A 121,214-nucleotide genomic window follows, 5' to 3' on the forward strand; every position below is an offset into this window, starting at 1 on the left:
TTGAGGCATTCCTCTTCTTCCCTCTCTAGAAGCTCTTCAGAAGGTTCTCTGCCTCGACCTCTGGCATGGCTACTGCAAGAGTAAAAGAAAAGATTAGTCATGAACTAAAGAAAATCCAAAGTAAAAAGTACCGAGGTGGAGGCCAACCAGGAGGGCTTAGTCCAGCTTGCACAAGCTTTTGCTCGGCCAAGAAATCTCTCATCTCCAGGCGGAGGTCCCTCTAAGAGTTAATGACCGCCCTAGTCTTTGCATCTAAGCTCACCCCAGGGTCTTTGATAGCCACTCTGCAATGAGTCAAGAAGGGCCATCCCTCAGGGTTCCGAACAAAAAAGTATCTTCCCTTCCAGGCCAGTACTTTGTTCAGGCTCCCGAACAGGATTTTAAACTTGGGCCGAGGAGAGATGTAGTAACTTTGTCGGACTTCCCTGCGTAGACAAGCATGGTTCTTTTTGATTGAGCAGATCGAACAAAAGACATCTAAGGACAGAGGTCGATTGTACTTGTGGAACAAGGAGATAGTACCTACTATAGTTCGAATGGAGTTTGGGTGAAGTTGGTCGATGGTGATATCAAAAAACTTGATTATTTCTACAATAAATGGGTGAAGCAGGAAGCACAGCCTGACTACGAGCTGCTCTTCAAAAACCATGAGCTCATGGTGACCATGAACCCAAGGATACTGACCTAAAGGAATACTAAAAACTAGGTTATCGGGAAGACGATAACGAGCTACCAAAGACAGTAGCCTGTCCGAGGTCATGGTAGAAGTCTCGAAGTCATCCGGATCCTGACCCCGAGAAGAAGATGGGACCGCCTCTCTGGAGGTCGGTCCCTCCTCTCGAGCTTCGGGCTCCTCAAGCTGAGATGGCCCAACATCCGGTAAAGAGTTTTCCTTTAAGGGACGAAGGAGAGAGCTATCTAGCGAGGAGCTGACCTCGCCAACGGGAGTCGAGGACTGCACTTCGGCACCCCCCAAGCTCACTAGAATCATCAAAAAGCCTATCTATGCTAGCACTAGACATGTTGAAATAGGAAAGGAGAAGAAACTAAGAAAAGACGAACTCACCAAAAGGAAAACGACCTTGGAATACAAAGAAGGAAGTAGCGAACTGAAGGACTCCGATGCAACCACGGGAGAGCTCAATCACAGGATTTTTGGCGAAGAAGAGGGGTCCCTCGACCCTCTATTTATAGATCATCATGAGGCAATCAACGACTGAGACCTGTTCGATCCAATGACTCTCAGGAAAACCGATCACACGACGCCCAAGGATGAAATCAGTTGATTTTGATGTCCACGGAGTCCATAAATAGCGTGACGTTTGCACGTACACCCGACGTGACTTGGGTTATTACTAGTTGGGCCAGGAGTCCGAAGAGGTCCGACCAAATTGTTTGTCCGACAAACCGCCTGAACCTTGTGCCAAATCAACTTGGACTCGTTATGAACTCCCCGCACCGAGTCGGGACCCCTAGCTCGGGTAGTGGGGTGCAATTGATGAAGGGTGATTTGGCCCGACCTAGTAAAAAGGGGACATGTGGATGTGATCCAACTATGAGATGACAACTCAGCCTGACATGCCTAATTCACAACAGTTGAACTCGGACACCCAACCACCTCGGCACAAGGTCACTTCGGAACAAGGCCACCTCGGCCCCATGGCAATTTGGCATTTAGTCCAGTTCGGAACTAAAAAGTATTAGCTCGGGGATACCGATCCAGACCACTCCGTGACAACCTCAGAAATCTCTCCAATAGACTTCGACTCCACAGGATCACGCCGCCTAACGACAAGCCTTATTTCCTCCTTGCCCGGTTCGGGAGGAATTGATAAGCTTTATCAGTTGATAGCATTATTTCCCAATTAAAGCGGAAATGGGTCCCATCGTGACGGAGATCACATACTCAACTTATAAAGCATCGAAGTGACCTCGTCGGGCAAGCCACCCCGAGTTCTCTGATCTTGCTCTGCGGATTTACTCAACTCGCCATCCGATAGGAAGCCAGATCATCCTCCAACAGGGAGCAGTCAGATCACGCTACACCAGTTTCTATAATTTGAAAATAATTTTTATTTTGTTTGCAACTTCTATAATTTTTTATATTTTTGAAATTTCAATGTTTTTATGTATTTTATATTTGATTTTTTTTGAACTTTTTCCTAATTTTGTCTAATTATTAAAATGTTTGTATATATTTTATATTTTTTCTTTGAAGGTTAACATGATAATATATTTGATGAGGGGTAATTTGGCTCGACCTGTTAGCAAGCGGTCATGTGGATCAACTTGATGACATCATGACAATGCCGCACTTTCAGCCACCTCAGTAGGCTAGGTCAACGTGAGTATCTCGGGCACCTCGGCAAGGACCGAGGTTCGATCAGTTTGTGGTGTCCCGACCTGCTGAGGTGAACATAGCCCACTTCTAGAAGCTAGCTCATTGACTTCGACCTTTCTAGGATCACATCGCACATCTGCAAGCTTTATCCTTATCCCACCCAGACCGGACAAACTTGATAAGCTTGGAGACTTACGATGGGACGACTGGCCCGGTTGATCACAACAATAATTTCTAATCCCTCATGTAGCTTCATGGGGCCGATAATGCATGCCTCTGTATGGAATTCTCAATGACGTTCTGAGGAATGTCACAACTATGGTATCAGGGACTACCCCCGATTCGATCAAGAATTGGAACCAGTTCGTAGAGCCATTCAATTTACACTTCACCGCAAGCAAGAGGTGGCCAAAGTCCGCGACCGGTCTTCTGAATGTCGTCCAACGAGTAGACACGCTTTTTAGGGACTACATTAAGAGATTCAATCTTGAGAGGCTCCAAGTTCCAAACCTTGACCCGACCATGCAACCCACTGTGGCAGTGAAGGGAGTCCACAACCCTGATCTGCATTGGCTACTTGAGTTGAACCCTCTGACTTCCATGGAGGTGTTCTTCATTCACGAAGGCGGAGAAGGCTCACAGATCTTAGTTAGAGATGCAACAATCGGGGAAGAGAGAGTTTAGAAGAAGAGGCAGGCAGTAGCAAGCAGTAGCTACGAAGAAGCAAGCCATTGAAGAGAAAGCAGTCCCCTCACAGTAGATGAAGCAGACTGCCTAGAAAGAGTAGTTCACCTTGTCGGGGTTCCATATCAGGTCAACGATCCAGAATCCCACCGCAACCTAAACCGATACTATCGCTTCCACTATTCCATATAAGGTCAACGGTCCAGGATCCCACCGTAACCTGAACTGATAATATCACTTCCACAATGACATCAAGCGCGATGATAGAGACGACCAACCTGCTGAACAACACAAAGGAGCTCTAGAATCAAGAAGGTGGTAGGATCGCGACCAGACACCTCGGGATCCACCAACAGAGAGACTAATCTGTGGGGTGATCAATATGATCACCAGAGGTTCAATAGTGGCGGGGTGTAGCATAGCGACATGGAAGAATATTGTCTGAAAGGTCGAGCACACAAACGAGAAACCGCTGAAGCGCCCTTTTGTGGAGGAAGTCATTTACTTCACTGAGGATTGTGCTCATGAGATCTAGTATCTACACGATGACGCCCTCGTTATCAAGATGGTCATAAACGACTTCGAGGTAAAGCGGATTCTGGTGGACTTAGGGAGTTCGACGTACATACTTTTCCTGGAGGCCTTCGAGAAGATGGAATTGGACTGGAAAGATCTACAATCGATAGACGTGCCTCTCGTTAGCTTCAAAGGGGATATCAAAAAGCCACTTGGCAGGATTAAGGTGCCAGTTGTAGTAGGAACTAAGCCCAACATCGTCTGGTTTGAGCACACCTTCCTGGTAGTTGCAAGCTCATCCCCCTACAATGCTATTCTAGGTTGGATAATCTTACTTGCACTTCTCGCGGTGGTGTCGACTTAGTACCTCTTGATGAAGTTCTCGACGAGGTATGGAGTGGCGTTCCTATGGGGTGACCAACTGGAATCCCGGAAGTGCTATGTCGCGGCATTGAAGAGAAAAGCAAAGCTATCAGACAATGTCAAGCTGAAGCAGCCCCCGAACACACCGGTGAGCAACTGCACCAATGGAGGATACAACCTTGGTCCTATTGTCCGACACCAAGCCTACGAAAACTATCTAGATCAAAGCTCGCCTGATAAAACCACTTCAGTTTATCCTGTTATGTTTTTTACTTAATAATTTAGATGTTTTTGCATGGTCGGTGGTAGAAGTGCCCGACATAGACCCAACTTTGTTAACTCACAAATTAAATGTGGACCCTTTAGTCAAACTAGTCAGGCAAAGAAAGAACCTCACCCCATAGAGGTGGAGGATACTAGACGAGGAAGTTGGGAAGCTCATTGCAAGAGAATTTGTTAGAAAGGTCCAGTACTCGAGTTGGGTAGCCAATCCTATGCTCATAAAAAAGGCCAACGACAATTGGCACATGTGCATTGACTACACCGACCTCAACAGAACCTGCCCAAAGGATAGTTTTCCACTTTCCAGAATAGACAACCTAGTAGATACGATCTTGGGGCATGAGTTGCTGAGCTTCATGGATGCTTACTCCAGTTACAACCAAATCTAGATGGACTTAGCTGACCAGGAAAAGACTTCTTTTGTAATTGAACTTGGGCTATAATGTTATAAAGTTATGCCCTTTGGATTGAAATACGCTGGAGCAACCTTCCAGCGCATTGTAAACAAAATTTTAGGGCCTCTTATTGGCAATAAAATAGAATCTTATGTTGATGACATGGTCGTGAAGACCCAATTTGCAAACTCTATTATTGATGATTTAAACTATGTTTTTCAAATTCTAAAAAAATATAACAAGAAGATCAACCCAAACAAGTGCGTCTTCGAGGTCACACTGCACAAATTCCTTAGCTATATCATGCATCGACGTGGCATCGAAGCCAACTCAAAAAAAATGCAAACTATTTTAGATATGAGACCACTAGGTCAATAAAAGGAATACAAATGCTAACTAGATGGATGGCCACCTTGAACTGATTTATGTCTAACTTGGTTGGGTAGTGCTTACCCTTATTTAAGAACATTAAAAAGAACGAGGACTTTGAGTGGTCTAAGGAGTTCTAACTCGCGTTTGACGAGCTCAGGAAATACCTAATCTCCCTGCCTTTGTTAACCTGAACAGAACTCGGAGATGAGCTAAAACTTTACCTCTCAGTGAGTGACGATGTAGTCAGCTCAGTACTAACAAGGGAAGTAAACCAGGTCCAGGGAGCCATCTATTATATAAGCAAAGGTTTGCAGCTAGCTAAAACTAGGTACCCTGACATCGAGAGGCTGGCCATCGCCTTCATTTTGGCAGCGTGAAAGCTATGTCCCTTCTTCCAAGCCCACACAATTGTTGTCTTAATTGATCGACCTCTGAGGAATGTCCTTCAAAACCCTGAGGTCTCAGGTCTGTTGACAAGGTGGGCAATCGAGCTAGGCGAATACAATATCCGGTTCGAGTTATGCCCAACAATTAAGACACAAATCTTGGTTAACTTCATCGTCGGGTGTACGTTTAGCACACTGGCCCCTGAGGTGATTGAGCATGTTAATGTGGCGGAAGCGTCAAATAGTGTGACACCCGTCCCAACCAGGGAAACCCCGACCTAGGATGAGGAGTACTGGATCCTCCACATGAATGGCTTGTCCAATTAACGAGGAAGCAGACCCAGACTCATACTCTATGGACCTAGTGAGGTGAAGCTGGAGTACACTCTCTTATTCGCATTCGAGGCATTAAATAATGAAGGAGAGTATGAGACATTGATAGTCGGGTTGACTTTGGTGAAGGAGGTTGGCGCAAAGCACATCGTGTTGTGCATCTACTCTTAACTGGTCATGAACCAGGTGAATGGTGAGTACGAGGCTCGGGAACCCACCATGATGACTTATCTGGAGAAAGTGAGGGAGATCCTGCCTGGCTTCCGCTCTTGGTTCATCCGGATAGTACCAAGGATAGAAAACACAAAGGCCAATGTGCTTTCAAAGTTGGCCAACACAAGCGACGTCACAAAGAGGACGGTGTATATTGAAGACCTATTGCAACCTAGAATTGTGAGGGTGGCAGAAGAGGTTGCTCCCGTGTTGACAACAGAACCGAGGTGGATTGATTTGCTTATCGATTATCTGCTCCATGGGTCACTACCAGGATATCGAAACACAACTCGGAGGGTAGAACATCAATAAGCTCGCTCTGTTCTTATTGGTCAACGGCTATATAGGAAATCCTTTACGCTTCCCTACCTGCATTACTTGCGACCATCAGTGGCAAGCTAGATGTTGTAGGAGATCCATGAATGTCTTTGTGGAAGACACCTAGGGGGTAGGGCACTTGCCCAAAAGGAGCTAAGGCAAGAATTCTAGTGGCCTATGATGAAGGCGGATGCACTCGAGGTCATCCAGAAATGTGATAATTGCCAAAGGCATGCCGAAATACTTCACTAGCCTGTTGTTGACTTCAATTACCTGACCAGCCTGTGGCCCATCATTCAATGAGGGATAGACATCCTTGGTCCATTCCCACCAATGGCCGGGCAAAGAAGGTTCTTGGTTGTGGCAGTTGAGTATTTCACGAAGTGGATGGGGGTCGAGCCAATAGTGACCATCACAGCCCGGAATGTACAAAACTTCTTCTGGAAGAATATAGTATATACAGATTCGAACTCTCGAAGGTACTGATATCCGACAATGGGAAGTTGTTCAAAGACATAAAATTGCATAATCGGTGTGCTGAGATTGGAATCCAACAGAATTTCACTTTGGTGGTGCATCCACAAGTGAATGGTCAGGCCTAGGAGACGAATAGGGTGATCCTCCGTGGACTCAAAGCTCGAATTTCTCGAGCTAACGGTTTGTGGGTAGACAAGCTACCCAACGTCCTTTGGGCCTACCAAACTTCTATCTAGACAACAACTAGAGAGACCCCGTTCAATCTGGCATTTGGTATGAAGGTCGTCATCCCTGCTGAGATCAAAGTACCTACCTTGTGGTTAGAAGCGTATGACAAGGAGGACAATGACGACGAGTTGCAGACCATCCTAGACCTGATTGAAGAAGTTTGTGGCATGGCCTTTCTCTAGACCGCTACTTACCAACAGAGAGTAGCTTGGTACTTTAATGCCTGAGTTAAGCGATGCCACTTCCGAGTTGGTGACCTTGTGCTTCGGACAGTTATGGTACTTGAGCCCGGCATAGGTAAGCTTTGAACAAACCGGGAAGGTCCTTACAAAGTACAATGAGTGTTCGAAGAAGGGATGTACGAACTCGAGACGTTGGAAGGGAGGCAGGCCCCCCACACCTAGAACATTAACTACTTGCTTTGACGACTTGGTCAAGTTGCATGTTGGTTAAGTTACATACTGAGGAGTGGACGTCGAGTCACTTAATGCCTAAGGGCCCTTGTGCCGAGCTGGTAATGACCACGACACCACGATAAAGAAAAACCCAATCACTTTGGCATATGGGCAGTTTGAGTACATCTTTTATTATGCCTTGTTGATGCATAGGTTGTTCCGAATATATCCCATACTGTGCCTAGTCACCTCGACATACAATTACCTCGGGTTACTCCTATACTATGCCTACCCATCCTTAGAGAGCCAATGTATGTGATGTGAGCAAAAATTTGTATTGTTATTCATTACTTAGAAATCTTTTGTACAACAGTGTTGTGAAAAAAAAAACCTCTAGGCTGAGCTCGGAGACTCGGTGAATAACATTTATACAATGGGGGTCCAAGAAAGGAGGCAAAGAGATTTTTTCAGACATCTTGGGGCTCCTCACCCCCATCTTTCATAGCAGTGGCGTCCTCGGCAGTGGCTTCAACTTCCATAATGTCCTCTCTAGCAGAGTCCAGGCCGACTTCCTCATATTCTTCCTCCTCAAAGTCTAGGTCCTCATCGACCCCGTCAATCATCTATAGTGGGGGTCCAAGAAAAGAGACAAAGAGATTATTTTAGACATATTGGGGCTCCTCACCCCCATATTTCTTAGTAGTGGCATCTTTGGCAGCAACGCCCTCAATAATGGCTTCAATTTCCACGACATCCTCTCTAACAGCATGCAAACCGGTTTGCTCCACAGCACCCTCGCCGACCTCATCATCTTCTTCCTCCTCGGAGTCCGGGTCCTCGTCGACCGCATCAATCATCTCTTGAGTGCAGGCCAAAGTAGTGATGGGTTTGAGGTCGAGCTCGGGAAATGCCAACCTCGTAACCATATGGCAAAGCTTGAAGCCCTTGCGGAAGGCCGTGGTACCGAGATCCTACCTCTCTTTGTAATATTGCTTTGAAGCCCTATACTCCTTGATAGCGAGGCATTTGGCATTCTCAATTCTGTCGAGGAGGATAGATTCACGCTTACCAAAAGCGGTCTTCTGTTCCTTGACCTCCTTCTTCAGCCTCTCGATCTTGAGCTCTTGCTCCTCGATGCACCTCTAGTTGGCTAGTATCTCATTCTTCAACTGATTGATGACTCCAACGACCTTTTCCACCCTAGACCTGTATTCAGATGCCGCTACCTTAGACTCATGTACCTTCACAAGCTGATGTTCAGACTACTTCATGAAGGCATGAGCTATAAAGTTGGCCTGGCAAAAGAAGCAAATTTCATTAAGTACCACAAAAAAGCACCTCGGAAGAAAACCAATAATGAGCTTGAAAACATACCTCCATGGCACAACACATTAACTTTGCACTCATCTCGGTAGGACGCATCTCAACAAACTTGGGAATGTCCTCTAGAAAGGTTGCCTCCTTGATCTCGGTGAGGCAAGTCTAGATGTCCATAATGCTCTTGCTCTCCTTGGGGCCTTCACCAAAAGAGTTGTCCCTAGTTTGTTTGTGCCAGACTTCAAGAGATCGGGCCACCTCGGGATCGCGGGGCGGCGACTTCTACTCCTGGTCCTCCTTGACCAAGTTGATGATAGGAACTTCATCAACTGAAGATTGGGCGATGGGCTGAACTGTTGGTGCCCGAGAAGAGTCATCATGGGGCCACTTTCTCTTTTTCTTCCTTTACTTCATGTTGGAGAACATCCATCTTGTTGAAAGATCCTCCCTCCATAATGCCTGCAGAAGATAGATCGAGAGTTAGTCAAGACAACATAAGGCGAAGTAATATAAAAGCAAAGCATCCGCACCCATAGTGACAACCTACCCGGAGGACTTAGCGTGGCCTGAGTGAGTTTCTCCTTGGCCAATTAATCCTTCAGCTTTAGGTCACGCATCCTGGTCTACATTCTCCCATCCAAATGGTCACCGGTGTCCTTGATGCCTTTCCTCTAGTGTGTTGGGAAAGGCCACCCCCGTTTTGGGTGAGAAAAAATATCTATTTTTCCAGATCAGGACTTTCAAAGGGAACTTGTGGAGTACCAAGCCGGTAGGACAAGTAATAGCTAAATTTGTCCTTGGCACTAGCATGATTTTGCTTGATTTGGCAAACCGAGCTAAAGGTTTTCATGTCAAGAGGAAAGCCAAGGTGAAAGAAAAGGGAAATTGTACCACTTAAGGTATAAACCGAGTTTGGGTGCAATTGGTCTATGGTGACGTCATAAAACTCTAAGGCCTCGGGGATGAATGGGTGAAGTGGAAAGCGGAGCCCAACTTTCAAATGCTCCGCGAAGATAGTTATCTCCTCCTCTTCGTGGTCCCAAGGAAAATCCTCCAAAGGAAGATATAACCATAATGCTAGGGGAACCTATAACGAGTAGCCAAGGCTCTAATCTCCTCGGTAGACATTCAGGAAGGACCGAAGCGGTCCGACTCTCTTGGACGAGCTGCTCGATGGGAAGATGAAGCCCTTTTATGGGAACCTCACCGGTCTTGAACTGATGTGGCCTCCTCGGCTTGACAGAACTCCACCCTCTCATTAATTCACCACTACTCGACATAATGGCAAGGAAAATAATGAATTAAACAAAGAAAGGTGGTTTACTTAAAGGAAGAAAGCCAAGCTTGAAGACCGAAGAACTGAAGATTGATCTGGTGACACCGAAGACAATGCCGACCTCCAAGTGTGAAAGCTCAAACAAGACAAATGGAAATGGGCCCCTAAGACCCCTATTTATAACTAGACAATCGATCACGGCGGTCCAGATCAATGAGATTCAATGGTTACCAGGAGCACAATCGTTCGATTTTCGAGGTCAAATTCAGTTGAGTGCGTGTTTGAAGTTTGCAGAGTTTATAGTCCACATGACATCTATGAAGGAAGGTTTATAATCCATTGTATGGATGGCCGAACCATGCTAGATTATTGGGCAAATTTTCAAAAATTTCCAATTCTTCTAGGAATCGTATTCCCTAATGTTTAGAAAAAAAATGCATTTTTCTAGGATCAGTCTTGCATTAAACTGGACCAGGTTTGAAACCAAACAAAGAGGGAGATGTATACCTGATACGGATACTACAAGTGTAAATCCCAATGTGGAAGTTCACGCCCAAATCAGTTCCTAAAACCAGCTTCCATTGAAGATGGCACAGCTTGATCTTGAAGTCGGTTCAACAACACAGTTTTCAACAAAACTGCAATCCAACTGCTTGGATCGAACTAGGGAGGTAAGCATGAAATTATTTTGAATTTTTCTTGTAAAATTTTGAGAAAGAACTTATCTTTATCAGTCCCAAAAGCTATAGTCGAACTAGGGTTTCTTGGGAGACAAAAGAAGTAGAGAGAGCATAATTGACAAGTGTTCTAGAGCAGTTCGCCCTCTTCTTCTTTTATCTCTTTATGGAGCACTTCTCCTAATCAAATTAGGAGATTATCCAAATATTTATTTGGATTTGGACTTTATTAAAAGATAAGAATCATCCTCTTAAGAGGATGGGTGCTCTATACCCATTTCCAAACCCAGATTCACCCCATGTCACATGATAGGCTAAGTAGTCATGTGACATCTTAATTAATCATATTAATTATGGGCTTTAGGCCCATCAACTATAAGGCTCACGACCCAAGAGTGTTTCTTGGCCAATTTAGGTTTTATTTGTATGGCACGGGACCCCATAATGATCTCACATTAGCCTACATTGGTTCAGCCCAACCTCTCTGAAAAGGCCTATTTAAATTCACTATTAAATGCAATGAACCCCTGAGCACATCACTATGGGCTCAAAATGGGCCCAATATTTATAGTTAAATGATCATTGAATCTAGCCATCCTATGAAGACCCAAAGATAATGGACTTAAGTAAGATAAAGTCCATCAGGTAATCAACCATTAATGATCTCTCACAGTTAACCTCTTGACCCATAATGATTAAAACCTTTTGCAAATATTTTTCATAAAACATAATATATATATATATATATATTGAAAAACCAAATCTCAAACACAATTGAAATCCACTGTTAACAGTTTAGGTTTCCATCAGAGAGAGTGTAAACTTGATCATTCATTTTGTCCAACAAAGGGGCCGATCCTATCACTTTGATCACCCACTTAACTGAATTCTCAGACTGCCCCAACATACCCAGGTTTGGACCCTCAACGGACCTTATTGATTGGTATATGAAAGATAGCCCAATCCGACTCTCAGTGCAGTACCATAATCAAGTCTAGGGGCTATTTATAACTTTTCAGTTTTTCCCATCAACCTCCAAGGTGCAGGGCATAACTGGAAAATGGTCCAGGTTCAGTGTTTCAACCAAACACACACTATATGTGCTTCAGGTCTAACCCTAACAGTTGAGACAAGTTGCCTCAACTTCCTTGGCAACACATCAGTGTCCGCCTTGGCAGGATAAACTCCCCAAGTCTATCCAACAGCTAAGAACATTCTAAACTAACATGAGTCTCATAAGTGTCCAATTTAAGGGGTAAAATTCACAGAAACATACCAATATTAACATGAAACAATAATGTACTTTTATTCATTTATAATAAATGTATCCGCATATCAATCTGATTGGAGCTAAGGGCATACACTGTTTAACAACCCATGCGTTCCAAAGATGTGATCTAGCTCTAAGGTCGAGCTTGTTGGGTTGGTCAATCCGAAGGTCGGGCCAAATTCTCCCAGACTCGTCAGAAACTCCCGCCCCGAGTTGAGCACCACTAGCACGAGAGTGTATGGCAATTAATGAGGGGTAATTTGGCCGGACCTATTAGTCTGTTAACATGCGGTCACATGGATCGACCTAATGACATCACGACAATTCAGCACTTCCAACCACCTCAGTAAGCTAGGTCAACTCGGGTATTTTGGGCACCTCGGCAAGGACCAAGGTCTGAGCAGCTCGTGGTGTCTCGACCTACCGAGGTGCAACATAGCCCGCTTATAAAAGCTAGCCAATTGTCTTTGACCTTTATGGGATCACATCTCACGTTTGTAAGCCTTATCCTTGTCCTGCCTGGATCAGATAGAGTCAATAAGCCTTATCAGCTCACACGAAGTCCATCTCCAGGTGCGAAACGGATGCCAAGTAATGCGGGTCAGGGATCTCAGATGTATTCTGTGAGGCCTACGATAGCTGGCCTATATAAAGGGCTCACTTCCAACCTTAAGGTATGTGTGATTTAGCTTTCTAACTCTCTCACTTACAAAGATTTCAAGCTCACAGTCACTTTTTGCTAACTTACACATCGGAGTGCCCACACTGTGTAAAGTACCCTGAGTCCTATGGTTGAGTTCTCTTGCAGTTTGACTGGCCACATAAGTAAACCAATGTCCAAACTTCCATCTAGTTAGGAACAACCAGATCGTGCACCATCAATTTTAACACATATTAGTTTGTTTTCCGTCAAATTAATGGAATGGTGGATTTTAGACATTTTAAAAAATTATGATAAATTTAAGAAAAATGTTGAAAACTCCCTATTTGTATTACGTGCTGGCCATTGATGAAATATGGACTGTCAAGAAAGTATTTGGTCAAGTCAGGAAACTAATATAATTAAATCTCATTGATAATAATATGTACTAATACCAATTATAATATGCATGGATCATGATTGTAATTAACTGTTTAGATATTCCAAGATATCTGTGTTACGTGCTGGTCACTATGAAAATCTGATGCCCTACGTACACCATTACATGACCCGCTTAAAGGTTTCCCAAAGTAACATTATGTTTTTTTCTATTTCTTTCTTTCTTCTTTTTTTTTTTTAACATAAGCCTACATGGTAGGCGATCCTAAACATGATGAAGATGGGATTCTCAAACCCAAGTCTCCACTACAACCACTAAGAAACCTTACCAATTAAGCCAATTAACACCTTTAAAACATAAATATCTCTTTCTCTCTCTTGAAAACACTACATTGCCAAAAAGACATGATGCTATAAGAGCCTTGGCCATTCAAAACACAGGTGAATTTAACCAATTGATGGTGGCTCAATTTCTGATATCTTCATGTCATTGTAGTAGAGACTGATGAAATCCTGCTGCCACCAGGGTTGGGGTTAAGGGTTTGGGGGATGGATGGATTACCCCTTTGTGTTATGTAGGCAGTATTTGGCATCAATACTATTGTTCCAGAAAATGGTGACATATCAGCGCCATGTTGGAAAAATCGGTGTCCAAAAAACGGTAAATGTATGTTTGGAATTCTATAAAAAACAGTGTTCTAAAGCATACTTTAAAAATTGAAAAGACGTAGTCTTGAAAAAAACTGAATTTGACATTTTCTTCAATTCAGAGCTCGTTATTACCAACAAGGACATGATGTGACAGTGATTTGGAATTCCTATGATGGGTACCGGTGCTGAAAACAAATATAAAACACTAGTACCAAACAGAAGATGTTGTAACCCCAGAAAGAATATTACTTGGCAGTAATGTTTCTACACAAAAAAAATATATATATATATTCTCAGAAAATGGTGCTTTCATCCCTCAGATATGCAGCTTCGATGTCAAACATAAACGTAGTTTTTCAAAAAAAAAAACCGGAATGATTATTATTTTAATGATACACATTATTTAGTTGCAAGCTTTTCCGATATTATTTCTTTCTTTTGTCATAGTTTTTATAAGAAAGCATAAATATCTCCTACAATGTAACAACAATCAAGTCCACTCATTATTTTTGGATAAGGTTCCATTATCGGATAAATACAAATACATACGGTGGCACTTGAAAAGAAATAAGGCAAGAAGCTATGAGAACTCTGCCTTTCCAAGGTTTCCCATCTCTGTACATCACAGGGGCATCCCCATGGACGCAGAGAGGCCCATCCCTTCCTCCCACAACCCTCAACAACAACCATTCTTTCCTCGGAAGAACATGGAAACTGAATGCAGGGGCCAAGGGTTTCGGTAGTCAAGCGGCCGTTACGGTGTCGGAGAGGAGAAGAAGCCAGAATGGAAACGGCAGTGACAAAACCAGTGGCGGAGACAACGACGACGACGACGACGATAAGATCCCATCGGTAGTATTCGAGAGGATGATCGTTCGGATATTGTTCTACGTGGGCACTCCAATGGCTATAGGCGTGGCGTTGCTACCTGTATTCGAAACACTGAAGGATCGACATATATGGGATGTGCCACTTTGGCTGCCTTTCTTGACAACCTTGGTTGCGTTTGGAACATCGGCACTTGGAATTGCTTACGGGACTCTTTCTACGAGTTGGGATCCGGACAAGAAGGGCTCGCTTCTTGGGTGGGAGGAAGCTCAGAAGAATTGGCCTGAGCTGTGGAGAGAGGAAGAGTAGAACTATAAAGAGATTAATTACTCACAAATAAAGATGTATTATCATGTGTTTTGTTAATTTTGCTTTTTTGCTTTGTTCTTAGAACTCAATGAAACGCTGTTTATCATACAACTTTTGGATACAGCTGCAATAATACCCCCTGTTAGAATTTCCTAACAAAAAATGTACAAAATGCTCATGCAATTACTATTAGGGATGTAAGCGGATCGAATTTGATTCGGATGAAGCAATATCCAAATTTGAATCTGATTTAAAAATTTGATATCCGATAGATATTGAAAATTAATATTCCAAGTTGAATTCGAATTCGATTAAATATTTGAATATTTGATTCGATTCAATTTGATTCGAATTCGATTAATTAATTATTTTAGATAATTAGTAAATATATAAAATAAATATTTTATTTATATGAAATATATAAATTATTTATATAATTTAATTATATATATAAATTATATAAAACATTTAAAAAATTTATATATTATATATAAGAATTAAATAATCAATCAAATTTGGATATTTATTGTCATGTCATATTCGAATTCGAATCCGGTTAACTATTTGGTATGAATAGGATATCTTAATTTGACCGGTTAGATATTCGAATTATCCGAATTCAATTCGATTATGTGGATCTTGAATTCAGAATCGGATTTTTGAATACCGTTGACACCCCTAATTACTATTGAGGCTGACTTCTACAGAAAAACAATACAAACTTTGTAAACAATAAAAAAAGAGAGAGAGAGAGAATTTAAAGATGTATCTTTACCTTTGAGCAATTGATGCATGTGTTTAGTATCGTGGGCATTTATTAAATAAATGTGCCACATAGGCACCACTTCATCATTTTCCCATATTATGTGAATCCCATATGCATAGGGACTTGCAAAAGTAGACTTCGGTTTATGTGCATGCCTACCATTGGAGGAGGCTTCATTTTAACGCTTCCCCCAATGGGTATGTTTTATTCATTGCTTTGCCGATGTGGTGTCTAATGGTGCCTAACTGTCAATAAATGGGTTCATCATATTCTTTCTGTTTTTCAAACAAATCAAGTACAAAACATTTACTCAATAAACATCCACGATTCCAGACACATACGATATGAAGGCTCCGTTTGGTTGTGGTGCAATTTTATTTGCACTAGCACAAATGTATGGTTAAATGATTTGGTAGCAAATTTTATTTGCACTAGCACAAATGTACAAATGAAAAAAAAAATCACAAATTTTGGTTTAATTTTGTTTTTCTGCTTTGAGTCTTATTTTACTTTATTTGTAAGCCAAACAAAGTTGGGTAAATTTTGAAACAAAGATTAATCAAAATTTGCACCCAAATCATTTGCACTACCATAGTTGTGTATCAAAAAAAAATTATGCTGCAACCAAACACATCTGAAGGGAAAATTTAAGAAATAAATCAATTTTGAAAAAGAGATTGAAAGTGTTTGGGGTTGCAGTTCATATGAAGAGAAAATTCGAAAAAATAAACATTTTGGTCAAAAGTACATGCATGGGTATTTTGGACATTTTCATGCCTCTTTTTAGAGGGTTCTATTAAAGGGGGTATGTTTGCAATTATGTTAGAAAGTTCAGGGAAGGTGATTGCAATTATCGAACTTCAGAAGAGATTTCAGCAACAAATAGAAAATTTAGGGGAGGTTTCAACAATTTACCCCAAAAAAATTGGTTAGATCAATTACTTGGTGACGGTTGAACTCATGATGCATTGATAGGTCACTACTCATTGGTTAGATTTTTTTAACCATTTTCATAATTGATAAAAACGATTCTTATTCACATACTTATTTTTGTATAATAAGATGAAATATAAAATATAATATTAAAGATATATCTGATTTTTCTATATTTTTTTATTTGACTTATCGTATCACAAGATGATATATCTGAATGGTTGAACCACTAACCTACAATTAGAAAGAAAAGTAACTCCATTTTAAGGTCATTTATTATTATTATTATTATTATTATTATTATTATTATTATTATTATTATTATTTGATAACATATATTTTTAAAGCATCCATTTAAATTAACAATTATGTTTTTTTTGGTAAAAACTAGAGCTCTATTTGAAAGAAATAAAAATATAAATATGTATAGTGCAAAACCTTATATTTTGCATATATATTGTACAAATTTGTAATTGTACTCTTTTCAAACTGAGCCAAAAAGATGAAGATTGTATTAAACTCGCAATACAAGAGGACCAAGGGTCCTCTGAAAGTTCTACGAAACAAGCACAATCCAACTCCACCTGAACCGTAAAGCCTTATAAGATTCAATGTTTCAATACGATACAACCAACACATGTGTATCTTATGGTATCCTTGATTGAGTGTCGATACATCTCTTTACATGCAGGTGTTTTTTTGTAAAATCAGAGTTTTTCTGGTTTGTTCTTTTTCCGTGTTTTATTCATTGAGAATTCAAGTATATATACACATGAATTCATCCACCGAACTTCCTAAGCTTATGGCAACTAGAACTCCTAAGTTTACAGGGACTCAAACATATCTTTCCTATTCTATCTGAACTATTCATGATAAGGAAAGGATAAGAAGATATATACAAACAAGATAATACTGAACGGATTCCTAATCCTAACATCCCCTTCAAGTTGGAGCATGCAAATTGTGAATGCCCAACTTGCGGAGAAGGTACTCAAATTCTCTACGACCCAGTGCCTTTGTAAAAATGTCAGCCAACTGAACGGTAGTCGACACATAAGCAGGACGAATGCAACCATTTTGAATCTCATCACATACAAAATGGCAATCAACTTCAATAAGTTTCGTATGCTCAAGAAACACTAGGTTTGCTGCAATATGCACGGTTGCCTAACTATCACAATATAATCGCATTGGGTTTGAATGTGTAACTCCAAGAGCCAATAACAATCCCTTCAGCCATTTTAATTCACACGTGGCCATGGCCATAGAACGATACTCAGCTTCTGCTGAGGAACGAGCCACAGTGTGTTGCTTCTTAGTTTTTCAGAAAATAAGCGATTCCCCAAGCAGAATAAACCATCCAAACAGAGAACGTCAGGTCAAAAAATAGCTCGCCCAGTCTGAATCACACCATGCATATAATTGTAAGTCACAATCTGAACGCAAGAGAATTCTTTGATCAGGATTTCCTTTCAAATAGCGCACCACTCGCAATGCAACCTCCCAATGTCTTTCTTGCAATTGCTGCATAAAATGGGATAGAACATGCACACAATAAGACAACTGTAGACGAGTTGCTAAGAGATAAATAAGCCTGCCCACCAAGCACCTGTATCTTTTAGGATCAGATAAGAGAGGCCCATCTGTCAATGCGAGATTGTGATTCTGCTCTAGAGGAAAAGGAGTAGGTTTTGCACCAAACAATCCAACTTCAAAGATAATATCCAAAGAATACTTGCGTTGAAGCAGAAAAATTCTTGTTGAGTTTTGGGCAATTTCAATGCCCAAAAAATATTTCAATGGTCCCAAATCTTTCATATGGAAGCAGTCACCCAAATATTTCTTGAAGACTTGAATTGCCATACGATCATTACCTAACATGATAATGTCGTCCACATACACGAGAACAAGCACATGCACCTTGTCTCGACGAAAGGTGAAGAGGGAGTAATCTGAACATGATTGCTGAAATCCATATGTCTTCAAGGCTGCGGTCAATTTAGCAAACCAACATCACAGTGCTTGTTTCAATCCATATAGAGATTTTCGCAACCAACACAACATACCTGGTTTATCTGACTGAAAACCAGGAGGCATTCGCATGTAGACTTCCTCATGAAAGTCACCATTCAAGAATGCGTTATGTACGTCCATTTGATGAAGCTCTCAATTTCTAGCTGCTGCGATTACAGGGAAGGTACAGACAGTAACCATTTTTGCAACTGGGGCAAAAGTTTCATTATAATCAACTCCCTCAACCTGCTTGTTCCCAAAAATCACAAGACGGGCTTTGTATCTTTCCACTGTCCCATCAGCATTATTCTTGGTTCGGTACACCCATCTGCATCCTATGTCTCATTTTTCGGATGGCAAAGGCTCCATAGTCCATGCCTGATTATTTTCAAGTGCTTGTATTTTTTTATGCATTGCATCCCTCCATTTTTCATCGTTTACGACCTCAACAAAAGAAGTAGGTTCAACTCTTGTAGTAATAGTTGCCAAGAAAGCACGATATCGACAAGAAAATTTGTTACAATTCTCGTAGTTATCTATGGGATAAGGACTACCTATAGAATGTGATTGGCTGAGTGAACTTGCAAAGGGACACGGAGAGGGACTCAAGTGTTGTGTGGTGTGAAGCACATAATCTCTCAACTTTGTGGACTACTGTTTCTGTCGATGCCCATGCCTCAAATGAAATTCAGAGTGTTGTTGTTGCTCAACATTGCCACCCCCCTGACATGAGGACCGTCTTCGCTTGCATTTTCTATGGTGGCGTCACAAGAATGCATGGGTTCACCAGCATTTGCATTCGGGTCTATGCGGGTTCCTTCTTCAGCGAGTTCACCTCACTGGTTAGCCTCCATCTCGCCATTTGCTAGTCTAGGTAAATAAGTGGATGGTACCAACACCTCATCTGCCCCACCTATTCCACAATTAAATTGGCCTTGTGCTTTGTTCGACTGGGCATCTTCCTTATGTGCATACGGGAATTCATGCTCTAAAAAAGTAACATATTTTGATGCAAAGAGCATGCCGGACTCTAAATCATACAAGCTCCATCCTTTCTTTCCAAAATGATACCCAACAAAAACACACAATTTTCTTCGACTGACAAATTTATCCCCTCTATGTTCATTATTGTGCGCATATGCTAAGCAACCCAAAACTTACACATTACCAAAAGCTGGCTTGAAAGCGCAAAGCTCGGTCAACATTGAGTATGTGGCGGTGCTTGCGTTCAACTCTTCTGTTTTGTTGAGAGGTCTTGACATAAGTGGTTTGATGAATAATACCACTTTCAGCAAAATAACTAGACAAGCATACAAACTCAGTCCCATTATCAGTACGGATCACCTTTACAGGTTTATTAAATTGCCTTTGAACCATAGCAAAAAAATTTCGAAGAGCTTGTCCCACTTCCGTCTTATCAACCAAAAGATAAATCCAAACACCTCTAGAAAAATCGTCTACTATAGTCAAGAAATAATGAGCACCACAAGAAGCTGCAATTCTATAAAAACACATAAATCACAATGAATTAACTCAAAAATATCGGATGCTTTATTATTACTAGAAACAAACTCTTATCGACATTGTTTAGCTTGGAAGCATGCATCACAACCCTTAATACTGCCATCATTATTATTCTTAGTACTAATAAAAGGCAGCAACTTAACAATTCTATAAGAATGATGCTCTAACCTTTGATGCCAAATATCACATGTCCTGCTCTTTATAGTCTTCATTGCTCTTGTTGATGCAATGCTCCAGAAATAATAGTCCCTCTCGCTACTCACATGCTCCAATCAGCATCCTCGTAGTGCGGTCCTGTATCACATAGAATTTATTAGTGAACTGGACAATACAATTCAATTCTTCAATCAATTGGTTATAGAAAGTAAATTGCAATTCAAACTAGACACATATAAAACACTAGCCAGTTTTAGATGATCGTCCAATGCAATTGTGCCTTCTTTCTCTACTATTGTTGCTTTCCCGTCTGGTAGCTCGACAGAGAACGGAATGACATTCTTTATGTCTCTCATTGACTCGAGGCTTCCTGTCATACGATGAGCGGCCCCTGTGTCTATTATCCATTCTGACAATTTTTGCTTACCACTTAGTCGTTGACTCCCCTCTTTCTGTGTGTTCAAAAGGTTGAGTAACATGTTCCACTGCTCACTACTCAGTCCATTTAACCCAGTCTTGGCTGCATCAATTGATTATCCTTTAGACGCATTGCCTTACGCAGAGGCTTTGGCTATATTGACCTTGACTTGGCCGCCACGACCTTTTTCCTCCTGCCCCTGCTTCTTTTTCTTTGTTTTCAGTCATGTCGACTATTGTGTCTGAAAGCCCACGATCGGTGCCACAAGCGACAAAGAACCGATCTCAGGATCTCCCTAAAACCTGCCGTAGACTCGCTGGAGACTTGTCAAAAATCAGTACGTTTGAGAACGGACCCCTGAGTTCTCTGTTACTCGCAAAAGAAGAACCATCCAAGAGAAGACCGAAGTCGAAGGTCGGAACATCTGTAGAAGGAGACCGAGGGCTCAGGCTCAGAACCGTATTCCTTTCTTGCTTTCTTCTTCTTCAGTCAATTTTTGCTTCTACCTTCCCCCAACGAAGCATTAGCGACCAGCTCAGACACATCAATGGTGAGTCAAGCGATTGAGAATTACAGAGAGAAGGCGGAGATCTACCATGGAGATGCTCTTTGCAAGGAGAAACCGCTATAGCTTCTGGAGGAGATATCGTTGCCCAAGGGTCTGTTGCCGCTGGACGGCATGGAAGAGGGGGGCTACAACAGGGAAGCCAGGTTTGTTTGGCTGAAGCAGAAGAAAGGAACGCAACACACCTTCAAGCGCATCGGGAAGCAGGTCTCCTACGCGAATGAGATCACAGCCTTCGTGGAGAACCACCAGATGAAGAAGTTGACCAGGGTCAAGAGTAAAGAGCTCCTGATTTGGGTCACCCTGTCGGATATCTACGTCGATGACCCCGCTTCCGGTAAGATCTCGTTCAAAACGCTAGCTGGAATCTCTCGTTCGTTCCCCGTCTCTACTTTCGAGCTTGTAGAAGAAGCAAATAAGAAGGAAGAGCGCCGAACTGAATCTAGAGTGCAAAGCTTGTCCTTTGGTGGCACCAAACAATCATTGTTGTCGCCATTGATCTACAGAGGTCTTGGAACGCAGACCTCTTGCTCCTGTTTCGTGGCTTTGATACCATGTAAAACCAGAGCTTTTCTGGTTTATTCTTTTTCTGTGTTTTATTCATTGAGAATTCAAGTATATATACATATGAATTCAACCACCGAGCCTCCTAAGCTTATGGCAACTAAAACTCCTAAGTTTACAGGGACTCAAAGATATCTTTCATATCTATTTGAACTATTCATGATAAGAAAAGGATAAGAAGATATATACAAACAAGATAATACTGAACGTATTCCTAATCCTAACAGTTTCGAAGCTCTTCTTTTTTTATTAAATATAATATATATAAAATTCTAATTAAAACTGAAATTTGATAAAAAAACAATTAAGAAAAAAATGGCGCATCAGTTAAAATACCAATACACCTCCATACTTCTAACCATGGTTGTAAAGATGCAAACCCAACGATACCTCTCGAGCTTCAGAAAATAATAGAGGTCTGGGAACATCTCGAAGGGACGCTAGGCACCATACGAAACCAGCACCGAAGGCGCCATCTGTTGAAGTGAGCAGCGATGAGTTAAATCAATCAAGATTGACAAAACTGAAATTAACTTCATTAGGGTCTTTAATGGGTTTTCGGATCTCCCAACTATTTTTTTTTTTCCTTTTCACTGCGAATTGTGACATGCTGTTATCATAGAATTCGGATTCAGTTCTCAAAAGATCGTGTTTACATTATGTTCACAGCCACTTCAACCGAATGAATGAAACCTTATAGATTTATTCTCAATACACAGTTACAAGTGGCTGCTGCAAGTACGGTGTAAACACGGTCCTATGAGATGTTGTAAAACAGGTATATAAAATTATAAATACCTACATCAGTTTTGATCTATACTGGATTCGGAACCCTTTATGGATGAAGTGATGAAACCAATTACAGCTGAATAGAACATATGTCTGTCCTAATTGCAGCACCTACATTAAGAAAACTTTTTAGTGTTGATATATGAAACCTATCATCACCAATCAAAAACGTTAGACATTGATAAAATGAATTATACCAACTGTATCCAGGGAGGAGACGATATTGTACATAAGGCAATCTGTCACATGTGTATCAGTATTCCGTACTGATACTGATACTGATATTGATGATACTGATGACCAATGAGCCTCCGAAGTCCGAGGTCCGAACAATGGAACAACTGGACACACTCGCGGCCGACCATGGGCCCGCTTATGCACATGGGCCTCGCAACACACTCCAGCCGAGTGGGCCAAAGTGGATATTAATCATGTGGTCTATGGGAAAAACTGGATAGAATTTACTGAGGATGGTATGCCACGGGCTATAGCAGTAGGCTATTAGTTCAATTCAAACCCAAATAAGGTTGACAATGTAAGGCAGCAGGAGTCGGCTATGTCATCTAACAACCCACAAGTAGTTAAGTTACCACATCAAGACACGAAAGAAGTGAAAATGAACTGTTAGAAAATAAAAACCGATTTAGGAACCTCACCTAACAATTTAAGCCTTTCGGTTTGAACTATTTATCGGCATTTGTTTGACCGAAAGGTCTTGTGTTTGTGCCTTCTTTATAATTAATAAAATTTTAATAGGAGATATGAATGGGCCTATATTTGTCACACTTAATTCAAAGACCTCATCTAAGATCTAACAGCTTGAACTTACAACAGGAAATGAGCTGAATTGAACATCTTCATGAGGCCGTTCTTGGCCTACATGGTACCCAGTCTGTTCATACTCCATTAAAACAAATAAATAGAAGTTCAGAAAGGAGACTGCTATGATATCGCGTTTGGTAGGTGGGGAGGCACTATATCCTTCTCTTTATAGTTTATGTTATGATATCGCGTTTATCAAACAAGTCAATAGCCCCCAAGTGGTTGTCTTTTGATACACTTTCAACCATAAGCATGATGTGGGAATCGCTTAATTCATAGCAAATGGCGAATATTTGGTGGGAAATGACAGCGACGATGACATTATGAATGGTATGTTATGCCCGAAATGAGCTTAGGAGGCCGAAGTCATGCATGAGTGATGATACGTGGTGAAGATGGGATCATTTAAAGTTTTAAAAAATTGGACCCATTCTGTGGATCAGTTTCTGGGTCAAATGGTCTGACTGTTTGGTTTAAATGAATGATTATTCTAATTTAAAAATTAAAAAAATTAATAAAAATAAAAAGTGATAAAAAACTATCATCTGAATAGATGGTTTAACCACTCGGATCAATAAACTATTCACCAAATCAACATTTTTTATCAAAAAATAATTTTAGGGTAAAATGGAATTGATTACCTAACCCGTTCCCAAAATCAACCGATCCAACTGTCAGATCTGGTCCAATTTTCAAAACTGACAGTAGCGCAACTATCAAAAAATGCACAGTATTGTGCATGTCCAGATTTTAAACCTTGCATTTAGCTAAATCCAATCTCAACCCTTTTTATTTTACAAAATATTAATCAAGAACTGTGCGATGCACAAACTTAGTGAAGTGAAATTGAAGTAAAATGAGGCTTCTGATATTAGAATTAAAGCTCATATCTAATATATATTAAAATTAACAGAAATATAATTTCACACAAAAGTTATGATGCACTCTTCCATTTTCTCCAACTAGCTTTACTTTGAAAGATATCCTTTGTTAATCTCTCATTTATTATCAATTTTTGAACTAAGGTACCGGAACTGATATAGTTTTGAATAGAATGGATTGGCAAAACATAATTCATATAATCGGCCTCATATAGTTGGGATAAAGCATGAATGATGATAATGATGAAAAAGTAATAAAAAATATAATATTTATATTTATCATATATGATATTAGCATGCATCCAATCAAGATAACTCAAACAAACTCGACTTTAGTTAAGATAGGCCAAATTTAGGAACAAGGTTCACTTGAATCAATAACTACACTTTTATTTATTTATTGGTAGAAAGCTGAAAGCATGAGTAAAATTCATCAATGAGACAAGCTAGCATAGCTCATTTAGTAGGGCCAGAAACAATTCTGATTCGAAACGCATGTGTCATGATCCTAAGTCCAATCCATTAATAATGTTCATATATCTTTGATATCTCAGTGAAAATACATCATTCCCAGCAAGAGTGTATTATTAAATTAAATATCAGTGTTCTAGAACCGTCATTAACGCTGATGGTCGGGCCATTCTGTTCGAAAACAATCCACGCAATCAGTTTCACCCTTAACTTTTTTTTTTTTTTTTTGTCAAAATCCGTCAGTTTGGTCAGCAACCTGCTGATCCAATGATCGAACCGTCCATTTAAACCGGATGGTTAAAACTAGTGGTCAAATAATTTCAGTTCCGAATCGATTTTTAAAACCTTGCTAAATACATATTAGATGAGTGATAGCGTCCTCATCATTAAAAAATAAGAATAACAAGATTAGTTGTCAATACAAATAACTTGGGGGGTATTTTTATTTTTAAACAACACTAACGTCGGCATAAAAATATAATTCAAGTTATATCGTCATCTACTCATCATTCGGTACAGTCATAGCCTAAAGATTTATGCCTTCACCAAAAAATACTTAAAAAAAATAACTACCTATCGAGAGCCGTGACGAAGTACTCTCTCGAGGACTTGTCAATATTAGAAGGCTGGAACTTTTAATTAGTGCTTTCTTTTTTGGTTTAAAGGTAGGAATTTTATATTGGCGGGTCTTATTCGAATCTTTGCATCTGCTGGTTTCTGGTTTCAAAGTGATATCATATTCCATTAGGCTTTTTTTGTTTTTTGTTTTTTTCTGGGGGGTTTAATTATGATGCCGAAAAAAACTTGTAACCAGTCAAACAGGTATAAAATGGTAACCAATAAGGTAGTACTTATCAAAATTCACGGCTGGTTTTGATTGATCAAAACCCTTTTTAAGGAACTATTAGCTTAGCCCAAGGTAACCCAGTAAGTCTTCTTTCAAACAAGTGAATACTATTTTGTTTAAAAACAATTTTATAAAATAGTTGGATAGGGTATTGGATAGTTAAAAAATATGTTCGAAAGATGAATATGGAAGAAACGTGAATGCTTAGAAATGGATGAGTGATAAAATTAGAAAAGACATGACTTTATAAGAAGTCATAAGAATGAACTTAGAAATGATTCCGATAAGTGATAAAATTAGGAAAAAAATAGAATGAGATGATCTAATCACATGCATAAAAGATCATTTATAACTAGAAGAAATATTGATCTGTTATATGTGAACAAAGTAAAAGAGGTAAAGACAAGTGGAAGGGTTGTGAGGAAGTAATAGAAAGCGATTTAAAAGAACGTTAATTATGGATATAGCACTAAACAGAACGTCATGGTAAAACAAGTTAATGTAGCCGACTCGACCCTATATAATTGGAACAGGGTTTAGATGATGATGCTGAAGCTTTTCCTGAAGAATTTTTTGTTGTGTTTAGTTCTTGGGATGGTTGCACTGGAGGACAAGGCAATTAGGTTTGGAGATATCTCACAGACTCACAATACAAGTGTATGTGTTATAAAATGAAATTTGGAAAGATGATTTCTATATAATATAGCATTAATTTGAAGGAAATTAAGACATCACTGTCTATATTAAAAAAAAAAAAAAAAAAAAAAACAGCCTTAAACTATATCAAACAGATTAAAGTTCTAAGAGGTAAATTAGTTTCAGAAAAAAAAAAAGTAAACTAGGTCAGAAAAATGATTTCCCCCTTTTAACTATTCTATTTTAATATACAATGAAATAATAAATAAAGAACTCTTACATAATTAAATAAAAATTATATTAATATAATCACCATTATTTTTTTGTGCCAATTTGCACCTTTTTTTTTAAGTTGTAATGGCTGTTGGATAACCAGTGAAGTAGCTTAATTGAATGACTTTTTAAGTAGATGGTGACCTCCTTAATGGCTGATTGGCATACTGAGTTGATGTTAATACCCATATGAATATTTTATCCACTAAAAGTCAAAGCAATAGCTAATGAGCTTTTCTTTCTTGGTCCAACCACTTCAGTTTTTAGTGTGCAGTACTTCCCTCATCTGCACCTTGACTGAGTATAATTGTATAAAGTTTTAAATTTTAGCAATTTGGGTAAAATCACTAAGAAATTAATTATTTAAATACCAATAATTTAGCAATGGATATGATATTAAATAGAATAGGCTTATTCATAATGATATTCTAATTTTTTTATCTGAATAAGCAGCCGAAATTCCTGAATATTTGTCAAACAAATTTACCATACATTTTATGTTTCGTGTTGATGATCTTCACCAGTTCACCTAATCAAACTTTCATATAGTTTCAGGGACATGAAAACCATGGTTGGGTACAGTGGTCTGTCTGGTCATCAGCTCAACCTACGCTGCCTTCTTAAATCCTAACCTCCCAGTAGTAACAGTTAATTAGATGGCTTCTCCCTACAGCTTTAAATGTTTTTGATAATGCATGAACCAAAGACACAATTAATCAATGGAAGAAAAGGGGGAAAAAAAAACAAAGAAAAGGTCAAGCGGTTGCTCTCAAACACATCTCATCCTTGCTCCAACTGATTGTGCTGTGGTGTCAAGACAGATTAAGATAGATGAGAGAGGTACAAAGTTTAGTAGGTCGGACCGTTGGAGAACCGGCATATTTTATTCGATTTAGGGCAAAGGAAGGATTTAAAAAAAAAGAGAGAGAGAGAGAAAAGAACGATAAAGACAAAGAAGAAAGAATGGTTTTGATTAATAAATTCTGTGCTCCAGAAACTTCTCCAAGAAAAAAAAAACAAAAAAACAAAAAAATAAAAAGAAACAAAAACAATTGTGAAAAATCATACACATGCAGGATTTACGTGGTAGAGATCAAATTCAGTTCAGCACATTGACACTTTTACCCTCATTTTCTTAACCTCTTGTGCATGTTTCACATCAGAAACGGAGGGTAAAACCGTAAAGTTCAAAGTGAAAGACCATGACATGAAATCTTAAATTACGTTGAAAGATTCCTCGGTCCTCGCTTTGGGTGCCTACTTGCCCACCAATCTGGACATCTGGCTTGGTGTCGGTCTGCCTCAAGTCCCTCAACTTCGGCTCAGAATTGGATCAATCCGCTCACCCAGTCCGATTTTGCCAGGTGTCCATCGGTCATCGTCCCATCCCAAACCCAGACTAAGCTGACCACCACATGTGAGATCTGAGATGGCCCCGCCTCAGGCTGACAACCTCGAATTTTATTAACAATGTTTTTTGGTATTATTTCTGGCCGTGTTTGGAGGACTTTGGAACTTGAACTTCGGATAAATAACTAAAATGAATTTGAATTTATATTCGTTTGTGGAACACGGTCATCAAACACTGCACCAACCTAATGTATCACTATTTGTTTAACATTGCTCCATTAATGATTCTCACGTCAAGCCACATCGAAACTGACATTTCGAATATTAACATATTCCATTGTCTGTGTGGACATAATGTATCAGCAGATCTGCTCTGAGATCGTGATTTGTTTAGATTTCAAATTGTTTTTTATCAAAATAAAATGAATTCGAACACTAAGATTCCACATCTGGATATGGGCTCCTTGAAAGTAAAAATGTATCTACGGCAGATTATTAATTATATACATGTTGGCTAAAGAAATCATCAAATCTCATGATTCTATAGATCTACCTGAGTCGTGGTTCAAATAGATTTCAAAGGACCTTTGAAATTGGCCAAAATGGTGTTTTTAATTGAACAGAGTCGTGGTGGTTGAGTCAGGTATGATTTGGTATACTTAACAACAACATGCGTAAATCTCACGCCCATCAATTCAATACTCTTTTGCAGAGGAAAACAAGATTTGGTTTCAGAACTCTTGTTTTCTCGAATTTCAATGATTTGATTCAGGACCGATTTCTTAAATCTTAACAAGCTCGTTAGCAGTGAGCTTCCCCAACGTAAAAATACCGGAATTAAACTAAATTATGACCAGGATCATAGGATGGGCTGATGATGGCCTAGAACTGCACCAGAGCTTGGAATTGGACGAGGATGCAGCCAAATTCAATTTGGCTGACTTTTCTCCCACTCGTATTGCTCAGGTGATAGAAAATTCCTACTAACAAATTCATTCATTCCAAAATTTATTTATGCTATCTAGTCTCTCTATACATTACACAACCCTGAACAGGGTGAACAATGAAAACCAATAATCCCACCATTAAAACTGTACATATTAGCCTCGCTGTTCTGGGTATCTCGCCTCAATATCGCCGTCGACAATACACTCGGAATTTCGAATCCATTAAGTCTCGGATTGTTCCTTTCCCCTTGCTTAAAAATCTAAGGATTAACAAATAACACAAGCATTTGGATTCTCTTCCACACTCTGGACATAGTAGTGAGTGGTCATGTGGGGATTATAAGCCTGGTAGGCCTTGACCAGGTTCTGGATCTGCTGCTCCACAGGATCTTTCTTGGGTTCTTCCTTCTTGGGATCTTTCTTGGGTTCTTCCTTCTTGGGTTCCTCCTTCTTGGGCTCCTCCTTCTTGGGCTCCTTCTTCTCAGGCTCTTTTGCAGGCCCTACAGAAACTATATCCGTGTGCCAGAGCTTGCGTAGCTTGCTCACCACGTCTACGGGATCCACGTCTCCGACGACTGTCAGTTTCTTCTCTTTCATGTCCATGGCGATGGAATCAATTCCTACAAATTCATAAAGGTGAAAAACGCAACAGTTATTTCGATAGCTCTCAAACTGAGATTTCTTACTTCAGTTCAATAAGAAAACAGGGTAAAGATCATCTTGATACCTGCAAGGCTAGAGACTGCCTTCATCGCCTTCTGCTTGGCCTTGTCATCATGTAAATCCAACTTCAGCACCACCTTCTGTATCAATTAAAAAAAACGAACAAAAAAATCTCAGTTAAGATCAAATCAAACTCCTGATGCAATCAAAGTTTCTGAAACTCCCACTGAATCAGAACAAAATGAAGTCCAACAAGAATCAGGAATCAAAGAATCGGATTTCATCGTCTGAAAAGGTTCTGAAAAGCCAAAACTTATAAAGTGGATATCCAGTACGATTCCGAAAGAGCTCCAAAAGCAAAAAGTGGAAAAAGTGAAACATTTCCCGACAGCAATAATCTGAGCTTCTCAAAGAACACACACTCAACAAAACATCGCAACAATTCCAAAATTAATCGCCGAAAGAAAAAACCCCTACCCTTTCCAGCAAAATGGGAAGAAAAGGAGGAAAGAAGAAAACCATCCAAAAAAAATCATGAGATTCCTCAAGAAACAATTCAAAAGCCCACGAAAAATCCATAAATCTACCTGCCCACAAGCCAAATCCCATCACACAGGAAAAAAGAAATATTCAGACCCCAGAAACATTAATGCTTATAATAAACAATCAAACCAAGAAATTAAAGCGAATCAAGACTGAAAAGAGATATCTGACCTTCATGTTTTCGGAACTTCAGTGATCTGACCAGGAAATGAGACGGTAATTGCAGAACGAAGATTGAAAAACAATAAATATTAAGCACAGAATAAGAAATCAGGAACTAAGATGTAGACGAGAATAAGAAGACGACGACGACAAAGAGAAGCCTGAGACGAGGCGGATGGCTTGCTGAACCAGCGATATATAATAGACGGGTTTGGAAAGGAGAAGAAAATCAGTCAACGGAGCTGATTGACGGAGATAGAGAGAGAGAAGAGCAGCACACAGTGATTCAGTGAATCTAAGGCAGTTTCTACAAAGACACGGCAAGGCAGGCAACTTATGTATAGTCGTGCCCGTACAATATATATGGATGGAAGCGGTGAAGAAGCTCTCTCGAACACTTAACCATCCCGAGTCCCTCTTTTTTGACACCCTCTCACTCCTTCATCAGGCCGCCAGTCAAGTCTCCATATTTTGTTCCTTGACCTAATGGTCAAGTCACCCTTCTGTTTCACTGTGACGCGCATTTAGTATAAACTAAGATCGTCCTACATCTAAGCCGTTAGATCTCACAAAAAGCTTGTATTATTGACAAAAACGAGGCCCCCACACACTATAGGAACTTTGGACGGTTGCGGCCTTTACACGTCATGCATTAGCGGATAACATAGATGACAGATTGAGCGAGGAGGGAAAGAGAAATTTGGAATTGTGGTTTTGGACTTCTTTTGATATCGACTGTCCGATGGGCCTTAGATTGATAGATGGGGTTGGATGTGATCCGAGAGGGACCAGTGGCACAGTTGCGTTGCGCTTCGATTCGTGGAACTGGAGCAGACGTCCTTTCTCTGAGATGTCAGCACGTAAGCTGTACCGTGCACGTGGAGACGTTGAGTCTCCTGTGGTGGAGAGATTTTTCACGAGCATTTCCGCAAGGCAGCGTTTGTTTCTGTCTGAAGAAAATGGACGAAATGGAAAACAAAACATTGGCCGTAAAAGAGGTGGAAATTTGAAATATTTTAAACTTATTTTTCTGGTGACAAATTAACCGTGTATCGGTATCTTGGTGAACTATGAGTCTACGATGCACGTAAAGAAGTATTTTGCCACGTGGCTAACTCGGGAAAACCAGAAAAGGACTAACCAGCACTTCCTTCTGAAGTCTTCCTTTTCCCCGATTGATTACGAAAAAGCCATCGACTAGTCGACTGGCAGTGGTAGCCATTCGAGGTTCATGTGCTTCAGAAGGAGAGCAGACACCGGAGACTATCTCAGCCTCAGCCCTCAGGTGGCCGTTGTTGATGCCTTGATACCGATAAAGAAATAAAAATCCAAATATTATTTTATTTTTATATCTTGATCCGATAAGTTGGTCCTGGAGCTCCATCATATCGTTGGAGACAAAACTCTTGCAGAGGTTTGTCGTAGGCGGATGTAGCCTTTTTTTCGTTCCTTGTATGCGTCCACCGCCCCTGGAAGTGAAAAGTGAAAACCCTGGACTACCAGTCTACCAATAATTCAGTGAAAGAGAAGGGTGTCCCATCCTCTCTTACCAATGATACGTCCACAAGCGGATGATCCGGAGTTCGGACTAGGGGCTGTTAATGGGTCGGGTTAAAGTAAACCAAGGTTGATAATCTGATCCTATGAGATCGTGTTTGGGAGTATGTTTGGGTCAGGATATTTGATGCCTTTGGTCCATGTCGGGTTTGGGTTTCATAATCTTGACCCGCCAGGAGCCTTTTTTTTTTTTTTTTGCTTTTTGCTTTTTTCCACATCTAAATAGAAATGTCCTCAAAAGCCATGCTGAGATAGAATACTAAGTACCTTGTACATTGTACTTTGGCTTTGGGGCAGTGATACTTGAGGGACTCAACTTTCAATTACATACAGCAGTTTTAGTAGGGTGAACATGGGTCCGTTCCGTTTGGTTTCACCACAGAACTTGGAATCAAACTTGTAGGGATCGGCTTCAAGTATTTGAATCCATAATTTATCTTGTGAAGATCGGTTTCAGGATTGATTTTGATTTTGGCGATTTCGATGTTGGTTTCAGGGTCTTTCCTTGGAATCTGTTTTTTCTTTATTCTCTCACTAAAAAAATGAAATTAGTTATTTAAAAACTTGATTTTCAATAAATATAATATATAACTTATAACTTAATGTTTTTATTGATTAAATTGAGTAATTTAATATATAAATTATCATAATTAATATATAGTTATCATAATTTAGGTGTTGTTTGGATAGACTTCTACTTCTGTATTTTTAAAAATAGCAAAGAATAAAATACTTTTATTTCGGTTTTTTTTTTTTGAAAACCATTTGAGTAAAAAATTTGAAAAGTATCTTCCAAAACAAAAAGTATCATTTTTTGTTTGGCAAAAGCACGTCTGTTTGTACTTTCAATGGTTTTGGGGTACTCTAGCAGGTGTGAGTCAAGGTATAGTCGAGATTTTTATTGAAGGGTGGTCAAATGCGTTCGCATGAAAATGAAAGCACAACTTTGCCAAAAAGCATGAAGTATAAAAAGCTGACTTCGTGCTTTAGGGTTTTTTCATACTTTTAAAAGTATGAAAGCAAAAGGTATAAAGTACATAACCCATACCCTATGTTGTGCTTTTCATACTTTTATACTGTCATAAGTACGAAAGTACTTTATAAAAGTCTTTCCAAATAGGGCCTTAAATTTTGTAAATATTATCTTATTTACATTACTTGTTGTACACACTCAAATATTAAAATAAAAACAAATGATCAAATCACTTAGGCTATGTTTGATTTGAGGGAACATGTAGAGAAAGGTAAGAAAACCTACACAAGATTTGTAAAGGTTTCCCCATTTTTCTTTCAAACCAAACACAGCCTTAAGTAATTCAATGGCCAAGTGACACCATGGCCTTTATACCAATAAGTGCTTGGGTTCAAATCATCATTTCCTCAAAAGTATTTTGTGGTTTATTTCAAGACAACTTTGGTTCCAAGATCAGTTCCACTAAGTCCAATTTATCGGGTCAGTTTGGATAGGGTAAACCCTTAAACCCTAATTCCAAGAATTTGGAATCAACCTTACCATATAACAGATTGGATACGGTTGGTTAGAGGCATCTTCGAGGTCTATTCCATTAAGTTCCAAGTAGAACCTACCCTTTATGCTCACCCCTACAATTTAGTATCCTAAATGTTCATAAATATACACTTAAGTCCAATCTCCTTAAAATAAAAATGAAATTATGAATATGCTCATGTTCAGGTTCTCTTTTCCATTTACTTTTATCTTTGGATGCAAATAGTGATGACAAAAAATTTTGATGGGTGATGCATTTGTATGGGCACAGAAACCAACATGTAAGCATTGCTCAATATTTATCCATCCTCATCGTGTTGAGGCTTCACTAGAGAATTCCTATTTCCAAATATTTTTACTGAGGCTTAGTTTGTAAGGAATACGAATACAGAGCCTTAGGAATGCAAAATACATATTTGTATTTATACTCCTTCCAAACTGAGCCTTAGGTGCAGACTTCAATTGTTATGTTATTTTGTGAATTGACCTCCTTTTATGCTACCCTTGAATTGTGTTCGAAGGTAGCAAAAGAGAAATAGTAAAAGAAAGGGAATATAAATATAGGAATTTTAGTAATTTTTACCTTCATCATAAGGTCAATTAATGAAATTAAACTAAACTGTATATTTCTAAAATTTTAAAATATTAAAATGTCGCACATGAAAGTTTAGACCCTTAAGGCTATGTTTGGTTTAAAGGAAAAGGTAGGGAAGGGAAAGAAAAGACAAGGAAACCAATACAAGTATTGTAAAGGTGTTTCTATGTCTTTTTCTACATTTTACTTCAAACCAAACATAACCTAAATGTCACTAGCCCAAAGGTTATAATTATGGGTGTGGTCAAATGGCTGAATGGGAATAAACCCATACCGAACCTGATCCACTAACCATAACCCGGACCCCAGACCGTATTGTACCATCCAAACCCGATCTTACCAAATGGAAAAGGGCAGATCGAACAATTAGGAGAGACTACTACTACTACATCCCACTTCAGCAAAATTATTCCTTTGTCTGGAACCTGAGACCTACTAGCCATATGGGAGTGGATGCCAACAACCACCCTTGTGATGGTAGATTAATCCCCATCTTACTTTTGGGTGGCACTGGTCCGTTTGGCCATGGAAAGTTAGGTTGCAATCCAATCCAAGCTAGTACAATATGAGAAGTAGTTTGTTGAATTTCTCCAACGACATGATAACCTATATTGGAGCTAAAATCTAAGTTCTGTTTTTCTCTCTCCTATCATGTAAAGAAAAAAGGGTTGATGTAAACTATGAATTGGAAGCAGATAAACCAATCCCTTGAATCATTCCATTCCACGTCAAATCAATAGGTAGAATCTGGCAGGGAAGCTCTCTAGGCTCTATTTGGGAAGAGGGCAAGTACGAATATATTCAATGCAAAACTTATATGATCCATATTTAGATTTGCAATCTTTGAAGGCATTCTGAGGTTCAGTTTGGGAAGAATGTAAATACAAAAATGTGCATTGCAAATATATAGGATTTTACATTAAACATATTTGTATTTGCACTTTTTTCAAATACAACATTGGGCTCAACTTGGGAAGAGTATAAATACAAATACAAGTTTTCCAAACTTAATACACCAGGTTTGTGCTGTACATATTTGTATTTACATTTTTTTTTTAAATTGAACCAGAGTTTGGAAAGAGTATAAATATAAATATGTAAAGTGCAAAACCTTATATTTTGTATAAATATAAATACATATAAAACAATACAAAATACAAGGTTTTCCCCTGTACATATTCTTTTCAAACTGAGTCTTAACAAAAAATTTTAACTTTGTTAAATCTGCACCTGATCCAATTATATAAATGAGTCATCCAAATCATACTTCAAGACTCCTTTCACAACCTAACTAGAATATTTCCACTATTTTTTTCTTTTGTCGATTTTAAAATGTACAGTCCCAAGAAAAAAGTGCAATATATCAATAAAAAAAAAAAAAAAAAAACAGAAAAAGCCCACAAGCCTAATCAATCAATCTCATGAAATTCATTGTGGTGGTGCAGTAAGTAGCCAGGGCCTGAGCTAGGATTTACTTTTAAAGGGGGCCAAAAAGTAATAAATATGGATAAGAAAACAAAAGATTATTTAATATAGATTGGAGGATCAAAATATAAATAAGGTTAAAATGGATATTATAGGGATTTTCAAGTCATAAGGGGGGCCATGGCCCCCACCTTCCAACCCCTGGCTCCGCCCCTGTACGTAGCCAATTGTAAGAAATCTATATACCGGGTCCCAATAGAAAATAGTATTATATATACCTAATATATGTACACATATGTACGATGTACATGATTTTTAAAGCTAGAGGCGTTATCCATTCTATATTCAAATGTCCATATAATAATATTTTCAATATTTTTCTCAAAACTACAATGGCTATGGACAGTGGGATGATGAAAATTCTTAATCAGCGTGACAAACCAAGCCCGTGCAATTCCAAAATATCTACAACCAAAAGGAAATATTCTCTCCTTGTGTTTTTGAAAAGTGAATTGTTTGGATTTAGCTTGGGCTGGGCTTCAGATGGTCAGTTTAGAAGCTACATCAGATTGGGCTGGATCATTAGCCCAAGTTGCCACCTTAAATACTATTTTACTTATAACAAATTTTATATTATGTATTTAAAAAAAAAAAGATAATGCAAAGTTATCAGGGTTAGACTAGATGAAAAATTAGCAAGCTCACTGGGTCACTGTTTTCATAGCTGTTCACCCGGCGTAAACTGGTTTTGTTTTTGTAAACAAAAAACATTTGCTATATTAAAAAATAATATAATTTTGTTAATGTGGCTATCATTTTCGTTTTCAAAAACAAACCCAACTGTATCGCCGAATACCCCTAAATGGTCACTGGATCACTGATTTACCTGTTCAACTGTTTGTATTAAACAAAATTTTCTTACACTAATTATATATTTGAATGTTGTCACATTGGAAATTCAGTTATGATTATGGAAAAACTTTAGCTGTTGGGACCAATAACATAAGCTGTTGTGACAGTTTTTGGAAATACCACGTTACATGAGACTTTGGGCCCCAAACAGACAAAGTTAATCATTAATTATGGGTGTTCGTCACGTATAAATATGATGATTACAAAAGCACCTTGACAATTCTGACCATTCGAATCAAACGGTTAGTCCGTTTTGATAAAAAAATAAAAAAATATTTAAATAATTAAAAAATAAAAAATCGTCAAAACCGTTGAACCAAGGTTTTTAAAACTGGTCAAATGGCCCGACCATTTGAATCAAATGCTCGGCTGTTCTGACAGAAAAATAAAATAATTCAAAAAATAAAAAAACAGTCAAAACCGTTTGAACAGTTAACCACCTGGTTTACCAGTTTACTGACCAAAATCAATGGTTTTAGGGGGAAATCCGGTTTTTGGGGAAAATGGAACCAGTTGACCGGTTCTCAGTTTTTCTAATCCAACCATCCGGTCCAATCCGGTTTTAAAAGCCATGCATTGAACAGTGTGAAAGATTTAACCGCCTGGGTCAATAATTTACTAACCAAATCAAAGTTTTTTTGCCAAAATTCAATTTTGACACAAAACAGATCCGGTCACACAACTGATTCCCCATTTTCCAGTCCGACAGTCCGGTCCAATCCGGTTTTGAAAACCATGCTAGATTGATTGAGCGGTTAAGAGCATGTAGATATGGCGATTTGGAAGGATACGGCTTCACTTGACGAAGCTGGAATTAGACTTGAGCCTAATCCCCCTTCCACGTAGATGTGGATGAAATAAAAATGAATCGTGCCAAGGGTGAGGCTGGTTAAGTTCAAACATTTTGCTTGGATGTGATGCTTGAACTGATCCCACTCTTTTTGACTGATTGGCCCTTTAAGTGCTACTTCTCTCTCTTTCAATTGACCCAACCATTTAAATAAGTCAATGGTCAAATAGGTCAAATATTTGAGCCTCTAGACTAACAGTTTGCTGATTTATTTGACTATTGACCACATGATCACTATCAATACAAATTTGAATCGATGATTCAAAATGCTGATTCACAATGCAACACACTACAATGTTATTATACCAAATATGTCCAAGATAATGGTCGGACCGGGTCGGGCTCTGGCCGGGTTTTTATTCTTTATTAATAGAAAAGCGTTAGGCCCGAGCCCGAGCCTGATCCGACCAGTGGGCCTACAACTTGGGCCCAAGCCCGCCCCTGATAAAAAGCCCGAGCCCGAAGTCCGACCTAATAAAAGAAATTTGAAATTTTTCCTATTCAAATGAATATTATCTATTTTAATTAAGATGTTTTTTCCCCTTATTTAAATAAACAATGGGCCTACAAGTGAATCAACAACCGTCTTAAATCAAAAAAATTTATTCAAATGGACATCACATAGGGTTTTTACTTAGGTTTAACTATAGGTCGGGCCGGATCGGGCTTGGGTCAAACTATTTTGACAAAACTTGAGCCCGGTTTGAATTTTATGCAGGCCGGGCTTTTTGGCCCAAGGATAAGCCTACAGGCCAAAAAGCCTGTTCAAGCCCGTTCGGAGGCCAGGCCGGCCCATGAACAGATCTAGTTATCACTGTTTTATTTCTATTCTCTCTCTCTTGTTTTTTTTTTTTTTTTTTGTATTTGGTGATCAAATCCCCCGTGGGGGACGTTTGAGTGGTAACAGGATTCGAGTACCCGTCTCTACTGGAACGAACCAGCTAGCATACCAAATTACCCGTCTCTACTGGGACGAACCAGCTAGCATACCAAATTTTATGCAGCGCCTCACTTTACCCGCCTCCCTGTATTTGGTGGTAACAGGATTCGAGTACCCGTCTCTACTGGGACGAACCAGCTAGCATGCCAAATTACCAATTAAGGAGCCACCCTTCAATTGGCCTGTTCTATTTCAATTCAGTGAAATAAAGAACTAATCATGATCTTATGAATGCAGAACTGTACTGTGAAATAAAAACGTGAGTCCAATGCATCAAAGAAATAGTTGTTTGTGGACATAGTTATGTGTACAGCAGGCTTTTATATTCACTTCGTTCATGGTAACAGACTTGGAAGCTTTGTAGCCCATAAATTGGCAAAACGGAGTTAAAAGAGTCAGATTTTATTTCTAGAGGGCCCATTAAAGAAATCACATGCCTATTTATTTTGTTATTATTTCACGATAAAGATATCACATGTAACATCTCACCTTTTCACTGATACTATAATATATTTTTTACATCATAACATTAAGCTTGGTTCTTATGCCTCGTCCGTTTTTCTCTTCTCAACACCTCCTCTTTCCAATTCATCTAAGCTATTAGTATTAAGAGTTTAAGATTAAGGGGGTATTCATTTTTTGGATTTCGAGAGGGGGAAAATTGGTTAATTAGATTTTGGTTTTTGTTGATCAAGAATAAATTCCATGTTTTTTTTTCAGATTTATGTAGAGAATAGGAAAAGTTTATTTTTCTGAGTATCACTTATTCTGGGAAGTAGCCAACACTTGAATGGGACAAAAATACCCCTTTTAATAATAGATTTTTATGGCTAAAATGATCATTACCTTATTTGCATAAAAAATTAAAGAACATGAACAAATGCACTTACCTGAATAAGTGTTTTCCAAAAAAAACTTGCCCAGATAACTGTATTTATTTGGATAATAATTTAAAGTAAACGACCCCCAAAACTCTCTCCATCTGAAATAAGCACCATCATCATAGAAGTAAAGCCACAGAATGAAACGGTTCATTCCAATTTCCAAATTACGCCCAAACCCCTGAGACATGACTACGGATATGCTATGAACCAGGAGTGTGCAACAGGTTTCAAAACCCAATCAAGTCTGTTGTGTACGGCTCACAGATGTGTTCACTGATGATTGGATTAGATAGCCCGTTCTATACGAAGTGTTTTTGTAGCAGATCCCAACTCATTAGACATCAAACCCGTAGTCCCTACGTTCACTCATGATTGTTATAAGGAATGCCAGAATGCAGCCTAAATTGGCCTGTCGTCTCTTATCAGGTCCAAGCCACGTCTGGGCCTGAAATTTGTAGGGAAGGCTTAGGCCCAAATTGGCCTGAAAGCCCAAACACATCTTGGCCCATGTAATAATAGGCCCATCAGCACCCCAACTCTCTAAATCATCTATTGGCTATGGGGTTGACAACGAATGCCCATTGTCCAATAAAGAGCACACAATCAATTGATTCACAGGCTCTCTAATAACAGGATCGTTTTTATTTTTGATAAAACTTTGAAAATTTTTTGTTGAAAAAGGGAAAGAATAACATAGATATGGGTTTTTATGTTTTATCAAAATCACTCTGTTTATCTTGTTGTTAATTGTTGTTATTATTGTTGTTGCTGTCATTTTAATTTTTAGGAACCTCATGTCAGTGATCTTTAGTTTTCCAAAACTTACCATCCTTAGAGCACTGTTACTATTCATTAACAGAAATTGTCCCTGTCCATAGATACAACTTTCATGGCCAAACTGCCCCTGAATGGGCAAGTTGGCCTTATTAAACATATTTTTAATAATAAGCCCTAACGTGAACAGGTTAGGATGCTGGAGATTCCCAATCAATTGTTTGAATTCTTTCCTCGCACATGGGTTCACATCCTTGAGCCACTTCATCGCCACCGTCCCAAGGCGTTCTTTTCCAAGCATCTCCGCGATGCGCAGAAGAACAGGTCCTTGAGCTGAACGGGGAAAATGGGCAGAGGGGTTTACCTACCCAGAGCAGGTCCTTCAGTTGTCATTGTATTTTCAATTCGTGAGAGCATGGTTGGGCGTGATTTTCTTCCCAGGGGATTTGGAATCGTGATAAGGCGGCCTTTGGTCTTGCAGCTACACAAGACAGAGGGGTAGGTGGAGTACGCTGAATTTCTTCACTTGCCAAAGAGGAGATTTACAAATTTTTCCAGTTCGTAAGGAAATTCAGGACGAAATGATGGAATAACTGGGAAGACAAAACAAATTTCTCCTCTGTCTCCGATAAGTGTCAATGGTTATTGTTAGGAATTCTTGTTTTGAATTTGAACATGGTTGAATTTGTGGCTGAAGTTTGTGATTTGATGTTTCAGATAGTATTTTTTGAGGATGAGAAGCATTGACGTGACAAAATGTTGGCCATTCAGCGGAGATGGGAAGGAGAAGAAGAAAGAAGAGATTGAGAAATTTCTTCTGTCGTTAATGTGTTCGAAATATCGGTGGTGGAAGGACAAGCTCGAATTGGTGAGATCTAAGGCAGCGTCAACGAGAGCCGCCGTTCCATCGTTGTCTCCTCCACCGTGGATCGTGGATGGAGAACCTGCAAATGAACAGACTGGTAACGGGCTCACACCACAGAGCCTAGTGTTTCCCGCAACACTTCTCAATCGAGTTCCTTAGCACTCCAATCCAAACAAAATCCAAATGAGTAGCGGTGACATCGCTAAAACCAAACTTCAGTTACTAGGTTTCAATTGGAAAAACCAAAAGGGGTGGATATTCTGGTGAGCATCCAGCGGTGGAAGCTTGAACAAAGTGGATTTTCTGGTGAGAATTTAGTGGCAGAGGCTTTTGCAAAGTAAATTTTTTTGTGAGAATCTAGTGGCAGGAATCCAACAGCAGTGACAATGAATTGTTCTTTCTTTACTCTAAAGAGAAAAACAAAAACTAGCGTTAGATCCTTTTTGTGTGGCATGTTGAAGAAAAAGAGGAAAAGAGAGAAATCGAAATACTGTGCATATTTCTTAGAGTTCATCAAATGACTGGAACTTTCTGATCTATCTTCCGATCGAGCAGAAATTTGGATAGTAAGTGGATGACTCATTTTTCTTCATTCTGAACGGCCGGATCTTTGATCGGAGTACCAGTTATTTGAGGTCAAACAGAAGCAATTCATAATTGTTCAGAAAAAGAAAATATCTCACGGTAGTCTTCATCAATTACTCTGATTAATGGTCATTTGTGGTTAGATTTGGCTGAAATTTGGTGGGATTGTTCGAAAATTACAGGCTTACGATCTGAATGGTGGAGACCTGATTTGGAGTAGTGAAGGTCTCCATGTTGTGGCCTGAATAGTAGCCGCATTTGTGAGTTTTTCTGACTGTTATTTTCCACCGCTTTTGGTATTCTCGTTTGTATATTTGAGAATCTGTATTTACTTTAAGTTTGTGAGCATATTGTGGTGTTTGAGTTGCTGCAATTGTTACCTCAAATTATTATTGGAGATTTTTTGTTGGATCTCCTTAGCCCCGTGGTTTTACCATTCACATTAGAGGGGTTTTCCACATTAAATATCGTGTGTGTCTCTCTTTGCTTGGAATTGTGGTATTTTATAACTTGCTTGAAATTGTGTTATCTGAATATCAACAAGTTTTTTTTTTTTTTTTTTGAGAAATAATTTGTGGATAAACTTAGTTTCTTCCCAACAAATTCGACCTATCAGATTGGCGACCTATACACAATTCATTTTTTTCAATTATTCTCGAGGGAGATTCTCTTAAGCTGTTGAGAGTTTGTTGCACCCTGACTCTCATTTTTTCAAGATACGAGGATAAGCAAAAATACCAATTGACAGAAGTTGTTCCAATTTAAAGTTTTTGATTCATCAGTCATTATAATTATAGACGGCACTAACAAAGATAGAGTGACAGAGGTAGAAAAAAAAAAAGATTTTCATTCTCCGTCTCTATTGAAGATTGTAAACTCCTCATGCTCAGCATCCCTCACTCCTCAGTTCGTTGTACCACTCGTGGAGCTAACCTTGCACAGCACAAATTGGCGAGGCATGTACTTTCTGTTTTTCTCTTTTTACTAGATCTTTACCTCCAGACTTTCTTATCGATAATATTGATATTCTGTATTCAGATTGTAATACCGAGCAGGTTTCTTAATGAAAGTGAACTGATGACAGGCTTGATTGCCTAAGAGAGAGAGACCTATACACAATTCTTGATCTAATAATCCTCTAACTCGCCATATTACAAAAAAGAGTGTTTTCTTTTCTCTTGAAAGATACAATAAAAAAAGAGCATTGATTTGGTCAATTTTTTCATCGATAACTAGGGTTGTGTTCGATACTATTGCTAATTTCTGCATCAAACATTTTGGGTTCATCAATAAAAATTGATATACAAACTGGGTGTTTATGAGTGTTTTGGAACTGTCGGTCACCTAGATGGCCAAGACCATTCAGCCTTGGAACTGTTTAGGCAATTGGTTCTGTTTCACATTTAACCCGTTTTTTTATCAAAAACCATTGACTTGGTTAGTGATCCGCTGGTGTAGATAATTAAATTGTCAACCCATTTGACCTAGATAATTTTTTTTGACTGCCTTTTATTTTAATTATTTATGTTTTGAATTGGAAAAGATCGTCCATTTAAACTGAATGATCAAACTACTAACCTGAAAACCGATGGCCAAAGCAATTCAATTCGTAGTCAGTTTTTTAAACATTGGTATTTATAGTTGAAATGAGCATGCCATAAAAATGCATACATATAAATTTGATCCTTGGCTACATTTGATTGTAATGCAATTTTATTTACACTAATACAAATAAAAATGCATGAAAGTGTAAATGTAAAGAACTCAAATTCTTATTTAATTTTGTTTTGGACTATATAGATGCATGGGGAATGCAACCGAACAATTATAGCTGAAATATCAAATTAATGTTTCTGACTGAATTGACTCTCAATGTTTTTCACCAATAATGATATAAAATACAACCAAAAGCAATAATGATATAAAATACAACCTAAAGTTACTGCTTTGCCTTTTTTTAATTTTGAATTTTTATTATCAAATCGCATGTTGATCGACAATCCATCTGAATGTTAATTTGAAAAGAACATAAATACAAATATATAAAAAAATATAAGGTTTTAATCATATTTGTCTTTATACTCTTTCCAAACTGAGTTTTAAAAGGGCTGAACATGGTATAGCTTTGAAAATTTTCTGTTTGTCCATTGGTTTAGATATACCAACTCTGTATATGCTAGTAAGGCATGTCAATTTAAAATTCGAATAAACCAACAGAAAAACAACTGTTGCTTTCGTGGCTGTACCTTTCTGTTTCTGCAATTTTAATTTTCATATTAAAAAGGAAAAATAGCAAAGAGCAAATATCTGTTGTGAATACATGTGTATGAACCTGACTACTTAACCGATCATGAATGAATATACTATTTTTGCGACTTGAATGTGTCGCATCCAAGGCTATTACGTGTGTATCCAGTCATGACTCATGAGCGAAAACGCCAGTAGTATCCCATGCGTAGGGAACATTGACATATTCATATTCACTCATGATTGGATATGTAACTTCTTAGACAGTCTGCAGCGGATTCCCATCTTTTGAAATTGTTACCCTTTTTTTTTCTTTTTTTGCTTTTTTATTTTTTGGATTAATCAAGTGGTTGAACTGGGTATGGTTGGATTATTCTACGTGTGAAGCCTAGGGGTGATCATTTTCAGCTGACCTCGTCTTGGGTCCATCTGGCCTATCCTCCTCTCCCCATATGCATATTGTTTACGGTCTGATTAAGTGTGGCTTGGAAAAGATCTCAGATCAAATCGGTAAATTATGATTTGAGAAATTTTTAAATTGAATCAACCTGTTTTAGTCTAGAAATCAAACCAACCAAAACTGTTTTATTACGGTTTGGGGACTTTGGATCATTCTATGATTTTTTTTTGGCTTAATCTAATTAGAAAGCCCAAATAATTCTCTAAAAATTTAAAATTTAAAACTTTTATTTATTACTTTATTATAAAATAAAGAATTCATTATATATTTATAATTTTATGCATTTCATTTAGATGTATTATATATATATATATATATATATATATATATATATATATATATATATATATATATATATATATATATATATATATATATAGTTTTAAATTTACAGTTTAGTTCGATTTATAAAATTCAATAAACCAAACATAAACCATAAACCATAAATTTAAACATTCTCAAACCAAACCAAACCCTTTATAGGTGTAAACCAAACCAAACAACAAAATGGATTTGGTTCAATTTAGTTTTGTGGTTTGAACCATATAATGAGCACCATGGCATATGTATATATGTTATTATATATTTTATATTATTTATATATTTTATATATAAATATTATAATATGATATCGATAGTCCATATTATATAACGTTTTATATTAAATAATGTATAAAATAAAATTTAGATTGGACTTGTAATCAGGCTCGACCCAACCTGAACTTATGTTTAACGCCTGAAACCTAGATTGGGCTGTGGGGTTGGGCCCAGGCTATAGTGCAAAGATCAACCTAGGCTCAATCCTTGATCACCCTTAGGCTATGTTTGGTTTGAAGGAAAAGGTAGGAAAAGGAAGTGAAAAACAGGGAAACCAATACAAGATTTGTAAAGGCCTCCCTACATTTCCCTTTCTTTCCCTATATTTTCCTTCAAACCAAACATAACCTTAGTGTGAGGCTGTGACCCGGTCACAAAGGGTTTAGCTGCTAAACATGAAGACTAGTTGTCATTGGAGTTTGAATGTACTAGACCCTCCAATTAACAACAGTAAGATTTAATAGGTGTGGCTCTCTCTCTCCCCTGTGTGAGTTATTCCTCTATTTGTTTTGGGAAAATTATAGATTGATATCCTGTGCTTTTTAGGGTTGTGACATATAGGTACGTTGAATTTTTAAATATGGCACTTGAGTACCTTAAACTCCCAAAAATAGACACCACAAACACAAAAACTCCCTTCTAACAACCTTCCAACATGATATGCGCCTGCACATATAGGTGGTGGATCTTCCACATGATGTACAGATATGGATCATGTTAGAACATGTTGGAAATGATTTTTATTGGGCCGGAGATCCAGGCTCTTAAGTCCGCTATCTATGGGTGATCATCTCAGCCTAACTTGAGTATGCCCAAGCTTACATTAGGCTTGCAAGTTTTAGAGCCTTGCATGGGCCTAATTCTTCAAGCATAGAACGCTTATGCCAACAAAATGTGCTCTAACACCCACCACAATATTTGACACCACACATCTCATACATGGCGGGCTGGAATCACGCCCCGCCCAATAAGGGTGTCACTGGACCGGTTTTGGATTGGATTCCATCTAGTCCAAAACCAATTTGGATGGATTGGACCAATCCAATCCAAAATATTTATTAATTATTAGATTAGATTGGATCTGATTCATCCGTAATAAATTTATATTGGATTGGGTTGGATTAAGCCAATATCTGATCCGTTGAGATAAGATAAGAATATAGGTGTCAATGGATCGGGTTTGGATTGAAACCTATCTAAAGTAAAACAAATTTGAACACATTGGACAATCTAGACATTGAACTGGACCATTCCAAAATGGTTCAAATCATTCATTGAATTGGACTAGACTTGGTCCATTTGTAATGGACTAAAAAAGTGACTTCAAGTTGGTTTTTTTTTCAGTACTTCTTGAAAAAGTACTTCTCAAAAAAAAAAGGGGCAAACCAGTCCCTAATATTTTTTTATAATACCTAAAATACCCCCGCACAAGGGTTATACTTCCTTCTCCATTCATTCGAACATCTCTACTACCAGGTAGTGGCGCACCAGTTGCAGGTCCATCGGTAACCATCGGTGGTGAGGAAAAGTGGCCGGCGGACCTGTCGTTAGTTCTCAAATCTGGGATCAAATACACGGCAACAGAGATTGAACTCTGGGATCGAAACCCATATTTGGTTGCTGGTGTGCAGCCTTGCCACTTATTGTTCCTATTTTTTCTTCCTCAGTCCTCAGCTTTGCCACAGAGATCGAACTCTGGGATCGCAAATCTGTTTCTTCTTCCTTAGTCATCGTTCTTGTTCAACGCCACCATCACCACTATTGCTGGTTTGAACCTGCCGCTGCAACGACGATGATGAATAGGGAAAGGGAAAGAGTGAAGACTAAGGAGAATAAGAAGAATAATAAAAGAAGAAAGAGAGATGGTGTGGGAGAAAAAAGAGAGATAAGAGATTGGAGGTGGAGATTGGATTGGATTCACCGCCGCCATTGGTTCTGTGTCATGAGGAAGATGATGAACAGTGGATTTCGGGGGCATTCTGAAGAAGAAAAGGAAGAAGAAGTAGAGATGTAGAAGGAGGTCAGAGTAATTATTATTTATTGATTATTAAGATTATTTTATTATTATTATTATTAATTAGGATTATTTATAATTATTATTTATTATTATTATTATTATGATTGTTATTATTATTATTATTGGGTTCACATGGCGATTCACGTGTGGGTCCATGTGGATTCTTAGTTAAAATGTATAGCATAACATGTGAAAAGCATTGTATATATGTACGAGTGAAGTGGGGGCTAAAATTGTCATTTGTGTCAATATAAGCACTTATGGGGAAAGTAGCTTACCAAACATCCCTAGCCCAATAATTGCTTATAAACATAATAAGTGATTTGGAAAGTGGGCTACAAACAACCTTAAGTGGTTAAAATAAGTACTTTTAAGAAGTACTTGTGCAATAAGTGATTTGCAACAAGTACTTCTTTTAACAATTACTTAATCATCAAACATGCCCTGGATCAGATTGGACCAAATCAAGTCCAATTGGCAGCCCTACCACCCAGGTGCCCAGCCCTTGATCACCTTGCATATCCCGTTATTATTGAAATGAAAGAATTAGAAAGCATGGCGAGATATGATTGGATGGTTCATGTAGCAACAAATGCATTCTCTATCATTATGTCTTGCCCTAGTGTCCTACTCCTAGCTTGTGTCCACGCGTAAAAACAAAAAAGAGGATGAACATAACACTCGGGATCTGCTACCCACAAGTTGTTCCCAAATACCTACCAATAGAGCACCACCACTGTGTTATGTGGAAACAGCTTGTGGATAGTTGATCCCAACTTCAAACATAAAAAAGTATTGGGAGGAGGAACAAATCTCTATTGTTGCATTGACAGAGTCCGGATCTGCTTCTCATAGAACACTCCACACACAAATTTCATAGGGTGCTCCTCATCGAGACTCTCATCCTTGTATTTATTCTTCATGTTCTCAATACATATTGGAATCTTCAAAAAGAAACATGTTGGAATTAGACATGTTCATGGGTCGAGTCGGGCTTTCACCTATTGTCAACATAATATATTCAGGTCTGAATATATCTTAGGCCCAAGCTTGATCATCGGGCCTATATCTTAGGCCCAAGCTTGGCCCTCATAGAAACTTGAGGCCCAAGGCCGAGCTTGAAACACCTGGAGTGGAGGTGGAGAAAGAGAGTAACCCGATGGTGTTCTCTGTCATTGATTGCTGCTTGCTAGAGTGCTGCTGACCACTTTTGGGGATGGGGACGCCACCAAAGGGATGAATCCGCTTTGTCGGTCGCCAATCATTGTTATTGAGGATGGGGTTGTTGGTTCGCCGCCTTTGGTCATGTATATCAATAAAGTATTCTGGTTTAAACTTACTAGAGAATGGGAGATGGGGCGCTGCATTATCAGAGAGATGAATCAACCACTAATATAGTCGGACTGGGCCAAGCTTTCATGTAAAATCCCGAGCCTAACCCAACATTAAGTTGATCTTAGATCCTTTGGCCCGAGCCCGGGCCCATGGACCTAATAATATGTCCAAGCCTGTTTGGGGTCGGGTTAGGCTGGGCCATCAGGCTATTCGACACATGAACAGGTCTACTTGGAATCTGGTTGTGAGGTAAGTGTGAGAAGTTGTTCCCAATTTGTAGTTAGATAAGTTCATGGGCCGGGCCGGGCTTTGTCTATGTATCAACAGAATATATTCAAGCCCAAGCCCGGCCTAACCATCGGGCCTAGGTATTGAGCCCAAGTCCGACAAGAAATTTAAAAATAGATTTTTTTATTCAATAAAAAAGTGTTTTATTTATATTAAAAACCTTCAAAACTCAAACATAATAAATATCTCACTATTATTAAAAAAAAAGAAAATAATAAAGAAAAAATATTGTATCATATCTGAGTGAGGCCAAACTTTTTTGAGAAAGCCCGAGCCCAACCAAAAAAAATCGGGCCCGATGCTTTAGGCCCGAGCCCGAGCCCGCGGAATTAAAATTATGACAAAGCCCGACTTATAACAGGTCGGGCCGTCGGGCTATCCATCCCATAAACAGGTCTGTTCCCAGTGGTCTACGACGCTGACGCGAGTCGCGACATATGTCTATTCTTTTTCGGCCCTGTATTCTCTGGTTCCCGTATAATAACATGACATTACATGATACAAAGCGAATGCAACCCATCCACGTGGTAACACTGTAAGGTTGTTCAGGTTGTTTAACTTCCAGCTGTCGTCGTGAAAGAGAGAGTAGCTTCCAACGCACGAGATATGGGATATCCTCTCCCTCCTTTTTCCCTCGGATGTCGCCTTTCTTCCCTCTTGACTATGACCCCGCCCTCTCCTCCGTCTTCAGCTTTTTCGATTTTTAATAGCAAACTTCACAACGACATTAGTCCTATTTCTCATTTTTCATTTCACAATGCAAATCAAATGAAACAAATCTCCAAAATAACGTCCTCTCTCTCTCTCTCTCACGCACAGAAGCTGATCCTTCGATCTTCGTGCTGTTTTCCACTTCAGGGAATAAGGAGAAGCCACCTAAGAACAAATGAAATCCCATAATCTAACCCTAACCCTAGCTTTATTCTTCTTCTTCTCTACAATCCTGTTCTGATTGCACCAGATAATCTCCTGTTCTTGAGTTTTTCTTTGTCTGCAATTGGTTGGGGAATTATGGATTTTCAGGAGAAGGGCAAAGATTCCTCATTGGCGATATGTGTGCCGAAGAAAAACTCAAATCCTAACCACTCCCTCAATTATTCTTCTTCTTTCTATCGTCTCATGAACCTCCCTGCTTCACCTCCTTCGTCCTGGTTCGAGATTCGTCTCTTCTACGTTCGAATTGCTCCTTGCGTCGTCGACAGCGTTCCCAGCCATCTCACTCTCCGCCACCTCCGTCGCGAAATTGGGGTTTCTCTTGAAATTAATGGCTCCCGCATCCCTGCTTCAGAAACGGCGTCTCTCACACTTCGTCGTGATCGTCTCGATAAGGAGTCATCGGAAGTTACGTATGTTAGCACCGACAGCGTTCGAGTCACGGGAGCAGTTGAATTCGAGGTCTACGAGAAAGAAGATTTGATTTTGTGTGGTTCTCTGGAACGAATGGAATCTTCTGCTTGGAACAAAGGCAGCATCGGGCTCGATCACCATCAGGTGTTGGAGAATGATCCCAAGACTGGTTGGACCATGGATTGCTATACGGCGGCATCTATTGCCACGGGTTCCTCTGTCTTTTTTAAGCCAAAGCTTGGAATTTCATCGCCTTCCATTGAAGTTTATGTTGCCGGGTGTTGCTCCGGTGTTCCTCTGATTTTAACGAAAACAATTCAACTCAGCCCGAGGCGGAAGCCTCCAAGGCATGGGACACTGGATGCTATTCCAGAGGATGAAGAAACTGGGAAGGATCAAAACGTCATGGGCAGTTTGGTTCGTCATAGGAAATTGCAGGTAAGCGAAACTTCTCTTGCGTCTACTTTCCTGCTAAGGTTTCTGTGAATTGTTTTTTCTCGAGGTTTGCAATATTACGATGTTTTTACCTTGGTTCCAACTGGTCTCTTTTGTGTTCTGAGCCGAACAACATTAATACTGCATCTGGAATTGAGAGAAGGTTTCAAGAAAAAGGAAACAAGAAGAAAAGAAAGGAAACACTTACTCTCTTGGGCAATGGAAAATCTGGAATGGGCAGGCTGGAAATTTGGGAGCTGGGGAAGTGCATTTCTTCGGATGAAGACTGAAGAGATTCTTTAGCAATTTGTTTTATCGTTGCTTTTTTTCATAGTAATTGAACAAACGTTAAGATATTACTCTAGCATTGTTTTGTAGATAGAGATTAAAGACTGACCCAAGTTATTTTGGGTTAGTAATGAAACTAAGCCTGGACTGGAGATGTTTGAATATTTATGTTCTCTTGAACTTGCTATCAAATATCATGGATATCCTGAATTTTGGAGAGATTTGTGAATTCACTTTGAGAAATAGAAATACTGTAAGATGTGAGGAATCCATTGGATATTGTTGACTGTTGATGGGGGGATAGGGGTTGCAAGAGTGGAATTTTACTGTGAACCAAGATTCACTGATCTTAGGGGTTCTCAGCTAAAAATATCCCAATTAAATAGAATATTATTTGGTATATGAGTATATCATAGGAACTAGGTGGAGTTATGGTCTATGAATTCATCAGATATTAGTGTTACTAGTCACTGATGGTAACACAGAATTACCCCCACCCAAAGCCCAAATGCTTTGAAAACCTCAACTATCTTATAAACTATAGAGAAGACTGAATTGAATCCAGTTGTGGTTCATATTGTAAAAAAGTTTAAGGTCTACAAGAGAAGGGGGCTCAGGGATTTTCCTGTAACGTTGATCAATCTTCTCAGACTGAGTTTGGTCAATAATTCTTTGTCCGTGGTGAGATTTTTTGGGACAAGCAAGGGGGTGGGGGTGGATGAATACTGTTATTATGACAAGGATCATTTCGTTTCAGCTTTGGTTAAAGTAATTGTTTTATGCTTAGAGAATATTTTTAGGAATATTGATGTGGGAGATGCTAATTTGGAACAAAAGTTTAGAACCAAACCTTCCTGTAGATTCTTTGAAGAACCTTGATGATTGTTTTGAGGCAGAAGCAGATCAAGAATAGCTGGTTGATTGACATTACCCCATTAGACAAGGTTGCTCAAATAGATGTTACTTGGAAGGGGCTTGTCATGTGAAGATGTTTATTACTGTTTCCTGCTTGAAGCTGGGGGTTATTGTGCTTTTTGGTATCAGCTGTGTATCTGTTCTGTTGAAGGGGGAGGGGGTTAGGTGGTTTGGAAGGTTAGGAATGGCAATGGGGTGGGACGGGGACGGGGAGCCACTTCCCATCTCCGTCCCCACCAACAGGGACAAGGTTATCCCCATCCCCGTCCCCATGGGGATCCCCACTCTCCATGATTTTTTATAATGTCAACCATTTTGTTTTTGTTTTTATTTTATTTTAAAAAAATTAAAAAGAAAATAATTAAAATTTACAATCCCATTAAAGAAGATTCAAACATATTTTAAAAAATATTAATATATAGACGTATGCATACATATATACATATATTATTAGTGGGGATCTCCATCCCCATGGGGAAAAATCATCCCCATCCCTGCCCCATTTGGGGCAGGTCCCCGTGGGGATCGGGGAAATGGGGAAATTGCCATCCCTATGGAAGGTTATCTATGATGGGTTTCAGTTATTGATCCAAAAAAAGGTCATCTATGATGGGGACTGGTTTTGAGAGAAATTAGTCAATTTATTGGGGTTAATAGATGTTTTAATGGATTTTTTTTTCTCATCAGCTTCTTGTATCTGCTCCCATGTCTCCTTTTTTTTTCGTCCTATGATAGTTATGGATCCAAACAGTCTGGTTTGTAAGAAACCTGGCAAAGGAAAGAAAATAAGGGAAGAAAGAGGAAATCATCCACTGCATACCACTGCACCAATAACCCCACCCCAATATCTAGTAGCCACACCTCCACCCCCATCAGGACAAATTCTCTGCATGATACCCTGTCCGCCACTGCCATCAGCACCCCTCTCTGCAACTACCATTTTCCATTAGAAAAAAAAATGCAGAACAAATTAGGTGAAAAAATTTGGTTGTTCAAGCTTCCTTTGCCATCAGAGATGTGCATTCTTGGGTATCAAACTGGGAAGTATCATGTTGGATCTTGGTTTGTGTGGTCAAACTGTGGATAGCAAACTGAGACATCAATCCCAACAAAAAGTACAGAAATAAATCAGGAAGGCGAGATGATGCTGGATCAACAGTTACTTGGCCATGCCAACCATCAGTCTATTACCCTAAAAATGAATACTTGAAACTTAGGAATATTCAGCATATTCCTTATTTCCCTCCCATTTCTTTGAAACCAAGATGTCTTATCCTAGAGATGAAAGGGCTTCTCTTTTTCCTGTAGGACAATCTTAAGTGTCAAAAGGAAGCAAGAAGCAAGAATCAAGAATCAAGGGACAATGTAACAAAAAGGTTTCCACAATCAAGACCTTCAAGAAACAAGATTTCTTTTAACAAGTATCTCTAAGAAATCGCTCCTTGGGTAATCCAGGAACCTCTGGAGTTGGGGGAGTCTTCAGGGATGGGGAGGGCAGACTGATGGCACCATATTCTGGTCCCATAGGTGTGGGAGACTCTCTGAGAGCTGAAATCATGGCTCTACTACAAGGCTTGAGATTGGCCAAGCAATGGGGATTTCAGAACATTGAAGCATAGGGAGATTCTAAATTGTTAATAGGATGGCTGCAGACAAAAAATCTGGGTGTATGGACTTTCAGACAACAGATAAGGGAAATACTGTGCTTAGCAAGGGAGGCTGGGGTAATTTTGTCAAGACTGTGAACAGACCAACAGAAGGCAGTTAGTTAGTTTTACAAGAGGAGGCCACATCATCTCAACTAACCAGCCACTTGTAATAACTGCCATCCACTTTAACAACTGCATCCAATTGAATTGTCAAGACTGTTGGAACATACCAACAGAAGGCAGTTAGTCAGTTTTACAAGAGGAGGCCACATCAGCTCAACTAACCAGCCACTTGTAACAACTGCCATCCACTTGTAACAGCTGTAACAGTCAAGATTGTAACACTATAAGTAGTAGAACAGAAAAGGAATAAAGGAGGACTCTTTCAGCATTAAATCTCTCTCTCTCTCTCTCTCTCTCTCTCTATCTATCTATCTATCTCCTTCCAAGAATTCAGGAGGTTGGCCCCTCGAAGAGCCCTGAGTTAGGCAGGTTCCTAACAATTTGGTATCAGAGCCAGTATGACCAACACAAGAAACACATCAGTAGACACCCGAGTGAATTAGATGGAGGTCGAGATCCATCGAATATCTTCAGATCTCAAAGAAATGAAGGAAAGCTTCACTGCTCTCCTCCATCGACTGGAGCAGGGGGCATCAAACATTGACAGAGGAAGCCCTGAAGAGCGCAGCAATGAAAACAGTCGCAGAACAGGAGCGATAACACGAATAGCCAAAATCGACTTCCCCATATTTTCAGGCAGCGACCCAACCCCCTGGATTCTCAGAGCAGAAAGGTATTTCGATTACCATGAAACGCCGGGACAGGATAGGGTAGCTCTGGCTTCTGCACATCTTGAAGGGGAAGCTATCCTCTGGTTTCAATGGTACCAAAGGGGGCACCCCCGTCAAACCTGGGCAGACTTCACGGACACCATGACTGTCCGTTTTGGATCATCTGGGTTCGAAGATCTTGATGAAAACTTGGCAAAACTGCGGTAGGTGGGATCAGTAAAAGAATACCAGATGGAGTTCGAAAGGCTGGTCGTGAGAGTCCAAGGATGGATTGAGAAGGCGCTGGTGGGAAGCTTCGTCGGCAGCCTAAAGGAAGACTGTCATCAATGCAGCAACACTAGCAAGATTGTATGAGGACAAGTTCAGTCTAGCAAGAAAGGTGCAGCGACCATGGGGTCCAGAAGCAAGAAAGGAGCAAGAAAAGACAACAGCACCAGACAAGGAGGAAGGAGTACTGGGCCTAGGCCCACTGGTTCCTTTCAAATGGCTGACTTGGGCAGAGATGCAAGCCCGTAGAGACAAAGGTCTCTGTTACAACTGCGAAGAGAAATTTGGGTCGGGCCATCGCTGCAAGAAACAACAAGCATTTTTCCTCCAAATAGATGCCGAAGAGGAAGACGACATCCCCGGGGCGGAGAATCTAACCCAGGTTGGGAAATACAATCCAATGGCACGCCTGAAATATCCTTACAAGCCCTTACAGGACTTGCGTCCCCTCAAACAATGAGAGTTGCAGGGCTGATTCTAGGGCGCCTAGTGTCAATCCTCATAGACAGTGACAGCTCCCTTAACTTCATAACTCAAGTCTTGGTAGATAAAATGGGACTTCCGGTTCAGCCAACAACAGCCTTTACGGTTCATGTGGTCAACGGTAATAGCCTCTCTTGCAATACCATTTGCAGGAGCCTACCACTAAAGATTCAGGGTCATCAGTTTGCGGTGGACCTATATCCTCTCCATCTCAGTGGAGCAGACGTGGTGCTAGGCATTCAATGGTTAAGGCAGCTAGGACCCGTGGTCTGTGACTGGGCCCGTCTCACCATGGACTTCACATCAGGAAACTCTACAGTCCATCTACAAGGGCAGACATGCAAGGGCCCAAGATCCATCAGTCTTGCAACACTGACAAAGCAAAGTGGAGACCCAGATCAGCCCATATTCATGCACATGGACTCAAATTTTCCTACTTAGATCTGCAATCAAATTTCTTACATTAGACCTTGAGGGCAAGGTCACTCTAAAGGAAGGGGGGATTGTCAAGACTGTTGGAACAGATCAACAGAAGGCAGTTAGTTTTACAAGAGGAGGCCACATCAGCTCAACTAACCAGCCACTTGTAATAACTGCCATCCACTTTAACAACTACATCCAATTGGATTGTCAAGACTGTTGGAACAGACCAACAGAAGGCAGTTAGTCAGTTTTACAAGAGGAGGCCACATCAGCTCAACTAACCAGCCACTTGTAACAACTGCCATCCACTTGTAACAGCTGTAACAGTCTTGACTGTAACACTATAAGTAGTAGAGAAGAAAAGGAATAAAGGAGGATTCTTTCAGCATTAAACTCTCTCTCTCTCTCTCTCTCTCTCTCTCTCTCCTTCCAAGAATTCAGGAGGTTGGCCCCTCGAAGAGCCCTGAGTTAGGCAGGTTCCTAACAAAATTTCAAATGGGTAAGGAGGTCAGCCAACTCTGTGGCTGATGGTTTGGCAAAGCAGGGGGCCTTCACGGAGAACGTTTTTTGGGCTGTACTGTAACTTTCTAACTTGATTGGGGTCAACACTCATTTTCTGAGTGGTTGACAATGTATGATAATTAATTACTATTTTTAATGAAAGTCGCCGTTTCCAATAAAAAAAATCTCTAAGAAATCAAGAAAGATTCAAGAAGATTAGAGAATGTAGCAAAATATGCAATAAAATCCAACAAAAATCCAAAAAATCATGAAAAAACCAAGAACTGATGAAAATAAAAAACATTTCAAGAAATAATGCAGAGTAATTAAATGCAAAAACAAGCAAGAAGTTTTAGATCTTACCCAAGAAGAAAAAAAATAGAATATCCTTCCAGCACCAATTTTTTACTTTGATAATATCTTTACTGTACAAGGCAATTACAATGATGCTTAATTACTTACCACAACCCTCATACCTATCACCTAAAAACACCACAACCCTTGTGCCCTGGGTAGGTACTCATTGATGTGTTTCAAGCATGACTAGTCTACTGTGTACCATCATGGTAATAGATGCTTTGTTTATATGCCAAGAGACTGCAGATAGGCTTTTACATTTGCAACTTGATATTGTTGCAATAGAAATAAATATCAATCCTTTTGAATAGGTAATAAGAGAAGTTATATTAGCAAAAGTAGAGGGGGCAGTATGATATTATTCTTGCACATAAAAGGTATGAGTATATTTCTACCTGGTCAATGTATCCCTGTAGTCATCTATAAGGAAAAAATATACATAAGAAAGAGAAACAGGTAGCATACTCTCCTTTTGCCACTAAAACAAGAAAATTGTTTACTTTCAATTCAATTAAAGAAATGTAAGATCAATTACCGTGACCTCAAACTTCAAAATGGGGGATCTTATATTCCCACATATGCATAGATTTTATTCCTTCCAAATGGCTATCAGACAGGGCTAAAGGAAGGAGGTTTAAAAATTTGCTACCTTACACCTAAGGTAAGCAGCAATTGAGTGACATATGTAGGGCAATCCAGCTAAAACCTAATACATCCACCAAATAAAGCTAAACCTTTCTGGGAAATTGACAAAGCTTTGTGGCGATGTAACTTTTTATCAATGGAAATAAAGTAAAATATGGATTAGGATTCAATGCGTCCTTAGCTCATAAAGCACATATTGTCATTTTTAGATTTGGTATCTTCCTTAAGATCAAATGATCCTCAGGATCTTCCCAAGAGCAGTCTATGTAAACTTTATATGAATTTGGATGGGATTGAACTCATTTCCCACTTGAGAGCATCATAGCATAACATTTGACAGTGAAAACCCCTTTTGGATGTCATTTTCCAATTTTTTTTTACCCTTGCTTTCTAGAGGAATGAACAGTTGACCAACTTGAAGAAGCAACCAATTTTAGAAGAGATTGAACCTCTCAACTATTTATGTTTTCCAACCATTAGGACCAAACCCCTGAATCTGCTATCATATCACACTGCTAACAAATGTTTGGCCCTCTAATCAACTGTTATTTGTACTGATCCAAGAATCCAAGCTAGTAGAGATAGATAGGAGCTGGATAAGGAGTGTTTGGGGGATAAGAGGTCTGAGCTGGTCCTTCATTCCTTCATGGGGAGCTTTTGGGGGGATCCTAACAATTTGGAAGAATGAGGTTTTTGACTGTGAAGAAGAGCTAATTGGTCAGTTTTCAGTTTCTTTAAAATTTAGAAACTCTTCTGATGGGACGGCTTGGGCTCTATCCAATGTCTATGGCCCCAACTCATACAGAGGATGAGATTTATTCTAGGAGGAGTTGGCTGCTATTAGAGGTGTTTGGGAGCCCATGGTATTTGGGGGGTGATTTCAATGTGATCAGATTTTCGAGTGATTTAAACAACCCAAACCAAAGTATTATGGCTAGCATGAGAAACTTTAACAACCTTATTGGTGCTCTGGAACTGAAAGAACTTCCTTTGCTACAAGCAGACTTTACTTGGACAAACTTTCAATCCCCCTGATATGTTCTACATTGGATAGATTCCTTTTCTCCCTAGACTGAGAGGAATTGTGGGGATCCTTAACCTCAAGAGCCTTGTCTAAAGTAACTTCTGATCATTGTCCTATTTGCATTGAGAGGGAAGTCCCATTTGGAGGTCCTTGACCTTTTTGCTTCGAAAATATGTGGCTTGAGGATCCCTCATTCAAAGAAAGAGTAAAGGCTTGGGCTGAATCAGGATCTTTGGGAAGAAAGAAAATTGAGAGATTCTGTTGGAAACTAAAGAATTTAAGGAAAAAGCAAAGGCATGGAACAAGGAGCATTTTGGAAGAATTGAACAAATCAAAGATTCAATCACCTCTAGGATTCAAGAGCTGGATAGAAAAGAGGCCCTTAGAACCATGTCACAAGAGGAGAGGGAGGAAAGATGGAACAAGAAAGTCGAACTAGAGGAATCTTAAGGAAGGAAGAGATTTGTTGGAGATAGAAATCTAGATCTAAGTGGATTGAAGAAGGGAATGGCAATACTAAATTCTTTCATTCATTAGCCAATGGAAGAAGAAAGAAAAACACTATTCTTAGTGTGGAAGTGGAAGGCCAGGAACTAAGGGAGTCTCATGAAATTGTAAGGGCTTTTGTCAACCTTTTTAAGAATCTTCTCTCAGCCACCGAAGCCTCTAGGATAATTTTGCCGGATCTGGGGTGGATTATAATCTCTGAGGATCAGCCCCAGGAATTGCAAAGAAATTTCTCTTTGGAAGAAATTAAGGGAGCAATTTTCTCCATGGATAGATCAAAGGCCTTGGGACCAGATGTTTTTACCATGGCTTTCTACCAAGAGTGTTGGGACTTCCTAAAATTTGACCTCGTTGAAGTGTTTGAAGATTTTTTTCTGAAAACGAAAGATCCCCTTTGGAGCAAATGCTACCTTTATCTCCCTGATACCTAAGAAGGAGGCAAAATCCCCCAAGGATTTCAGACCAATCAGCTTGATAGGGAGTCTCTACAAAATCATTGCAAAGGTTCTCTTAGAGAGAATCAAGAAAGCCCTACCTTCAATAATTTCTCCTTTCCAAGGGCCCTTTGTTGAAGGGAGACAGATTGTGGATCAAATCTTTATGGCAGATGAGTGTGTTGCTGAGAAAAGGAAATAAAAAGACTTGGTTTGTAAGTTGGATTTAGAAAAGGCTTATGACTTAGCGAATTGGGACATCTTGCTAGAAATCCTAGAAAGGTTTGGGTTTGGAGAATGGTGAAGGAAGTGGATAAAAGGATGCATTAAGTTAGTTCACTATTCCATTCTTATTAATGGAGTGGCTAAAGACTTCTTCCTGGCTGAGAGAGGTTTAAGACAAGGGGACCCTATTTCTCCCTTCCTTTTCACCTCAGTAATAGAGATCCTCAATAAGATGATTGCAGTTGCAAACACTTAGGGCCTGATCAGGGGTTGGAGGGTTGGAAGAGATCAAGTAATTGTTTAACATCTCCAATTTGCTGATGATACAATTTCGTTTTGCGAGAATCTTGATATGGAAATGGTAAGTAACCTAAAGTTGTTGATTGCGACTTATGAGGGTATGGGGAAGTATTACATTGACTAGGGCCACTTTAGCAAATCTACCCATCTACTTTCTTTCCGCCTTTCGTATCCCAACAAGGATAGCAAAACATTTAGAGAAGTTCATGAGGGATTTCCTTTGAGAACCGGGGGAGGAAAAAAAGGATCACTTAGTCAAGTGGGACAGGTTAGTAAGCTAGAAGTGTAAGGGGGTCTAGGATTAGGAAACAACTACATAAGAAACACCGTATTGTTGGGTAAATGGTTATGGAGATTTCCCTTTGAAAGAGACAGGTTGTGACACAAAATAATTGCAAGCATTCATGGTCTAGATTGCAATGGTTGGGATGCTAAATTGGCTCACCACTCCACTTCAGCCTCTCCTTGGAAAGCTATTCACGAACTCTACCCTACATTCTCTTGTTCCATCCGTTTTGATGTGGAAAAGGGGAATAGAATCTGTTTCTGGGAAGACCTTTGGGTTGGGAAAGATCAATTCTCTGACCTTTATACCATTTCCGACTTCAAGAACGGAACCATTTCTAATTTGGGTGTGGCTTCCCATTCAGGTATCAACTGGAACCTTGGTTTCAGAAAAAAGCCTTAGGGATAAAGAGTGTATCTTGTTGGCTAATCTCCTTGGAACCTTGCAATCAGTTTACTTAGACCCCAATTTGGAGGATTCTAGATTCTGGGTAATCTCCCCAAATGGGCTTTTCTCTTGCTCCTCTTTATTCAGTCCTCTTTCTTCTGCTAGGCCCCAAGGGGTGGCTCTCCCGGTGAAAGAAATTTGGAGCAAGCCAACCCCACCAAAAATCCCAGCTTTCTACTGGACCTTTTTCCTTGGTAAGGTAAATACATGTGACTTAATGCAAAAAAGAAGGCCTTCCACTTGCCTCTCTCCTCATATGTGTTTTCTTTGTAGGGATAGTGGAGAGTCCCTCTCCCACTTATTGATTTCCTGCTCATTTGTACATGGAATTTGGGAATTTTTCTGTTCTCTCTTTGGCTGCAGATGAGACCCTCCCCTAGAGGTGACAGACATTTTCAATCCTAACTTCTTGAGGCAACCAAAGAAGAGAGGGAGAATTATGTGGAAAGTTACCAAGGCGGCTATTGCTTGGGGAGTATGGGAGGAAAGAAATAACAGAATTTTTGTTGGAAAATGTACAACTTTGGAAGGTCATTGACAGCATATTGCTTGGGGAGTACGGGAGGAAAGAAATAACAGAATTTTTGTTGGAAAATGTACAACTTTGGAAGGTCATTGACAGCATAAAACTGAGGGTGGCATTGTGGATAAAAACCTTGGACTGTTTTCAAGTTTTCTCTGTATCTGACATCCAAAGGGCATGGAAAGAGATGGCACAGTCCTCTAGGGGCAAGGAAACTATAAGAGTTGAGTGGAAGCCACCAGAGCTAAACAAATTAAAACTGAATTTTGATGGAAGCTCTATGGGCAGCCTGGGAGTGGCAGGAATTGGGGGAGCAATCAGAAATGAAGAATGCAAGATATTGATATTGGCTCTATATTCAGGGCCAATTGGTATTACAACAAACTCAACAAAGAGTTGAGTGGAAGCCACCGAAGTAAACAAAGTAAAACTGAATTTTGATGGAAGCTCTATGGGCAGCCTGGGAGTGGCAGGAATTGGGGGAGCAATCAGAAATGAAGAATGCAAGATATTGATATTGGCTCTATATTCAGGGTCAATTGGTATTACAAACTCAACAAAGGTTGAGTTATTGGCATTATTGCAGGGCTTGCGATTGGCAAAGAAATTGAGTTTTCGTCAGGTGAAAGTGGAAGGGGACTCAAAAGTTGTAGTCTCTTGGGCAAAATGTAATAGACATGTCCCATGGACCCTCAAGCATATCTTCAGAGAAGTGGAGAGATTAGCAAATGATATAAATGCTGATTTTAGGTGGATCAGGAGGAGTGCAAATGGGTTAGCAGATACTTTAGGCAAACAAGGGCTGCAAAGCAGCAACTATATTGGGCCTCGTTGTAACTTGGATTGTAAATCCTTGGGGATGACTATTGGGTCATCATTAACTCCACATTTTTTAATTAATGATTTAATGAAGCAATCTTTTTGCTGATAAAAAAATGTTTCTATCTGTACAGACAGAAACATCACTTGAATTTTAGTGGGGTAGCCCGAGGGCGGCAAATGGATTTGCAGACCAGCTAGCAAAACAAGGGGGCAAACAGGGATCAGTGTTTTTGGGCTCAGTTGTAAGAATGAGAAATCATTACTGATTGATGGCAACTTAAATTTTAGTGGGGCAGCCAAGGCTACTCATAACCTGTAAATCATATTTTCTTATATTAATGGAACTCTTTTTACTGATAAAAAAAAAACGACTTGATGTGATTGCTTATGGAATATTTGACATAACAACCATGCTATTTACAATGTGAAGTCATCTTTGAGTCCCAACCCCCTGTAAATGTTAATTGCCTAAGCTGTTTGTTTCTTTAGCTTGCTTGCCATAGTGAAGTTTCCACTTCTTTCTCCAGAAGATTTTCTAAGTCAAAGATTTGAAGGAAAAAAAATATAAAATGTCAACAAAAAATCTGGTGAAGGTATAAAGAGAATACCAAAGGAGGTGGTTTCATGAGGGTGTTGCGACCAACAGTAAATGTCAAGCTGCTTGTAACCTACTTTTATCAAACTGTTTTTGCTAAACAAGATCCCCATTCTAGGAGAAAATAAGGAAATACGAGAAATGCAAGCAGGCATTGTTGCATTCTGCTCTGACAAAAAGGGCTTACATTCTCCTCCAAAACTGTAAGCCATGTGTACTGTTGGTAGTTGGTGACCATGCCACCATGGTTGCCAAATTCTTAGTGATGCATCATGCATGGATTCAAAATTTATAGTCTTGTTATTGCAATTGTACCTTTTTTTCTTTGGACTTCTTATCTTTATCGTTGAGATAAATGCATTTGCGAGAGCGTTTTGTAAACTGACATATGGGTGTAACTGGAGCTCCTGCAGATCACAGATACAGAAGTTGATGAATATGATTCTGAAGGGAAAATTCGGCCCAGCTTTTACTCGGAAGATGTGTATTCTGATGATGATGGCCAGCTTTCATGGTTCAATGCTGGTGTAAGAGTTGGTGTGGGTATTGGTCTAGGAATGTGCCTTGGCATTGGAATTGGCGTTGGGCTGCTCATGCGCTCATACCAAGCTACAACTAGGACTTTCAGGAGGAGGTTTTTCTAAACTTGCGTTCTAGAATTGGAAACCTGTGTTTCTGAAGAAAAATGGTTTGAGAAAGAAAGCCCTGCTTTCCATCTATCTTGTACGTATGAGTTTAGTACATGGTATGGAGGTTGTACAGTTTGTGGATAGCATGCCAAGTTCTTTGATAAAAATAGCTCTTCGGGGTGCTATTGGTCATCAATCTCATCCTTGTAGCTGAGGCCTATATGTGACATGGTCTTTCCTTGAACCAGGAAAGACCATGGTACCAAGCAATTACTGCCAGTCAGATATAGCTAGATTTTCATCGATGAGGCTACACTAGATACAGAGGCTTTGTTTATTTTTGTTTTGTTATATTTTTTCCTGAGGAGGCAGTATGAGCTTGAACCTGTCGAATTCTGGGTGCGAGTCCTTGTCTTCAGAATGCATCTTTGCATGATTGTAGAAATCTTTTTTTTTTTTTATGTATGATATAGGAAATTTATTTTTTATTAGTCTTGCAGAATAAGTTGTTTATGTATTAACTTCTGGTGGTTTTACATCCTTACGTTCGTCCTATGGATTATTTAATTAGTTAATGTCCCACGTTCAGCCATTAAAGTGTATATCAATGTTTAGAAAATTGGACTGGACCGGCCGGTTGGATTTGGTAAAACCATGTTAAAAGCATGAATCGGTTTGTTTGTTTGTTCAATCAAGGTCTCAAAACCGGATGTTTTAAGTGACCATTTTGAATTAGGGGTGAGCAAATGGGTAGGTTTTATTCGGAACCAAATTGAACCGACTTCGAATTGGTCTTAAATCGACCCCATTCGATCTGTTACAAGGTATGGACTGGTGCTAAATTTTTGGAATCAATGTTCAAAATATTGATACGCTTGATGCATTGGTAGAGGTGTATCGGGCAGTACTGATAGTTTTTTTTAGTTTTTTTAATTTGGTTTAGAGCAAGGTTCAAAGTATCTATATGTATTGGCCGATATGTATCGTTCTGGGACCCTTCCGATATGCCCTTATAGTGGGTGTATCGGGGGTCTGACCAGTTCAGGGGGTGGAGGAGCCCTAAATCGGCTCCTTGAACCAGTTTTGGAAAAAAAATTAAAAAAAAAGTAAAAAGCAAGGTATCGATTCACCCGATATGCCCTTATCGGCGTATTGGGTGTATCGATATTTTGAACCTTGATTCAAAGGGTTTGGTTTAAGGTCTATCCACCCCCTGAATTGGTTGAAATCCCAAAACAACCCTAGAGGGGTGTACCAGGAAGCCCTCGATACGATACGTATCAGTCAATACCACCCAATACGTACTAAAATTTTGAACCTTGCTTGGAACTGACCCCCACCCAAGTCAGTTCCAAGGTCTAGGGGTTATCCGAACTGACCCAAATCAGCCTTGGAATTGAAATTGTTTTGAAATAAGCCCTAAAATATTTTTAAGGATGTGAAGGTTTGAGCCCAAGCACCCATGGTTACAAAAGTTTTGATCTCACTTGACCATCTAGTTACTTGAGTGATTTGATCATTTGTTTTTATTTTAACATTTATATGTGTATAACAAATTATGTAAAAGATAATATTTACAAAGTTTAAATCATAATGACAAATTTTCAACTCTATATTAATATATTATGATATTTTACATATTAAATTATTCGATTTAATTAATAAAGATAATATAAGTTTTAAACTATATATTATCATTATTGAAAAACAAGTTTTTGAAGGATATGTTTTTTTTTTTTTTTTCTTGAAGGGGGAGAGTAAAGAAATAATAGATTCCACAGGTAGACCTTGGAACCACCAAGACCAGAACCAACCTTGGGGTCAAACCAAATCGACCCATGCTCACCCTTGTTTTGAATTATCATAGATAAAAGAGTTAAAAACTTATACCCTAAGCTTTTAGAAATTGACTTGGACAAACCTTTAAAGTTTTTAATTGGAGTTAAACATACCTACAGACGTTAAGTTTGATGGAATGTTCTTCTACCCTTTACTATTAGGGATGTAAAAGGATCATATCGGATTCGAATCAGAATATATTTGAAATTCATGTCGGATCTGATAGGACTCAATTTGAATTTGAATTTTATCGTTAAGTCAGATCTTCGGATCTGATCCGATCTGACTTATTTTCTTTAAAACTTAATGAATTATTAAAAGAAAAATAAAATATATTAATTTAACGTATATATGTATTATATATATTTATATTTATAAATATATAATATATATCGGATCAGATAGGGAGGTGATCTGAATCTGATCTGATTTTTTATTAGATCATAGGATCCAATCTAATCTAAAGATCTAGACAGGGGTGATATGAATTCAACCAAATAGGATCGAATTGGATCATGATCCATCCATTTGCACCCCATACATTCTTTAAATTTTCAAAGAAAACCAGAAAGAAAAAAATATTCTTCAAATTTTCTAACTGAAAAAGGCCGGTTGTGTTTAGCCATCAAATATGCATAATTTTGGAGGGAGCTTCTTCTTTATTGAATCATTTTGACTAACTGTTTCAAACGTAGTCTGGACTTCAGAATGGGCCCCATTGAAAAATGGGTCCCTGTTTCTTTTCTTAACTCTACAAAGTCTGAGTGCAACTCCATTTTCTCTCTATCCTCACACTTATTCTTTTTACAAGAAGATGAAAGAGTTGTTAAATGGAGCTATAGAGCTCTTAAGCAAAATCAATAAATCATCCATAAAATCTTTTCAACACCAACCGTAAAAGAGATTATATGGCTCTCGTGTATTTAAAAAATATGATTCAATCTAGTTATAGATTGTCACTTCTAGGAATGGCAATGGGGCAGGTTTGGGGTGGGACACCCCTCCCGTTCTCGCCCTGTAGTCAAGATACTTTGCCTCATCCCTGATGGTGGGGCAGGTCCGGGGCAGGGCATCCACTCCCTGTCGAGGACAAGGAGTCTCTGAATTTTCTCTGCTCGAAGGCAACTACTTAAAAATTATCTATTTTGTGGACAATTTACACATAGGATAAGGAATTTGAGCATATTTTAGGAATTGAATTATAGAACATATGAATCAAGTAACTGAAATCAATTGTTATTCTATTTAGGCCATGTTTGGGAATGCTTAAAAATAAGTGCTTATTTGGGCAGCGGCCACACCATTAAGCATTATTAGTGTTTGGGAAAAAAGCTTATTTTTTTAAGTGCTCATACAATAAGCACTTACTCAATTCAATTATAAAAAAAAGCACTTATTCATTTTTTTCTTCCATAATTGTCCGTAGTAAATTTTTAGAATACTTACAAAAACAATTTTACAAAGGCACTTTTAGAAAAATTACTTTTATGAAAGTAAAGTACTTTTACAAAAACACTTCTATAAAAGTACTTTTACATGAAAGCACTATTTTCATAAAAGTACTTTTACATGAAAGCACTCTATAAAAGTACTTTTATGAAAGTATTTTTGTGAAAGCGCTTTTATATAAGTACTTTTATGAAAGCACTTATGTAAAAGTACTTTCAAAAACACTTCTATCAAAATACTTTTATTCATTCATTTTGGATTGAATATTTTGAAAATTTGAAAGAAAATGAATGGCAAAAGAGTTATAATTGCTTATTTAAGTACTTATTGGAGAAAAATGCGACCAAACACAATATAAAATAAGTGTTTATTTTTTAAAATAAGCACTTTAAAAAGTTGGGTGCAAAATGAAAATAAGTGCTAATTCGAATAAGCACTTATTCAATAGACACTTATTTTTAACATAAACACTCATAAACATGGCCTTAGATTATAGCATTTGCTTTCACATTCTACTTCATTGAACATAAAGCACTCACCAAGTCAAAGGATTCAGTGCATTGTCTTAAAGCTGCTTGGTGGCATTATATTAGTCCATTTGTAATAGTTTAGTCATCAGTGCACCAAGAGCATCTATGGAATCCCATAACCAATAGAACTTTGGGGTTTTAGATACAACAACAAAAATGGAAAGCGAAATGGTTATCTAATGGGACTGCATTACTTTACAACGTTGTACAAAAGCTTAGTGAGAGAGAGAGAGAAAGAGGATTGTAGATCTAAGATCTCAGAGAAATTTTGCTGCTATGATTTCTATTGTCATCACCGTCATCGTCACCATCGCCATCATCGATGAACATCGAATACTTCTCTTCCTTCTTCTCTCTTCTTCCTCTTCCTCCTCCTTTTCTCCCTCCCTCCTTCCTTCTTTCATTTCCTTTCCTTTCTTTCTCAGCCAACAACTCTTTCTAAGTTTTTTCTTACAAAAGACTGAAATGAATATTATTTGTCCTAATATTCTAATCCGCCTGAACTGTTCAACCCGGATAGACGAACCGCTAACCCAGAAATTGGTGGCTAGAGCAGTTCCGTGTTTGGGTCTATTTTTAAAACCTTGGTCTATTATTACACACTTGAAATTGCATTCCCATCCCACTAACAACTAGTAGTAGAACATGTATTCCTATTGGTTCATGTACCCTTACACTACAAGAGTTGAGTTGAGTTAGAGGATACAGGAGTCTATAGTATCCATTGATGTAAAAGAAAATGTCAATAAACTGGTGGAAGTTTTAAATTATTACAATCTCCACAAGTATTTGTTGTGTTCTACCAAAAAATAGAAGTTTTCAATTATTACAATCTCCACAAGTATTTGTTGTGTTCTACCAAAAAATAGTACAAGTCTAAATACAGGCTCGTGCATACCTTGTACTGAATTTTAATTAATTATAATGGAGTGACAACTACAAGGATCAAACACTAGACTAGTTGATCAATATAAAATCTTAAACTGTTATATGCAATCTCTGAATAGGTTTTTGTTCTTTAACAAACACCAAAAATAAAAATAAAACAATAATCAGATATAATACCTCAAAATGAAGAAAAAATGTATAAACATGCCTATATATAAAAACATTGGACTAGTCTTTCAGTTTTCTTTTTTCTTTTAGTTTATTTAGATATAGACATATATTTCTTTATTGGAGATTGTTTTAGCATTGAAGAGCTGAAGTCTTATAAAATATTAATGATACTCAAAATTAAAAATATATAAATTCTATACTTGAAATAGTTAAAATCTCAAAGATTCAACATATTTTCAAAAAATTAAGTCTGAGTCTCTATCAACAGCATATCATCCACTGCTCTAGGAATAATATTGCCAATTGTATACTTAGAGATGATGTGCATCTTAGTTCTTAAAGCAACCATTTTAAAAAAATTGATTGTTCAACAGGAGTGGCCACGAGCCAAGCTTTTCACTAGTTCGGTTTAAATCAAGCTTTTAGCCGAGCTTAAGCCTAACATATAGGCCTATTTGCTAATCGAGCCGAATAAAACTCAACTTATGAGGTTCACGAGCATAATTGAGCTTATACACACACCACTACAAGAAAAATAGCCTAAGCCGGCGGTTTAAAACTGGCGCCGCCACAGTGATCGACTGAGAATGCAAAATTGATTGACCGAGAATTTGACAGAATACCAGCGTTGTACGACTCTCCATTCTAGCGTTATTCGTTTGAGTAGGTTCCATGGGGGCATGAATCAATCAAGTGAGGAATGGAAAGATTTGTCTCCATTGAAGGCTCTCATACCAGCATCGGTCCTGTGAAGAATGGGAATAGAGGGGAACGAAAGACTCACACATTGAGGAAACATGGTTTTTATTGGGGGCAAGAGAGTGTAAGAGACTAAAGAAATAGCAACCAAACCCTGGTTTAGTTCATGGAATTTATTGGAAATATTTGTTGGTTCTTAAGAATTTTGGAGAGAGAATGTTCATGGTGAATGGGCCATAATTATTGTCCTACTCTTTATCGTCATCTGGCTAGGTCATTTGCCAAGCATTTCAGATCCTTGTCGGCTCCATAAAATGCAAAAACGACCGGTTCCCCTTCTATAAATCAGCCAATCAAGTAATTTTATTCCTTTCAATTCTCTTTAATGGGTCGTTCTCTGTTTAATTACTAAACCTTGAGTTCATTTGATCTTATGGTATTCCTTTGGCTTCTATTCTTCATTGTCGTAAGCTCCACTATGTAGGGTCTATTAAGTGTTCTACGTTGGGTCTCAAATCATTTGAGACTTCAAAAAGCAATGAAAAAGCTGAGGATGTTACTTCAGTTGTTGTTGTTAACACCATTAATCAATCCAAACCAGGGAAGAGGAACAAGAGGCCAACTAACAAATGGAGGCCTATAGATGGTGCTTCTAGATGGTCAGGTACCTATGCACTACATGGTGGCTTCTCTTGTTATTTGTTCCACTTTCTGTTAGGCTTTCAAGCTCCCGAATCACTGGGGTCAAAGCTCAAGCGGGAAGGATTGAAAGCATTCCGTCTTGTCATGTTGGTGCTCGGTATTGTTATTGGCGGTTTAAAGCTCTAGGAAGGCAGACCCTGTGCAGATGGTCTGTCCCGTATGTGACTTTGGAGCAGTAGCTTTACGAAAAACTTTAGTAGGTTTGGATTTCTACTCTGTATACCATCGTTTCTAAATCAATTTTCAATTTCTTGGATGCTTATTTCTGATTTCTAAATTGAGTTCTTGCAATTATGCCATTGTGTTGGTTGGAGCATTTGCTTCTGGATAGTGAGACAGGGTTGGACCCACTAGGCATCTAGGTTTGTCCTGTTATTGGGCTGGCTGCGGTGGACTATTTTGCTTCTGGGTATTTTGTTTGGGCTACCCTTATCGAGAATCTGACAAAATTTGGATACAGGGGGAAGAATTTGCACATGGCTACTTACGATTGGAGGTTCTCTTTTCAAAAAACAAAGTTTGTTTAGTTTTTCCTACTTCTTCTCTGTAAAAATTCAAGCTTTGCATTCATTTCATTAACTTTGTATGGCTAATTTCATTAACGTTGAAGCACTAGCTCCTATGGGTGGAGATGGTGGTGATGGTGTGCTGAAAACATCAAAGCAATCATGAACATTGGTTTATTGTTTCTTGGCGTTCCAAAGTCAATTAGTAACATACTCTTTGCTAAGAATAAAGACATTGCTTTTGCCAAGCTAGTTTTCTCAATTCTAGTACTACTTGGCATGTGGCAACCAGTTAGATTCGTATTGAATTGTTTATACCAACTTGAACTCTTAGCAATTTAGCACTTATTTGTCAAAATAGAGGCACTACTTTAACTACTTGAGGTGGATTTTATAAAGAAGCCACTTTTGTAGTTTCACTTTATCTTTGTTTTTCTTTGTTGGAATTAATTTAGAAACATTTTGCCAACTTTTACAGCATCTTTTGTTTCTTTAATGAATCTGAATCTGCAACATAAAATAATATTTTCCTTTCAATCCTGAAGATCTTGTATGATTATGAAGACAAAATCAACCAGGTTGTCTTCCAAGGGCTTCAAGGTGGTCCACACAATCACACAATTTATGGGTTAGCAGTTGCATTAAAGTAGGTTTTGTATTAATAAATGATTTTTGGTCTATTTGGAAGTGTATGATTAATAAAGATTCACTTTTCTCATTTTATTCTTTAATGTTCTATTTTCCTGTTTTAAATATCTAAATTACAACCGAGTTTATTTTCTATGCATTCCTCCTGATAAGTCAAACCCAGATCATGTTAATCAAAGACATTGTTCTCACAATAGACCAAGTCATAGTTCAGTTTTTAGCTAAGTTTGAAATATGATATGTTTAGGTCTTGTTTGGAGGTCTCTTCAGCCTTTTGAACTTATAGGTCATTAATAGGCTAGAAAAAATGGTTGTCAATAGGCTACAGGGTCACCTTAGTCCATTGGAGTGTGTTTATGTTAAGTAGGTTTTTTCTGTAGCCGTTCCTGGTCAATATAGGTTAGTGTTATTTTTTCCTTCTTACTTGTTCTGAAAGGGAGTCATTAAGAGATTATGATAATAATAGAAGTTAATCATATATTTGGAACAAGACTGACAATTATTGTGAGACATCATTATGCAAATCCTTTCACATAATTTATGATTTAAGAACACATTAGATTAAAGTTTTCTCATATATCTATATGCGTCATTTTAGTTAGTCATTTTTGTAGATTCATCTACTACAATCATTTACATGGATGTAGGTCACAACTCCAGAGTACAAAGCCTATCAAGAACAAGTTCTTAGAAATTGCTCAAAATTGCAAAGGTATAGTTGACAAGAATTTTCCATCTTTTGCATAAGATATATATTCCTGCCTACATGGTGATCCATTTTGGTTATTCTTTTGTTTCGATTTGACATATTCTAAGTGCTACTAGGTGTTCGATTATTATATAATAGGTTTAGTGAACTTCTTTAGTGCACAAATTTTGCAGAGCTTGGTAGATAAGGGCTATGAGCTTGTCTCTAGTGGAATTGAAAACCATTTGGTTTTGGTAAATCTCAAAAACAAGGTAAGCAGGCAATGCTCATTCTTCCTTTTATCTTTTTATGATTTAAGTTCTTTAGATTTTACATTTTCTTCTTCAAGCAACATTATGATTGGCACTTGATTAACTAGTGAAGTTTGGGTAAATTCTTCTACTATAGAACGTTGATGCCTGGTCTTTTTATAGTTTCAAAAAATATTAACTAGTGAAGTTTGGGTAAATTCTTCTACTATAGAACCTTGATGCATTTAGTTCAATATCTATAGTAGAAATTATATTATTTTTAGCATAAAATGAGAATGCATGAGCACCACAGGACTTCTGTTCTATAAGGTATTGATGTCTCTAGAGTTGAAAAGGTATTGAAATTAGTGCATATTACAGCCAACAAGAACATTGTTCCTGGGGATGTGTCTGCCATCGTTCTTGGCAGCAACAGGATGGATAAAGTGCCCTTTCTTAATTGAATTGAACTTTCTTGATCTATGCATAATTCATCTTGATGACCCTCCATCTATAGTGATTTAGGAACCCTAGCCGTCACATCAAAGGGATTTGTTGAAGAGGATTTTGCAAAAGTAGTTAATTTCTTTGACACTGTTGTGAAGTTGAACTTGAAAATAAAGGCTAAAACCAAAGTGCCCAAATTTAAAAGCCTAGATTTCTTTGTAAATGTTGAGTGTACTTCATTAAACCCATGTGGCCTTCCATGGATGATTGCTAATGTGAGGTGCACTCTGTTATGGATTTTCATGATCAGGGACAAAATTGAAGGACTTTTTAGTTATAGTCCAAACAAGTGTTAGCATCCAATTTGTGAAGATCTGCACACAATGACACACATCATAAATAATTATTAGGGGAACGAACAACAGAAAATGAGCTAACTATTGCCATCAAACAACCACTTACAAGGCCGCATAAGCTCAAGTGGATTCTCTGTTGTTGACTGATGATCAAATAGAGTATAATCATATGTAGAACAAGTAGTTTCTTATCCTTTCGGCATGGATTGAGAAGTTCAATCTATCAAGGACACATCCAATGGTCAAATATAGGCAAAGTATGACAAAGCCATGCTTAGGTAGCATCAAACATTATCCATTTGCTCTACATCCTCCTATTCATGCCATGCCAAGTATCATGTGGTGTATTATTTATCTTGTGCCATGATTGTGTTCATTTGAGGCTTCATTTGCACTAATAGTAATAAAACCACTATGATGTTTTTGTACTGTGCCTGTTGGTAGTGATGGCTTGTAGTGATGAGGGCAGCATTTACAGTGCTGCTACAAGTGAGGTTCTAATGAAATAAATATGACCCTTCTTGTGATGCAACACATTATTTGATGAAGAAAGTTCCATTTCTTTAAAGAGTCTTATTTCACTACTACAACAAAATTTCAGTTTTACTGAACAAGGTATAATCAGCAATGGACACACATGGTCATGTTCTTCATTTCTTTTTATTTTCCCCTCTTTTCATACTTTTTGGAAATGTTTGTTGATCTCTTGCAACAAGTTTGGTAATTTTAGTGTTTTAGAATTTTAGTATGTGGATCAGTCCTCCATGAGCATTTTTTTGATATAATTGATTGTATCTTTTCATGATTTGTTATTAAATAAAGATAAACACACAATCAGACAGCCACTAAGAGAATTTGTGAGCTTATCAAGGGAGCTTGGGGTGTAATTTAGATGGGTATCTTTTTGCAATTTGTAATCCTTGAGCCAATAACATAGGTCATCAACTCATCACCTTGGCTTTTATTGCATCAAGATTATCTATATTAGTTTAACCATTACACTAAATCTTTCTCTAGGAAATATGTTAAACAATACATATGCTCAATAGAGCAGCATATGGCAGACTGATTGCAACGCATGCAGCTTGTCTTTCTGAGTCAGTGACTTAAAATCATTCTAATTTATCTGGGTGTTTATTGTCTTCTTTCTTTGACTTGCTTCTAGCAAATCCTTTTGATTGTGAAACTCAAGATCATAACAAATTCATAATATTCATTCTTGCAACATGTTAGACACAACTATTTCAGGAACACTGAAACAAGAAGGGAATGAAGTCAGTCGTCTTTTCAAGATTATGTCCAATTCCTTCTCAAAGAGGTGGTAGAATGGCAAGATTAGAAATTTCCAATACCCCATGCATCTCAACACTCTAACAGGACGTGGATATAATGACCTTACTCGGTATCCAGTGTTCCCATGGATTCTTGCAGACTTTGAGGGAGTAAAACTCTGAACTTGGATGATCCCAACACATTCTGTAAGCTTGACAAGCCAATGGGATGCCAAACAACAGAGGGGGAAGAAGAATTTAAGAAAAGGTTGCTATAACATATATCTATCATGTTACCATTTTTTTTATTTTTATGTGATTTTATTTTTTTTATTTCTCATCTGTAACCAAATTTTCTATATGGTTAAATAAGTTTATCATCCTTGCTTCACTAGCATGGTGCTAATATCATCTTCCATTCAAAGAGATCTTTGCAACCACCCGAATGTTCTTATTTTATTTTATTTTTTATCTTATATCAGCTATGAGAATTGGGATGACCCAGATGTTCCGAAGTTTCACTATGGTTCACATTATTCTGGTGCAGGAATTGTACTATTTTATCTTTTACGCCTTCCACCATTCAGTATAGAGAATCTAAAGCTGCAAGGAGGCCAATTTGACCATGCTGATCGCCTTTTCAATAATGTAAAAGATACATGGTTAAGTGCAGTAGGGAAGGGTAATACATCATACGTGAAAGGTAGGGATACAAAGTGTTGTTTGGGACTTCATGAAGCCTTATGCACAGATTTTAAATTTCTTGTACTTTTTTATATGTCAATAGGATATTGCATTTAAGCAATTTGTTTTGGATATTATAATAATTAATAATTTAATTAAAAGTTTTTTATTTTTATTTGAATTTTTATTTAAATTAAATTTTATGTATTATCTACCAAGAGATTTGTATTAAATGGGTATCAAAAAAATGTTGAAATCAAATTGATATAAATAATACAAAATAAAAAAGGCATCAGTCATAAGAGATCTAAGCTGGCGGTCCGGACCGCCACCAAAAAAACGAAAGAAACGTTTTAACCGGCCTAAGTGGCGGTCAAAGGAGATCTACGCTGGTAGTCCGGACCGCCACCAAAAAACAAAAAAAAAAACATTTTAACTGGCCTAAGGCAGCGGTCATAGGAGATCTAAGTCGGCGGTCCGGACCGCCACCTTAAAACGGAAGAAACATTTTAACTAGCTTAAGGCGGCGGTCTAAGGAAATCTAAGCCGGCAGTCAAAACCGCCACCTTATTAACACTAACTCGGCAGCTCCGATAGATCGCCGCTTTAAAGCAATTTGAACCGCCCTCAACTAGCCATCAAAGGTGGCGGTCGTTTTAACTTAAGTCGGTGGTCCTGATCTAAGGAGGCAGCTTTTTATATATATATTTATTTATTTATTTATATTAATATAACAACTAGTTTTTAAAATTCTTAACTTTTTATATGTAAAAATAAAAAAAATTATATGTATAATTTTCATTTTTATAAAACATTTGGTTCACATTTGAGCTCGAGTCGAGCCAAGCTTGAGCTTACGATCTTTTGACTCGAGCCAAATTTGAGCTCGAGCATTATAATTTATTGACGCGTCGAACTCAAATAGCTAGATATTCGGCTCAACTCGCCTTGATTCCACCCCTACTGTTTAGTATTGAATCTTAATTATATTTTGCAGCTCAATTCACTAAAAAAAAAGAAAAAAAAAACAATTTGGGGTGAATTTCAATTGGACATTGATAATGCATACATAGACCCACTGAGATTGAATGGTTGTAGGCCCTATATAAGTGTTACTATTGGTTCCATAATATATATATATATATATATATATATTTATTTATTTATTTATATTAATAATAACAACTAGTTTTTAAAATTCTTAACTTTTTATATGTAAAAATAAAAAAAATTATATGTATAATTTTCATTTTTATAAAACATTTGGTTCACATTTGAGCTCGAGTCGAGCCAAGCTTGAGCTTACGATCTTTTGACTCGAGCCAAATTTGAGCTCGAGCATTATAATTTATTGACGCGTCGAACTCAAATAGCTAGATATTCGGCTCAACTCGCCTTGATTCCACCCCTACTGTTTAGTATTGAATCTTAATTATATTTTGCAGCTCAATTCACTAAAAAAAAAGAAAAAAAAAAACAATTTGGGGTGAATTTCAATTGGACATTGATAATGCATACATAGACCCACTGAGATTGAATGGTTGTAGGCCCTATATAAGTGTTACTATTGGTTCCATAGCCTATTGAACAGCAATTGCATTCCACTGAGCTTTAACTATGCAGCAATCATTGCAATTGCAGTTTTGGTCAATAATGATGCCATCGAGTAAACATGTCATTTTTCCATACACATGCTTATATTTATGTGTACAACACATTGGTGTGTTCGCTTGTGATGGGTTACATAATCCTAAAAGCATATCCAAGCTCTTAAGTTTCACTCTTTTTATAATAAGGAGGAAATTCTCATTCATGCTTGTTAAGTAGCCATGTTTACCATAGTCCCATGTTTGGTAAAAATTTTAGGGTAAATCGTTGAAACCTTTGCTGAAGTTTCTGGTTGTTTGTGAAACCTCCCCTGAAGTTTGGTAATTGCAATCACCTCTATTGAACTTTCTAACATAATTGGAAGTAGACCCCCTTTTTTAGAATCCTCTAAAAAACAGACATGGAAAATGTTGAAAATACCCATACAATTACTTTTGACCAAAATGTTTATTTTCTAAATTTTAAACTCATACGAATGGATAGCTCAAACCCTTCCAATTTCTTTTATCAAATAGATTTATTTTCCAAATTTTCCCTTCATATCAATTGTTCAGAGGTAAAACTTCAACTTTAAATTCTCTCTTTTTTTTGTTTATAAAGTTTGCATTTTTTTTTTCTTTCTGTAAAAACTAACCTCAAAAATAATTGCATAGGTATTTTGGATATTTCCAAGAAAATCTACTTACAACTAGTTAAGAAGTAATTAGAATTATCAAACTTCAAAACAGGTTTTATCAATGATAAATTTCATGGGAGGTTTCAGCAATTTACCCAAAATTTTGAAAATAGTCTTGGACCACGTGGTTCATCCAAGGAGTATACCCTTTATTTTTTAAAAGGTTCCAAAGTAAACTCAGGATGGATGGCCACTGGTTGGTGACACATTGGATATCATCATTAAAATAAAATCAAAAAAATTAAGTTTTCTAAACAAAACAAAGCACAGAAAATGATTAGAATGAGAATGTTGGCCCTCTTTATTCCTATTCTTTTTTTATAGATGTTTTTCTTCCTACACAAGTCCAACACATTTTCTAATGATGGTTTTTTGGGTAAGAAGAATGATGTTGAACATTATTTAATTATCTTACGAAATGACCCAAAAGTGCCATATTTTTGGGCGAAAACAATGCAAACATTTTATTTTTCTAGATTCTCTACCCCCCACCCAAAAAAAAATATCGGTTGTTCCGCAAGTGGACCATGGATCCGACTGCTTTGTATTTTTATAATTTTGTATTCATGCATATGTTAGGCATGGCATCTAAGGTAATGTTTGGCATCCATGCACATTTTTCGAAAATCACTATCATGTTGGAGCCACATATATTCTAGAGGAGTTAGTACTAAAATTTCTATTTGGTTGGTTGATTTTGGTGATTTCGGGAAATTAGCTAACAATCGATTCTTAAAATCAACCCCTTTCCGGGGCCGCCATTTTTGTCGATTCCCCAAGTTCGGGTTGATTCCGATTTTTAAGATGACATGGCATCCAATGTGGCATTAATTAATAATTCTAATGTAAAAATAATCAGCCCTTGAGAATCAGTACCAAATATACTGAAAGCCAATTTATCAAAAATCTGCTTATATGGCAAACATGCTACCAAACAACAAAATTTAATGATTTCAAAAATCACCAATTTTTGAAAAAAAAAATGGTAAGGAAGAATAAGCGTTGACGCCAAATATCAACTAAGATGGTGTTTGGTATCATTGTCATTTATCAAATAATCTACACCAACTCAGCTCTAAATAGCCGCTAATGGAGCCTGAAATTTTGTTTGGTTAAGTTCTTTATTGATGTAGGCGCATCCGGCTGGGCCAATGGCGAGCCTACACGTGTCAGGCGACGAAGCACATAGTAGAACCAATCGGGTCGTGGGCAAAGCCGGTGTTAGCACCTCGCACTGGACTAATCAGAGCGGATGCTAGGCTAGGCTTGGCAGGCCTCGCAAAGCCAATTGCGCGCCCTCACTTGGCGCTCCCAGATGATCATGCCCTCGGTACGACTACGTCTAGGCCATCCGAGGTCACCCGCCCCCTGGCGGCCTCAAGTACAAATAAGAGGTGACCCCTACAAGGTAAAAGATCCCAGAACTTAGCTCTCAAGCACTCTTCTTGCTCTCTAAGATCTCTTGCTCTTTAGTGGCCTCGTCTTTGGTGCCCGTACTCAATACCTTGTCCACCTTCCACCTCCTGTTACCAACTTGACCGTCGAAGCCTCCACCTCGGGTGCCAACCCGGGGCCTCTGACAAGCTCTCTCACCTCGCATGGTTGATCTACCCGCCCTCAGATACCTTGACTTCGGGCACCTCACACCTCGACTTAGGAGCAAACTGACAGTATTGACCTCAACTAATCCATTCATTAACATTTATCAAAAAACGTTTTTCTCGAATTATGTGATAGTCCTTTGTTTTTTCATTGTTTGGCATATGTAGCACCTATCTATCTAAAAACCATAATAAATGTTTCTTAACAACTTTTCTTGTTTTTCAAGAAAAAGTGTAATACAAAACATTTATTGGATAAATGACAATGGAACTAAACAACCCCTATCCATCTAATTTATATACAAGGTTGGTCTTGTTTCCATCCTTAACTTGACCTATCCATCTAATTTATATACCTACTTTATTAGAAACGGTAAGGGATTAAGAAAGTTTTAAAGGAAAGGAGAGAAGGGGAGGAAAGATATTGCAAATAAGGACACATCTCCTGTACTTATAAGTTATTACTCATTGGAAATGTTCCTAATGCACGGTGGATGTGCATGTAAGGCACCCAAATGTGAGGAGCAGATCCCATTTCACTACAAAGCACCACCACAGCCCATCCCCTCTGTGCTCCGGGACGGGATCTGCTCCTCACATTTGGGTGCCTCACATGCATATCCACTGTGCATTGTAAACACCTCCCGTGAAAAAATGACTAATAAATAATGGAGATGTTCCCAAGGGATGGTAGGATGTGCCTGCGAGTCACATGTGAGGCTCCCAATGTGAAGAGCAGATCCAACCTCTCGTGCTCCGTGATACAAGAGATGTTCCCAATGCATAGGGGCATGAGCTTAGGCGCACTTTCATGGGAGCCCATCCGAATTCGACCAGGTCATAGCATGATTACACATAATTTAGGCTCAGTTTGGGAAAAGTATAAATATAAACATGAACAGTGAAAATGCAGATAAAATAATACAAACACAAAAGATTTTGCATTCTACATATTTGAATTTATATTTCTTCCAAACTGAGCTTTGTAAATAAAAGTAATTGCGAATTGCTTGGAGTGATTAAGAAAACTCCTGCAGTGGAATGCCCGACAATGCTTTGACATGGTCTACCAACAAGACTTCAACAATAATCTTTGCATTGCATTCAAACATCGCCTTCTCAATCCCCAATGAGCAATCCATCCCAAACCTTTTTGCTGATTTTGCACCACTAAATGTTGATATTGAATTTATATGCTCGCAACAAAAAAAACGCTTTTAACACCTTATAATCTGACACCACACCACGCATCTCTTGATCTCATATATGGTGGGTCTGTGGGAACGTATGTTGAAGGTGTTTTAAAATGGGCACCTCCTTTTTGTTCAAAGAGAAGCCTATTTTGGGTTTCCAAATTTGCCCGTTGCCACAACATAACCACACCTCTTGAAAATACGGAATTTACACCTTGTATCCATGGTCAGACTGTCATACATTCTTCTATGCATTCAACAAAGGATTCATTGAAAATACATTAACCTCGATCCCACAACCCAGACCAAAATATTATCAAAGAGGTGTTGTTTGTATAAACAATTTTAAAGTATTTTTATACTTTATCAAGATTTTGAAAATCGACCCGGAAATAGAACTAGTCAAGGCATCGTTTTATGGTTTAGCGGTTCAACCGTTTGGGTGAAATGGTTTGACATGTGATGTCATAAATAAATTAACAATAAAAAATTTATAAATAATAAAATATATTTTAAAAATTAAATAAATTATATAAAAAATTGCCATCGATAATGGAGGTGTGACAATGTTAGGGTTACGGAGAGAAGGGGAAAATTGTTGTCAATGGACTATAGTCTGGTCGCCGGTGATTAAAATCGCTTTTGTGACTATAGACTCGTTGACAAAGGGGAAGAAATTGCCACCAAAAACTGCCATAGGTTGTTGATGAAACCGGTGGTCGCCACTAGTCGTTGTTGCAAAACCATGCGCTTAGTGACGTTTCTAGCCTAGAGTGAGAACTAAGAAATGCAAACCTTGCATTCGTCATTGAGGGAGCCTCAACCGTCGGTCACTGATTGCCATGGGTCACTATGGCTTGTAGTAGGTCACCGTCACCATAGGTCATCGGAGGTCAAGCTAAGTGAGCGGCTGAAAAGGGAAGAATGAAAATGGTTTTCGTTCGAACCCTAACCCCCAATTACCAATTCGATGGGGACACAAGAGGAATATTTTTATTTTTTAGTATAGAAAAAATAAAGCATATAACCTGCGAACCACTAACCAGGTCGAACAGTTTAGCAGTTCAACCACCCGGGTCAGCAGTTCTCTGACCTTTTCAATATTTTTTGAAGAAAGCAGTTTGTAGTTCATCGAAACCAGAAACTTGACCAGTTCCCAGCTTTTCCAATCTAACCATCTGGTCCAGTCCAGTTTTGAAAACATTACTTTTGATAGTATGAATGTATGAAAATCACAAATTAACATTTGTTTTGCATATTTTATAGGATAAAAGACTTAAACCTCCCCTAAGGTTGTTGATAAATACTTACACCTCCCCTAGGAATTTTTTATAGGACTTAAACCTCCCTTAGTGGGATGGGATGCCGTTAGGTTTAACGGAATTAATAAACTTTGTATTCTTTCCTAAATTTTCAAATAAAACCACTAAATTCAAGAAAAAAAATGAGATGGGATGTTTTACAAAAATCCCCTCAAATCCTGTTTGTTTTCCAATGAGACATTGTCATTGTGAAGGCATCTGACCTAGAAGGAAACAATAAAATTGTAAGTTTTAATAAAAACAGAAAATACAAGAATCATGATTGTTCAATTGGATTGATCGTGGAGGCTCTCAGTAGTCTAATGAAAGCACATCAAATTTTTAAATAAAAAAAGATAGCAAATTACTTGTGGAAAACTCATCAGTTGTGAAGTGGGTTGGCAACTTGGCATTGCTTGGGATTGTTTTGTTTGTCATGTAGAGCATGACCATTCTTTATTCTGAAGCCATACTTATCAAATCTCCTGCAGTGGAAGGTGCTGGAGGAGCTCTTGATTTTCCTCTATATCTTGATTCTTTCTAGAAATTAAGAAAAGATTTATGTTCCATAGTAGTGAAACAAGAGAAATTATAATTAGAGATGGAAAAAAAAGCATTCAATAAATTAAAATAAGGGATCAGAAATACAATGAGAGAGCATATGTTAGGTGCTAAAATGTTGTTAGATTACGTTTGGGATATTGTTTTGAATTAGGGGCAAAGTTCGATTTTTCTAAAAATTTTACCAGCACATTTATCATGGTCAAACAGATATTGAAAGATTGATAATAGAGGGGAAGTGTTTGTGTGATGACATCCACCATGAAATGAAGGGAGGTCTTAGTCCTTTTCGAAAAATGGAGGGGAGGTTTCAGGAGGTTTAAGTTTTTTACCCTATTTTATATCCACTTTTATATAAATTCTCATGTACTATATATATGGATGTTACATGGCACTTAAATGTATCCAATGACATGTGTATATACATTGGTGTCACACAGCACTTCAATGTATTTAATAACACAAATGTATCATGTATATTGGGATGTTCTAAATGACACGTGTACCATGTTATATCAAATATAAATGTTATGTGTCACTTAAATGTATTCAACAATATTGTGGCAGCAGTTAAATGTATTTAATAATACTCTTATATATAAATGTCAGATGGCATTTGAATACACCACGTGACAGTATATATGAATGTTATTTGGCATTCACACGGGACAGGCCATGCAGTGCTGTCCCAATTTATACCTCTAGTGAAAAGCATCATTTAGCACCTCTAGATAGGGTTGTTCACGAGTTGGGTTGGGTCGGTTTACTGAGGTTTTTCCGACCGATTTGACCTGGTCAGGTTATTTGAGATGGAAACCGAAACTGACCTAGTGTTAAGCAAAACCGACTTAGTTGATTTGAGTTGGGTTGGGTCGGTTTGGGTCGGTTTCGGCTCTAAGTTCATCCATGCCCGCCATGGCCACCTAGTTTTCTGAAAATATATTTAAAACTGAAATATGTATTTTACACACACACACACACACACACACACACACACACACACACACATATATATATATATATATATATATATATATATATATATATATATTGGAATATATATTTTCAAATATTTCAGTTTTTAGTTAAGTAGGAACTAAGTCGATTCGGTTCGGGTCGGTTTCAATTTTCACACAAGAAAACTGAAACCGACCTGAACCATCGGTTTATGAATTTGTACAACCCAAAACCGACTGGTGCTGATGAAAACCCGACCGACTCAGGTTGGGTTGGTCCAGGTTGGTCGGTTTAGTCTGGTTGGGCCTTCTTATGAACAACCCTACCTCTAGATGAAGTTTGGATCTGCTCCTCATAGCATGTTTCAGCCGTACATCAGAAACATCTCCTGTGCTTGTATGTTATTATTCATGGGAGATGTTCCCAGTATCAATGAGATGTGGATGTAAGGTTGGTGTGAGAAGCAGATCCCAATTCCTCTAGATGTGTAAGCCGGGCCAAATTTGGAGGACTTGTGATCAATCCTAGCACAATCCAAGTTGTAAAACCCCCAACCCTCACTCAATCCAGGTCATTGCAAAATCAAGCACCCTAATCCAATCATAACTTCTTGTTGGGTTGGGTTCAAGTTGGCATGATGTTCTTATTTCTCGTAATCAAGAGTTAAGGTCAAGTGTTTTTGAAAAAAGAAATTGTCAAATGTTCTTATGCATGCATATAGATAAATACATTCTACAGGTGCAAATAGACCTGTTGGATTTTGAATCAGATCGGACAAAAAAAATGATCTATTTAAAGATTATACCAAATTCCAATCGCTCCTATATATATATATATATATATATTGCACTTTTGTATTTTAATTTTTAATATTGTTTGTGCTATTTCTTTTTTCTTTGCTGATAAGAACTTTGTTAAATTATATTAACTTATGCCCGAGTAATCAAATAAGATCGAATTAGATTTGGATATCTGACATTCTTAATATATTTGAAATCAAATTGATCTTTTGAGATTCTTTGTATCATCATATTAGATTGGATATACCCCTATCCAAATTATATCCAATCCATTTGCATCCTTAATGCATTCAATTATGATGCGTAGTTGCTATATGCACATATAAGTATTTATGTTATAAAGGTGTTTATAATATACATATATAAATATGAAATTAAGTTGGATTTGGATTCTGTGAAATTGACCAAGGCCTAACTCTTATCTTGTTTTTGAGATTTTGACAATATTTGGTGTTATGGCCTTGGTTTTATAGAAGTGGCAATATCTAGCTTGGTTCATCTTCTCTGGGTTTCCCTTCATGCAAGGTGGCCACTTCTAATACATCGGTCAGGAGCCTACACCTCGGGCCATGACCTTGGGTCACAATCGTTTCAATGCCTCAGGCTAGCTAGGAGCTCACATTTGAATATAGGAGCTCATATTACCTTGGGGAACGCTTTTAAGCCCATCCCAACACTTAGGCGAATTTTCGTATAGTTTCGAATCAGGGTACATAGGTCGACATGCTATCACATTAGAAACATTTTAACATTCAACTATTCGATCGTATAAGCATATGAAAAGGGAACACTTCATTGCAATAAAAGTAAAAGGAGTTTGATATATTCATTAAAAAAGTGTACTTCAGATTGAAATAGGAAACCGAACTCGGAGACTTGGGCTACAAATCATGAACAAAATTTCTAAGAAAAAGGTGCAAAAGAAATCACTGCTGGCTAGGGGCAAATCATCAGCCCTCGTGCTTCCTCTGTCCTCGCCACCTTTACTGACTTTGTTGTTGCTCTCCTTGAAGTTGTCCTCCAAGGTAACTTTGTCTCCCTCGAGTCCATCTCGTTATGGTGTTGGCAACATATTTGTTCTTCTCTTTGGTGAAGCGATAGGAGGCTCGAGAAGCGGTGACAACCTTCACTTCAGCAACTCGGATGTCCTCAGCATGCTTGGCTTGCTATTCCTTCACTTGGCCAGATCGTTCATTTAGCTCAATCATCAATGAGTCCACATTCCTCTTGGACTTAGTCATCCACCTGGTCAACTCCGTTTTCTCCGACTCCATAATGGCACTTACTTCGATAGGTGAACCTCGCTACATTGGCACCCCTTCAATTAAGCACGAAGATCCTCCACTTCTCCTCCTAGTAGCTCACGTTGATGTTCGGAGTTTGCCCATCAGTCTGTAAGGGCCTGGGCCAAGGTGTTCGATTGTAAGGCAAGATAATATCAGAATAAGGGGAAGAAAAGGGTCATCAAGAAATTTGATTGAGTTCTTACTAGCAAAACAACTTGGTAGAGTTTCCCTCCAAGCATTTGAGTGGGTTGACCAGTGAAGTCCTTGACATCCTCAAGGAGAAGAATATCCCTACTCATCTCAAGTGCCACCTAGGGGTCTATGATCCAATTTGATGTCATTACTAACTACTCCGCAGTGAACTGAGGTGGAGGCTCATCAACAACTAGCAAAACTTCCTTAACCACGCTTGTTCGCTCAAGCCTGGAGCTCAAACCAACTTGCTTAGAGCTCAGTGTAAACTCTTTGGCAACTATGTGATTAGTCTACATTGGCTCGACCTCCTCCTCCTCAAGGATAACTATAGGAGTGGACCATCCGCCATCTCACTCACTAAAAACACTCCATGACGAATCTCTAGCCTTCCTCTTTTTTGCCTTCTTCTTAACTTGGTTGAAGATTCCCTGGTGTTGACGTCGCCCATTTCACCTCTGCATGCATGAATAGATCGTGAGACAAAAATACGAACATGACCAAGGAAAATACCTAAGTGTTGGTGGATGACTTACCCTGAGTACTCAACCCAGCTTGTATCAGTGCCTCCTCGGTCAGGTAGTCACCGACTCGTGCTTTCTTCTCAATCAAACCCTTCACCCACTTTTGTATGGCCTCACTCAAGGTAACCTCCCTGGTATCCCTAATGGCCGACCTTCACTTAGTATTGAAGGACTACCCCTCCTCAGAGATGAGGAAGAAAAAACTATTTCTCCATTTTGGCCACTTGGACGGAAAACCGCCTAACAGCTTGTACCCAGACCAGTAGGAGAGATAAAAGCTATATTCGTTGGTGGGGTTTTTCTTCAAGTGACAAAGGCAAGAAAAGGTGTTGAGGTCCAGAGGGAAATCAAAGTGATGGCATAAAAAAATGGTCCCTACGAAGGTCCTTACATAATTCGGATGAAGCTGAGAAAGGGTAATGTTGTAGTAATTCAACACATTGATTATGAAGGGGTTAAGTAGAAATCTCAGTCTGGACTCTAGAGCCTGATCATAGACATAGACTTCATTCTTGTCGTGTTGCTAGGGCATTTGGCCTCCGTTGGGAAGTACACACTCAAAACGGTTTGGGATCCTATACGGACCTCCTCGGAAGTTTACTCAGTTAGACTGAACTTGGACTTTTGGGGTGGACATCGAGAGGTGGAGGCCCTCTTATGGGAACCTCATCTCTCTTGGGTTGAGGACCCCTCCTCAACATGGGTGACACATCAGCCTTCCCCTTTGGACTCACTACTAGACATTGAGGCAAGAAAGAAGGAGAGAAACTTGCTAAAAACTTCTAGGGATAACCAACTCCGCAAGGTTATACTGACCAAACCAATGTAACTGAGCTCTCCGCCACTTAGCTCTTGCTTAAAGACAAGGGAAATGGACCCCCAAGGCCACCTATTTTTAGTCGGAGGACCCGACTCCTCAACCTCTGTGATCAACTTCATTTGATGGTTTAGATCAATGCGACATTTCGATTTCTATGAATCTGAACCCAGTTTAATAAATCTTTGGTGTCCATGATAACCTAATGGAGCGCCACGTCCGTGCGACCTTTTGGAAGCTTCCATTCAAAAGACATCATTTGAACCATGACTCGTTTGACCTCAACCATGATCTAAAGAAAACAAGTAATCAAAAGCCATCTTCAATGATCTACTCCCTTTCGCCCAAATTCTTCCACCTCGGGCTTGGGAGTGGGAGGCAATTGATGATGGGTGAAGTCAACACACCAACCACCTAACGCCATGTCACCTAGGAAGCCTTAGGGCTTGTAGGAAGAATAGGACAGGAATCATCTACCTTCAGGGTGGATGCGTATATTCTCATGCGACCTCAGGAGGTCGTCAACAGTAGTAGAACCAAATTGCCTAAGACTCCGGTTCCATCTCAAACACCTCAGGACATCAGGCCCAAACACCAGATCAGCACTTCGACCGAATAATGCTGACCTACCACATCAACGCGAGTATTGGGTTTCGGGCACTCAACACTTCCGAAATCCTTAGGAATGTGTTGAGTAATTGATGGTAATGACAAGAGCCTCCCTGCTTCTAAGGAAAATGACGAGCGCCTCATCTAGAGAACACTCCCTTAGGCCCCTAAAAATTTGGTTGCTAAAACCCTTCCGAAAATCTCAGAAGAGCCTTAATCACCCCTCATCTCTATAAAAAGGGGGTATCTTCGCCTTACAAGGTACGCTCTCTAACAGAAGCTCTAGCTCACCTTGCTCTCTCTTCTCGAAACTCTCTTTCAGTTCGTCTAGCTTGGCACTAACTTGGTCGTCGAAGTTTCTTTGCCTAGGCTCACAACCCATGCTCTCTAACATCCTCTCTCTTGTAGGGCTTGTGCCACTCTCCGCTCTCGTACAAAGACCTGAGCATATCGAGCACCATCACATAGTAAATATTAAATAATTTGTAAATTCATGTATTTAATCCTATATTTTGAAAAGTAAGATATCCAAGAGTTGCATAAAAACATAATCACTCCATAGTCTCCATGGTATATAAAGTTTTTTTTTTTTTTTTTTTTTCCGAATTGCCATTGACCCAAGTAATTGGACCGTTCGACCTAGAAAACAGCTAGGCAACCGGTTTCATTTCACCCTTAACTCATCCCTGGGCAAAAAATTGTTGACCTGGTCAAAGAATTATTAGACTGGGCAGTCGAACCATCGACTTGTTCGAATTGGACAACAATTCATGGTTTAATAAAGATGCAACAGTTCTCTAATATGAGACAAGAATGATCTCATATATGAGAGAGAGAGAGAGGGGGGAAAAATAGAAAAGAAGATTGCATATTGGAAAGAAATCAGATCTCAAATATGATATATGCCTTCTTGTTGCCGCTATCGCCACCATTGTCATCGCCAACACATCGTATCTTCCTCCTCTTTATTCTTTCATCATTCCTTCATTTCTCTCATTCTTCTTTTTTTTTTTTTTTCTCATTTCTCCCATTCATTGTTTTCCTTTTTGTTACTTTCTCAGTCGACCACTCCTAAAAGACTAAAAGAATAAAAATATGGAAAAATTCCTAATTAGTACCCTGTACTTTGGGCTTAGTGCCATTTTGGTCCCTGAATTTTAAAACATGACAACTTAGTACCCAAACATTCAAAACGTTCCAATCTAGCACCTACCGTTAACCAACCCATTAACCAACCATTTAGTGGCATCTAAAAGGGGACAAATGCCCTTCAAGTGTCATTTAATTCTCTTTATCAACTATCCAAACATTAACAAAAAATGAACGGTCCCAAATCCTTGTCTCTTCTATTCAAGAAAGTTAATGTCACAACTAGTGGGCTTTCTTGTGACCCAAACTTTATTGAATAGAAGGGGGTAAGGATTTTGGAAGATTAAATAACATTCAAATGGCATATATATCCTTTCAAATGCCACTTAATGACCGATTAACAACATCTAATGATTTGGCACGTTTTGAAAAATTGAATAGTAAATTGTCCATTTTAAAATTTGGACACTAACGTGGCATTTGGCACAAACCATCGATTCCGTTTGTGGGTCGATTTTAAAACCTTGCGTATATTGATACAGCATTAATCTCAAATTTTCGTCGGCTTTTAGTAAAGGAGAGACCTGTGAAGACAAAATGGAAAATAAAGAAGTGTCAAGGCTATTTATGGTCCTCGTCTACATTAGCTCCATCTCAAAATGGAAAATAAAGAAGTGAAGACAAATTGCATTTGCAATTTTGTTTCGGAGAAAGCGAGATGGTCGTTGGGGACATTTCCACCATCCAGCGTCCACCCTAGCCTCTTGGAGTTGGAGCACGGGAATGAGTTATAGTCTTAAAAAAAGAAACCGAAAAAGGAGAGGAAAAGATATCAAAAGCAAAAGTGCCGAAACAGCTTTAGCTGATTAGCTCCAGCGGTAACCGAGAAGAAAATGCAAGAGAAGAGCAGCCATTAAAGAAGGAGAAGAAGAGGAGGAAATGAGAGATTCACTTACAATGGAGACAACCAAACGAAGCCCTTCAACAATGCCTCCCCATGACGGTAACTTGAAGTCACCGTCACCACTACTCCCCTTGGTTGTTTCTCTCAACTGCCTCGAGGACTGCAGCTTCGAACAAGAAACCCTCGCCGGCGTCGCAACTGTCGAACACGTCGGCCTTAACCGTCTTGCCGACGGTCGGATCGAGGCCGCAGCCGCCGTTCTCCTGCACTCCCTTGTCCTCCTCCCACGCGCCGCCCAACGCCGACTCCAGCCATGGCAACTCATTCTTTGCCTGGGCTCCACCGACCGCTCGTCCGACTCCGCCCTCGCCGCCGATCTCGGTCTTCACCTCGTCCATGTTGATGCCTCCCGTGCTGAAGAGATCGCTGATACCGTCATGGCCCTCTTTCTTTGCCTGCTTCGCCGGACTCACTTACTTTCTCGGCATGCCTTCTCTGCTTCAGGATGGCTCGGTTCGGTCCAGCCGCTCTGTCGTGGGATGCGGCGCTGTCGAGGGCTCGTACTTGGTATTGTTGGTAGATCCGCGTCCGCTAGGTCGTTAGCTACCAGGAGCTTGGCGTTTAAGATGAGTGTGCTCTATTTCGATGTTCATGAGGTACGTACCATGGGAGTAATTTCCTAACTATTCCATCCATAGATATTTCTGTTAAAATCATTTTATGTAATCTGTCTTTATTCAGATAGACTTAAAACCGTTGGATCGAAAAAGCGTTTGATTATAGGTTTGCCATTATCGAAGTTTGATCTCTAGGAATTCTGACTTATAAACTTAACCTCATTTCTTGAGACTAGTTTGATTGCCAACTTCTATCCTTAAAGTCCAAATAACTACATAGTATATGGTTGGTTTATTTATTTTTTTATCGTGGTTTTCCCGCCAGAGAAATGAGGATAAAAGCTTAGTAGTAAGATATTTTGAAACAAATTTGCAAATGTAATGCAGTATTGCACTATTGCACAGTAATTGGAAATCTTTTGTAGACTTCAAATGTTATGTGCCAACATATCTCTATGTTTGCATGCCTCGACTATTGGGTTAAAGCTAGTTTTATGGGTTTTTTGGAGATCTTTTAAGCTATCATCTAGCAAGTTCCATTCATACCATTTAGTCGTTTTTTCATCAATTTTAAATAACCCACTTATCAACCTAGAAAGTGAATGTGTCTTTACCTTAGCTCTTCCAGAAAAAAAAAAAAAAGAAAAGAAAAAGAAAAGAAAACGAAAGAAAGATTGGGACTATGAAAGTCAAGCTTGCTATATTGAATGCTTTCCTAATCTACTTGTAGCTCCTTCGCACTCATTCTTCAAGTATCACTTATTCTGCTTGAGTTCTCTTCTAAACTGATATTTTCACAGGGAGCAGGAAAATCAGGCAGGCCTTCTATAACATTTCCTCCAGCTGCCCGGAGAATGGATACACTCAATGACTTACTTGCAGCTAGTGATCTTATTTCACTCCATTGTGCACTATCAAATGAGACTGTTCATATCATCAATGCAGAATGCTTGCAACATATTAAACCTGGTAAGTTTTTATATTTCGAGCACTTCTTTGTAGCAAATCAAATTAAGACAGCTTTTGCATCTGAAGAAGCGATGTATTTTCTTGTTTGCAGGGGCGTTTATTGTGAATACAGGTAGTAGTCAGCTGTTGGATGATTGTGCTCTGAAGAAACTTTTGATAGATGGTACCATTGCTGGCTGTGCACTAGATGGTGCTGAAGGGCCACAATGGATGGAAGCATGGGTATGGGCATTAGCCTTAGGGTATGAATTGTAATCTTAGATAGTTGGGTGTATGTGATTTTTGGTGATGAATTTCTTCTTTGAATATGATCATTGAGTAAAATCCCTGGAATGCATTTAATTGTATCTCTTGGGTTGAATCTTTTCTACTTCCATGCTCCCTAATTTGTTTACCTTGTTTCTATCAATTTGCCAAAAAAATTATTGTTATGATATGTACCAACCCCTTGCCTTAAATGTGCCTTCTGAAAAGTTACTAAATGAAGAACATACAAAGGGTACTAGTGTGGGAGGGAATAGGGATCAATAACTACAATACAACTGAACGATTAAAAAAAACTATAATATAACTGACATTAATAGGAACCTTCGAAAAATTAAAGGTTCTAAAATGGATGAGGCTTTAGATAAGATGAAGAAGGGAAAGACATAGGTAACAAATGGGGAGCCTAAATTGGCGCTTGCTACTGGTCATAATCTTCAAATGCAACACCTAGTAAAAACTCTAATCTTAGAAGTAGGCCCTAATGAAATAGGTTAAAGAGGAAACCTCATAGCCAAAGGTGGGGCAAGAATAGAAAAAGAGACAGAAGAGAAAACCCCGTGAGATTTAGATAGTCAAGTTCTTTTTTTCAGTTTTTTCTTGGCATGAAGGATGGAGAAAAGCACCAGAAAGACGGATATTGAGGAATATTGAATGGAGGCGACTGTGAACCTAATCAGAGGCCACTGTGAATGGAGGACTGACAACTATGGCAATTGTGGTGTAGGACAAAAGCTGTTACGAAAATGGAAAATGGCCAGCGTGGGAGGGGTTAGGGAAGAAGATGGGGAGCGGAGATGTGGTACAACCCAGGAAGGAGATTCCAAACATCAATAGGAATCTTTCCTACAAGAAAGCGGTGGTGGCGGGAGTTTGACCAAACTTTGGAGTAACAAAGCAAAAGATTGATGGGGAGAAGATTGTGCTAGAAATGTCGGTGGAGGGGGTTAGGGAAAGGACAACGTTTTTGCAGGGGTGTTTAGTAGGTTATTTTGATAGAAAGTGTTTGGTAGAGGAAGTGGAGGCTTGGGTGACAAGGTGCTGGATGGTGGTGGGTGGAGTGAGGGTAAAAAAGTTAATAGAAAACCCGTACCTTTTCATAGTTCCGTCGAAGGAGGAGGCGGAATGGGTGCTCAAGAATGGACCTTGGAGTATTGGCCATAACAGATTGACACTAGATTGGTGGGAAGAAACAATGGTGAACTGTACACCGGAGAAATTGGGGGAAACCAGAGAGCCAAAAGAGATTTGGATCAAAGTTTTTGGGTTGCCACTCCCGTTGTGGTGTCTGAGTGTTATGCAAGAAATTGGAGATGTTTGTGGGGGAATTCTAGGTACAGACAATTCAATGGAGGAGCTTAAGACCTACTAATGGATTAGGATGAAGGTGAAGGTCGGGGGGGGGGTAAGATCCCGGAGAAAGTGAAGATCGAAGCAGGGGACTTGTCTTTCTGTGTGTGGATCTGGCCTGAAAGAAGACCACAAGTGTTTTATAGGGAGGGCAGAGGGGAAGGGGTGAGGGAGAAGGGCCAAGGGAATTAGGGGGAGTGGGAGGACTCGATGGTGAGTAGAACGGTAGTAATTGCTGAGGAAGAAGAGGAGAGCAATGGAGAGAGGAGTTCACTGGAGAAAGAGAAGACAAAGGGAAAAGAAAGGATGGAGTTGTGACCCGTACTGTGTGGGATCCCTATTGAATCCCTTCCAACCTTACGGGAAAAGATGATTCCAGATCAGCCACAAGATAGTTGTCCGATAGACTTGGGGGGAGTAGGAAATAAACAAAAGGAAATTCAAATTTTCAACACGAGACAAAATTGGGAGGGCTTTTCGAAAACTCGGCTTAAAGTGGCGATGGTCGAGTGCAAGGTTTAAAATATCGATGTCGTTGGAAATGTCTCTTACCAAAATATAGGACTATGTCGGAAATGTTGAGGGGAAATATTGTAAAAATTAGAGACATTGTGGAAATATTATGAAATATGTGGAAATATGCAAAGATATTTTGTAAAATGATAAAAGAAGCATTAATACATATTTCTAGACTATTATCTTATTCCCAACCATTATATAAAGCTAAGAAACTAAGATCAATAACAAATTAGTAAATGAGAATTTACTGATTTATTATGCATTTTGATGTTTTTACAAGGTTATATGATATTTTCTTTTCTTATTTTAATTCTGATTTATTATAAATTCTAATATGTTTATTTCACACTAGTAAATAGAAATACATTTATTCTGATTTTTTAAATATTAAAGTTATAATACTATGTTTTATTATAAATTTAATAAACCGATTCTCCTTTTTTTAGTATTAAGATTATGATAATTTCTTATAAAACTTAATGAATTTATTATGATTTAGTATAAATTTTATTAAATTTATTCTGATTTTTTATATTAAATGTAGAATATGGTTTATTATAAAATTTGATAAACATTTTCTGATTTTAATAATTATTTTAAAAAATACTAACTAGTTAATATTTTATTACTTGAAAAATATTTTATGTTTTATATTATAAAATAATTAATTTATTCTTTTGTTTTTATATTTTGTTTAATTCTTTTTGTAAATATTTTATTTGAAATATTAAATAAAAATTATTAATGGACTAATCTATATTAATATATTGTATTATATTAATATAATATACAAATATATTATATTTTTAATGTACATTAGTTGACATCTTGTCGACATAATAGGAAAAACTGTAATTTGTTTTTGGTTATTTGGACCAATTTGGTAGGAAATGTCGACCGGCATAATGTAATTTTTATATTACCATCCACTTTCATGTCGGTGAGCCTCAATATCGATATATGTTGGGCGACATTAGCGACATTTGGCAACATTTGAAACCATGGTCGAGTGTCTTCTTAAGTTGAACGCACTACCATCTGGAAGGCATTTGGAATCGAAGAATCAAGAAGGTAATGGGGAAACGGGAAAATGGGGAGATGAACTTGCTTTGTTTGTGTATCCTAATCTAGATGAGAAACTGGCAGAGATAACCCCCTTGGTGATCATAAGGGATTCGGTAACCCTTGAGGCAGGCGGGATGCCTTCTTCGGGGGTCGGTGAGAACCAGGTATGTACACAGGGTCAAGGGGGGATGGAGAAAGGGGGCTTTAGATTGGAACAAGGGGAAGGACTTGGGGGAAAATGGTTGGTTTTAGAGGAGGGAGGCAGGGGGAGGGGGGTGGATGACACTTCGACTTGGGTCAATTCCAAGTTGTTGGGGTTGGGTAAATTCTTGGGGCTTTCCATAGCAGGATTGGAGGAAGAAACAATTAAGTATTTAGAAAAAAAATAGAAAGGTGGTGGTTAAAGAAGAGAGGAAAGCTAAACGTAAAAAAAGGGGGCTCAAGGGGAAAGAAAAGCAGGGAGGTAATGAGGTTGGCATGGGGTTTGAACGACAAGGCAGGTAGGGGGGAAGGCTCATCAAGGTGGGGGGGGGGGGAGAAGGTGTAAGGTTAGGGGGGTTGGTGTTTTTTCTATTGTTTTTGATGGATTTAAAATTTCTCTCGTGGAATGTGAGGGGGCTGGGATCAGGTAGGAGGAGAATGGTGGTCTATGATCTGCTCAAAAGATGGGAATTGGATGTGGTCTTTTTTCAAGAATCCAAGCTAGATTCGGTGGAGGCTGAAGTTATAAGAAGCATTTGGAAAGATGGTTAGATGAGGTGGGTGAGTAAACTAGCTAGGGGAAGTGCAGGGGGTATTCTAATCCTGTGGGACAGGTAATGTAGGCTGGTGTCTTCTTTTGAAGGTGAATTCTCATTGTTGGTGATTTTGGAGTTAGAGGGTGGATTCCAAGGGCAATTTACCAATGTCTATGGCCCTACTATAAATGCAGGGAGAAGATCTTGCCGAAACTAGAGGTGCTCACACCATCCCTTGGGTTATAGGTGGGGATTTTAATGTGGTTAGATTTCTGGAAGAAAGGAAGGGTGAATCAAGGAGAACAAGGGAAATGAGAAAATTTGCAGAATTTGTTAATCACTTTGAGTTAATTGACCTCCCGATGTTAGGGGCTCAAACTCAATTCACCTGGACAAATAACTAGGATTTTCTGGCATTGGTCAAGTTAGACAGATTTCTAATTTCTCCGCGGTGGGAGAGCTCTTTTAACTTCACAAAGCAAGTGGCCCTTCCAAGACCACTCTCGGATCATACCCCATACAGCTGATTTGTGGAAAGCAAGGAACCAAATAGAAAACTCCATTTGAAATGGAGAATAGGTGGTTCGAAGAGGAGGGGCTGATCCCTCTTCTTAACTCAAAGTGGCCCAAAGCCCAGGTATGAGCTCGTTCGTCTTTGCAGAAAAGATCAAAAGGATCAATGAATTCTTGAAAACATGGAGGTTGGAGTTCCAAGGGGTCTCAGAATCAGAAAAGAAGAGGTGTCTAGAAATAATCAAAGAAATTGACTTGGCTAAGGAAGCTGGTCCCATAGTAGAGGAAGAAAGAAGAAGAAGACATGCAGCAAAATCGACCCTTGATCATCTAGCCTTTAAAGATGAACCGGAATGGAGACAAAGAGCCAAAGTCAAGTGGTTCAAAGCGGGGGATAAAAATTCTGGTTTTTTCCACAAGATGGCGAATGCTAGGAAAAGATTTAACCAATTTGAGGGTCAGGTGGGAGAGAATGGGGCAGAATTGAAAAGCATAGCCAAAATATTTTTCAGAAGTATTCAAATAAAATTGGATTTGAAGACCTATCCCGGTGGATCTAGAATTTAAGAGGATTTCAGAAATCCAGAAAAGGGAGCTGGTAGCCCCTTTCACAGAGGAAGAAATCTGGAAAGTGGTGAAGAGCATGGAAGCTGATAAGTCTCCTGGGATAGATGGTCTTACTAGCATTTTCTACAAGAAGTGTTGGGAGGTGGTGAAGGTGGATCTGCCAAAAAGTATTTCAAGATTTTCACCATAATGCTGCTTTGGAAAGAAGCTTGAACTCCACTTTTATTTCTTTAATCCCCAAGGTGGAGGGTGCAACAAACATTAAAGACTTTAGACCTATCAGTTTGCTAAACAACTTCTACAAAATATTGGCAAAGGTTCTTGTAGAAAGATTAAAAAAATTTCTTAATGTAGTGATTGCTGAGAATCAATTTGTGTTTGCTCCGGATAGACAAATGTTAAATAGCATCATGGTGGCAAATGAACTGATAGACTCAAGGAAAAAGGAAGGTAATCTGGGGCTGATTTGTATGCTGGACCTTGAGAAGGCTTATGATAATTTTAGGATTTTGTCTTGGAAAGGATGAACTTTGTCCAGAAAGGGAGGGATTTGATTAAAGTGTGTGTTTCTTCCCCTAAATTTGTAGTTCTTGTGAATGGAGAGCTGGCTGATTTCTTCAAAAGTTCCAGAGGCCTATGACAAGGAGACCCCCTGTCCCCACTGCTCTTCATTTGTGTTATGGAGATTTTATCTTTGTTTTCGAACTGAGTTGGGGAAGAGGGGTTGTGGAAAGGATCTGAGGCAAATCCAGGAGCAGAAAAAGGTGCAAATGCTTCAATTTGCAGATGACACTCTTTGTTTTATTGATGCTGTAGAACAATTGCGGGTTTTACAAGGGGTGCTGAGCTAGTTTGAAATTGTGTCGGGATTGAGAGTAAATTAGTCAAAGAATAGAATAATACCAGTTGGGAAGGTTGAGAATCTTGAGGCTCTAGCAGAAGTTTTGTCTGTCAGACTGGATTTTTGCCCACTATGTTTCTTGGCCTCCCGTTGGGGGCTAAGTGCACTTCCTCCTTAGTTTGGGACCTGGTGGTGGAGAGGTTGGAAAGAAAATTAGCCTCTTGGAAAGCTAAATACTTGTCTTTGGGGGGCAGAATTACTTTTCTCAAGAGTTCCCTATCTAACTTACCTTCGTATTTTCTTTCTTTATTCCCAATCCCAACAAATGTGGCTCAAAGTTTAGAAAAGCTCTGGAGGGATTTTCTGTGCAAAGGTTGGGAGGAGAAGAAAGTGTACTTAGTAAAATGGGATCAGGTGTGCACTCCAAAAGAAAAAGGAGGATTGGGGGTGAGGAAGCTGCAAACTTTTAACAGGGCCCTGTTGGGGAAATGGATATGGAGATTTGGTATGGAAAGAGACAGCTGGTGGAGGAAAATTTTAGCAGCTAAGTATGGAACTGATAGTGGGGACTGGCTAACCATTTCTAACCTCCCGTCTCTGGGATGTTCTCTGTGGAAGAAAATTATGGAATCTTTTCCTGTGCTTAATAGTTGACGTTCCTTTAAACAGGGGTCTGGCCATCGCCTGAAATTTTGGGAAGATAATTGGCGTAATACCAGATCTTTAGAGGAACTGTTCCCACAGCTGTTCCAGATTGCAGAGAATCAAGAGGCATTGATTGCTGGCTGCTATGAGCTGAGAGAAAATGTGGTTTCCTGGAATCCTGTTTTCAGAAGGGATTTTCAAGATTGTGAAGTGGAGCAAGTGATGGATCTGCTTGCTCTGCTCTCAAATCAGATATTAAAAGTGCAGGAAGAAGACTCCTGGGTGTGGAAGTGGTCGGCTGATGGTTTATTCTCAGTGAAGTCCTTTGGCAAAAAATTGTCAGGGGGGAATAGTGAAAATTTCCTGCCGAAAAAGTTTGGAGCCAGATTCCCCTTCATAAAATAATTGCACTACTTTGGGCTGTGGCCTTGGACAGAAACCTCACTAAGCTGAATCTGGTTAGAAGTGGATTGCAAATTCAAAATTTGGATTGTGTGCTTTGTGGCCAAAATGAAGAGGACAACAGCCATCTTTGTATACATTATCCTGTCTCAACAGTCTTGTGGGATCATTTTCTTTCTTCTGTGGGACTTTCCTGGGTCATGCCAAGTAAAGTGATGGATCTCTTAAAAAATTGGGAGCTTCAAGGCCTCTCCAAGTTGGCAAAAAGTGTGTGGTTGGCTATTCCTGCAGCAGTTATCAGCACCATCTGGGCAGAGAGAAACACAAGAGTTTTTCAAAACAAATCTAAAGATGTAGACAGTCTTGTATCTTGTAGTGTGGGGAAATTAGTGTCTTGGACTTCAGCTGTGAAAGGGTTCCAATCCAGGGCTCTTAGTGCACAGCTGAGGTCTAGAAGTTTGTTTGAGCTGTAGTCTAGTTTTGGGCTTGGTTCTCTGTATTCTAGCTCTGGTTTTGGAGCTCTCTGTAATTTCTGTTTGTCTTAATAAATTACCTTACTTTTTTCAAAAAAAAGGGAAAGGCATTAGGACCTAATGGTATTCTGACAAATGTTTGGAAAGGTATGGGATAAGTAAGCTTATTATGGCTCATTAAACTATTTAATAAGATAATGAAAACAAAAAATATGTGAAATGAATGGAGAAAGAGTACTATGGTTATCATCGTTAGAAGAAGAAAAAGAGTTATTCATGTTGTGTAGCCTAGCATTGTGGGCTTGGGCTTGTTTATGTTTTGTCATGACATAATTGACATTTACTTGTGTAACTTCCTTCCTGGGCTAAATGGGCCTGGGCTTACTTTGTTTTTTATGTTTTCTTACTGCCTACTAATCAGGGGCAGATTTGTCATTGTATCTCTTTCTTATTGCCCTAGTATAAAATCTGTCTTGGAGGGCTGGAGAAGGTGTGCCGTCCATTTCTTCTAAACCTCTCTTTTTCTATTCTATTCTTCTTCTTTTTGTTCTTCTATAGAACTGAATACAAACAATTCACATGTTATCCGTTGATCAAGAGAAAGCATATTATAGTTCCTAGAGAGATAATATGGTGGGTTTTGGAAAAAAAGGAGTGCCATATAGGTATTCCGACTTAATTAAAGACATGTATGAGGGGGTAATGTCTAATGTTAGAACTATCGTGGGAGTGACTTTAAGAGTTTTCAATTGTAATGGATTTCACCAAGGCTCTATACTTGGCCCTTATTTATTTGCACTGGTCATGGATGAATTGACTAAGGCTGGGAGTGCTTATTTGAAATCATGAGTGTTCAGTGAAAAAGCACTTCTTTCAAACAGGGATAGTATAGGTATTTCCAAAATGACGTGGCGGCCAAGACAAACCAGAAAGGAAATAAGCACTTAAAATTAATTGGGCTTTTTTAGTGCTTATTCTCAGGAATAAGCACTTATTTAGGCGTATTTCTCAAACACAAATAAACTCTTAGTGGTGTGGTCTCGACCCAAAGCCTATAAAGTAAAAATAGTCAAAAGGAGGTCCCATGGCGCATATTATTTGCTGATGATATAGTATTCTAAAGGATTAAAAGCAAAATTAAATTTTTGGACAAATATCTTAGAGACAAGGTCTAAAATAAGTAGGACTAAAACAATATATATGCAACGTAAGTTTAATAATAATAGGAGTGAAAATCAGGGTACAATTAGGGTTGGAGGTGGGCACCAAGAGATACCTTTGTGTGACCTATTTTGTTACCTTGCTTGACAAGTGAGAGATGCAGGAGGATGTTGGCCATAGAATTAAAGCAGGATGAAGTTGTGCATTTGGAGTATTATGTGATCGAGTATCACCTAGGGTAAAAGGAAAATTTTATAAGTTGGTTATAAGGACAACAGTGTTGTATGGGGTGAAGTGTTAGGCAGTCAAGAGACATCATGTCCAAAAATTGAGTGTGTTAGAGGTTGGGATGCTGGGGTATCCTGAAAGGCTTTGCTCACAACACCTTGGAAGGCAATTTTTGGCATTCTCCCCAAATTCCTCAGGTTTGTAAGGTGTGATGCTCGCTTTGGAAACTCAGTCCTTTTTTTTGGGTGGGCATTCAAGGTTCTTCTCCCCCTGGTTCTCCCTTTGGTTTTAAACTAGGATTTTGGGTTTCGAAGGGGTTTAAGGGATGATGAATCTGCTTGTGCTTGTGTTTTAGAGCTCTTGGTTCTTCTAGACTTTGTGTGTATGGACCCCTCTAGACCTGATAAAAGGATTTGGTCTCTGCCCCCCAATGTCTCCTTCACTTGTGCTTCTTTCTTTAAATCCCTTTGTTCTACCTTCTCCTCTCCGGTCTTCCCTGTTAAAGAAATTTGGTCAAGGCCAATTCCTCCTAAAATAGCTGTATTCTGTTGGGAAGCCTTTCATGGTAAGATCAGTACTGTGGAAAATTTGCAAAAGAAGAAACCTTATATGTGCTTGTCCCCTAACTGGTGCACTTTGTGTAAAGTGAAGAGTTAGGACTGTCATCATTTGTTAATATCTTGCTCTTTTGCTGCTAATATTTGGAACTGGGTTTTATTATTATTTGGGTGTAGGTGGAACTTGCTCTCTAATGTAAATCTGCTTTTTGCTCCGTCCGCCTTTGGGAGACTGACAAAGAGAGGGAAGCTAATGTGGAAATGTATCAGAGCAGCTAGCTTGTGGACTTTATGGGAGGAGAGGAATGGTAGAATATTTCAAGAAAAGGAAAAAAGCCTTTTTGAAGTAAAGTAGTGTATAATAACAAGGACAACTTCTTGGCTGAAAACTTCAGACTTGTTTGTGAATTATTCTTATGATGATTTAAGGAGAAATTGGGCAGCAGTGGCATCCACAACCTCCACAAAGAACAGAGTACAAGCAGAATTGAAACCCCCTCTGGCAGGAGCGGTAAAATTGAGTTTCGACAGAAGTAGTCAAGGTAATCCAGGACCCTCGGGTATAGGAGGAATACTGAGAGATAAAGACAGCAACATCCTATCTCTTTTCTCAGGATGAGTGTGTGTTGGCGATTGATTCTATAAGGGCTGAGATACTAGCAGCGGTACAATGTATTCAGGTTGCCAGTCAACTTGGAGTGGAAAGCTTGATAATTGAGGGGAACTCCAAGGTGGTAGTGGGCTGGTAGACAAATTTAGAAACAATCTTTTGGGGTTACAGGGATCTTTTGAAGAAAGTTAACTGGCTGACAAGAAATATGGTAGTTAGGTTTCAGTGGGTCAGTAGATTGGCAATGCCATGGCTGTTTCTTTGGCTAAACAAGGGGTATCAAGGGGTGATTTGTTTTGGGCTACCTTATAACTGTAATTCAGGCTAGTGTGTGTTATTTGCTTATTGTTCAACTCCGGGGGGGAAGTAACATCTTGTGCCTCCTCATAGGCTGTTGTACACTTTTCCTGTAATTAATAAAATTCCGCTTATTTATCAAAAAAATTGAGTGTGTTGGAAATGCAGATGTAGAGATGGGTGAGTGGAAAAATTAGAAAAGATAGGATCAGAAATGAACTTAAGGAACTTAGGGGTATCTCCGATAGGTGATAAAATGAGGGAAAGTAGATGAAGATGGTTAGGACATGTGCAGAGAAGACTATCCAAGCATCAATAGGAAGAAGTGATTTGTTACAAGTTGGAAGGGCTAGAAAAGCCTAAGGTAGACCAAGAAGGCATTGAATAGAACTAGGGGTGGAAGTTGGGTTGCTTGACTTCAAGAATTTCAACTACATTAGGCTTGGATCAGGGTTTGGGCCCATTTAAAATTTAACAAATTCCCAACTCAACCCAGTCCAAGTTGCACCCCTAAATAGAACAGAATGGTGGAATAGGATTTATGTAGCCGACTCCATGTAGTTGGACAAGGCTTAGATGATGATGATGATATTTAATTGCTCCTGATGCCCATATATCTAATTTCATATAAAACTGTTTCAGTTGTTCATTGTTGTTGATGAAAAAGCTTTTTATTCGATTTATTCTTGAATGGATGAAGGTCTGTTGCTTTTAACCACCCACATACAGAGCTGTTGCAATTGTTTTGAAGATTCCTTTGCAAGCTGCTTCTAATTAGTTATTCTTTTTAGATGGGCTAGAACGTTGCATCAATTCTCAAGAGTTTCAGTAGCAGATTTTACAAATAACTGGAACTTAATTATTGTTTGATTACATTTTGTACATGATATAGTGATACTTTTTAAGAAGTTTCTGATATAGACATACTTGTATAGTGGATGATGCCTTGCTCTCTTGCTTCAAATTCCTATTATAAAACAACACTTTTTACCATTTATCAGAAAAAAAAGAAGAAGCATGAAAGGTTTATAAGGTCAACGTCCATTCATACCTGCAAATCCATTGAGAGGGTTGTCCTTCCCTTCTTTATCTTTTAATTATACATTATATACTCAATTTAACTTTGACTTAAATTCAACTATTTGGAGTTGAGTTGACTAGACAAATTCTATCCTGCCATAATTTATCAGAGAAAAAAATTTCTATCCAGCCATTATGATGTATTAAGAGCCATATTTTCTGTTTAAATCATGTTTTCTTTTGTCTTCCCTTACAGTCGTCTACTTGCACCAATTCACTCATTGGTGCAGTCATTGGTTGTCTATGTGTATGGCCAAACCATTCTAATCAAATTTCCCTTACATTGTCACTAATTGGAGCTATTCCTAAGTTCCCACTATTGCACTTAATTATGATCCTATCCTTTTTAGTCTTGTTACTCATCATCTCAACATCCTCATATTATCTATACATATCATCGTCCTCATCCTCATCCTCATCCTCGTATTATTATTATTATTTATTTATTTATTTTGTGCTGTTTCACAATGGCCTTCTACCAAGATTGCTGGGACATTATAGGTGGTGACTTATTGGAGGTTTTCTCTAAGGTTTTTTGAGAGATGTAAGATCAATTTAGAAGCCAATGTTACATTTATGGCTTTGATTTCTAAAAAGGCAAGTAGATTCTCTCCCCCCTTTCACTTTACTCTAGTTGTAGGCATATTGAGTGTTTTGATCTCAAGGGCTGATGTTACAAATCAGATAGAAGGTTGGAGAATTGGAAGGGAAGAGGTGGTGGTGGCATATTTACAATTTGCAGATGATATTGCTATATTTTGTTAAGGGGAAAGGGAAGAACTGACTCGACTACAAAGGCTAGTAACTCACTTTGAAAGGGTTTCTAACCTTAAGGTGAATTGGGGCAAGAGCTGCATAGATAGCTTCTGGTATCTAGTAGTGGAAAGATTCACAAAAAGGCTGGTAGGGTGGAAAAGAAATTACAAATCTTTAGGGGGAAGAATAACACTAATAAAGTCAACTATGACTAATCTACCAGTCTACTATTTATCTACCTTTAGGGTCCCCACCAAAGTGGCCAACCAATTAGAGAAATCAATGAGGGACTTCTTGTGGGATCTAGGGGACACAAAGAAAGATCACCTAGTGAAGTGGGAGATAGTATCCAGAAGTAGGGATAGTGCGGGTCTAGGGATAGGGTATATTAAACTAAGGAATGTTGCACTGCTGGGAAAATGGTTGTGGAGATTCCACCTGGAACAAGGCAATATGTGGCAAAAGGTGATTGTGAGTATTCACGGTATGGCAGACAATGGGTAGGATGCTGGTCTTGACCCTAGGGCATCTCGGTATTCCCCCTGGAAACCGATTCATGGTTTATTGCCTTCCTTTCCTTCGTATATCAGGTATGATGCTTGTGCAGGTAATAAAGTGTGGTTCTAGGAAAATGTTTGGTTTGGGGAGTCCTCTCTTAAAGATAGATTTCCATCTATCTGTTCTCTTTCCCTAAACAAAGAGTCAACAATTTACAATGTTCTTGGTACTGAAAATTCTTGGGACTTGGGACTAAAGAGAGGGTTAAAGGAGTCTGAAATGGGATTAGTAGATGAACTCATTTCCCTTCTCAGCTTATTATTCTTGGATCTTTCTTGTTCAGACAACAGAATTTGGTTGGTGTCAATCTCTGACTACTTTACATGTGCTTCTTTCTTCACTGCCCTCCTTCAGTCTTCTAGTGTTGTAGGCTCTTTTCCCACAAAGGAAGTGTAGTGTGACCCTATACCCCCCAAAGATTAGGGCTTTTTGTTGGGAGGTGGTACTCTAAAAAATTAATACTTTGGATAAACTACATAAAAGAAGACCAAATTGCTGCCTTTTCCCTCATGTTTGCTGTCTTTCTTTGGGTTGCGGTGAGTCAATTACACATCTATTATTGCTTTGTCCTTTTGCTTCTTTTGCTTGGAATTGGTTTTCCTCTTTGTTTGGCGGCAGATGGACCCCTCCTTCTGATGCGGCAAACTTCTTTAGACTACCTAAGAAGAGAGGTAGGGTGATGTGGAGAGCTACGAGAGCTGCTATCCTTTGGTCATTATGAGAGGAGAGAAATAACAGAATTTTCCGAGGGAAAGAAAGGTCCAAGGAACAAGTAATTGATAACATACTCACTAAAGTCATACATTGGCTGAAATCAACTAAATTATTCAAAAATTATTCAGTGGAGGACATTTTTAGAGGCTAATCGGCAGTAGCAAACCTTTCTACTGCTAAGGATGTGGTTCAGCCCCAATGGATACCAGCAGCACACCAAAGGGTAAAGTTGAACTTTGATGGAAGTTCTTTGGGTAATCCAGGACCTTCAGGAGTGAGGGGGTGTATTTAGAGAAGGGGAAGGTAAGCTAATAGCTTATTAGCATTGTACTCTAGTCCAATAGGTATTGGTGATTCCTTAAGAGCTGAAACTATGGCCTTACTCCAAGGTCTGAGACTGGCCAAGAAATGGGGTTTCCAAAATTATGAAGTGGAGGGAGACTCTAAGTTAATAGGATGGCTACAGACAAAAAGTCAGGGGGCGTGGACTTTTAAACAACAAATGAGGGAGATTTATTGTTTAGCAAGGGAAATTGGAGTAATCTTTACTTGGGCAAGGAGGTCAGCCAATAGTGTGGCTGATACTTAGGCAAAACAAGGAACTCAAAGGGAATATTTTTTTTGGGCTGTATTGTAAATTTTGGGATAAAATATGGGGTCAACTCATGCTTCAAGTGATTGGCATTGTACTCCTTTGCTAATTCAATGAAAGTTACCATTTCCATTAAAAAATCTTAAAAAGGCAAATTCAAGTCAGCCAAAGGATTTTAGGCCCATAAGCTTAATTGTTAGTATGTATAAGGTACTCTCAAAGGTTTTAGCAGAGAAAATAAAAAAGGTGCTACCATCCCTGATCTCCCCCAAACCAAGGAGCTTTTGTGTCAGGAAGACAAATTATTGATCATATCCTTATTGCCAACGAATGTGTGGATTATAGAAACAAGACAAGGAGAAAAGTGGCTGATTTGCAAACTCAACTTGGAAAAGGCCTATGATTTGGTGGATTGGGGTTTTCTGCTTGAAATGTTGAGAACTAGAGGTTTTGGAGAGAGACAACGCAATTGGTTTAAGGGTTGTGATTCTTCTTGCCAATATTCCATCCTGGTAAATGGGGTAGCCAAAGATCTTTTCCCTGCAAAGAGAGGTCTAAGACAAGGGGACCCTCTTTCCCCTATTCTCTTCACTCTTATAATGGATGTATTGAGTGTTTAGATCACTAGAGCCAATGCTAGGAATTTGCTTAGAGGGTGGAGAGTAGGGAGGGAGGAATTAGTTGTTAGCCATCTTCAATTTGTTGATGACTTGATTATCTTTTGTGAAGGAGACCTAGAGGAGATGGAAAACTTGAAGGTGCTGGTAGAGAATTTTGAAAAGGTCTCTAACATGAGGATAAATTGGAATAAAAGTTGTGTAGCTGGAGTCAATAGGCAAGAAGCAGAGGTGGCATCTTTGGCTAGATCTCTAGGTTGTGAGGTAAGCGATTGGCTGCTGAACTACCTAGGTTTTCCTTTGGGGGGGAACCCAAGGTTAGAAAGTTTTTGGTACCTAGTGCTGGAGATATTTTCTAAGAGATTAGCAAGTTGGAAAAGGAGCTACATTACCTTAGGGGGTAGAATCACTTCAATTAAGTCAACACTAGCAGACTTGCTGGTGCACTTTCTGTCTACCTTCAATGATGCTGTTAAGATTGCAAACCAGACTGAAAAAATAATGAGAGATTTTCTTTGGGAGCCTAGTGATTCTAAAAAGGATCATTGGGTAAAGTGGGAAGTGGTGTCTAGAAAGAAAGATGAACGGGATTAGGGACCAGAAATATCAGATTAAGGAATACAACATTGTTAGGCAAATGGTTGTGGAGATTCCCCAAGGAGCAAGAAATTTTATGGCACAAGGTGATAAGAAGTGTTCACAGAATGGCAACAAATGGATGGGACATTGGGATCAACCTTAGGGCTTCTTGCTCCTCCCCGTGGAAAAACATTGTTGGTGTATTGCCTGCATTCTCAACTTTCATAAGATATGATGCTTGCTTGGGTAATAAGGTACTTTTTTGGGAGGACACTCGGATTGGGGATTCTCCCCTGAAGGATAGTTTTATGATAATCTATTCTCTTTCTTTGATAAAATATCAAGTTATTTCTTCTTTTTGTGTCTCTGAGGACTTTTGGGATCTGGGGCTAAGGAGAGGTTCAAGGGATTCAGAAGTGGGATTAGCAGACGATTTGTTTTCTCTTCTCAGTTCAGTCTTCTTAGACCTTTCTTGTCTTGATTGTAGAATTTGGACTGAAACCTCTTTAGGCTGTTTTTCTTGTTCGTCCTTCTTCAATGCTTTGTTGCCCCCTACAAACCTGATTACACCCTTTCCTGTTAAAGAAGTTTGCAGTGCTCCAGTGCCTCTAAAGGTAAGGGCTTTTTGTTGGGAAGTGGTTCTCCAAAAAATTAATACCTTAGAAGTGCTTCAAAGAAAAAGACCAAGTCGGTGCTTGTCTCCACATGTTTGTAGCCTTTGCTTGAGGACTGATGAGATGGTAAATCATCTATTAATTTCTTGTCCCTTTGTTATTCCTTTATGGGATTGGTTCTCCTCTCTCTTTGATTACATGTGGAACTCACCCTCAAGTGTAGAGGATCTCTTTAACAGTTTGACCCTAGCTTCTTTCGACAACCAAAGAAGAAGGGAAGGGTGATGTGGAGAACAAGGGAAGCTATCCTATGGGCAGTTTGGGAAGAGAGAAACAACAAGATTTCCAAGGAAAAGAAAAATCAGTTCTTGAACTTATTGAAGGGATCATTGCCAAGTTTATACATTGGCTGAAAAATCTAGATTTGTTCAAGGACTTCTCTACAGATGACTTGACTAGAGGATGGAGTATAATAGCATGGTCTTTGGTATTTTGTTCTACCTTACAAGCAGCTTGGTTCCCTCCTTTACTATGTACTGTGAAATTAAACTTTGATGACAGCTCTGTGGGGAACCCTGTGTAAGTACATGTAGTTTACCATTACATTGGTTACAATGAGGATCCTGATAGCACAAAGGTAATCACAATACGAGCTGTGACGAACATTACATTTGCCGTTAAAATCATTGAACGCATAATCGCAGGGATTCACGATCATTCCCGATATGGGATCTTGGGCAAGCATAAAAGGGGCTGAAGTTAGAAACACACCCATGTGAGAATCTTAGTGGATATGAAAACCCTAATCCCAAAAGATCCTCATTGGACACGTGGTAAAATCTCGATAAACACTTCAGTAAATCATGAACACCTTGCTGAAAGTGGAAGTGCACTTCCTCGACAGCTCCTTTTAACCCTAGTAGCACAACTATGAAAGGGGGATGACCCTCTTAGATAGGAGGAGAACAATTCTCCTCCCCCATCAAACACGAGCATGTAGCCCTAACCCTAGAACAATCTCTCTCCCTCTTCTCTCTTCCCCACCATTTTCTCTCCCCAAACCTTTGGAGACTGCACTAATCGATCAGAGTTCATGGCTATTAGACCCTAGACCATTTGGAATTGGGGGTGTGTTTAGAGATGAGGGAGGAAGAATCCTAGCTATGTACTCCGGTCCAATAGGTGTGGGGGACTTGTTTAGAGCAGAAGTGTTGGTCCTCCTTCAGGGGCTCAGATTGGCTAAGCAATTGGTTATGCAACAGCTAGAAGTAGAGAGAGACTCAAAGTTAGTAGTAGGGTGGATGCAAACAAATAGTCTGGGAACTTGGTCCCTAAGACAAGCTGTAAGAGAATTGTGGAGCCTTACAAGGGAGCTGGATGTAGTTGTTAGTTGGATTAGGAGGTCAGCAAATGCTTTAGCTGACTTACTAGAAAAGCAAGGGGTGAATAGAGAGTCTTTGTTTTGGGCTGTGTTGTAACTTGATTTTTGTTCAGGGGTCACCTTTTCCTTCTGTAGGTGACAGTTCGTAAATCTGATTTTCTAATTAATGAAAGTTACCATTTCCTATAAAAAAACACTATTTTATATAGTGATGCTGGCCTTATAATTATCTTAATAGAATTTTCCTTTTAGTCTCATTGTATGTTGGTCATACAGCACAGAGGGTGCACCTATGCAGTTCAACCACCCTATTCGTTTTTATGGACATCTTCTTTAGCTTTCTCTCTCATTATGGATGATTGATCCAAGGTACTGTAAGTGGTAATTCCCACTCAATCCAACTTTTCTTTAAACCTTTTGATTTTACGGCATCTCTCCATGTTCTAGATTTTTTATCATTGTTTTAGATTTGTATTTTACCCATTTTATTTCTTTAGTATTATCAATCAATGCTACATCATTAGCAAACAGACTACAACATGGGATCTCCTGTAAATATCTAGTTAGTTCATTCATAACTAATGCAAAATGATATGGAATAAGTTTTGACCTTTGGTGTAAACCCATTGTGATTGGAAAGTTCTCATCTCCCTTTTTGAGTTTTCACAATGGTTAATAGCCCTTTTGTCCTTAATACATGTTGCTAATGGTATCTGATATACCTGTTTGAAGCCCCTTCTTTCCCAATACCCCCTAGATTCTTCTCTAGGGACTTATCATATATTTTTTCTAAGTCAATAAACATCAAGTTAAGCTCTCTCTTTGTTTCCTAAATTTCTTATTAATCTCACAGTAAATTGATAGTTCCCATAATTAATTCCCTTGGCATGGAATCCAAATTGGTTATCTGATATACTAGTTTCATGACTTAGTCATTGCTCAATCACCATTTCTTAAAGTTTCATATTATAGTTCATAAGATTAATCCACAATATCTATTACAAGTTTATATGCCACTTTTCTTCTTATATGTAAGGTCCATTATACTTCTCTATTCATCAAGCATTTTCTTTGTTGAGAATCTTGAGGTGGATAACTGACAGGATAAAAAGGGACAGAATCCAAAACGAGTGCATTAGAGAGGATTTAGGAGTATCTCCAATTAGTGACAAGGTGAGGGAAAGTTATCTTACATGGTGTATTCATATGTATAACAACCAATGATTGCAGCAGTGAGGAGTGGATTGGTTCAAGTAGAAGGCTCTAAAAGAGCAAGGAAAAGACCAGAGAAATCATGGCTGACATCAAATGCATGAATTTTAAGGCTAATTTGAGTTGAGGTGGGTAGATTGACTTAGTCAATCATTATAAGCCCATCTCAATCATAATAAGCCCATCTTATTCATGCATCTCCGAACTTTCCTTCTTCATCATACATTATATAAATGGTTCCCACTTCAAATTTTGGTCTGATACGTCACGAGGAGATACTTGTCTTTGTTATGTCCTCTTCGGTCACGAAGCTGTATACTTCGGTTTCTGATGTGCTTATCTCTTTTTCTTACTGTCCCTGAAACCCAGAAATTCTTCATTAAACAAGATAAAAACACAATATTATTCTTTATTCAAAGTCTATTAAAACAAAAACTAAACAACTTTCTATGGCAAATCAATTTGCAAACAACAAAACAACAATAACCATTCTGGCCTGTTGTCATAGTTGTCAATACCTAGTGGTGCATATTCATCTCCATTCCCAAGGTTTACATCAAAGCATATTCAACTTCCTCTTCTTCTAGGACTTCCTCTTTTACATTTTTTCTTTCCTTTCCCTTCTTATATGCAATCTCCTAGGACATTAATGAAGCATGCTAGGTTTTAGAACATGGAATAGTATAGGAATCATAAAGAAAAAAAAAGTATCTAGCATAGCAAGGAATTCAGAGATGATCCATGTTCTGGACAGTTCTGTAAATAGTGAATAGTTTCTGTTTGGGTTATTTGTTTTTTGCCCATAACTTGTTGTATTTCTTATATTTAATCTAATGAAACTATTTTTCTGTTTCTGACCAAAAAAAAAAAAAAAGAAAAAATGTAAACAATAAACCCATAATGCACTGCGTTACATACCTTAGTGTCTTGAACAAATTTCAAACTGGGGTTCTTATTTGACACATCCCGTTTTTGATAGACAGGGGATACCCCCTTTGAAAAGACAAAAACATCACCTATGTTCATTATGACATAAATTACCAAATACATAGGTGTTCTTATGTCTTTTAAGCAAGGTCCTTTTCAGCTATTAATAGTGTGTGCACCTTTATCACGACTCTTAAATTAAATTGTTACCATTCCTAGAGAAGAGAGCTTGGTTGAAAAAGACCCCCCCTCCAATATTGGTCCTGACTCCTAACTCATAAAGTAGGTTTTTATGGTCCAAATAAATTACTTTCTAGGTACACTTCCCTAACTAGAACAGACCTTGGAACCCATCTGAATGAGCTGTTGACATTAATTTGGAATCTAAGGGATCAGTTGCTTTAACTATAGTTGTGAACCATCATATTACATCCTTTTTTTTTATCAATAACAGAAGCATTCATTAATAGATTAAGAAAATTACAAAGGAAGGGAGCTAAAATAACTTAATTCCCTGAGTCTACCGGCTTACGCCCAAAATATAATAGTAATTACAACTGAGCCCAAAAGATAGAGTTCCTGTTCACCCCTTGCCTAGCTAGACCATCTGCAAATGAGTTTGCACTTCTCTTTACCCAAGTGCATTGAACCTCAATATCCTTAGACAGCCAATTGAATTTCCTCTTTTCATTGCTGTAGTTCCAGAGCCTGGAATTGTCATCTTTTGGCCAACTCACCACGATTTCAGAGTCTCCTTCTATGATCAGTTGGCTGATATTCATATCTTCTAGAGCTGCTAGTATGTCAGCCCTCAAGGAATCTCCCACTCCAATTGGGCCAGAGAACATGGCTAGTAGGCTCCCTTTTTCATCTCGTAAAACTCCCCCTATTCCGGAGGGCCCTGGGTTGCCCATACTGCTGCCATCAAAATTCAGTTTTGCAAAACCAGGAGGTGGAGGGTTCCAGCAAGAGCTAGAGACCATCATAACTGGTACTGACTGTGCAATTTCCCTCCCACTTCCTAAGCAAATCATCTACTAAGAAATCTGAAAGCATAATCAGAATTTTTAACCAATGTGTCACCCTTATATGAGTTACCTCCAGAATTACTTCCAAACTTCTCTCCTTCTCTGAAAAATCCTTGAATTTCTTTCTTCCCAGATAGTCCAGCAAATTGCATCCCTGACACATCTCCACATAACCTTAGCCCTTTTTGTTGGCCAGATAGAAGGGATGGAAGTAAACAGGCTTTGCACATTCATTGGGGGAGTCTACCTGCACCCAAACAAAGAAGTAAACCATTCCCAAATAAAATTTACAAACTGACAGGAAATGAGTAAGTGATATCCAGACTCACCATCAGCTTTACATAGGACACAGCAATGAGGGGACAAACATTTATTGGGTCTTTTCCGCTGAAGCAAATTTCCTGTATTAACTCTTTCCAGAAAGGTTTCCCAACAAAATCTCCCAACCTTCAGAGGATTAGGTTGACACCACACCTCTTTAATTGGGAAGGACAGCCCAAGAGAAACAGCTGGTTGGGTTAGGGCTTTAAAGAATGAAGCACAAGTAAAGGAACCATCCTATTACATCTTGACAACCATCTTCCCACTAAGAGGCTGTTGCTGCCAATAAAGTAGGCTAGTTTCAGGCCTTTGAGCAGAGCATGGAGTTCAGTGTTTAAAGCTTAAATTTTGTTTAGGGGAAAGATAGCAACTTTTAATCCCATTATCTGATCACAATTTCTCTGGGATTCACAGGTAAGGTTTGAATTTCCGAAAGGTGATTTCATTAGAATTGTATATTTTAACAGTGGGTCATACCGATTGCACAACTATGGTGCTGATCCTTCCAACTTTGATTGTGCTTCAGGTACGAGAGATGCCAAATGTCTTGATTCTTCCCCATAGTGCAGATTATAGTGAAGAAGTATGGATGGAGATAAGGGAGAAAGTTATTTCTATGTTGCAGACATTTTTCTGTGACGGAATTATTCCAAATAATGCTATATCTGATGAGGAAGATGAAGTAAGTGAAGCAGGCTATGAAGATGAACAGTCTGAAAAACAAGACAAGGAGAGCGCTTTACAGATTTGTGCTGGTGAGCAGATGACAGGTGATATCCAGTTAAGTCCAGAAAACCACCAAAAAAAGGGGATTTTCCAATCAGGGGAATCCAACAGCCAGCCTCAAGTTTCAGGGCCTTCAGGTTTGTCCCAGAATACCATCACTCATTCTGAAGGAAGACATAGCAGGTCTAGTAAGAAGGGTAAAAAGAGGCATACTCGTCATAAATCCCAACAGAAGTCAGATGAGCCTTCTGCATTAGACAGAGACAGTAATTCTACTTCACAGAGAGATGGTACTGCCATGAGTGGCACAGATGAAGTGCTAAGTTCTAGAAGTAGGAAAACCCCATCTGAATCCATGCCAATATCAACTTCTGAGAAGCATCTAAAATTGAACATGATGCCAAACAGAAAGTCTGTTCAACTACTTAAAGATGGATATGTTATAGCATTACATGCAAGAGATTGTCCTACTTTTCATGTGTCCAGACAAAGAGTCCCTGATGGTGGGTGGTTCCTGGACACCATATCTAACGTGACAAAAAGGGATCCTGCGGCACAATTTCTTGTTGTCTTCAGAAGCAAGGTGCATGAAGAACCTTCTTTTTGTAATTTGTAACACATGTATGTGTTTACCAATAACATGCATATTTGATTTCTCTTTCCGCTTTTTTATTTTTTCAGGATACGATTGGATTGCGATCTTTTGCTGCTGGTGGAAAATTATTGCAGGTACTTACATTTTCAATAGGTTTTCTTTAGTTAGTGAATGATAGTTTAGACAGGATGTTGGAGGACAACCTCTAAGTTGTCTGAGGGTGGAAAGGAAAGAAGTTTAAGAAATACAGAACTTAAAGAGACTTGTGCTTCAGTTTGAAAAGAAGTCCAATCTTTTTTTTTTTCAATAATTGAAAATGATTTCATTAATCAAGAGAAATGAAACTTTACAAGAATCCCTTGGAGAGGCACGGTGTGCAGCCTCCCCTAAACATTACTAGAGGTCAGAAATAAAAATTACAATTCTGTAAAAAATAAACGATCTCTAGCACACCCTTGTTTAGCAAGATAATCAGCCAAGGCATTTGCCTCCCTGCCCACCCATTGATATCTACATGTTATGTGCCTTGTTAAACATTTAACTTTTTTTATGAGATCCCTATAACTCCAAAGAATTGAGTCTGGATTTGACAGCCAACCCACAATCACCTTAGAATCCCCTTCAATTAATAAGTTCTCCACTTCTAGTTGATTAGCAATCTGAATTCCTTGTACTGTAGCCAATATGTCAGCTCTTGTAGAGTCCCCTATCCCTACTGGGCCTAAGAATAAGAATATGATGTTGCCATTCTTGTTCCTCAAAACTCCTCCAATGCAAGATGATAGGGATAAGAATTTTGGGGTGTGAAGTGTGGGACTGACCATTACAATATTTGGGGCTACCACTGGGAGGGAACCTAATGGTTGATAGCTTTTGGTACCCTATGATTGAAAGATTTTCAAAGAGGTTAGCAATTTGGAAGAGGATTTACATCTCTTTATGGGGTAGGATAACCTTAATTAAGTCAACCTTGGTTAATCTGCCAGTTTATTTCTTGTGGGAACTAGAGGACACCAAGAAGGATCGCTTAGAAGTGAGAGGTGGTTTCTACGAGTAGGGGTGATGGAGGCCTTGAGTTAGGAAATATAAGATTAAGAAATATGACTTTGCTGGGGAAATGGGTTTGGAGGCTACTAATGGAACATGACAAATTATGGTCAAGAGTGATTGTTATTCATGGATTGGCAGATAATGCCTGGAATGCAGGACTCGACCCTGGGGCTTCTTGGTGTTCTCCTTGAAAGCTATTCATGGGATTTTGCCTCTTATGCTCCCTTATTTCAAATATGATGTCTGTGCGGGAAATAATCTAGTTTTGGAACTTGGAAGATGTTTGGGTTGGTGAAAACTCCCTTAGAGGTAAATTCTCTTCTGTTTACTCCTTGTTAGAAAACAAAAGAAAAGTGATCTCTTCAGTATTTGCTGATCACTCCTGGGATTTGGGCTTGAGAAGAGGTGTAAGGGATTCTGAAATGGGGATAGTTGATGATTTAATCACTCAGTTAGGGGAAGTCTTTCTAGATCAGTCTTGTAGGGATAGCAGAAATTTGGAAACTTTCCCCTTTTGGTTTTTTCAACTGCTCTTCTTTCTACAACATTTTGCTTCAGACCTCTAACCTTGTGAGGAGCTTTCCTTCAAAGGAGGTGTGGGGTAGCCCTATGCCTCCAAAAATTCAGGCCTTTTGTTGGGAAGTGGTACTCCAAAAAGTTAATACCTTGGATTTATTTAAAAAAAAAAGAGGCCAAATATGTGCCTCTCCCCCCATGTTTGTAGTCTTTGCTTGGGTTCTAGTGAGACAATCTCACACTTCATATCCTTTTGTGTGATTTATTTGGTCTTGGTTCTCTTATCTCTCTTTGGTTGCAAGTGGACTCCTCCCCTCCCCCCAAGTGTGGTGAACCTCTTTGATCCATCTTTTTGGCAGGCAACTAAAGGTTCGTGGAAGGGTTATGTGGAGAGCCACTAGAGCTGCTGTATTATGGTCAGTGTGGGAGGAAAGAACTAATAGGATCTTCAAAGGTATTTGTAGATCCAAGGAAGAGGTTGTGGAAGGAGTAACCACTAAGGTTATCTATTGGTTGAAATCTTGTGATCTTCTTAAGGACTTCTCAGCTGAAGACATTTACAGAAATTGGGGTACTGTGGCAGTTACAACTTCATCCAAAGCTGTGGTATAAGAAGTTTGGTCCCCGCTGACACACCAAAGGGTAAAACTGTACTTTGATGGAAGCTCTATAGGTAATCCGGGCCCATTTGGTATAGGAGGTGTTTTCAGAGATAATAAAGGCATGATAATGGCTTTGTATTCAGGTCCAGTTGGTGTTGGAGATTCCTTAAGAGTGGAAATCTTGGCATTGCATCAAGGAGTAAAACTGGTCAAACAATTGGGGCTACAGCAGATTGAGATAGAGGGGAATTTGGCAATATAGACAGCTGATAAAGGAAATACTTAGTATAACAAGGGAGGTGGGTGTTTGTTTCAAGTGGGTAAGGAGATCAGCAAATGGTTTTGTTGATGCCTTAGCAAAACCATTTGCTAAGGGAGAGACTTTACTGGGCAGTGCTGTAATGTATGATGTCTATTGGATCAACCTCTTCTTATAGGGGTTGGCTTCTGTGTTTCAGTTTTAAATTATCTTTAATGAGGTTACCATTTCTGATAAAAAATACAGAGATTGCATACTGGACATACCCATTGCAAGATGAGAGAATTTCTCCTCAATAATCTGCCCATTCTAACACCTAAGACAGTTGAGCCATCTGCTATGTGACAGGCATTGCTTAACAAGCTGCAAATATGATCTTTGCATACTTGTCAGATGGCAAAAATTGTGAGGCAATGCCAAGGTTCCCTTGCTCACACCCTCTTTTTCATTTTATACCGGATGAGTTCCTTTCACTGCTATTTTTCCCCGTTGTTTTCCCCCTTTTTTGCGTGGCAGTGGTGGTTAAGGTCCTCAGTGAAGTTTCAATAGGAGATTTAACAATTTCATGGAATTGCCCTTCACAAACTGTGATTTACACCTTTCAAACCTTTGGCTTGAAAAGATCAATGAGATGGTAAACTAGAAAAGAATGCTTCCACACATTTAAGTAGGAGTTTTTTTTTTTTTTTTTTTTTTCTATTTCACATTGAGAAGCAAAGGGAATAATGTAACCTTTTTATTTATTGTTTGAAATCTGAATTTTGAAACGAAGTTTCTAGATAGTTATCATTATCTTCTTTGAGAAAGCACACCACATGATTGTGAGTGGATGCATTCTACTTTCTACAATGGATTTCACCGTGCTTATAAAAAGGAACAACCAAGCAGTATCTCTTCAATAAAGTCCTATTTTTGATTTACTAATTTTGGGAAAATTTTCCAAATTGATCTACTAACCTCACAATAAATAAGGTAGTTGTTTATTTCACCATCCCCTAAGCAATGGGGGCCTACGTTGAAAGTTATGGCCCTGTACACCGTTCTTCTGTGGAGAAAATTGTATTTTGATTTTGATTTTCCCACTTCCCATTGCAAATACCCTAACCTTAGGAGTACCAGCTAGCACCCATACTTTCTTATTGGAAAAAAAGGATCATCATGGAAACCAGACTTGATCTTGAATGAAAGGATTGAGGCACAGTCAAAATGCCCTCAGGCGTATGCTGGAGGCATGGATACCTCTGAGACATATACCTCTTCATGCTGCCATGCAAAAAGGAAGAAAGAAGAAGCCTCATTTTGAGGAGGCTCATGCAGTTACACCTCTTTGTGCTTGGGAGGCTTACGCCTCATGCCTAAAGCTAGTGGAACACCTTGTGTCACACCTCAGCATTTCAAAATAATGTTCCTTGCTTTTTTCCCCAAATGGAAACCCAAAATTTTATCATGTAGCTCAAAGTGTCAATAGTGTTTAAACTGAAGTCCTGAGCTAAGTTCTTGTTGATCTCAAAAAAGGAAAAAAAGAACTGATCTAGTTCCTTTCCCTCATGATGTTATCCACTGTGATAGCAATGATTCTAGTAAGTCGCCGGATTTAGATGTTTTAAATTTAAAGATAATAAGCACATACTTGTAATGGCATCAGGTTATTAGAAAATGCAAATTTAGGTTTGAGAATCCACGCCCTCTTGGAATCTAAACATCTTTAGGCTTTTAAGAGGGGCAATTAAGTTACTCCCAATTTCCTAAGGTCATGATGGAAGGTGTCATCAGAATTTCCCTTTTTTCTCAAATGGTAACCCAAAATTGCATTTTCTGTGGCTGATGGTGTCAGTAGTGTTTAATGCCTGCTCTTAGTTATTCTAGAGTCAGTTGGGGTTAACATTATTCCAATCATATAGTTCTGCATGATAGCATTGGTTCTTCCCTGTAAAGGACATAAGATTATGTAGAAGAAATGGCTAGCTCTCTGTATGTATAGTGCTCTTGACAGAGTATGCTTTCAAATGTAATTAGCTCAGAAAGCAGGAGTAAGTGCTTAACAGTGTTTTTGTGATTAGGGCCGGCAATTTCAACACTAACCCATTTGACACACTTTTTTTATTTTTTATTTTTTGATAAATGATAGAATTTTATTAGAGTATAATTAAGTATCACATGATTACAGAGTACATCCAGCCGAGGCGTGAGATGCAGCATTGGCCATATAGACAGATTACAACTGAGCCCAGAATATTTCAGATTTATGCACCTGTTTTGCAAAGAAATCAGCCATCCCGTTATCTGACCGCCTTTCCCATTGGGCTGAAATTGTCATATCTCTGACCAGCCACTTAAATCTTTTCATATATTCTTTGTATTTCCAAATTACAGTTTCAGGTTCCTTTAACCACCCTATTACCAGTTTAGAGTCATCTTCAATTAACAGTCTATCATAATTTAAATCTCTAGCAATCCGTATTCCTTGCAAGACAGCTTGGAACTCTGCAAAAACCGAGTCCCCTACTCCAACTGGATCTGAGAACACAGCAACATGACCTTCATAGTTTCTAAAAACTCCTCCTATACCAGCCGGGCCTGGGTTTCCTAGGCCATGGTTTTAAAAAGCGACCCAGAAACGGAGCCGTTCTGGCCATCTGTTGCCAGGTCGACGGTTCGACCGTCCGGTTTGAACGAATGGCCCGCTCTGACAAAAAAAAGGCCAAAAACTGTTGGACGGGTCAATGGGTCGACAATTCGACCACCCGGGTCAATGGGTCGTTGATTGATTCACAACGGTTTTTGGCCAGGGACTGGGTTTGGGGTAAAATGGAACTGGTTGCCGGATGGTTCCCGGGCCAAATGGTTTGACCATCCGGGTCAACGACGGTTTGAAAACCATGCGCTAGGCTGTTGCCATCAAAATTCAGTTTGATGAATCCTTCATCCAGTGGTTTTCAGCCCAAAACAGGTTTAACCCTTGTGCAACTTCTAGCTACAGCTTCCAAATTTCTCCGCATATCATCAAAGGAGAAATCAGAAAATAACTTTAGGGACTTGGCCCACATTAAAGCTCTATATAAAATGCAATCCAGAACTGCTTCCTTATTTCTTTCTTTGTCATTGCACACTCTGCCATTAGGGACAGGGTGGGTTGGGTCAGGGGTACCCATAGGGTCAAAGGAGGGTGGTTTGGGTCAAGGGTACCCATAGGGTCAAAGGGGAAAACTGGAAAAGAACAAAGAGTTGCAGTGGATGCTGGTGGAATTGGACAAACTGGCAATGGCGGAATGTCCACTTCAGCATTGACTAAACAGGGAGGGTTTGGTCAACAGCGAAGCTCAACGAAGGAGAGAAAGAGGTGGTGAGCTCCCTGCTTCTGTGAATGCCAAGGGATGATGGAGTAAAGGAGGAGAGAAAGGAGAATGAGAAGAGGAAAAAAGAGAGAGACTCACTAACAATGGTGGGTTAATGGGATTGGTTTTTCTCTTTGTTTGGGATTAAAATGCCAATGGAGATTCTGCCAATGGAGATTAAAATGTTGTTTGATCCATCTACCTTTGTTTTGCTGAAGAGAAGAGGAAAGAATAATGTGGAGATGCACTAGAGCAGTAGTGGTATGGACATAATGGGAAGAAAGAAATGCCAGAATCTTCCAAGAGAAAGAAGTAAACAACAAATTATGGAGTGCGTAATGACCAGGGTTATACATTGGCTACAAACTCTGGATCTGCTCAAAACTTTTTCATTTGATGATATTTGGAGGAATTGGATTTTGGTAACTTCTAGCTTAGTGCAGAAGGTTAAAGCAAGGATGATTTGGGAATCTCCCATTGAAGATTGTTTGAAACTAAACTTTGATGGAAGTAGTCAAGGCAACCCAGGTCCATCTGTAATAGGAGGGGCTATAAGAGGCAAAGAAGGAAATTTAAGAGCCATCATTTCATGACCAATGGGAAATTGGAGACTCTTTAAAGGCAGAACTATATGCAGCCCTACAAGGCACCCATATTGCAAGAGTTGGGTGTGGAGAAATTGGTGATAGAAGGGGTGGTGGGTTGGCTAAAAGACCAGATTCAGTGATCTGGTGCTACTGAAATGAAATGAAATTCAAATGGGTAACACAACCAATGAATTAACTATACAATGGGTGGGAAGGGAGGCTAATGCACTTGCTAATTCTCTAGCTAAGCAAGGGGCAACTAGGGATCAGATGTACTGGGCCCATTTGTAAATTTGTTTTATTTCTTTGTTTAAGAGTGAGGCTGCACCTCACGCCTCCCACTGGGATGCTTGTAACAGACATTTATCCTTTGCTTCTAATGAAATTTAATGAATTTTATTTATCAAAGAAAAAAATGGGTCCATGTGCGTGGGTTGTGGCCCAGTAACAAGCAATGAACATGGGTCATTGGTGGGTTGGTACTCAACCCACACCCAATCCAACCCAACCCACCCATTTGCCACCCCTATTTGTGTGATTGAGAGCAATTGGGTATTTAACTACTTGTAAGTGACATTATGTCAATCTATGGCTATGTCTTACCCCTTGGTGTTTTCTCTATGTTAATACACATCATTGTTGTGGACTGATGAAGAATTCTGTTGGTTGTTGGCTTGTTGCCATTATTAACTTACCGGCACCACATTGGGTGCCATTAAAGATTATTGAACTAGTTTGAAAATTGAAAAGTAGTAGTTCTTAACAATGAAATAGTAGTAACTAATCTCAAACTTTGAAGTTTCTTGCAGCCTCATTGTAAATAATAGACTTGGAATTGTGATCACATATTTACTTTTTTTGTTTGATAAGCAATAGAGACTTGTGTATTTAAATTCAAGAAATAATTGCACAGTCAACATTTGTTAATTAATTATTGCATGTACAATCGATAATTTCCTCACCTTGGTAATAAAAATTCCCGTTTCTGGTCATGTTTTGGTGGTTTGGTTATCTTTATGAGACTTGCTTGAGTCTTTTCTTCTGAAGATTCCATTTGCATGTTCCAAATTTTTACAGCTTACCAATAGAAATTTTCATGTCCTGAAGATAAATCTGAAAATTTTGTTTTGGCATGACAGATAAATAGAAAAATGGAATTTGTATTTGCTAGCCACAGCTTTGATGTTTGGGAGAGTTGGATGTTGGAAGGCTCTTTATTGGAGGAATGTAGGCTTGTCAATTGTAGGAATCCACTGGTAAGTTAATTTCCTTTTTTCCCCTTTTGTTTTGGGGGTGGGGGAGATGCTTGCCTACTCTACTCCAGCAAATAATGCCTATTTTTCATACCTTATTAAAGTAGTTTCCACAAGTTTACACTGTTTCTACATGCTTCCACAAAATTGCATTATTAATTCCTTATCTTTGTGGTCCAAAATTTTCACCATCTAGTTCTCCATATTTCAACTTTTTTAGAAGGGATCGTGCTAAAAACTCCTCAGGTTGGATGCTTCAGTGATGATCTTCCAATCTGCTTTTTCAGTGGATTCTGGTTGGTCGTTACATGTCTTTGCTATTTTTTCATGGTTCCATGTTTTACAACCGTATGCAATATTTATTATGTTTTCCTTTTAGCTGCTTTTACCGCATATTGTGGCGCATGAGTTACAACATCTACAATGCTGATCAGTTGTCTCTCATGAACAGTGTTATTGTTTCCTAATTTTTTTTGATCAACAAGAAAATTTTTATTAATAAAGTAGCAAAAGTTACAATCGGTTACAAAAGTTATAGGTAGCAGAAAAGCATTAATCTAATCTGCACCCACAAACAATCTGTTACAGTTCTGCCCAGTACAATGTAGATCTATTTGCCCCTTGTTTTGCTAGGGTATCTGCCATCCCATAGTGCTACTGTTCCCTAATTCACCTGTTGTCACGTAATTCAGGCTGTTTTGGATGTTCAGATTGAGATTCTTGCAGCTGTTGGTGAAGAAGATGGAGTTGTTCGTTGGCTTGAATAGCGTGGATGTGAGAAAGAATCCTAACATATTAGCTTGTGTTCCATTCTTCGTTTCTGTTGCTTTTCCTGTTTCTTTCTCTATGTTTAAATCTTCCTGTTCAACATGTAGAGCGTTCAATATTTATCAAAAAAAAAATGTAGAGCGTTCAATTTTGGTTATGCTAAAGTAGGATAATCAACCGTGTTGGTATTTAATTGTTCTCTAAAATCCAAATATCAACTTGATGGCATTTAGTTAAGAAAATCTGAAAAAGGCACGGTCTGACCTGTATTTACCTTTTTCTCCCCTTTTTTATTCTTTTCTTGTCTTTTCATTTCATGTAGGAAAGGAATTCATTAAAACAAACCGTTTCAAGTCTGGATGCAAACATCTGACCTTTGAATAACAATCTATCACGGACATACTACATTTCAAATCCATATAACCATTTAACCTTAAAGAAAATAAAACATGGCCCATGGGCAACCTTATCACATGATGATTATTAACCCATAATCCACATGATTTCAATCAGTTCTTAGGTAGAGTGCAAAACCTTTTATTTTGTATTATTTTGTATGTATTTACATTGTATATATTTGTATTTGTACTCTTTTCGAACTGAGCTTTAAATACAATCTACAATCAACCCAAATAGTATAACATATTTAATGCATAATCTATCAAACCCATATGCGAAGTAAATTACACTTAGACCGGTTCCACCAAGGCCAATCAAGGCTGGTTCTCTGGGTTGGTTCTTAGGCCTTAGAATTGTCTTGGGTGGGGGTTGGTTCCAAGAATTTTGAACTAGACTCTACCTAAGAACTGATTGAAATCAGTTTGAGGTTCATTCCATGTGGAATCAACCTATTTCTTACACCTATTGATTACCACTTTTACTGGTTCACTGGTTCCCTCCCAACTCAAAGAAAAGACTCAAGGTAGATTTTTCATTTGCATTAAGTGGGTTTTTATTCACAAATAAAATATAACTTACTTTTTTAAATTAAAATAAAAAATCAAACACAGAGTCTTTCAAGTGGTTAAGGTAGCATGAAATATTTAATTATAAATTAATATCTGATTTAGTCTCTTGAATTATTCACAACGTAAATCCTTAAGATCTTGTTTTCAAAAAAAAAAAAAAAAAAAAAATCAAAAGCTTGGATGGTCCATCTCAAATTATGAAGTACGGATTTGTATAGGTAACGATATAGAATACACGATGCCTTTTTGTTGACTATCTTTTTGTCTAACCAAATGAATTATTTCTTTTAATATATTTCTATCATTTCAGGTGTTTGGTGATGATTTGGGCACACACCATTATATTATATTAGACTAAGAGTAAGTCCAAAAGTCCTTTCACTTCAATGTTCACATGCATAGCTTCCTCTCATTTTTCAAACATGTGGTTATCTATATTATTTTTTTAATTAAAAATACATAAAGTCACAATAAAAACCCTCTTAGGTTTTAATTTTCTATAATAAAGTCCATCATTACTTTATCTAATAAAATCATTCTTAAAGAGCCCCTCCTCCAAGTTAATGTCTGTAATATCCCTCCTCCTCCATTAATTCTGTTATCGCCTTTTATGTATCTTTAATTCTGTACTTTCTCTAATAATGTGGGAGTATAAATTAGATGGATTGAATTAGGTTAAGGGCCAATCCAAGATCAACCCCAAATATGGACCTTGGTTTGGACCTAAACTGATGTTCAAACCTCAAACCCAAATTTACAAGCCTAAACCTAATCAAATATGCATGGTGCCAACTAGCTAGTTGTAGCGAAAACTTGGGATTGTATCATGCCTTTATTAGGGTTAGGGGATGGGATACCTCCTATTGCCCCATAGGGCCAAGAAAGACTTTTTTTTTTCAACCACATATATTGCATGGATTTGCTTGCTATTTGATAGAGGCACAGATATTTATATCATTTTGGGACAATATTAGTAGTTCTAGCATGTTAGCTCATTAGATGGCTGCTAAAGCCTAAAGCACTTATAGAAAAAAAAAAGTCTTCAATTTCGTGATAGACCCTCCAAAGTAGATTATAGTTTTTATTTTATTGTTATTATTTATTATTATTTTTTGCACTCATCTCTCTATGAAGCCAATAATTGTAAGCTTTATCTGAACTAATGCGGACGTAGCTAAGAGGAAACTCCTGTGGTTAATTTGGGTGAAGATTTGGAAATTAAAATAGGTTCAATTAGATCCCTTTCCTGTAGTTTGTATGGAACATGGGTCCCCTACATCAACCCATATGCCTCACAGTGCCATATATTACAGGGCTTCTTTCACGAGCCATGTACTGAATGATTGCTAGCCTTTTTGAAAAAAAAATCATATTTAATATTCAAGAA

General features: G+C 38.7%; 3 protein-coding genes and 1 long non-coding RNA gene across 4 annotated transcripts; 3 read left to right on the forward strand and 1 right to left on the reverse strand.

Moving 5' to 3' along the window:
• The first annotated feature begins 14,082 nt into the window (after window positions 1-14,082).
• LOC148879801 (transmembrane protein, putative (DUF3464)) lies at window positions 14,083-14,727 on the forward strand. Its single transcript, XM_088961505.1, has one exon. The coding sequence runs from the start codon at window positions 14,116-14,118 to the stop codon at window positions 14,668-14,670; it is 555 nt and encodes a 184-aa protein (XP_088817631.1). The 5' UTR covers window positions 14,083-14,115; the 3' UTR covers window positions 14,671-14,727.
• Window positions 14,728-28,655: 13,928 nt separating this feature from the next.
• Window positions 28,656-30,494, reverse strand: LOC148879802 (heavy metal-associated isoprenylated plant protein 39-like). The gene is made up of 3 exons (XM_088961503.1): window positions 30,003-30,494; window positions 29,353-29,428; window positions 28,656-29,245 (listed from the first exon to the last, which is right to left on the reverse strand). Exons 1-3 carry the CDS (start codon window positions 30,006-30,008, stop codon window positions 28,893-28,895), a joined length of 435 nt encoding a protein of 144 aa, XP_088817629.1. The 5' UTR covers window positions 30,009-30,494; the 3' UTR covers window positions 28,656-28,892.
• Window positions 30,495-39,616: 9,122 nt separating this feature from the next.
• On the forward strand, window positions 39,617-41,352 carry LOC148879803 (uncharacterized). Its single transcript, XR_016104334.1, has 2 exons — window positions 39,617-39,935; window positions 40,155-41,352. It is a non-coding gene; the product is annotated as an uncharacterized LOC148879803 (long non-coding RNA).
• Window positions 41,353-48,473: 7,121 nt separating this feature from the next.
• On the forward strand, window positions 48,474-119,101 carry LOC148879804 (C-terminal binding protein AN-like). Its single transcript, XM_088961508.1, has 10 exons — window positions 48,474-49,616; window positions 61,512-61,732; window position 62,326; window positions 87,034-87,630; window positions 88,392-88,560; window positions 88,652-88,782; window positions 109,695-110,477; window positions 110,576-110,623; window positions 117,978-118,094; window positions 118,784-119,101. The coding sequence occupies exons 1-10, from the start codon at window positions 48,843-48,845 to the stop codon at window positions 118,856-118,858; spliced, it is 2,916 nt and encodes a 971-aa protein (XP_088817634.1). The 5' UTR covers window positions 48,474-48,842; the 3' UTR covers window positions 118,859-119,101.
• The last annotated feature ends 2,113 nt before the right edge of the window (window positions 119,102-121,214 follow it).

The sequence above is a fragment of the Nelumbo lutea genome, chromosome 1, assembly GCF_056320005.1.
Source record: "Nelumbo lutea isolate HS-2025 chromosome 1, American lotus-T2T, whole genome shotgun sequence".
NCBI classification, from domain to species: Eukaryota; Viridiplantae; Streptophyta; class Magnoliopsida; order Proteales; family Nelumbonaceae; genus Nelumbo; species Nelumbo lutea.

Coding starts and splice junctions, on each gene's coding strand:
- LOC148879801 (XM_088961505.1), top strand. CDS start 14,116: ATGAGAACTCTGCCTTTCCAAGGTTTCCCATCTCTGTACATCACAGGG.
- LOC148879804 (XM_088961508.1), top strand. CDS start 48,843: ATGGATTTTCAGGAGAAGGGCAAAGATTCCTCATTGGCGATATGTGTG. Junction 110,478..110,575: donor TTGTTGTCTTCAGAAGCAAG/GTGCATGAAGAA, acceptor TTATTTTTTCAG/GATACGATTGGATTGCGATC. Junction 110,624..117,977: donor CTGGTGGAAAATTATTGCAG/GTACTTACATTT, acceptor TTGGCATGACAG/ATAAATAGAAAAATGGAATT.
- LOC148879802 (XM_088961503.1), bottom strand. Junction 29,246..29,352: donor GGCAGTCTCTAGCCTTGCAG/GTATCAAGATGA, acceptor ATGAATTTGTAG/GAATTGATTCCATCGCCATG.